Genomic DNA, 144,179 nt, shown 5'->3' with positions numbered 1-144,179 from the left:
ATTTGATCAGCACACGTGTAGGCAAGTAATGGAGCTGAAAGCAGTCTCCTCCATGAATATATATCAACTGTGCAAACATCTACCCTTACTCAAAGTATGTGAATAGGGAAAAGAAGTGGAGGAGGCCTATCGTTTTCTTTTAGAAAGAGAAAGTAGTCATCATTCTGAGCATGCAAAGGAAAAGTATGCCTCTGAAAATGACCATTATAAGAACAAGGAAAAAAAAATCATAGATAACGGATGACTTTCTAGCAAAGACATAGGGCTTCTATGAAACAGAAGCAAAAAGTATTAAGGAGATATTTTTCCCCCAAAACCATTGATCATTTTGTGGTGACAACTTATCCAAATTATGTTGAATTCCAAGTGCTTAGACTTCCTGCCCATATTTAATATTAAGACACTTTTCAGTTTGTATCACTACAGTTAGTCTCTGACTCCTCAAGGCAGCATATTAAAGTAGTTGTTTTGTTTTTGCTGTTTTCAAATGTTTTGTTTACTATTTTATCTTTTAAATGTTTATTTTGAAATAACTTCAGATTTAAACATTGCAAGAGTACTACAAAGAATTTGCATATGCCCTTCACCCAGATTCCCAATTGTTAATGTCTTACCACATTTGCTTTATGATTTTCTCTCTTTACATAAACATATTTTTAAACTGTTTAAATTTCCTGAAACGTTATCCCTAAAATCCCTAAATGCTTGCATGTATATTTCCTAAAAAACTAGCACATAATTTTTATAACCCCAGTAAAATGATCAAAATAAGGAAATCAACTTTTTTTTTTTTTTTTTTTTTGAGACGGAGTCTTGCTTTGTCGCCCAGGCTGGAGTGCAGTGGCGAGATCTTGGCTCACTGCAAGCTCCGCCTCCCAGGTTCACGCCATTCTCCTGCCTCAGCCTCCCAGCCAGGCGTGCACCACCATGCCCGGCTAATTTTTTGCATTTTTAGTAGAGACCAGATTTCACTGTGTTAGCCAGGATGGTCTCGATCTCCTGACCTCGTGATCCACCTGCCTCGGCCTCCCAAAGTGCTGGGATTACAGGCGTGAGCCACCGCGCCAGGACAGGAAATCAACTTTGATGTAATGCTATTTTCTAATCTATAGATCTTACTCAGATTTCACTAATTGGCCCAATAATCTTTTCTAACAAAAGAAAATCCGAATTTACTTGTTACATTCATCCTTCATGTCTCTTTGTCTCCTTTAACTTGGAGCAGTTTCTCAGCTTGTTTTTGTTTGGGGCAGGAGGTTTGTTTGTTTTGGTCTTTCTTAACCTTAGAGTTAAAAAACTCCAAGCAAGATTATTTAGAATGTCTATAATTTGGTTTTATCTATTTCCTCCTGATTAGGTTTAGTTTATACATATTTGTCAGGGATACTACAGAAGTAATTTTGTAGTTTTTGGCCAGGCGCGGTGGCTCACACCTGTAATCCCAGCACTTTGGGAGGCCGAGGCAGGTGGATCACCTGAGGTCAGAAGTTCGAGACCAGCCTGGCCAACATGGTGAAACCCCATCTCTACTAAAAATACACCGGGTGTGGTAGCATCCGCTTGTAATTCCAGCTACTCTGGAGACTGAGGCAGGAGAATCACTTGAACCCAGGAGGCAGAGGTTACAGTGAGCCGAGATTTTGCCATTGCATTCCAGCCTGAGCAACAAGAGTGAAATTCCGTCTCCAACAAAAAAAAAGAAAAAAAATGTGTTTTTCTCATCATTTCAGGAGGCACATGATGATTTGTCCCATTATTGTTAATCTTAATTTTGATCATTTAGTTAAGGCGATGCTTGTCAGGCTTCTCCACTATAAAATCACTATTTTTCCTCTTGTACTTATTAACTTAGAGACACACTTTGAATGTATAGTAAGTCTCCTCTTCCTCCTTATACTTTCATCTGCTATTTTGGACATCTATTGATGATTCTTGCCTGAATCACTTTTTTACTTCATTGGTTGTCAAATGGATATTTTGAATTCTGTCTTTTCTTCTCCATTTATTAGTTAGCTAACTATAACAGTTGTTTTTTCTTTTCCATTCATACTCATTTATGTATGTAAGATATATTCATGAATTATTTTATTCTCTGTGTTTAGGATGCTAAAATTGTTCCAAGTTTTCCCTTTTAAGCTAGATCACTTAACCTTTTAACATGTCCCTATTATTTTCTGAGCACTTTGAAGCTCTTCTTATATTTTCCCAGTTTTAGCCCTGGAAACAGCCACTTCTTTAAGGAGCTTGGGGTTCTTTTAGTGGATATTGGTATTTAGAACCCACTAGAGTAATACAACTTTTAGACCCTCTCAACTAACAGAACTAGGAAACATATCTATGTGTATACACATAGCCACACACATCTATACCTTTACCTAATGTGCATGAGTGCACACTGATGCTTCCATTTCAGTCCATCCCTACAGGGTTCAGTCTAGCCTTTCTACTTGCCATGTTTATAAGTCACTTCTCTGAAAGTATGAAACCTGTTTGTCATTATCCATAATATATGTGTTCATTGCCTAATCTTTGTCCACAATTTTGTCATATAAAAGTGTTTTGGTCAAAAATATTTTTGCCACTCTTTTACATGACAGCAGGAAAAACATTTTTAAGGGCAAACTCATATTTTTAATTCCGAATAAAAGTTAGGATTTTTATTTTTATTTTTCTTACCTCTGAGCATTATAGTCAGTATTGGTCTCAGATTCTTACTTAGGTGTTTATTTACAAACTCCCTAATTGTAACTTTTCATTTTTTATCTTTATTACAAAGGATTGTGATCTTTGGTTTGGCTAAGCAGCAAGTTCTGATCATTATCAAGCATTTTATTGAAAATAGACACTTTTGATTACAAGGTCCAGAAAACCAACCAAACTAGACTTGTACTGAAAAAGAGTATTACTGGATCATATATCTGAAAAGTCTAGGTATATTTTTGGTTTTGAGCACATTTGGTTCCAGAAGTTTAAATAATGTCATCCTGAGTCCCACCCACGCCACATGGAGAAAAAATAAGGCAGAAATAGTTCACCAAAGAAAATTAAAGGAATGGATAGTAAAAGAGGGGATAGGCAGAAACAACAAATGTTCAGTGTAGCATTGTATTCATTAATTCGCTTACTTGTCAGAGGAAAAAGAGAAATTCCTTTAAGGAAAATATAAGAGTCTATTAATAGTGATTAAGCCTAAAGGAAATATGAACACATTACTCCAAATAGGCTCTGCTGTATACAAATAGGTGCTCATTTTTTCAAAAAAGCACTAAAATATAGTAGAATTTTTTAATTTCATGTGGCACAGATAATGTCTTGATATTATCTTCCCTTATTTCTAGTAAACCAGTGCTTGTAAGATAGCTTTAAACTTCACAGTTGAAGAAAGGCACTTATCTAAAATGTTACAGATCATTTAACAAAATGAAAGCCCTCTGCCCTCTACCAGAGCACCACAATTATGGGTATTGGGACTCAGAACATTTCAGAATATTTGGATTCTCATCACAGCGTTTGAGTGATCTGTCTAGATTAGCCAGACAGTATGTGTGGCCCTTAATTTTATTCTCTGTCAAATAATAAGTTCTTCGAATTCTGTGTTTCTGACTTTCTAGTCCTTTAATTTTGCTTATCTTCTACATCTTCATTTTTACCTTTCATTTCATCTTAATGGGTATTTGATATAAAGTATAGGGTAGGGTTAGAAGGAGGATTTAGGATAAAGAGAAGGAAAGAGTTGAAGGTGATTTCAACTCTTTGAATCCAGGTAGCTGGGAGAATGGGAATAACACAACTGAGCTAGGATCAAAGGAAAAGCAGCAGGTGTAGAGGTAGGCAATGAGGTTTGGGGGCTTTGGTTTTTGTTTTTTTGAACGTTAAATTTGAAGTATTTGTAGGACACCTTTGCTTCTTCCACAATGTCTAATGCGTATTTCTTTCCTTATGCTTGACACATTATAATTAGGATCTGTGATGTTCAACCTCAACCAGGTCCTCCCTGATGCTTTACCAGCAGTTTGTTTTTTTCACTCTTCCTTAGCTACTTTTCTTGTCCTCCTCAGTGAATACTATTGCAATTCTTTATTCTCATTCTGCACCTATATTATGTTTGGCCCCTTCTCTATAGGCTAAAATTGTGTCATATTTTACAGAGGAGAAGAAGAGAACATTAGATCCAAATTTCTTCAGATTCTGCCCTTTACTTCCAATGTTATCAGACCTTTAGTCACCCTTCTTCCTTCTTACCTCTGAAATAGAAATATATATATATATATATATATTTTTTTTTTTTCTTTTCAATTCTGACCCTTCTATCTATTCTCTCTCTCCCTTTTATTTATTTATTTATTTATTTTGAGATGTAATTTTGCTCATGTCACCCAGGCTGAAGTGCAGTGGCACAATCACTGCAACCTCCACCTCCCAGGTTCAAACGATTCTCTTGCCTCAGCCTCCCGGGTAGCTAGGATTATAGGCACCAACCTCCATGCCCAGTTAACTTTTGTATGCTTAGTAGAGACAAGTTTCACCGTGTTGGCCAGGCTGGTCTCGAACTCCTGACCTCAGGTGATCCACCCACCTCGGCCTCCCGAAGTGCTGGGATTACAGATGTGAGCCACCACGCCTGTCCCTATTTATTCTCTTTATTCTATTTCTTGTTACTTCTTTGCATATCCTACTCATTCACTCTTTCAGATGAGTCTTTAGTCTATATTCCTTTCCATTGACTGGAACTTTCCTCTAGTGCCGTGCCGTGAACAAAATCCCAAGACAACCTGAAAGCCCTAGTTCTCCACTCCTCCAGAGTTGGGAGGGGTTACCACTACAAAACTTCTCTCAACCCTTCCTCAGTCTCCAGCCACCATCCCATGTCTCCCACACTTCCACTCCCTCACCACCTTCTCCTAGATAATTAATTTCTTGGCCTTTCTGTCTTTTTCATCACCATGTGGCAATGAAGTGCCTGAAACATAACAGGTAATGAATGGAAGTTTATTGAATTTACTTCTCAACTCATTTCAATTCCCATGAAAGTCCTATTCTGAAGGTTATTAGTGACTTTCTACTTCCCAACCAAACACAGTGACTTACTTTCTGTCTTCGTCGTACCTAACTTTTGAGATATTTGACTCCTTGGTTTTGTCTTAATATCTTTTCTTTTTTTCAGTTTAATAATGTTTCTTTAGTTTTCCATATATTTATTACTTTTTTATTATTTACTTTTAGGTGTATCACAGAAACGTAAAAAGCTTAAAAGCCTGACAGCATTCAAGAATAAACCCAGTTTAGATATTTCCTAATCACTGCATCCACCTCCTTCTTAAAAAATCTAGCTTGCTTCACTTTTTATATTTCTCCTGATTTTCATGCAGTCACATATCCACCATTCTCTCTCTTTCTCTTTTTTTTTTTTTTTTTGAGGGAGTGGGTCAGGACAGGGTCTCACTCTGTTGCCCAGGCTGGAGTGCAGTGGTGCAAGTGGTGCAGTCTCAGCTTACTGCAACCTCCACCTCCTGGGCTTAAGCAATCTTCCCACCTCAGCCTCCTGAGTAGCTGGGACTAGAGGCACATGCCACCATGGTTGGCTAATTTTTGTTTTGTTTTGTTTTTTTTGCAGAGACAAGGTTTTGCCATATTGCCCAGGCTGGTCTCAAATTCCTGGGCTCAGGTAATCCTCCCACCTCAGCTCCCAAAGTGCTGGGATTATATGTGTGAACTGCCATGCCTGGTCTCCACCCATTCTTAACTGGCAATGTTTTCTAATTATATTTCTTGGCTGCCTTTTTTTTTTTTTTTTTAATGTTACCATATTGTTTCAACTACCAAAAATCTAGTTGAATCCTAGATCAAGTATCTTGTCCAGCACAAAGTAGAAATTTATTCAGTTGAAGCTGTATCCTTAGCCCTGGTCTCTGGTATGTTCTAGACCTGTGTTTCTAAAAGTTTGTTTATCATATCTACCTCAGTGTCTACTGGTGCCTTCAAATCCAATAATCCGACATTTCCCCAAACCTGCCCCACTTCCTGAATTCCCTATGTATAAATGAGTAGCACCATCATCTACTCAGTCACCAAGTTGAAAAGCTAGGAATTATCTTAACTTCTTTCTTTCTTTGTCTGCCATACCCAGTCTGTCACCAAGCTCTGCCAAGTACTTTGTGAAATGACCCTCAGATTCTCCTACTCCTGCTTATCTTCATCAGCACTGCCTATCACTCTTTATCATCTCTTGCCTGGATTTTTTCCAATGGTCTTCTAACTTGTATTCATATTCCATGATGCCTCTAGATTTATTTCTCTAAAACATAAATTTAGGGCCAGGTGTGGTGGGTCATGCCTATAATCCCAGCACTTCAGGAAGCTGAGTCAGGAGGATATCTTGAGGCCAAGAGTTTGAGTCCAGCTTGGACAACAAAATGAGGCTCTGTCTGTACAAAACATTTAAAAATAAAAAAAGACTTTAAAAACATACATTTGAACGTGTCTCTATAAAACCCATGACTCCTTACTTCCTACAGCATAAATTCATTCATAGTCTGACTGTGCAGCCTCACCCTTTACCACAACCCCCTGTAAGCCCCACACTATAGCAGCTATATACCATAGCATAGCATTTTCCAAATAAACCATGATTTCTTTTCTTTCTTTCTTTGTTTTTTATAGCAGTTCTTCTCTTTGACTTTCTGATAGGCATCTACTCTCTGTAAGTCCCAGCTGTCCAGCTCAAATATGTCTTCTGTACCCACATGGTACTTCTACCTATATTGTTATATTTTACGTCCTTTATAATACCAGTCCTAGGGCTAGGAGCCCAAGTGCTGATTTTTAATAAAGACATCAAAGACTATGAAATAGAAACAGCATATGCCAAAATTAAAGAGCTTGACAGGGCAAAAAATTGAAAGAAATTGAACAACTAGTTGAGATAACATTTTAAAAAGTATTTTTAAATGTTTATTATATTTAACTGTTTGAAGGAATCATGAAGAAGGAGAAATTAAAAATATAAAAGGAGGCCAGGTGCAGTGGCTCACGCCTGTAAATCCCAACACTTTGGGAGGCCAAGGCGGGTGGATCACCTGAGGTCAGGAGTTCAAGACCAACCTGGCCAACATGGTGAAACCTCATCTCTACTAAAAATACAAAAATTAGCCGGGCATGATAGCAGACACCTGTAATCCCAACTACTTGGGAGGCTGAGCCTGGACAGTTGCTTGAACCCAGGAGGCAGAGGTTACAGTGAGCCAAGATCGCGCCACTTCACTCCAGCCTGGGCGACAAGAGCAAAATTCCATCTCAAAAAATAAATAAAAAGAATAAAATAAATAATATAAAAGGAGCAAGGACTTAAGAAGGAGATACTTGGGAAAAAGCTACCTTTGGAAATAAATAGAAAGTTTGTTTTTTCCTATCTGGGATGAGTACTTGAAAATTTAAATCTATAAATAATGGAATGTTGAGCTGAAAATGAAGGTAAAGCAAGAGCGCGATAGCTTCAATGTATGACAGGAAGACAGAATATTTACTCAGGATGGTGTAATCACCGTGAGTGCCAGCTCACAAGAGTCCATTGTTAAATATTCAGGAATTTCATGAGCTGTTTGTTAAACCACTGTTAGCTTAAAATCTGCCATGTGGAAATATTTACATCACAGTAACTGGCAAATACTATAAATCAGGGCTTTTTGTCCCCCATGAAGTTTACTGGGTTTACTGACACATTACCAGTAAGCTTCAAGGCTTTCATAAAGGCTGAGCCAAAAATGCTTCCAGATATTAGTTAAGATGAGGTGGAAGTTGGAGAGCATGATTACATTTTGGACCTTGTCAACTTTGTTCTGTTTCTCTCCAGGAAATCTGTGCTTTAAAACAGAAAGGTTGGCTGGCTAGAGGGTGATCAAAGAAATGGAAATTAACGAAGTAGGCTTTATGATAATAAATTTAAGACATTGGAGCCAGAAATAAAATGTTGACAGTGCCACAAAGCAGGGGCAGAGGCAGTTTAGTCATAAACTAATAGAGAAATAATGTACTAAGTAAACATGGTGGAATTGTGATCCTAGAAAACCCTGGTTGGAATATAGAGTAATTTTTGTAAGAGTCATGAGGAATAAGAAAGATGTCAGGCAAGGGAGTTAGTTGTTCAGTAAAGAGTCCTAGGATATGACCATACTCATAAATGGAGGAGAGGGGAATAATACTGTAAAGTAAAGGAAGGTAGTGAACTGTAAATTCCAAAGATCTAAAGGCTAACTAGATTGTATCTTAAAGTTGCTTAAGAACGATGATAGGCAATATAGAGTGACAGAAGAACATCAGCCAAGTGCTAAAAACAGAGAGAGATGAAATTGGTCCCAGGAGCCAATAGATAAATTGGTGATTTGGAAAAGGCAGACTCACATTTAAATAAGGAGAAGTAGGCCCGGCACAGCGGCTCACGCCTATAATCCTGACACTTTGGGAGGTCAAGGCAGGTGGATCGCTTGGCTCACGAGTTTGAGACCAGCGTGGGCAACATAGAAAAACTGCATCTCTACAAAAAATTAAAAATTAGCCAGGCGCGGTGGAGCACGCCTTAGTCCCAACTACTTGTGGGGCCAAAGTAGGAGGATTTCTTGAGCTCAGGAGGTCGAGACTGCATTGAGCCATGTTTGTCCCATTGCACTCCAGCCTGGGTGACAAAAAAGACCTTGTCCCCTCCAAAAAAATGAGAAGCAGAGGATGAATGGTAGGTAGATAATGAACTGAAGGAGACCCAAGAGAGCAAAGTTGTATTCATTCACTAAATGAAGTAAACGTTTACTGCCTTAAAAAAATCTCAGTACTCAGCAGAATTAATTCTCATCCCTAGTGATGCTGGGCATTCTATCAGTGGCCATCTGCAGTGCTGAATTACTCATAGGCAGACCAAGCAGGGCCTCGGGGACATGTGTTCTGTGCTTAAGGCAAAGCAGGAACACCAAATACGGAGGAGAAAAGCTTTTCAAGTAACTTAATATTAAATATTTCCAAAAAATCAAGTAATTATTTATCAAGAGGAAATCATAACTTGGTTGTACTTCCTTATACTTACTTTATGGTTTCATATTATTTGTATGTTTAATTATATGGCAGGTACTGGGATAGAGGGTTTAGAATGGTACAAGCACTAATCTTTTCACTACTCTAAGGGTCCTGTTCTGGCCCTGGCTGTCTGACTTCAAGTAGAGAGTAATCTATTGGTGTTCTTCAGAATAAGACAAAAATATCTGTTATAGATGTACAGCATCTTCATGCAAGTGAGTTAGTGAGCTTGTGTGAAAAAAGAAAATATTTGGATTTAACTTTCACTATTAATATACACATTCAAGGGCTTACTTTTAAACATAGGTTTTCTGGTTTTTCATTTCTTAAATTATCACAGCAATGTGGTATTAATACCTTATCATCTCTAGAAAAGAGCTTGGTGAAAAGCTTGATTTGAAGAGAAAGAGGGAGTTCGTTACCCACATCTGATCCCCACAAATTAATAGTCTTTGGAGACTCGTATTAACAAACTTTTTTTGCATTTATTATATTGTTTTCTAGTATCTAATTAGAAAAGGATGGAGAAGTGGTAAGGGCTGTTTATCAAGTATTGACCCATACTGCATGAATGTAGTAGCCTGAACTTGTCTTAAAAAAAAAAAAAAAAGTACATAGCTTAGAAATTGTATGTGTAAAGACTACTGATTTGAAAAATTCTGGTTTCCCATTTTTTATGTACACAAATATATATATATATATATTTCTACTTACAGAATAAGTAATTAGTATCATGCAATGTGTACAACTTACCTGAAACCAATGTAACTTAAAGCAATTATTCTGTCTAAAATCCTCTTGACTAAAATCTATCTTCTTTTGTGTAAATCCAAGTTATTATTATTCAGTTTTCCAGTACTTAAACAGATATAAATTTTTTTATCCTTTACTATGCTTTGTGATACATTTTAAAACTTGTCCAAAAATCATGAAATAAATTCATTTTAGGTCAATGTCCATATTGCTACATGAATCAAAATTTTTTTGTCCTATTCGTGTTCCAGATACCATACTCCTCAGCATCTCCTGGGAATTACGTAGTAAGTACATTTGGGTTTGTTTGCTCATAAGAATTGATGTTACATTTTATTTGGGCAATGAAATAGTTGTCCAGATGTTAAGAAGAGCCCCTGTGTATTGGCCAAGAAGTGAACATCTTGAGTTGTTTCATCTGCCAACCTCAGTACATATGTTGATGTTCATTAGTGAAACAGTTATCAATCTGGCCAGAATTGCCCTGAGTACTGTGTTTTACTTCAGCATATGTTTCTGAAAACCAGTACAATACACTCTGTCCAATCATGAAGAGAGTAATCCCCAGTTACACAATAATATGCTTGAAATTGCAGTTCTCCTGGAGAATAATCTACACCCCCATGCAACCCTATGCACCACACATAGTGTCTAAGACATTAAACTTTCCCCCAATCACAAATGAATTAGACGGCAGAATAGTGACTAATAATTTAGAGGAATCATTTCATTTTTTGGTCATTCTTTGAAATTGAGAACACTTATTTTTATCATTATTACTATTTAGTACACATTAAAATTTTCCAAAAATTCATATCAATGTGAAGCCAAATTAACAAGTTTTATATGGCCTCCTGAGCTTACAAGTGACCTTTTAATCATCATCACATTATGATCCTAGCCACATCTCAAGGTCAACATAGAGGAAAATATGTTACACCATTTAGAGGGAAACGCCTAACAGGGAAACAAGGATAAAATGATAACAAGGGAAATCTTTCCTACAGAAATGTTCAGAAGTGGTGGCTAGCTGGAGGGGAAAAAAGGAATGCATAAGAAGAAAATCAGTGAGCATTTCACTCTCCATGGAATAGTGTTTTATTAATATAGTGAAAAGCACACACTGCTTTGGACCTGTGAACTTAGTGTTCAGTGTTCATGTGAGCTATAAAATTAAGCAAGTCTTTCTTTGCATTTTCTATGAAATAAAAATGAAAGTAAGAAAATTTGGATAAAACCTATTTTTTCTTAAAGTCACTAATGAATAAGGCTGATACATCATTTTATGAAATTATAGACATTTATTCAAAATAAATTTTAAGTTGTGCAAATACAGATATTATTTGAAATAATTGGCAGATCTATAGCCATACCACCCTGAATGTGCCCAATCTCATCTGAAATAATTGGCAGGCTGTATCTGTTGCTTCAGAATGAGTTAAAATTTTGCCATTTAAAAGTTAATTTGATTGCTCTATATAGAGCATCTGAAAAAGCCTAAAACCCATTGCCTGACTTATCTATTTTGGTTATGTGTAATTATTGAATTAACTTTAGAATTACCTAATCTCCATTTCAGTTTGATTGTGTAGCTACAGCCTCAGTAACCCACAGCATTAGTCAACTTTGCCTTTCATTTCTAATTGATGTGATAGTGGAAGGTACAGTGCTCCAGAAACATTGCAATTGATGCTGACAGAAGAAAGAAATGACATCAGTGCATTTTTTAAAAAATATGAATCAATAAGCAGATATCTTCATTTTTAAAGATATTTTCTAAGTCAATATCATTTTAGTTTTCTATAAAAACTAAAAATACATATGAACTATTTCTGTTCTATGGATTTTTAAAGGCCCTGTTGAATGGTTTCTTCTTAACTTCATTGTAACTGATATAATTAAGTCATGAATAATGAATTAATGTTACAGGCTCATTGTTTTTGGAAATTTGTCAAAACAATCTCAACATATTTAAGCTAAATTATGTTTTGTAGAATATTTAAATGATTGTGCATTCAAAGAAAATAAATTATAGAGAAAATGTATTTCTGTTCTTATTTTCAAATTGGATTATTATAGATATAAGTCTAACTTCTGTTTTTTCTTATGCAATGCCTTATTTTTACTGAAATTTTGTGTAATTATTTAGGGTCCTCCAGGAGGTGGAGGGCCACCAGGAACACCCATCATGCCTAGTCCAGCAGGTATTGTAATCAAACTAGCCACATGGGTATTTGATTATTAGAGTAAAATCACAGACTATAGAAATTGTGCATGAAATAAAGGTAGTAGTAGTCATGTTCTCATGATGGTTAAAGGAGTAGAGGCAGCAGGGTAGGAAGAAGTATAGTGTTCTTAAATAACTATTATCCAGTTAAGCATTTAGAAAATTCCTATGGTGTGGGTGTCAGATTTAATCAGGATGAAAACTGCTGATCTGTACGAATTACCCAAAAATGTGTCAAACTTAAAGATTTATTGAGACTGAGAAAACTATCCAAGTATTCTACAATTTAGAAAATTTCTGAATAAATAAAACATTAAATACATGGATTCATTAGGTTTCAAATGCCAAATCAGAGTCATGAGATCTATTATCTTACTAAGACGAATGAAGGATGAAGACGTATTTACAGTATTATTTACCCTACATGTCTATAAGTATTTATTAGTCAGCTAATAAATTCATTGTGTAATAATAAAAGTTTTTTATCTTCTAAACTGAAACATCAATATTTTCATAATCATTTTATATAATTAAATAGTTTTATCCTTTATTTTTGAGACTTTAACACAGATTATTAAATGTGTCTTGAGGTTGTTAACAGTAGAAGACTAAATTGGCACACCTCTCTTAGAAAGTGCTATGATAAAATGTGTCAAGAGCCATGAAAAGGTTCATACCATGTGACTCTATAATTCTAATACTAGAAATTAGACAGAGATACAACCCAAGATTTATGTAGAAGAATGTTTATTTGTTATACTCAAGAATAAAACAGTAGACACAAACTTCATGCCTAATTCAATTTTAGTGGAACTATTAAATTAATGTTTAAAGTGTAAGATGGAGTATAATAGAGCCATTATTATTATTATCAAAGAATTTGTAATGACATGAAAAAATAAAATCTCATGATTCAGCAATATAATCACAGTTTCATTTGAAACTATAACACAAATCTAGAAAGTAGAAAACAAAGAAATAGGCTAAAACTCTATCAGTTATTATTTGGGATGATTAAGTAGATGGGGAATATTAATAATTATAAAATATTTTCGATTATGATGTTTTACTGTTAAACTCATGTTTTTAACTGGCTTGTTGAAATTAAGATGGAAGCTTGAAATTCAGTATCATTGATCATACCAATAAAAATTTTTAATTTTGAGCCCTTTTAATTTAGAAAAATCATAAACTTGATAATTAATACAAAATTTTACTTTGCTTCACTAACTCCTTGGATGTTTAATGGTCTGTGTCCTGAAGGCATCTTCATTGAAAATGATACAATTCATTGAAGATAGAATTATATCACCTGATCATTTTGCCCATATTTACATTCTTACATGGTGAAGTTAATGTTTAATTTATGAAGGTAGCATGTGAATAATAAATGCTTCACTATAAGACTAAAAAAATGTTTTTGGAGCAACACTGAACATTGCAGGCAATAAGTAATCTTACTACATCTTCCTTTCAAACCAGAAATTGCCACAAGTACATCTTCCTAGTCTTTTTGCGTACTCTTTTATGTGTTCATCCTGTGTCACAGTCACTCCTATAATACTCAGCCAGCACCCCACCCACAAGAGGTCCCAGGAGGTCCACTTTGTTGTAAAGTTTTTCTGTACATAAAAAGAAGTCAGACATTTTCCAGTAAATATATATATATATACACACACACACACATATATACACACACACACACACACACATATATACACACACATACATACACACATATTTTTTTCTTTGTTGAGACAGAGTCTCTGTCACCCAGGCTGGAGTGCAGTGGCACAATCTCAGCTCACTGTAACCTCAGCCTCCCGGATTCAAGCGATTCTCCTGCTGCAGCCTCCTGAGTAGCTGGGATTACAGGCATGTACCACCATACCTGGCTAATTTTTGTGTTTTTAGTAGAGACAGGGTTTCACCATGTTGGCCAGGCTGGTCTGGAACTCCCAACCTCAAGTGATTCACCTGCCTTGGCTTCCCAAAGTGCTGGGATTACAGATGTGAGCCACCTCGCCCGGCCATAAATGCCAATCTTATCCCTCTCAAATTTTTTCTGTAGCAGATGAAATTATATTCTTGATTAGTCTTTAAAATGATAAATTTCTTTTCTTTCTGCATATTTAAAATACATAACCCATCTTCCTTTCACCAAGAGTAAGGCCAATACAGTTGAAAACCCATTTGAAGATTTCCTATGTTTAAAAAGCAATCCAAGATTTTTTTAAGTTAATCGTGTGTGTGATCCAACAGTTAAATTTAAGTTAGCAGTACTTACTGTCTTTAGTACACAAGATGAGTAAGGCACGGTCCCTTTCCTTCTCTCTATGAGCTTATTATATCCTAGTTGGAAGCAGGAGGAAAGAATAAAGCAGTAAAATATTCCTATAATGGAAGGCAGAACTCAGTGGGAGGGGAGCACTCATGCACTTGCAACTACCAGGAAAAAACCTCACAGAGCACATAACATTTGAGATAGCCCTTCAGCAGTGAGTAGAATTGCAGTGTGTAGAGACTGGGCTGTTTGGAGGAAGAAAGAACAAAATCATGGAGGTGGAAAGGTTGGTCACTTGCAGGAAAAAACCAGTAGCCTGGGTTGACAGGAATACAGCACACACAAGGATGTAAAATTAAGGCCACAAAAGTAGGTTGGGAACTTCCTTAGAATAAACAAATAGGGTCAACCTGAGGTGGGCACTCCAACTTTTTCAACATTATGTTGTATTCAAATAGAAGTAAAATACAGTATTTAGATTTATGGGTCATTGTTGACAGCCAACCAATAAATGACATGAGACCTACTCTGTAAGTAGTGCACACTAAAATAATAAACTTATTAATGTCTAATGAGTAACCACACAGTAAAAGGAAAAGTAATTGCCACTCTATGGTTACTGCCATGAGAAAGTAAATGATACTTACCTTCTGTCTCGAATCAGCACAAAAATTTTAAACACATCTTTTTCTCAAAATGGGCCTACTGGCCAGCCGCAGTGGCCCATGCCTGTAATCCCAGCACTTTGGGAGGCTGAGATGGACAGATCACAGGGTCAGGAGATCAAGACCCTCCTAGCTAACACAGTGAAACCCCGTCTCTACTAAAAGTACAAAAAATCAGCCGGATGTGGTGGCACGCACCTGTAGTCCCAGCTACATGGGAGGCTGAGGCAAGACAATCGCTTGAACCTGGAAGGCAGAGGTTGCAGTGAGCCAAGATCATGCCACTGCACTCCAGCCTGGGCAATAGAGCAAAACTCCGTCTAAAAAACAAAATAAAATAGGCCTACTACATTATATTTAAGAAAACTATATAATATGGAAACATAAAACACCATAATTTATCATTTATATTTTCTCAGTGTAAAATATTTAGCCTTTCACTCTAGGTTTTATATTATAAAAACATGTATGCTCAGAGACTTAATTAGAATTAGCTAACAGGCATGAAACATAAATTTTTTAAATACTGCACAATGTTACATATATTTATATGGATATGTAGTACAGATATTTTTACTACAATAAATCAAAAATAAAGTGAGTGAAAACATTTCATCGGAAATTGTGCTGGAAGAAGCTGGCTTTTAGTTCAAGCAAGAGAATTACATTATTCTAATTGTATACTCTTACTCTAATCTTTTTGTTTTGGAATTAAGCCAGGATAGTCCACCAGTTTTCACTAATTATTAAGTAAAAAAGCTGTTTTTTAAATTTGTATATAGGAAACTTAAGGAAATAAAAGTGAAAAGCGACTGAATCTGAATTTTAAGAGATATTATATATTATATATACACACATACACACACATGTAATTGCTTGAAGTATCTTTTTTTAAAAGAAAAACTTTACTATAATTTTTTAAATTTCTAATATTCCTTTTACATTAATTATTGAAGTGATTATTCCTCATACCTAATTTATGGCCTCAGAATGATAATTTTGGGGTCAGAAAATGACTGGGTATTTGTTTTTAGTAATGACAGTTTCAAGTGTTGCAGCTTATATAGAGAGGTGTATGTATGCAAACCATCTTTGATCGTTACTTTGTGATGAATTGGGTATAGATTCTAAAGAAATATTTTAATTAAGTAATATTTTGTTTCAGATTCAACCAACTCTGGCGATAACATGTATACTTTAATGAATGCAGTACCTCCTGGACCTAACAGACCTAATGTAAATATGAATTTTTTAAATTTTTGGAATATATTTGAAGACTTTCAACTCTGAGTGCATTCCATGTCCTGTATGTTGTTTAAACTTTATATTTTATTATCCAAGAGCTTATTAGATATTCAAAAAGTCAAATTCTTTTCTCTGAGCTGGGTTAAAAAAATAGTACACATATATAACAGAGACTTTATATCAATATAATTTCAAAGTAATTTTACGTTAGTTTCATCTTATTTTATTGTAAATAATTAATGATATATACTACTTGAAAATGACAGGTTATATATAATCATTTATATTAACCTCATTTTTAGCATCACTAAGCTTTTTCATTGTGATCTTTTTTTGTCCTGATAAACTTGAAAATAAAGGAGGAGGTTGGTTATGCTTGTTTTTTTTAGAATATGAAATCTAGAGTTTAAATATGGAGCTAAAGCAGTTATTACAGGAAGAACTTGGGTGTCCTTAATAAAGCATATGGTTGTGATTTTTCCACAGAAGCTCACAGGAAAACATTTTATTTATCTATAAGGCCTACATGTTTACAAAAATATTTATAACAGATTATAGTTAATACACATATACATGTGTATATAGGGTAGCAGAAATCAAAGAAAAATCAGAAGATATATATGTTACATGCTAAACTGACCAAATATATATACCTATAGTTTTAGCATCTTTTAAAACACTGTAGGAGCCAGATAAAAGTTCGCAGTCTACTAGGCCTACCAGCAGCAGTTTCTCAACCCATATCTAAACTATGCTTTTGATAAAAGCTAAATAATAGCAATAAGTTTAAATCAATTTATTTGACTTATATATGTCTTACATCAGTGAGGCATACATATTCCAATTTGTTTACTGAACACCAGCCTGTGTGCTTTTAGATACTCAATTTTACCAAGCAAAATTGGCATTCTCTTGGGGAATGTTATAAGCGTGTGGTTTGTATTGCCCACAGTGATAGAAGGCCATATTATTCCCACACGGAGGTGGTGAAGTAGAGGGTTGCCTGCCAAAGGCAGTTATTTCTCCCTAAAAGCCTTCATGATTACTCACCACCACCATTCCATCCACACACCATAGTCAATATTCTGCACCATACAACATGGTAGAAATGCTTTTGGCATGGGAAATTTGAAGAGAAAGTGTTTTCAGTGGGCTGTCTTACCTGTAAGTATAAGGTAATCATAGGTAACTTGTCTTTGAACTGGGCTCCAGGTTTCCTCAGTGTTCTAGAGAGATGAGAGGAAGACTGAGTGGGTGGGCCATGGGTTCTCTATCACCAACCCCATCATAACACACCTGTTTTGTACTAGGCTTCTAATGTAAGATTTCACCTGAAAAGAAAGGAAAGAGGAAAAGAATTCCACTACTTTAAAAAATGTTAAGCAGAATTGCCGTGGAACGTCTGAGTGTCATTGAAGTAACATGGTTGAGACTGCCAAGAAGAATTAGCTATATTCAGCCATCCCCAAGGAGTGAAATGTATTTAACCTATAAGATGAAATTATTTATTATGTCCATTTAAACAAAGACAGATCACCTGCTAAGAAAAATGTTAATGTTGTCATAATGACATTGAATTTTTCTTATTAATAAGCCAATATCCTTAACAGCTTCTTAAGAACCACTTTTGGTTTTCAATAGAAAATTTGTCAATATCATAGAGGAAAATGCTTATCTTCTAATTTGCACTGGAATTTATACAGTTTCTGAGTATAGCTGAAGAAGAAAAATTTGGAGACGATTGAGGATTAAGCTAAACATCTATATGTGGAACACAGAGAAAATGATATGAGAGAGGTGAACAGTCCAGTTAGAGAATCCACAAGCCTGAAAAACATCAAGTAAAAGATCTCCATAGCTTGAAAGTAAAAATAAGTTGTGGCAGTGTCTTGTAATGTTAAATATATTGTAAAATTGAGATAAGCCATTGTTTTCAGTGTGATTACAGTGATTTTCTTCATTTTTAAAATAGTTTCCAATGGGCCCTGGGTCAGATGGTCCCATGGGTGGATTAGGAGGAATGGAGTCACATCACATGAATGGCTCTTTAGGTAAGGCTTTTCAATTTGATGTTTAGAATAAATTCAGAAGAAAACCTTAATTCTACATAGTGGATATTACAGTTTCCAAAGTTCTTCCATAGCCAGCTACTCATTTTTAAACACTTCAGCTTTTACCTCAAACAGATAGTTTAATCAACATTTTATTGGTTATAACTATAGATCACTTGAAGATCAGAAGTGTGAGAATTGTTCTAGTTCATATTCACAGTTATTTACTTTAACCTATAGAAATCTCATGTCTCACCATAAAAGGAGACATTGCTGCTGTGGGCACGTGTCATGCCTGCCCAACCCAGAAGGCTGCAGTATTCTTGCAGCTGTTTTGTTGTTGTTGTTGTTGTTGTTTTGTCTCTAGAGTTCTATGGACACAGTCTCAGAAGAACTTCAGTTCTCTCCAAGAATTTCTTAATTTTGTTTTTGAATTTTTATGTTTGCCTCCTTTTTAACATAAAATTGTTATTCATATTCTGGATAATTTGAATGATTCTCTTTTAAGAGAACACTGCCTACATTGTCTTCATGATAAAGACCATTTCAAGTATGTGACTGATGGTTGAAAACATACTTTATAGGCCAGGCGCCATGGCTCACATCTGTAATCCCAGCACTTTGGGAGGCCGAGACAGGCGGATCACGAGGTCAGGAGATGGAGACCATCCTGGCTAACACGGTGAAACCCCGTCTCTACTAAAAATACAAAAAATTAGCCAGGCACAGTAGTGAGTGCCTGTAGTCCCAGCTACTCAGGAGGCTGAGGCAGGAGAATGGTGTGAACCCGGGAGGCAGAGCTTGCAGTGAGCCGAGGTTGCACCACTGCAGTCCGGCCTGGGTGACAGAGCAAGACTCTGTCTCAAAAAAAAAAAAAAAAAAAAAAAAAATTAGCTGGGCAGGATGCCGGGTGCGTGTAATCCCAGTTACTCAAGAGGGTAAGGTGGAGAATCGCTTGAACCCAGGAGGCGGAGGTTGCAGTGAGCCAAGATTGCTCCATTGCACTCCAGCCTGGGTGACAAGAGCAAAACTCCGTCTCAAAAAGAAAAAGAAAACATACTTTATAAATGATGCCTTCTTACCATATGAATCTAAATAGCTACAAGGTGAATGAAAACTCTAACACTAGTGAGAGTTTAACTACAGACAAGTGTTGCAAAATTGACTAGGTCATACCACACACTATAGTTATATTTGTTTTGCATTCACATAAGTTAAATGCAAAACAAACAAACAAAAAAAAACCACTTTTTATGTTCGTATATGTTTAAGTAACATGACCATAAACTAATTTAAAAGTTGACAATGGGGGTGAGAGTTATGATTTTTTTTTCTTTTGGAAAAGGTTCATCTTTTACTTAAGTTGGAAAAAATATGTTCATGAGTAATTTAGGTTATATACAGATTTCGCTTCCCCACCTAAGGTCAGGAAATGCCTCCCTCTGATACTTGGAAAATCAATAATCAAGAAATTATTTGCAGTACACTAAGAGACTTTTGAGCTTTTAAGAATTCGTACTTATTTTGACTAGATTGCAAAGTCTTGATTTGCACTGTCCAATTGCATTAGCCACTAGCCATGTGTGACTATTTGATTTTAAATTAAGAAAATTTTAAAATTCAGTTCTTCATTTGCACTGCCACATATCAGGTACACAGCAGCCACTTGTAGCTAATAACTACCTTAATGAACATCACAGAGAAACATTTCCGTTATTGCACAAAATTCTGTTGGACAGCACCATTCTTGGATTTTATTTTCCAATTTATTGCAAAACAATTCACTTTGCAATATTGTTATTTGTAGAACTATTCACAAAAAGATATTTGGTATAGTTAAAAGGCTCTCATTATCTTAGTCACCAGAATATAATTTTCAGAAGATTTTTACCTATACTTGGCAACTGGCTCATTGCTTTCTATAATGAACATTACTGTACATATTATATATACATATATATATATGATTGCATGTATGCATTCAGTATTTAATCATTTATTATGCCTGTTTATTTGCAACTTAGGTTAATAAGGCCTAGCTTTATTAGTAATGCTGACTGATGCTATGCCACTAAAATGTTATATTATTTTTATGCTAGGAAAATTGTCAGAAGTAAAATTGTTTAAAATAAAGTTAATATTGTGGCAAAGATCTGATTATTGTTCTGTTACCTAATGTATGATTCTATTTCTCTCTCTTTTTTTTTTGAGACAGTCTCATTCTGTCACGTACACTGGAGTGCAGTGGCGTGATCTTGGCTCACTGCAACTTCCACCTCCCAAGTTCGAATGAATTTCCTGCCTCAACCTCCCGAGTAGCTGGGACTACAGGGGCCCGCCACCACGCCCAGCTAATTTTTGTATTTTTAGTAGACGTGGGGTTTCACCATGTTTGGCCAGGGTCGTCTCAAACTCCGGACCTCAAATGATCCACCCACCTTGGCCTCCCAAAGTGCTAGGATTACAGACCCGAGCCACTGTGCCCGGTCTCTATTTCTTACATAAGAAAAGAAAATAATATTGATTGTTTATTTCTTCCAAGGATCAAAATAAAAATACAATATTTAAAGACATTTTTAATTTTGAAGAATTGTCATGAATATTCATTGCTATCAACTTTTTAATATTAATACTTAGCTTTTGGTTATTATAGTAAAGTATGGTTTAAAATATTGTCAAACATTGTTGCAAGTGTTCATTTTATATTTTATCAGATTTACAGCATCATTTTCAAAAAATATATGTAGATATCTATATGTTATATATACATTTTATATTTTTAATTGGGTAGGGTATATAAATGGTCTTTCTAAAATTTCACATTCAGGAATCTATGATAACAACAGTTTTCTTCATGCTTCCATAAAAAAAAATGATTGGGAACTAAAGAAAGAACTCCTTGCATTTTCCATCAGACGGTACTGATTCACTACACTGCATGAAAGAAGAGGAATTTTTTCAGATTTAAAAACTCAGGAGCTATAGGCTGGAAAATACATATAATATACTTCACTTATTTAAATTAAAGGAGTGTTTAATTTATAAATGAAATCCTACCTAATAAAGGCTTTATTTTTATATTTTGTTTCAGGCTCAGGAGATATGGACAGTATTTCCAAGGTGAGTGCTGTATATTCTGTGTTGTTTTTAATCAGAATTTTGTTCTTGAACAATAGTTTGAAAGTAGAAGACCAGGTATAATTAATTGGAAATTAAGAATACTAATGCATATTTTCTGCAGGAAAGGGTAAAATAAGTCTTTTAAGAATATTTCTAAATATACTAAGATTAATTAACAGGACATACTATACATTATTAATTGACACCCAAGTAATAACAAATTTAATCACATTAAGATGTTACTTATTTGTAAAGCAAACTTACAGAATTTAGATAATCTTTTGAAAATGTAAAGATGTCTAAAGAAATGTGAGGAGAGATAAATTTGAAAAAGTGGTTATTATATATCATAAGGACATTGCATTTACATATCCAATTCATCTTGCAAACCTTCATTAGGAAATGCTGATTTCCACAATAATTGTTCTAGTTCCCAAAATAGAGTAAGAAAGTGATTAGAGGAAAATTATATTAGTACAAGCAGGAAAGTGAGCCTTCCATTAGTATGTGTTTGCATTTTCCCTCTTTCAATAGTTTGAGTATCTAAAGTGAATCCTTTACTAAAATGCCTTATATTTTTGAAGAATGTATCTAAATACTATTTAGGTCATGATGAATTTAAAATAGTTCTCAGTGAGTCAAATATATCTAGAATTACTGATGAGAACTAATTATTTGCTACCACCAGAATGACTCTCTTAGAAGTCTGCTCTATATCAATAAATAGAGAAATTCATTAAGGGATGACTTTATATTTATGTATAATAGTGTAAAATTCCTGCTGCCAAGAAAAATAAAATAAGATTGATTGAGCTAAAAAACATTTTAAATTAAGACTTCAAGTTTTAAAAAATATTTAATTGGAATTCTGGCATTATAATTCTGTTGCCTGGCTGCTTTGCCTCACAAGCTCCACATGTAGTTTGGATGTCTATGTTTAGAAACAATAATGTTTAGAAAAAATCAGAAAGGTCTTTTTCTTTTCTAAAAATAGATATATATTTATAATGAATACTAGCTTACCTCTGTGAGAAATGGTACTTATGAAGCCGGTTTTCAAAACAAAATTCCCTATGTAACTTTATTAGAGCCTTTTCTCTGGACCTTGCAAGTCAGATTACCATGAATTTGTTGGCTCTCAGATACTTCTTTTATTTTTTTTATTTTTTAATTTTAATTTAATTTTATTTTATTTTGAGGAGTCTTGCTCTGTCACCCACGCTAGAGTGCAGTGGTGCAATCTAGGCTCACTGCAGCCTCCCCTTTCTGGATATAAGCAATTCTCCTGTCTCAGCCTCCTGAGTAGCTGGGACTAAAGGCTCATACCACCGAGCCTAGCTAATTTTCGTATTTTTAGTAGAGATGGTGTTTCACCATATTGGTCAGGCTGGTCTCGAACTCCTGACCTCAGGTACTCTACCCGTCTCGGCCTCCCAAAGTGCTGGGATTACAGGCATGACCCACTGCACCCAGCATCTCAGGTATTTCCAACAATTTAATTAGCCAAATTGTGCTTTGTGGTCACCAGTGAAATTTCTGATGCCATATTTAAGAAGCATAGTCTTGTATCTACAGATGGATTCTTAATTACAGAAAAGTAGGATCATCCAGATAGTTTTAGGCCATCTTTCTAAAATTTTTACTAACTACCTAAAACCTTTTACATAAGATAGATATAAACAAAATTCTATATGGGAAAGTAATAAACAAAATTCTATATGGGAAAGTACTTTATAATTTGTAAAAGTTTAAAAATTTTTTAAAGTCATAATGGTGAATTAAATGTCGTCTTCTAATCTGCCCTCATATCACATCGGTTGCTATTCCTTCTGTGCTTACTTTCCCATGCCTGTTTTTGGATACAAGTTTTTCCACCATACCATGCCCAGTCCTCATAACACTCTCTTACCTAATGATACATTGCTTGTGCTCTAAGCAGTAACTGACCATCCAGTGTGTACCTGTGTGTGCTGGGTGTTGCCTTCTGCACTATGGGGACATAGAAAAGACTTCTTTAACAACAAACACGATTTCTATGCTCAGGTGGTTTATTCTTAGGCAGGAGTTCCTTCATTCAGTAAATGTTGATGCACTGAGACATTATGCTGGGCTCTAAAAGTCCAAAGATAAGCAAGATATGTTCTCTGCCCTCAAGAAGTTCAGTTTAACAGAGGAACTCAAACAAATAAGATAAATAAAAACTTTTATAAAGCAAAGTTAATATGCATTTAAATTAACATAAGATTTATCCCCAGTAATAAACATGCCACTTAACAATGTGCTAGAATTGACTAGTTAAATCTGCCTTCAGATGAGTTCCTACGCATCTCATTTCTACACCACATCTGCTCCAGATTCATTGGCTCTGGGTTCTAAGCTGGCCGACCCTGGGTGATGGTACCATTAGTGCCTGTTGCACCATAGTCACTTTTTCTCTTAAGATGCATCGGCAGCATCGTGCACATTGTATACCCGCTGCCCCAGATTCTTTCTCTCCCTGCCTCTTTCCACTCCCAGCCTAATTTTTTCAGTCTTTGACTCCGAGGTATGCACAGTCACAGTCTAACTCTGCTTTTCCCACATTTCTTCCTTTTCCAACACATGTTCACCTATCTCAAGAAGCTTTCTTCTTCCTTTTGTTTTCCTGGCATCATTCATTATCGTTCATTTCCATCCTGTTTTTTTCTAGTAATTTTATTTGTGAATCAAAAAGACAGCCTTGACCATTATTGCTTAGTAATTTTTTTTTTTTTTTTTTGAGTTGGAGTTTTGCTCTTGTTGCCCAGACTGGAGTGCAATGGCACCATCTCAGCTTACCGCAGCCTCCACCTCCCGGGTTCAAGTGATTCTCCTGCCTCAGCCTCCCAAGTAGCTGGGATTATAGGCATGTGCCTGTAGAGATGGGGTTTCTCCATGTTGGTCAGGCCGGTCTGAAACTCCTGACCTTGGGTGATCCACCCACCTCGGCCTCCCAAAGTGCTGGGATTACAGATGTGAGCCACCCCGCCCAGCCATCACTTAGTAATTTTTAAAGTCCCTCTTAGGTCTCTAGCCACAGCTCTGTAGTTCTCCAGTTAAATCTGTATTTTGTCAGCACCAGTATCACATATTTTTTTAAAAAATTTTTACTCCATTTTAAATGTTGTGTATAAGTACTACTTCAATTGTTTTTCTACTTTTTATTGCATAGATACTCTATTTTATCCACTTTATATGTAAGATAGAGTACTGAATTGAGAATCAGAAAGCCTGATGCTACTACAGTACTTTACAAGTTGCAGGAACACGTTACTTAATATCTCATAGGCATAGTTTGCTTAGCTGTAACATAAAACTTGTAGTTCATTCCCTGCCTGCTTCATAAAATTGTTGAGAATCGAGTGTGAACATATGTTAAGGGCTATGAAGTGCTATACAGACATTGAATATCTTTCTTCTCATTAGCTATACAATCTTTTGTGGACAAGGCTAGGAACTCACACTATCAATTGTACTTTGATGGTACTGTTTCAGTAAGCAAAATGAATTCAAAGCTTCCAATGAATTTTCAAAATTATTTCTTGCTCAGTTGAGCATTACCTAGTAAAACTCATGTGCCTCTTTCTCAGAACGCAGAATTTATCTTTAATTTAGAAGACTTTTAAAGATGATATATGAAATTCCTTTCATGCCTTTAATAACTGAGGGGTCACCCATTTAATCAATGAAACAAAAAATCTTTTTCCTTGGAGTTGGGGTTGAGGGTAGAGAGAAGTATATGGTTTGTTTTCTTTTTTTTTTTTTTTTTTTTTATTTGACTCAGAGTCTCACTGTGTCGCCCAGGCTGGAGTACAGTGGCACAATCTCGGCTCACTGCAACCTCTGCCTTCCAGGTTCAAGCAATTCTCCTGCCTCAGCCTCCTGAGTAGCTGGGATTATAGGCATGCACCACCATGCCTGGCTAATTTTTGTATTTTTAATAGAGACAGGGTTTCACCAGGCTGGCCAGGCTAGTCTCGAACTCCTGACATCGTGATCCACCTGCCTCTGCCTTCCAAAGTGCTAAGATTACAGGCATGAGCCACCGTACCCAGCCGGTTAGTTTTCTTAGAAGAAAAGCAGCTAAAGAAATTCTGCAGTTTACATTAACATATCTCACATTTATATTTTTGTGTTTGAAAAAAACATGTATGTGAGAAGACAAGCTCTGATCATATTATGTTTAATAAATTATCAAGAAAGTATTTTCAACCTGAAGCATTCTAACCTCAAGAACTTTGGTTCCAGTTAGAGATCCTACGCCATTCACAAGGGAGCTGGTAGATGACTAGAGATCTATACCATCATCTCAGGTGTGCTGACCTGAGTTCTAGCTCAGTTGTACTCACTGGGAGAATGACTGACAGTTTGTTCTTTGAGGGAGCTAGCAGAGTTAAAACAACACTCTAGAAAACTCACTGTTGGCAGCCTGTGAGAAAGCAGTTCAAAATCCACTACTTAGAATAATGTCATTATTATTTTATTCTAATTATAGGCAGAGCCACAGTTTCTATAAATGTTCATTTTTTAAATTTGAAAATGGAAAAATTTAGAATTTTAAAAAGTTTTAAAAGGTTTGGAACAATTTTTAAGGATGGGAGAAGGGATAATAACTTACTAATTAAAAGAAGGTATGAGCTGGGCACAGTGGTCCACACCTGTAATCCCGGCACTTTGGAAGGCCAAATGGGGAGGATTGCTTGAGTCCAGGAATTCATGACCAGCCTGAGCAACATAGTGAGATCTCGTCTCTGCAGAACATTTTAAAAATTAGCCAGATGTGGTGGCAAACAGCTGCAGTCCTAGTTACCCAGGAGGCTGAGGCAGAAGCATCACTTGAGCCCAAGAGTCCAAGGCTGCAGTGAGCTATGATCTCACCACTGTATTTCAGCCTAGGTGACAGAGATCATGTCTCAAAAAAAAAAAAAAAAAAGAAAAGAAGATATGAAATACCTGCTAGATGAAATCAGACCAGGAAGTCTAACAGGGTTAAACATGGCAGTCAGAGGAAATTGTGTTTGCAGTGTATTATGTGTGTATGTGTGTGCATATGTGTGTGTGTGTGTAAACATTCATGTATGACATCATAGCTTAAGAGAAAGAATTTCCAGCTTGAAGAAATGACAAGTGAGAATGTAATAAAATTTCTTGAAGTTGGAATCAGTATAATCCTAACCATATTTTTTCAAGCAAAACTCTTAAAGTAGGGAATAAAGTACACATTCATTGAAATAACTGTAACCGATGAGCCTAATGTATCTAAAAGTAATCTTGTTACCCTTTTGTGCTGAAGCAAGTAGAGTGACTTTTTGACCAACTAAGTCCTTTTTGTACATCATATTCTTGCCTTGTTGATGAAACCTACTGGACATATTACACAAATACAGCTACAGTTAAATGAAGCATACACACAATTCATTGCCACCCACCCTCCTAACCTGTTCTGGGATGGTTTTTGGTACCACTATCTTAGCTGTCCCTCAGATGCCAATATTGAATGTGCCCTTTAGCCTGTATCATCATGTCACTCAGTGATTACGGACAGCACAGTTTTCTTAAGACTTCCCACTGAGGAGCTTCTGTTGTTTTCCAATTTTGCAAAGATTACTCTAGTTAAAAACAAACAAACCAAAAAAACCCGATTGTCTTATCACTTCAAGCTTTTCAAATATGGTCCAGTAGGCTAAATAGGAATAGGTTTTAGAGATCTGATTTTATCTCAGTTTTGTATGTTGAATGTATCCTTTTAATCTTCCTCTCAGTGTCCTTAAATACTCATCCCCACCACACAGACACACACACACACACACACACACACACACACACACACACACAAAAGAGTATAATGCTGAGCCACCATGCTATGAAGAGGTTGCATGTAAAACAGAAATAATAACATTGGAAGTATTTTGTATGTATTTAAATTTTAGCAATGCAACGTTACTTTCAAATTCTAAACATTTAAAAATCAACACTTTGAGTTAGGAATCAGGTTTGAAGTTAGCCAAACTTTCAGAATTATAAATCAAGAAATGATACATGGCAAATGTGCAGCAAAGATTTAAAGCACCCTAACTGAGTCTGAGATACGCTGCTTCTCTCCTGGCACCTTGTATACCACAGGGGGTATGAATGTTACACAAGAATAAGAGGGTTCATTTCACTCTTTTGTTTGACTGTGTAAAATATGCGGCTTCCGACTGCATCCTTGAGTTTTCTTATATATATGTATATATATATTAGAATGTATTTTATTGTAGTATTACCAGTTTCTCCATTATATATAAAATGACAGAAATCCAAAAGAATTTATAAATTATGAGTAAATCTTATAATATTTTTTATAAATTCAGTTTCCTTTTTGAGCTAGGTAAGCATTATCATTCCTATTTTCAAGGTACAGTTTATTTAACTAATAACTTTAATAATTAATGAATTCCAAAATAATGCAGTCAGTTAAATTTTACTTAATTTTTTTTCCCAGGAAATCAAGATATTCAGATTCATTTCAACATATAGTTGCTTTTCTATATACTTGGGTAACTAACATTTTCAGAGAAAAATTTATCAAAAAAAACCAGAATCCTCTTTATGCTATTAAAGTATGTTTCCCAAATCCTTGGGGTTTCTTGACATAGAGAGCTCCAGTGGACTTCAGAGGATCCTTGTTCTCAGATCCTCCCTGCGGGGTACACAGCAAGACAAGACACAGTGCATTTCTACCAGCTCATCTACCTGTCTCTGCTTTACATTTTAACCATTTTCTTCTGGGAATAGCTCATTCATGAAATGTTAATTTTTATGATACAAATTGTTGTGGTTAAGATAAAATTCTCTGAGCAAATTTCTTTAAAACAAAAAATCTAAAAACTAATTCCGAAACAATATAAATAGGAATAGCTTAGGAAAAAGTATCTAAACTCTTTCTTCCATTTGAAATAACAAATAAAAATGTTTAACTCTGAAGTTTTTTTTACAAGTTAATAAATTGGACCTTGAAAGAATTACAGTTATACTACTGTGTAAACATGGTTTATAGTCCAATGTCATTCTATATTTCCTGTTGATGTGGAGTATCAGGTATCCTGCCATGGCTAAAATTGTGCGGTAGTAGTGAGACTAGCAAATTTAAATAGAATATGAAGCAATGCACTGCTAACTTGGTGTTTGATTAGATTGCTAATAGCAGTCATTTTATCTTCAAGGAAAGTTCCAAAGTAAATCTACTCTTAAACTAATGATAGGAAAATGTTCTAAAGCAGTTTTGTTTTGAGCCCCCTTTTCCTCTAAAAGTACATAATAAATTTTCAAGTCCTAAGGTGTCCCTTGTTCTTAACTACAGTTGTTAGCTATCTTTCTCTTTTCCTTAAAGTTCATGTAAAAATGGTTGAAATAGTGTTATCTGTATACTGCATGTAGAATTAAAAGGAAATGTTTATTAAAACAGTGACCTTTCAAAGTTTGGTTAGTGAAATGACTAAGGGAGTTATTGTTCCATCTTGTCTTATCAGTGGGTAGGATCTCTTCATCATGCCCCTGCTGGGAATGTTTTAAACTCTCCAGAGTTTTAGGAACTCTATAAGCTGAGGGTGGGAAATTGAATAAATATTGATTCTGAACCTAAGAACATAGTTGTAGTAGGTTATTGGGGGTTTTTTGTTTGTTTTTTAGATTTTCATTTGGGAAGGCATTATTAGTACTTGTCAAAGTGCAAAGAATGAAATAGAATGCGTGGTAGAAGTCTAAGATTAAAATTATAAGTATGATTTGTCCTTAGGGATGTTGCTATAGATTCAATATTCGAAACAGTACAATGCAAGAGGGAAATTAAAATCTTCAACAATGCCTTGTTTTCTAAATCTTCTTTACAGAATTCTCCCAATAATATGAGCCTGAGTAATCAACCGGGCACTCCAAGGGATGATGGCGAAATGGGGGGAAATTTCTTAAATCCTTTTCAGAGTGAGAGTGTAAGTATTCTCTTGACTATATTATACCCAGATTTTATTTCTGAAGCTCTTCTGCTAGAATAAATGCATAAAGCCGCTTTTACTGCTGTTTATCTAGAGTTCAACAGGTTTATCTTTTAGAAGTCAGGAAAGCCTTTAAGTGGAATATCTTTGAAAATAATTTTTAAAACAAACTTTTTTACTTCTATTTTGTGTACGTAGTTAGAAAAACCATAATAACAATTTTCTCATTGAGAACCTCCACTGTAAAGGAACAAACTGGAAACAGGTTGCCTATTTGATACTTTTTATAAGTTTTCATGCTACTAAAGTGTCTCAGGTTGCTGCAAAACTAGGTCTGTTTCAGTGCTGTCCTCAAAATCTAAAAAGTCTGTTCTTACTTTATATAGTAGACCTCACTGGACTGAGGGCCAAATTGGCGGTCTGTTAACCTGAGCTAAATACCCAAGTCACTGCTTGCGTGTGATTGTACTATTACACGAAAGTTCTTTCCATTTCTCCATAGAAGTAGACAGAACCAAAAAGAGAAGCAATAAAATTCATTCATTTAACAAGCAATTACTGAGCACTTACCACATGCCAAGGCAATACGCTAGGTATTGGAGAGACCAAAAAGACAAAATGGTGCCTTTTCTCAAGGAGTTCTACATAATGTAATGATTTTTTTACATTAATATTTCACATTAGAAACCCCAGTGGAATTTTTTAAAATACAGTTTCCCAGAACTCTCCCTAGACTTAGTGAATCAGAATTTCCAGGAGTGGGGCTGGGCATACTTGAATGTGGAAAAGCTTTGTTACTGATGCTGGTGTACATTCTCTGCTAAGAACCACTGAATTGGAATGTAGCATAAAAGATTTCAAAACCCAAATGAATTTCATCTTCTTAGGATTCATGCCATCCTTAAAATTTGTGGGGGAGGACCTACCAAACTGCAGTCAGAATCAGAAGAGAGACTACCCTCATTTTGCCTAACTCAGCATTTACCAGAGGTTACACCATCAGAATTTAAAACACTGGCTAATAGCACGTCTACATTTATACAGAGTGGCTGCTTTATACAGAGTAACTGTTCCATTCCCAAAACAGAACACAAGATTGAGTGCTCTGTGGATTCTTTTAGTTCTGATATCCACGTAGGACCTTTGCTGGGGTCAAGGCTTCCCCTGTTTTTAGACTTCATCTCTGTTAAAATTATGCTGATCTGTAGTTTGTTTTACTTGCAGGCTATATATGATTAGTGAGGACAAATAATTTTTTTATGTGTAACAATTTACAGTAAAAAAAAATTTAGTCTGTCAGTGATAAGGAAAAACATGAGAAGCTGCATAATTTAAGTCATAATGCTTAAGATTATGGGAATTATTTTTTAGATCCTGGTTCTTTGGTTTGCTTCAAAACTATGGACAAATTAATTTTCCTATGTTAACTTTTATCTAATTAAAGCCATTGATTTCCTTTTCAAGTAATTTTACCAGCAATAAAATGGCATAATTCAATGAGGTATTTGATAATTCAATTCAGTTTAACATTTATTGAGCCTATTATATGCAAAGCATCAGGTTAAGACCAAGGTATTCTGAAATAAATATAACACCTACTTTCAAAGAATGCAACCCAATAGGAAAAACAGATGTTTATATAACTAACACATGTCAGATTAATGAGTGCTATAATGTATATATAAGCCAAGTATTTTAAAAGTCAGAGGAAATGATTAATTTGGAGTTGGAAAAAACTTTTTAAAAAAGATTCCACATGACTTTCACTTATGGGCAGTGAAAAGAGGAACTCTCCCCTCTCCTTCCTTCCCAAATTTGTCATTAGTGACTGCTGTCTTGTTTAACAGTTGGAAGAGGGGTGCCAATTCAGAACGGGCATCAGAAAACTCACTGAGGCAAAGAATCAGATATGACAGGATGTGGAGAACTTCCTCACACAAAATAAGCACCAGCCTCTCCCTTCAATCCCTAATGAACTATGCACATGGCAGACAACAGATTCTTGAGACTATGTGCATTTAGAAAGGAGAACAGCTGGAACAGGGCTTCTTCCACCCCTAACTTCTGGCCCACCCTCCCTGCCCCTGAACCTAAGTGGGTTCAATGCTAGCTAGACTGCCAGCAGAGTTAGCGGCAAACAGAAGTTCCCTGCTTTCTCTTCCCTCCTTGTCTCCCTCCGGTCCCCACCAGAAACGTTGTAAAAGGAAAAATAATTTGATGGTGGACTGAGAAACTGCACCACCACCCTAGAAGGTAGTCCAGCCTTGGAAGCAGGTCCACACTGGCTTCTCCGTTCTTCTGTCTCCTGAGAAGAAGGGACTCGTTATGAATGATATCATTGTTATCTGTGGCTTTCTCTGTCATACTACCATACATTTTTGTTTAGACCTTTTTATAAAGTCAAGCAATAAGAGGAGAGAGGAAGAAAGACAAAAGAGATTTGGTGCTGACAAATGTAAGGCTTTGAAGAAGTAAATAATCTTGTTATCCCCAATAAGTTAGCTTTGCTATAATCAAGGAAAAGCAGAACCCTTAATGAATTCAGAAAGAAAACATTTTTCAGTAAATGAACATGCAAGTTCTAGTGTTTAATACACATAAGTCTGAAAGCACATATTTTTGAGCAGTCTGCCTTTTAAGGATCTGTCGGGTTTTATCTTGAAGTTAAATCACAGAAGGAGGCCTGAGAAGGGAGCAAATATCTATTGAGTACTCTTTATGTACTAGATACTATCCTACTCTCTTCACACTCACACATGCTGCTTCATTCAATTAATATAGAAACAGAAATGCCCAGCCCAAAGTCATAAACCTTGCGGTGCCAACATGCTTGACAAAACAAAATGCGAATCAAAAAATATTTCACTGCTTAGTTGTTTTGTTTTTAAATCACAACCAAGACCCTTTATTTCAAGAAACAAAGATGCCCCCTAGTGTTCAAACTGTAAAATGTTTGTTTTGGAAAGTACAGACTACAAAAAACCTTAGTTCAAAAAAATAGTTTTTCATGCTTCTCAAGTGAAGAAAGTAGCTGGTCTTATTTCCTGAATTAATTTAACAAAGTATTTTCCCATGGCACTGAAATATAATCAATTGAGTAAACATGATGTTAAAATAATGGCATCAAATAGGAATTACAAACAAGATGGTAGATTATCTTTCGTTCCCTTACCCCCACTTTGCCATTTTCTGCTATTGTAAAGAAATCACGTCAGCCCCAATTTTTGTATGTAATCATATAAATACTAAATTTATTTCACTTTTGTTTAGCTCAGGGTAGAGGAACTGTTCTTTATTTCTCTCTCATTAAGAAAATAAAGTATCATACAGATGCTTAAACAGAAATATAGTAAGAATTAAAGTGTTCTTGACATGTATAAACAGAAATTTATACACATTGTTCAAAGACTTCATGGAAATCTCTGGATTTTATGGTACATGAACTTGGCATAATAAGGAAAATATCACAAGTTCACAGCAAGGCGTGCTATCTCATTTCACATTAAAAGATAAAATAAGTTGGTGTACATTTAAAATAATATCTTTAAGGGTTACATTTTTAACTAAATCAAACTATAATGCTGTTGACTGCTTTGTAAGAGCCATTTTACCATCTGGTTAGGAGAGCCAGACTCACAGAATAGTTTTGAAACAGGGCAACCTGATATCACAGCATTTTGGCATAAACATTACAATATGTCATCACATATTGATGCAGCAGTACAATAGAAACATTGAAGTGTGGTCTCAGTACAGTACACCATGAATATTTTATGTCTCTAAATATGATACTACATTTAACACCTACTCTTCCTTTACTTCTGGAAAATTGTAAGCCACTTTTCTACTACTTTGAAAAATAGTAATCTATAGCAAAATTCCTTTTTACTTGCCCATTCTGAGTTTTCCTAGAAACTTTGTTATTTCCCCTTATTTCATTTTTTGAAGTAGTTTCAGTAATGGTGGCCAAAGATGAGCAGTTTACAGCCTTAGGAGTGTAAATAGCACTTTGCATATGTAGACACCCAGGCATAAATACAAACTATTTTACTGTACTAAATACGTTTAGCATACCATCTTATAGTTATTTGTACTACTCAAAAATTAGACTTTATTAGATGATTGCTCATTTTTCCTTTCTTTTTGAGACCGCAGTCTCACTCTCTCGCCCAGGCTGGTGTGCAATGGTGCAGTCTCGGCTCACTGCAACCTCTACCTCCCGGGTTCAAGCAGTTCTCCCAACTCAGCCTCCTGAGTAGCTGGGATTACAAGTGTGTGCCACCACACCTGGCTAATTTTTGTATTTTTAGTAGAGACGGGGTTTCACCATGTTGGTCAGGCTTGTCTCGAACTCCTGACCTCGTGATCCACCCACCTCAGCCTCCCAAAGTGCTGGGATTACAGGCATGACCCACCGTGCCCGGCCGGTTGCTCCTTTTTCTGAGTTGTATTGCGTGGAGCTGATGCTTCCATTCTGACTGAATTGGGCCCTCATTTTCTCTATTTTTTCACTCAGTTTCCTCCCTGGGGCAACCTCGCTCTTTAACTTGCCAACAAATCAGTAACAAAGTAACATTTTTCTATAAGATTGACTTAAAACATTTGAAATATCACAGATAAAAAATGTTAACAGTTGCCAGTGTTGAGATGATAGCAACAAATAAAAATGCTTGATAATAGAGTATATGCATATATATAGCTTTACATATATACACACTCTTAACAATGTATAGTAGAATGAAGGCTATTCTATATTTTCAACACTATTTCCTAACATTACCTGACATATGAATTAACTGGAATAATTTTTTGTGTTTTTTTTTGAGACAGAGTCTTGCTCTGTCGCCCAGGCTGGAGTGCAGTGGCGCCATCTCGGCTCACTGCAACCTCTACCTCCCGGGTTCGTGCCATTCTCCTGCCTCAGCCTCTCGAGTAGCTGGGACTATAGGCACCCACCACCACGCCTGGCTAATTTTTTGTATTTTTAGTAGAGATGGGGTTTCACCGGGTTACCCAGGGTGGTCTCAATCTCCTGACCTCATGATCCATCCACCTTGGCCTCCCAAAGTGCTGGGATTACAGGCATGAGCCACTGCGCCTGGCCCCAGAAACTTTTTTAAAAAGCATTTCCTTTGAGGTCCTTTCTGAAATGCTTAGTATCTTTTACTGTTTTATATTATTGACACAGTATACTCAAAAAAATCTTTGTTTTAAAAGAATGATTATCTTTATTATCTGCCCTATTAAATTAACTAAAATTACATACAACAAAAATTTCAGTTCCTGAGTTGTACTAGCTACATTTCATGGACTCAGTAGCAACGTGTGGCTAATGGCTGTTGCACTACACAGCACAGAATTAGAACATCATCATCACAAAAAGTTATATTAGACAGTGCTGATGGAATCACCAGTATTTATTGTAAGTAACAGTAGCTGCAGAAAGCATAGATTAAATTTATCAGTGCCCCTTTTGCCATATTATCTGATTTTTTCTACTCTAATAAAACCTTGCTATCCACTTATTTTCTTTTTATTTATTCTTGCCTCTAAACTTTTAAATACCAAAATAGAGTTCTGTTTAGCCACAGGCTCTAGATAGTTGAAGTGTGCTGTCATTGTTTATAATGTGAGACGTGGAATCACATTATGTGCATGGGATCAATTGAGTAAACATATTAAATGGTATGATGTTTGTGATGATGAAATGGTAGGATGAAATGTGATGTGATGAAATGGTAGTAAGTTCCCCTCTGACACAGGGTCAGGGATCAGTTCCATGTCATCAGCATTTGTCTATAACTGAGGGGTTTGCTTTGCTTTGCTTTTCTGCTGCTATGATCAAGGGGAAAGATTGTCTAAACTGAATCTCTTTTCTTGTTTCTGGCAGCCTCCCTCTTTTTTTTGTTCTCCTATGATCTAAAAGTCTCCCCTTTTAATCATCATATACTCACTATAATCCTACCTACAGGATCAGTTCAAGTATGTAATTTCACTTTCCTGTACTGAAACACTGTAGGCTGTGAAGTGATTAACAAGTATTAATAGATTTTCCTTGATGTAATGCATGTTTAAAGGATTAAACAATCCTCTTCCTATAGTCCAGTGACCCTTTTCCAGGCCTAATCACCCACCTTTCCTCAGGAACAGTGCATGCTTTTGGTTTGAGCCCTAATGACATCTGGCCCAGACATGTGCCACCTGAGCCATTGCCCCTCTGTGCTCTTCCCTGGGGAGTCCTGCTTCCACACTATAATCCGTCCTTACATCAGTATACACCTATATGTCCTTTCTGATTTCTGCAGCCAATCTCAGCTTGTCTAGAATTCACTTCATTTTATTCTCTTTCTGCCAACTTTCTGCAAAATTTGTGCTCCCCTACCCAGGATTATCACAGCTTCTGGTTAGGTTCCTGGAGCCTGGGACCAGTCCCTTTGCCTTTATCTGCCTTTTTCCAGGAGGCACAATTGTTACTAGCATGTTGAAAGGAATTGCCTTTTACCCTGGTCCTCATGAGTTTCCAATAAAACATTTAAAACATTTTACATTTCAGGGTCCACATTTATATTTTAATTTAGAAACTGTCTTCATCCAAAGAGTCTTCAATCCCACATGTGGGATTAGAGGCCTCTCCCTACAGCTCAGATAATCTAGAGCTGTGTTGTTCAAAATGTAACCACTAGCCACATGTGGATACTCAAACTTAAATAAATTAAAAGTAAATAACATTAAATATTTAGTGTCTTGACTGCACTAATCACATGGCATGTGCTCAGTAGGCACATATGGCTAGTGACCTCCAAGTTGGACAGCACAGACCACAGAACAGATATGTCGTTGAAGAAAGTTCTCTTGCATGGTGCTGCTGTAGAACTTTTCTGTTACAGTCTATTCCCCAAGAATATGAGGGTACAGTGGCACAATTAGCAAAATAATTGCTCTTTATTTCTCTCTAAATCATTTTTGAAACTATTTTTTTCCAAACCTCTGAAACCCTCACCTTTTTTCATTTGTCAGCCTCATCAAACTGACAAGTCAGCATGTAACAATGATGTTCCTACTCACGTGCAAAAATGACTGGATTACAGTTAGAGTCACAGGCCGAGCACAGGGGCTCACGCCTGTAATCTCAGCACTTTGGGAGGCCAAGGCGAGCAGATTGCTGGAGCCCAGGAGTTTGAGACCAGCCTGGGCAACATGGTGAAACCCCATCTCTACAAAAAATACAAAAATTAGCCATGTGTGGTGGCTTGTGCCTATACTCCCAGCTACTGGGGAGGCTGAGGTGGGGGGATCACCTGAGCCCAGGGAAGTCAAGGTTGCAGTGAGCTGAGATCACTGCACTCCAGCCTGAGTGACAGAGTGAGACCCTGTTTCAGACAAAAAAGATTACAGTCACAGATTATGGGCAAGATGCTTAAATGCTGCAGTATAAATTAGTTTCTTAAGTATTTTCAGTGCTTTAATGAGAGCTTCCCAGGGCCAGCTTGCAGTAGTTTTTGTTTTGTTTCCCTACAATATTAACCTAACACTTGCTGAGCACTTTCTATGTATTCAGTAAATACTTGGTTTAGGGATTTTATATCTCATCTTCCCCAAGCCCCTTTACAGATAGGGAAACTGAAGTCAAGACAGGTTAGGTAGCCTCCTCAGTTTATAACCTAGTAGGTAGCAAAGACTAGTCCTCATACTTAGTTATGATCCAGCCTTGGACTAAATTTACCCAAGGTTTTTACAAGTGCCTGCAAAACATAAATCTGTCTGGAGGGAGGAGGCAGAGGGACTGGGTAATGATCAGCCTTCTGGGTTCAGGGAGAGAATAGGACTTGATGCTTTCCAGGGGAAATATTTAAAATTTCAGTATTAGGTTAAGTCTGTGTCAGTTTACTTTTTTTATAGTTTCTTATTTTATGTTGTATGAGATGAAAAGCTTGCACATAAAAGATGATAAGAAATTAGAATTCTTCGTTTATGTTGTACCAAGAAGAACCTTAGTGATCTCTAAAAGAATTGTTGTTAAAATATGGATTCTTCTTTCCTTCTAGTACTCCCCTAGCATGACAATGAGCGTGTGATCCATTACCAAGTCTCCTCATGAAAACCACAGTGAGTCAGCCCTTCACAGAACTACTACGGAAGAAAATTATTCATCACAGTGTACAGTTAAACAAAGGAATCTCAGTCACACCAAACCAACCTTTTTATTTCCTGCTCTCTCCCCTCTTTTGTGAAGAAAGCGGGTCCAAACGTGATACAAACAACTGTACGGAGTGGCATATTAGAATTGCCCTAAACTGAACTGCAAATAATTATGTGTGTATGTATATGTGTGGGAAAGAGAATGTACTGTATATGTGTATGTTATACAGACATATACACATACATACATTGACCCACAGGACATTGTAAAATATTATCACATGACATCTTAAGTAGAAATAAGTAGGGACTTTTATTCCATCCTTTTTTTCACGTTTACATTTTAATTATTACAAGTTGCTCCTGCCCCCTCCCTGAACTATTTTGTGCTGTGTATATCACTGCTTTATATAAGTTATTTTTTAAGGTGAACTCAGATGTTATGGTTTTGTAAATGTCTGCAATCATGGATAGGAATAAAATCGCTTATTTGAGAGCTTTCATTAAATTGCGTCTGATGCAAGTTATCCTGTGAATCACAAAGTGTAGTGTCTCAAAAAATAGAAGAAAATGTGTCTTCGTCTTTATGTTGAATCAAACAATTTCTCAGTTACCTTCAGTGAAAAGTATTTTTTTAATTTTTATTTGAGAAAAACACTTCAAATCAGTAAAAGCTTAACTGGGGCCTCACACAGTGTATTTCTGCAATAACTGCTTTAAACGGAGTTCTTGATTTGTTTGTCTTAGATGATACAGAAATCACTAAGTAGCCCAAATCACTTAGACCATAGCAATAAAGTGACAGGGGTTGTCGTATTTTTAGCAGCATCTTTTCTCTTTAACATGATGAAGCCCAAAAGTGATAATAAAACCATTTGCTTGAATTTGTCACTTCTCACCAGGAATACTAGAGGTAAAATTTTAATAACATACTAATGTTAAATGGTATCTGGTTTTTATTCAGACTTTTTGTGAGCATATTCATGTAGACACTAGAAGTAAATACATTGAATGAGACTTTGAGCACAAGGGAGAAGAGAGTTGTTAGCACTCCGGAGGCCTCTGGAGTGCTACTTTTCTATCCAGGTATCTTGCTTGCTACCAGCAGAATTGACTGGTATTGGTTCTCACTGGCCAGGGAGCGCCTGCTCTGTTCCTGGGATATAAGGCTTTTATTCAGAAGCAAATCATTGATAGTAACTTTGCTTTATCTAGCCACTGACTTCAGCAGGCTAAAACTACATTGTGTAGCTGCCTGTTCAAAAAAGAATGAGTAAATGTTTTAATAAAAAAAAAAAAATCTACTTCCCTTATGAAAGCACCTTGCTCTATGGCACTTTACATTTGTGCTTAATAATACATACATACACCAAAATCACAATAGAAAGATACGAAGATTTTAATTTTAGACTCTGAAAGATAACTGGGTGATCCTTTATGTTAAAATTGTGATACAAGCAACCATTGATAAATACCAACTATGAATCCAAACTCCAGTGACTGAAAAGCATTGTTTAATCGGAGGTAAGAGGCTTTCTCTTTCCTTTCGGCTTATAGTCTCTAAAGTGAAAATTTGGCAGTATATAGTCATGTAGCTCATAATGACATTTCAATCAACCACAGACTGCATATACAACAGTGGTCCTATAAGATTATAATACCATATTTTTACTGTATCTTTTCTATGCTTAGAAACACAAATACCATTGTATTACAGTTGCCTTCAGTATTGAGTACAGTAACATGCTGTACAGGTTTGTAGTCTGGGAGCACTAGTTTATATTATATGGCCTAGGTGTGTAGGAGCCTATACCATCTAGGTTTGTGTAAGTACACTCTGTGATGTTCGGACAAGGAAAATACTGCCTGACAGTGCATTTCTCAGAATGTATACTTGTCATTAAGTAACACATGACTGTATTTGCTAGTTCCTGATGACTTATTTCTCTCAAATTCATAATGATTTAGTCCTTGTAAAAATAAAGATTTTGCCTGTGCCTAACAGGGATACTAGGCAGAACTGTTGAGAAAAAAAAAAGCTGAATTGAATGTATGTTGCAGATTTAAACTATAATAAAATGAGCCTCAGTTAATCACACACAGCGTTCAGATGCCTAGGAGTGCACACCGGAGAAGAGCCTCATGCTGTCAACCTGCAGAAACCTTTCATGCAAATTCAGATGGAAAGGTCTTTACCTCAAGCGAAGGTAACCTGAATGAAGGTGATAGTTTGTGCAGACACCTGACTTTACCAAGAATTTTGACTTTCGTTTTTTATGACAATCGTATAAAAACTGACAGTCCTTTGATTATTAAGTTTAATCTTATAATGCTAGAATTTTCAAACATTTTGTTAACTCTTCTCCATTATTACTGATCTTGAAGTTCTTTTCTTTGCCTTCTGAGAAGGTATTATTTCTTATCACAAAGAAGGATGAATCTGATTTTATCTGCCCTTATTTTGGGGGTAATACTAGAATATGAATTGCATCATGATCCCCATTATTTGTAACCTAAAAGTAAAATTTGGTTTTTTTTTTTTTTTTTCAAGGCAGAGCAGTCAATTCATTGTAAGTATTTATTTCTTTTTTCTTCTTGGAGCCCAGATTAAAAAGAGTTATTTTAGATTTAAAATTTTCCTGGAATAGTTGAAAAATTATTTTTGAGGAGAAAATTGTATCCAAGAAACCCAGAATGTAAGGATACTTGATTTTTAGAACCAGATAATTCTTGCATGCACTGAATGGAGGACAGTATATCTGTATATTAATTTTTGTTTAGATTTTGAATCATTTAACCCTTGTCCTTTTTTCTTGTAATAAGACTATTTAATGTTTTTCTCTTGTGTTTTCCATCTTTATCAATGCATTTGTGTTAGTCTTGATGTATACTACCTGTTCCTAGGGTTATTTTTTACATATGTCACCTCACAGTAATATCAGCAATTCTTGCTACATTGAACATATTAAATACACATGTAAAAGGCAAAAGTAAGCAGTAGGTAAAAACATTAACTCTTGCTACTCTGCTTTGCATTCTGCCTAACTCACTGCATTTGAAAATACATGTCAAATTCTGAGTTATTTTTGATCCTTAACTACGTGTCTTACAGGAAAGTTGCCCATGGGAACAAAAGCTGTAGGGTGTCACTGATCTTGTAATACACCACATATTTGATGGGTGAATCTTACTAGTACTCCTTTGAAAATGTTCCAGTGTGGACTCAGTTGCTGATGAAGAGGAAGTTCACAGCTAGGAATGCGAGGTTAAGATTTCTCAATTGCCAGCTGGGCACTCACACCTGTAATCCCAGCACTTGGGAGGCCAAGGTGGGCAGATCACCCGAGGTTGGGAGTTGAAGACCAGCCTGGCCAACATGGTGAAACCCCCATCTCTACTAAAAATACAAAAATTAGCCGGGTGTGGTGGTGGGTGCCTGTAATCCCACCTACTGAGGAGGCTGAGGCAGGAGAATCACTTGAACTCAGGAGATGGAGGTTGCAGTGAGCCGAGATTGTGCCACTGCACTCCAGCCTGGGTGATGCAGCAAGACTCCATTTCAAAAATAAAAAAGATTTCTCAATTGCCAAAAGATTAACAAGTAAATCAGTTCTGCTCCCCCAGCCATGAAAAGTGCCCAAAACAGCCCTTTCCCTCCAGAATAAAATAAAGAAAACTTCTATTTCTATTTTTATGATTCTCTAAGATATCTGAACTCCATTGCATTTCATAGGGTTATTCAGTTAGCACTTCTGTGGTTTAAAAGACAACAAATGAAAATAAGTAAGTTCAGTTTGGGGCATGAAGAAGTCCCACATCTGTCTGTATCTTTTCTTCATCATATTATCCTAGGAATGTATAGCAAAGCATTCAGAACTGCTCCCTTGGCTGGGGAGGTTTTCCACCGTCCTTAATACTATGAAGTCTTGATTACTTCTTCCGTGGCTTTATCCTTGCCTCCCTCCCAATCCCTCCATCTTCCAGGAGAAATAAATACCAACTGAACACTGTTACCTTCTCAGCCCTTACCATTTTCATCTGCATATAGTGCATAGTACTAAGAGTGGTTTTCCCAGGAGAAATAATTGCAATTTTCATTTCTTGATTATCACTGCTAATTCAAAGGAGTGCCACAAATCATAGCCACTTGATTTTGGAATGCATTTTAGTGTTTTGACACTGGTTTTCCTTTTTTTTTTTTTTTTTTTGCGACAGTCTTGCTCTGTCACCCAGACTGGAGTGCAGTGCCACAATCCTGTAGTCTCCGCCTCCCAGGTTCCAGCGATTCTCCTGCCTCAGCCTCCAGAGCAGCTGGATTACAGGCATGCATCACAGGCTAATTTTTGTATTTTTAGTAGAGACAGGGTTTCACCATGTTGGCCAGGCTGGTCACCTGACCTCAAGTGACCTGCCCGCCTCAGCCCCCCAAGGTGCTGGGATTACAGGCGTGAGCTGCTATGCCTGATCAAGTTTTTCTCTTTTTTTTTTTTTTTTTTTGAGACGGAGTCTCACTCTGTCGCCCAGGCTCTAGTGCAGTGGTGTGATCTTAGCTCACTGCAACCTCCACCTCCTGGGTTCATGCAATTCTCCTGCCTCAGCGTCCTGAGTGGCTGGGACTACAGGTGCATGCACAGCTAATTTTTTGTATTTTTAGGAGAGAGGGGTTTCACCGTGTTAGCCAGGATGGTCTCAATCTCCTGACCTCGTGATCCGTCTGCCTCGGCCTCCCAAAGTGTTGGGATTACAGGCGTGAGCCACTGCGCCCAGCCCAAGTTTTCCTTTCTTTTTTTATGTCTTCTGTACAATAGAGTCGACCCTCCATATCCGCAGGTTCCACATCCCCGATTCAATCAACTCCTGGTCAGAAATATTGGAAAAAAAATTTAAAAACAATAAAAACCAATAATACAACAATAATTACAAATAATACATTGTAACAACTATTTCCATGGCATTTATAATACATTGTATTAGGTATTATAAGTAATCTAGAGATGATTTAAAGTATATTGGAGGATGTGCATAGGTTATACTATGTCATTTTATGTAAGGGACTTAAGCATCTGTGGATCTTGGCATGTGCAGCGGTCCTGGAACCGGTCTCCCTTGGATGCGGAGGGACGACTATAGTTCTCTTTGAAAACACTAATCAATACAAGTGGCCAGTGAATGTATAGTATGGGAGGGAGAAATCCAATGTTGGGGACAAGGTTGCCATATATTTGCCAAAAGTAGATTAATCTTATTTCTATTTTTCCCTCCTGGTGGAATACGTTTATTGTTTGCTATGCGGAGCCAGAGTCTGTGTTTGTTTAAAGCAACGGTACCCAATCTTAAGCATGTGTAAGGGTCTCCCTGGGTCTGTGAACCATACCTTGGGAAATAACTAGAAAAGTGAAAAAATGGCGAACCACTATTAATAATACTTGCATTTCGCATACTAAATATGTTGTGTGTACCTGTGTGTGTGTGTGTTGGGAATAGTAATATGAAGTTTGCTCACAAAACACTCCCACTGTGATTCACATTATTTTGTAGCACAACCAATAATGATTAAATATAATGATTTCCTTTGACTGCTTTTCATTTCAGTGATAAAACAGCTGATGAAAGTTATTTGGGATGGAAAGAGTAATACAAGACATAAGCGGATGGAGTCTCCTATGCCTAGGTTTAGCACAGCCATGTTAGCTTGTCCACATTAGGCCTTCTTTTGAAGGTTCTGTATCTAAAGATAAGGGCATAAATGATCATTTAATTCTCAGCCACTTCACTGATACTACTAGGAGTTACACAGTAATTATGGTGGTTTGATATAGACATGTGTTTACAAGAAACTGAATTAGCATTATTAACTTATTACAAAAAAATAAGTTAGCTTTACCCTGAACTGTAATTCAGATTGATAAGGTGACCTACCCATTCAGATTGATAAGGTGACCTACCCATGAAAAAGACACTTGAGGCCCGTTTACTTTTTTAAACTATGAAGTGAAATCCTCAGTTACATAAGTGTCCCAAGGAGAATTTCCTCTGTTAAATTTTCCCTGTTAACTTAGTATAATTGGTTTTCTTGAATAGAAGAAGAATGATTTGTGTAAGGTATTTTAATGTGAATATTTTTGATATCTTCATCTTTAAAAATTACAGTACTTTACATAGATATTAAAATTTTTACGTGGGACTAGGTGTTTTTATGTACACAATTACAGTTTGTCTCTTCTCTCTTTGCACATTTCCTGGCTATCAGCAGAACAAAGGTTGAATTCATTTTGCTTATCTCAGTCATTAAAATGTTATCTGTTTCTAACATATTTAGCATTTTATTTTTAAAATGAAATGTGCCATTATCATAACAAAGGTAACTATTAATGTTCCCAGAAACAGTGATGTAAAGGACTTATTCCCAGTCAATATTAATACTTAATCCCACTTTCTTTTTTCCACCAAATGGCCTCAGTACATTGCCAAGAGAGTGAAATTTGGATTCCTCACAGTACTCTCAGAACACAATATGATATTTGTCAGCTAACTTTCCATCATGTAAAATCCAGGACATGATGGAAAGTTAGCTGACAAATATCATATTGTGTTCTGAGAGTAATTGGCCATCTACTTATTAAAAAAGAACAATTCAAATAATCTGTACAGTTACCATAATTTGACAACAAATTACTTTAAATTTAGCACCACCTTAGAAATTTTTGTAATATAAACTACTGATTGAAATGTGTTTATACTTTCTATCATATTTCAAAATGTTTTACTTTCCTTGCATTAAGGCAATTAAAAACACAAACTACATGTTAGGATGAATAATTTAAAGGACATCCTGTTGTTTCAACATAAAAATGGAAAAGTCTTTATAAATAGAATACTTATGATAGCCATCTACATATTGAATTGTTTAATTTACCTAATTGTGATTTTCCGAATTTAATATGTTTTCTTACTACATGTGTTAAATTGTTACCTATAATATCTTCCTGGAAAAATAGAAGTATTTGTAAGGTTTTTATAAATGCACAATTTATGTATAAATATAATTGGAATCTGGGATGACTCTTAGTAACCTACTATTCTTAATTCAATGATGGCCACCAGCTACCTGCCACATTTTGTAAATTTAGTATCTGTGTATGTGTGTTCGTGTATGTGTGTGTGCGTGCATGTGCACATTACTGCATTTATTCTCAGATGGATTTATAATTTAGTGCTTTTGCACGAGTACTTGAACTATTCATGTAATGGGATAAGTTGCCATAAAGATGTACATAAATGACCCTTAATTTGGCACGTTTACACATTTAATTTTTTTAAATACAGCTTTTCATACACAGTTTCTACCCTTTCATTTCTAGTCTGTACTTCATTACTTATTGAAAAAGTCAAGTTTGTATGAAGCCAGTATAAACATCAAAATATAAAGTCAAAATATAACTAACGTGGACATCTGCGTATATAATTGAATTAGACATTATGCCTTATATAAAATTCAGGAGGCTCTAATATCAAAGGATTTATGTGCACTGAAGAAGAGGCTACAATGCATATATGAATGGCTGGCTCTATGTGGTCAGATAACTAAACATGGAATGCCAAAAAAATTACTAATGTTATTGGCAAATAGATATGTTAATGAATTAAACTTTGGTATTTTACTCCAAATATGACTATAACTATACATAATGTGGTTATCTGAAGCAGTTATCCAGGTAATTCATACAAAACTATGCTTCTCCTCAATTACGTTCATCTTTCTCATGAACTATACAGATGATTGCCTCAGTTCACCATGAACATTTGCCCAAATAAAGATTCTGAAGTAAGTGCTGCATGCTAGTATATAGATAAATGAGAATATAGGAGGAGGAGGGTCTACAATTGAGATTAGTGATTCATCCTTAGATATCAATGGAAACAAATCATCTTTTCAATCAGTTTTTAAATAATGGTTCCACATTATTTATTATGGTTTTGATCCAAGTGGAATCTTCTAGTCCAATAACACAGCACATTTGTACATAATGATTAGAAACAAAAATTTATAAATTCCATTGGCCAGACAGTTTGAGCCAGATTACCTCAAATAACCTGCCAGGCAATTTTCGCAAGGTATCTGGATTACTGGGGGATAGAGGGTAGAAAGCAAGGCAGCTGATAAGTCCCTGTCTTTAAAACAGGTAGAAGTCATATAACTAAGAACTTTGCTGGAACTTATTATTTAAATTATTTCTAATTGTGCAAAAATGACTCTTAGTGGTGGTAGCATTATGTAGGTGCAGGGCAGGAGGAGCATACATAAATAAAAGCCAACAGAATTGGTTTAATCCCTGTGAGCTCCTCTTGGTGAATGAGGTAACAAAGAGTGAAAGATTCCAAAATGAAGGGAAAAAGAGATGAGAGTGTCTGCAGACTCAGCCCCCAAGCAATCTGAGTAACCAAGGGTTTTTCTCATAGCTCAGTGTGTCCTTAAAAGTGAAGAAACTCTTGATGTCAAAGAGTCATAAAAATTAAATGAAAGAAATTCCAGATGTTTTATTCCCTACACAAATTGTCTGTTGAGAATATGGTGCAGCCTTGTAGAAAATTCTGTATTAAGTTAACATTGTTTTTTGGGTTTTCTTTGTCTTTTTGTTTTTGTTTGGTTTTGAGATGGAGTTTCGCTTTTGTTGCCCAGGCTGGAATGCAATGGCGCGATCTCGGCTCACCACAACCTTCTCCTCCCAGGTTCAAGTGATTCTCCTGCCTCAGCCTCCCGAGTAGCTGGGATTACAGGCATGCGCCAACACGCCTGGCTAATTTTGTATTTTTAGTGGAGACAGGGTTTCTCCATGTTGGTCAGGCTGGTCTCAAACTCCCGACCTCGGGTGATCTGCCCACCTCGGCCTCCCAAAGTGCTGGGATTACAGGCATGAGCCACCGCGCCCTGCCGAGTCAACGTTGTAAATGTTTAGTTGTCACATTCAGTTTGGGAAGCTTCCCTTGAAGTAAATATTGGGCGCTGCTTGGCTGTAGCTGCATTTCTCAGTGAATAACCTCAAATTTTCTCACAAAATTGCTTTTGCATCCTACAACTCACAATTCTTGATGGGAATAGGGATGGAACTCTTGATATTTAGTCACGTCCCATGGAAAACATTGCTAATTTTAAATGTGCTTTCAATAAAATACCAGTAATCATGTGTATTATGTAAATTAGTATTATATTAAGGAATTCAGCATTACTTAAGTACGTATTTGTTGCAGAGAAAGAAATGGTTTATGAATTGAAAAGTCAAATGTGTTCTTTATATAGTCTTTTATGTTACAGTGCTACTGTTTTGTCATAGGTTAGCCATTATTCACTTACGACTGAAGGGATATTATATAGACGTAATGGTCTCAAAATTGCTTCAACAGAACACACCTATCATTGAAAGTAATATTAATTTAGAGAACTCAGCATACTATTACAAGTAGTTACTAGTCACATTTTATATACAGTATTTACTTCATATTTATTTGAGAAGTACTTACCTAGGCATATTTTTTGATTCAGTGAAAAACCCAGAGAGCTGAACTTTAATCCGTTTGCAAAAAGATAAATCACTTAACACTTTTTTTTTTTTTTTTTTTTTGAGACAGAGTCTGCTTTGTTGCCCAGGCTGGAGTGCAGTGATGCAATCTCGGCACACTGCAAGCTCCGCCTCCTGGGTTCACACCATCTCCTGCCTCAGCCTCCCCAGTAGCTAGGACTGCAGGTGCCCGCCACCACACCCAGCTAATTTTTTCTATTTTTAGTAGAACAGAGTTTCATCATGTTAGCCAGGATGGTCTTGATCTGCTGATCTCGTGATTCACCTGCCTCGGCCTCCCAAAGTGCTGGGATTACAGGTGTGAGTCACCGCGCCTGGCCAACACTTTTAAAAATATATAAAACATCGCTCGGTTCGGTGGCTCACTTCTGTAATCTCAGCACTTTGGGAGGTCGAGGCAGGAGGATTGCTTGAAGCCACGAGTTTAAGACCAGCCTGGACAACATAGGGAGCCCCCACCCTGGTCATACCCCACCCCTGCCCTCCAAAGTTTTTTTAAAAGGCAGCCAGGCATAGTGGCCTGTGCCTGTAGTAGTAGCTACTAGGGAGGCTGAGACAGGAAGATCACTTGAGCCCGCTGAGTTCAAGGTTACAGTGAACTATGATTGTGCCACTGCACTCCATTCTGGGCGACAGAGCAAGACCCTGTGTCATAGAAAACATGAACATTTGGGCCAGGTGCGGTGGCTCAAGCCTGTAATCCCAGCACTTTGGGAGGCCGAGACGGGCGGATCACAAGGTCAGGAGATCGAGACCATCCTGGCTAACCCGGTGAAACCCCGTCTCTACTAAAAAATACAAAAAAATAGCCGGGCGAGGTGGCGGGCGCCTGTAGTCCCAGCTACTTGGGAGGCTGAGGCAGGAGAATGGCGTGAACCCGGGAGGCGGAGCTTGCAGTGAGCTGAGATCCGGCCACTGAAATACAGCCCGGGCAACAAAGCGAGACTCTGTCTCAAAAAAAAAAAAAAAAAAAACCATGAACATTTGATAAAAAACATAACATTTCATAAAAAACAACACTTTTATATGTGGCATATACATACATAAAATATGTATGTATGTGTATGTATGTATATGCCACATATAAAAGTGTTAATGAAAATAGAAGCACTAGCTATTGCAAGAGATCCCTCTCATACAAAAGTTTTCAAATGCCCAAATTCAAAATTAAAATGCTCAGTATGACAGGTACTTATAAGAAGAAATCTACTGAACCAAATAACCAAAACCAAAACTAACATAAAGGCCATATCTAATTTACAACAAAGGTGGATTAGTAAACCCACTGCCAGTATCTCTAAGTTAGTTATCTCTGAAAAAATCAGACTATAATGAAATTCTCAGTATTGCATCCTAAGAGTTTAAAATTCCATCCATTTAGCAAAAATACCATTTCAAATAGGCAGCACAATAACCTCAGGCTCTTCTCAGAAATTGTCATCTTGCCAGAAGATATCTGGTTGCAGAATTACATGGTCATAGGAAGCTCAGTGTAGAATATAAAGCATTCAAAGTCCAAATCTCTGTAGAACTTGAATGTCATGAGTATCTCTAAAATCAGCCTCTTAAATCATTTCAGATGGGAAGTGGTCCAGGGTGAATAGAAATCTGACAAGCTATCTCTGGTTACTTCACTTCCCAGATTATTTAAAACCTTGTTTGGAAAGGTATTTAACTACTGTATTTTCAAGTTGTAAAAATATTTGCCTGTTGTTTATGTGCAAGAGAGTTACTGAACTATGCACTTGCAAAAATGAGTAACTAATGTGAAATTTTTTCCTTCGAGTAACCAGAAGTGTTTTGCTGTTTTGCCCTGGAAACAGGCTCTTTAGAAGACATGAAATACAGATTGCAAAGGTATATGTTTCAGAAAACTTTCACATTCATTTGACTATCTTTCTGGTTTATTTGGCAGTATTGATTCTCATCAAGTTCACTATGACTTGAGCGCTTACATCAGGCCTCAAAATATGAGGTTCTGTTCACCCCACTTGTAAATTAAAGCAGCACTGGAAATATGTGAATTTATCCAATTGAAGAGGAGTTTGGAGCAGACAAGTGATTAAATCAGAAATCATTTCCATTTGAATTGCAAAAATAGATGTCCTTACTCCTAATGAGTAGAAATTGACATTTACCAAGATTAATGATTAATCACTGAACTGCCACATAAATTTCCAGTTCAGAAGTTAAATGCATGCAGTAAATTCCTAACCTACTTTGGGGGATTTCTTCCTGCTGAAGATAAAAATGTATGTTGTAGGCTTTATATTATAGATCCCTTTGTGGTCATCTTGATTCTGCTTGCCAAAAATAAGCTATATGATTCCAACCATTTTCAGATACAAATGACAACTAAAACACTTCAAATATATTTCTGGCAGAAAAAAACTGTACACAAAAGTTATAAGAGTTGAGAACGTAGGGACTTCACCAAAAGAGTTGCAAAGAAAAAAAACCTCAGTAATTTTGGGTTTGGAGAGACAGTATGTATGTGCACTGATTGATTAATATATTTCAATTTTCAAACTCTTGAGTAAATATTTTCTTATTTTGCAAATTGAATTTATATTTTCTCATTTGTTTAAATGATAATTAAATATTCAGAATGTGCTTAGAGTTCAAGACATTCATTAGTTATTTGGCTACAGATTTTTATTCTCAGTGATTGTATTAAAAGCATATTTAAAATATTCAGACTTAATTATAAGACATATCAGAGAGGTAAAAGAACTTGCTTCCAAGGATGTTTGTATGTAGAGCTGTTTCAACTGGAAAACAATCTGCACGATTCTGGAATGCAAGCCCAGAATTATAAAATTGCTTTCCCATTAGGGTATCTTTATTCTCCTGAGACATTTAGCCAGGGCACTGAGATATGAAAGTGGCTGTGTGAAGCTTCCTCTGACCTTTAAATTCAGAAAGGATGAGGCCAGAAGAGGAATCTTGCTGCAAAGGACCATTTATTTGCAGGGCTGGTTCCTCTGTCTTCCTTTGCAAGAATTCTATTTGCTTACCCAACGTAAGCACAACTTCCTTTTCCTGCAGCTGTAAGTTTGACAACCTGCATCACAACAAGGACTCATTTCTTAAGCCATGTTTAAGGCAAAAGAGCTTCAATTAACATGGGAAGACAGGATGGAAACTTCAAAAAAGGGACAATAAAAGGCCCATTTTCGTTTCACAATGAAAAGAGTACATGGAAAATACTCTTAAAAGTCAGTGAAGAAATTAGCCAATCATGCATTATCTTGATTAACTGAAACATAACATGCTCAGTAAGAAATTTCCATAATTTTTGTGAGTGCAAATTCATTCTCTCCCTTTCCCTCCTCCCCCTCCCCCACTCCTCCCCCCCTCCCCCCCCCCTCCCCCTCCCCTTCCCCCTCCTCCTTCTCCTCCCCCTCCCTTTCTTTCGCTCTCTCTCTGATGTGGTTCAGCTGTGTCTCCACCCAAATCTCATCTTGAATTGTAATCCCCATAATCCCCACGTGTCATGGGAGGGACCTGGTGGGAGGTGATTGGATCATGGGAGCACTTTCCCCCATGCTGCTCTCCTGATAGTGAGTGAGTTCTCACGAGATGCAATGGTTTTATAAGCGTCTGTCATTTCGCCCGCTAATGCGCGTTCTCCTGCCACCCTGTAAAGAGGTATCTTCCGCCATGATTGGAAGTTTCCTGAGGCCTCTCTAGCCATGAAGAACTGTGAGTCAATTAAGCTTCTTTTCTTTATAAATTACCCAATCTCAGATATTTCCTTAGAGCAATGTAACATTCTCTCTCTCTCTTAGTTATGGTACTATATAGAATTATTGAAGACTTAATTCACCTTCATAAGCAGCTATTAGCTTAAAAACAATTAATGTGGCTCTTGAAACACCTACTTTATTCGTCAAGGAGTAACTTACGCACTGGTTAAGAACAGACTCCAATTGTCTTTGGAACATTATTAAGACAAAAAGACTCCAGGAAAACATAGGTAACTAAAAGCCAAGTCAATACATAGCTTAAACTACTGTAGCAAGTGGTAATGGCATCTCACAATTACTATAATCTTTCCTGTAATGAATGATTACATTTGATAAGAAAGAATTCCATTTTTCCATTAAACAATCTTATGAGATATTTTGCTTTAGGGTAACCATATTCCTCATTTCTACCATAAGACCTGTTGTTCGCATTCAAGACAATTGGCCGCAATCTTTCTCAATCTCTTCCTTCTCCTATCTCTCCCCATTGGTCCGTGGAGTCCTTTTACAGGAGCAATGTTAGTAAACACTTATCACTGAATAGGCAGCAGGTGGTTCCTCAAGTCACTATAGCACGCAGTAGCAGTTAGAATGAAAGAAGGAACCACCACCGTGGCTCCCCTGCAGCAATCCCCTTGCCTCTGTTGGTTTCTATAGAGACCCATGAAACTTTTAGCTATTGCAAATTTTACCTTCAACTCCTAATGCTTTATCAACGTATTAGAAATTTTATAGTTTGTGTTCTCAGCTTTTCTTTAAAATTTTTTACTTGGCGGCAGGGCACTGTGGCTCACGCCTGTAATCCCAGCACTTTGGGAGGCCGAGGTGGGTGGATGACGAGGTCAGGTTTCAAGACCAGCCTGACCAACATAGTGAAACCCCGTTTCTACTAAAAATACAAAAAATTAGCCAGGCATGGTGGCGGGCGCCTGTAATCCCAGCTACTTGGGAGGCTGAGGCAGGAGAATTGCTTGAACCTGGAAGGCCGAGGTTGCGGCTAGCCGAGATCGCACCATTGCACTCCAGCCCAGGCGACAGAGCCAGACTCCGTCTCAAAATAAAATAAAATAAAATAAAATAAAAAAGGCCGAGCGCAGTGTCTCACGCCTGTAATCCCAGCACTTTGGGAGGCCGAGGCGGGCGGATCACAAGGTCAGGAGATCGAGACCATCCTGGCTAATACGGTGAAACCCCATCTCTACTAAAAAATAAAAAATTAGCCCGGTGTGGTGGCGGGCACGTGCAGTCCCAGCTACTCGAGAGGCTGAGGCAGGAGAATGGTGTGAACCCAGGAGGCGGAGCTTGCAGTGAGCCGAGATCGCGCCACTGCACTCCAGCCTGGGCGACAGAGCGAGACTCCGTCTCAAAAAAAAAAAAAAAAAAAAAAAAAAAAGAAATTTTTTTTTTACTTGTCTGAGTTTTAGCAGTTTTTAAAGGAAGAAACAAGGAAGTGTTCAATGACTGATAGAAAATGATAGTTCAAAAACAAGCTGATTATTTTTATTAAACATAATAACTGGCTTCTGATAAATGTTAGGCATGTCATATTAGGTAGACATTTGATCGTGTTAGATCTTGAGTTTGCTCAGCTTTTTTATGCTATAATACCATAACAAATGTCTATTAATATTTTATATATTAGCTTTAATGGAATATTATAAATGTGTAGTGACATTTTTAGTCAAGTGCTTTTCAATATTTAATGTTTGGTAACAATAGGGGAAAGCAGAGGAGGAAGAGAACATGCCCCTTCATCCTTAATTACTGGTCCTTTGCATGCAGGAAATATGACTTGATTGTTTTACTGTCCACCTCTTCAATCAACAGTTCTTAAATACAGTGCATAGTAAATGTATCTAGGCTTCTAAGACTTGCACAAATCTGTAAACATAAGCAATATAAATCTATGTTAGCTTACATGCTCATTCCATCTATTTTACCATTTCTGTGAACTTGATTCTTCCAAACATGCCACCACAGTATTTCTTCATCCAAACACATTTATCCCATTATTTCAGCATCTGATGCAGGTGCTGGGGGTCATGGATTGGTGGAAAGGCGCTCATGCCCAGTTATAACTGATTAGTTTTATGGCCTTCAAAAATTAAAATACTGGAAAATAATAATTGAGGAAAATAATTAAATCATAGTCCAACATATTTCAGAAACCTGCGTATTTGATGGGTCCCTTACAATAATTAACAGCTCAGAGCTCTGAAATAAGACCTGCTTCTTTGCAAGGAGGCAAGTAAAATTGACCAGTGAGTATGCTGATGAAATACTGTGTTTCCACTCTGTGTCCCAAGTGATTTATGTGTACGTAAACGCAAAAACTAAGACTGAAGAGTGAGGCAGAAGGGGACCAGGTTAGCAGGCTGGGCTGTGCCGCGGGGCAGCAGAATTAATAGATGCACATTGTTCTCTGGAGTAAGCCTTCCTTTCCCTAAAGCTGAGAGTCTGTAGGAGCCTAAGGGGCTCCATAAATCTCAGCACTAGTATATTCCCAGGGGATGATCAGCATCAGCATTAACAGCTATGTTTAGCCTTTATGCCATACTATATCTTCATTCATCCTCCAGATTCAAATACTGAAACAAAACATTCAAATGTGATTCACTCCAAACAGAAAGATAGAAATGTATTCCTAATAAGAAGTATGTGTAACATCTAGCAAAAAGAAAAAAAAAAAAACCCACGAGATTTGTTTTCAACATATTGATTTTGCTTAAGATATATTTATACTCTTAAAAATTAAGAAATAAAAGGGCTTTTATTAGAAGCAGTGTAGTGTCACAGAATGGCAAAGCACAGTATCAGCAGACAGAAAATGTGAGTTCTAATCTTGCTTTCCCTACATAACTCTCAACTGGTTGTTTAGGTTCTCAATAAAGTAGAATGATGAAATATGTCTTCTTAATGCTATCATATTTTGTTAATATCTAACACTGTTGATATCAAGATGAGATCTTATAAGTAGCTGGAAAACTATCAGTGTAGAGAAATAATCTGAAAAAATAATTGTTTATCTATTTTCTGCTGATACAAGCAAGTTAAGGGGTCTAATTTACTATTTTTGAGCTCACTTTCCTTTATTAATAGTCTATTCTCACTGAAATGCCAGAGAAATAGGCGAATAATGTCAGTCTTTTCAGACAACTCCAGGATCCTAAAGAGAAAAGCAACTAAGGAATGATGACAGGAGTAATGTGAAAAAATATGTCATCTGCCCAGTGAATTTATCCCATTCACGTACTAACTAACAAGAATATTTTTTATGGGAGGCTGAGGCAGGAGAATTGCTTGAACCCAGGAGGTAGAGGTTGCAGTGAGCCGGGATCACGCCACTGCACTCCAGCCTAAGCAACAGAGCAAGACACTGTCTCACAAAAAAAAAAAAAAAAAAAAAAAGGTTTTTTTAATGCCTAGTCTACAGTACTTTTGTCCCCTTGATTGCATTCTGAGCTTTACTTTGTCCAAGCTCTAAGACTCTGACCCGATGAGTTGCTAGTAGTATTTCAAGAACAGAGGTATTGAAATATCAAAACATATTCATATGAACTCATTCTTGTGGAGATTATTTGCCATTCTTCTTCATTTCTTTGAAGAGAATTTTAAATGTCCACTTAAAGGAAGAAAGCTACCATAATAATACCATTGATGTAGTATTGAGGTTTTAGTTCCTCAAATGTTTAGAATATGAATTTAGAAAAAGAAGAAAAAAGATGTCACAGACAAGTGAATTTCACAAAAATATCTTAATTAAAATGCCCAAAGCCTAATTATGGTTTAGCATCAAATGTCACAGAATCTGATTTATTTTAGAGGGAGGGAAAAAAGAGGACAAGGGGGCAGTTGCCAGATCACACAGGAGATTTTGGGAAAAAAATCCTTTGAAAGTCATTTTATAAAATCTTTGTTAGTCTATGGTTCATTATGGACATTTTTGCTTAATTGGTGGGCAAGGACTTGAAAAGGTGAAGCTTGTTGGTGGCTGACCAACCTGCCTGATTTGAGGACACACTGATGAGTCTGCAGGTTTCTGCATCTTTAGCACAGTCATGTATAGCTATTATACATATATATGTATATATGTGTACATGTACATATATGTACATATGTATGTGTGTATATATATACACATATTTTATATTTGAATTCAGTTTCAAATAGTTTTGTATTTTACATTAGGTATGTTTGGAGAATTATGCTACAACTAATATATATAAATTATTTGGAAACAAATAGCTTTAAATTGGGTTTTCTTAATGAAGGCTCTTTAAAAAGAATAAAATTATATTCTGTATGTTTCACGATTCTATATAATAAACCTTTACCTGTTTCAATGGTACTTGTGTCTTACAATTTTGGATACATTTTAGAATAAAGTTCCATTTTACAAAAAATATTTTGATAAACTATGCTGAATTTCTGCACTTAAAATTACCTCAAAACAACTCTTAAGCATAAAACAAATTTCAGATTAATTATGGAAACAAGAATGTGGCAGGGCCTGGTGGCCTACACAAGCAATCCTAACACTTTAGGAGGCTAAGGTAGAAGGATTGCTTCAGCCCAGAAGTTCAAGACCAGCCTGGGCAACATAGTGAGATCTAGTCTCTACAAAAACAATTTTAAAAATTAGCCTACATGGTACAAACATCATTATAATAGTATACTACCTATCTGAGATAAATGACTTGAAAATGTGATATTATCAGCTGGATCAGTCATCTGATATGAGCTATAAATGTGCAGCACAAATGTCACTCAGAGACTGAAAAATGAGTAAAAATCAATTTCATAGGAAATTAAAAAAAAAGACTGCCTAGAATCTCATTAAAAAACATTCTGGGGATCTATCAGTTAGAAATATTTTAGTTACACTGACAGATAACCAAATTCAAATCGGCTTAGAGCAAAAAATGGGAGGGATAGGGGATGCTTACTTGTTCACATAACTGGAAAGCTCCAAAGTCAGTTAGTTTCAGGTAAGGCTTGATCCACCAGTTCAACAATATTACCAAGGACTTGCCTTTACCCATATTCTTCGCCATGCCTGAATGTCCAGGTAAGAGCCATTGGTCATTGTAAAGATTTGTCCAGCTTCCATTCTTCATTCCTAATCTGAGTTTATTTTCCTTTTGGAGAACAACTCACTACTGTGTTTGATCCTAGTAAGAAGTTAATTATTCCAGGCACCAGTCTCATCTCTACTGAAAGCGAAAGAAACAGATTTCACCTCTCCGTTTGCTCTTCCCTTCCCTCCCCCATCCCTAAGCTTATGAGCAGACATATAACTTAAGCTTGGTCAGGTAGATGCTGTCTTCCGGACTTTGGATCTTGTCAGAGTTCCACAGGATGTAAGGAACAGGGGCAGCCCTGCAGCATAGCCTTTGCTCCTCCCCACTATCAAGCCTGCTGTCCATATCTAATCACTCCTGGAATTCCTACAAGCATTTTCCTTTGCTTAGATTGTCTATGTCCTGCTGTTTGATTTATAAGCAACAGAGCCTTTCCAGGAAAGCCTGTGCAAAGGAGAGCCTCCCTCCTTGCGTACCCAGGGCACTAAGTATCATATCTTTTGATGTGCCCATATCGATAAACATTATACTGCTGACTTAGCAATCTGTGTTCCCCAGCCTACTGAGCTCTCTAAAAACAGGATACTTAGCTTATGCTTAGCTCAGTGTCTGGGCAATATTAGATATTTAGAAAAATCTGTGTGAATGAATGAATGAATGAGTGAGTGAATCACTTTAGGGAGAAAGTACACGCTTGTATTAAACAATTCTTAAATTTAACTCAGTACATTATCAAGCACAAATAATAAGGGCTCTTTACAAAGTATCTAACTGCCATAAGGAATATTTTTAGGCTGTTTTATGAGGACTTATTCTTTGAGGATCTATATACCTGTCAGGATGAATCTTGCTTCATCCCTGAAATTTAATCTGAAGGCTTCTTCAGTGCAGATTGCTTCCTTTCTAATAGGGGATAAATATCCATTATGCCATCAGGAAATGCCTGACGTTTAGGTGCATGCCTCATCCTAAATGAAATGAAGGATCTCAATTCTCCCCGATTTGCCTGCAGCACAACTCGCGGGAACCAAGCCCTGGCCTGGCTGATGACACCACATGTGTAGAAAGACACACTGGGTTTTGCAGGTGCATCACGACGCTCTGAGGAGGGGAGGGTAAGACAGTGACATGCACTCCTGCCTCTCTCACTGAAGCCTGAGCCCTGCCACTGCATGATCACATACAGGCTCCCCCTCCTGCAGGGGCACCCGCATTCCAGCCTGGCATGGTGGACACCTGGCACCTCCCAGGGGAGCAGGGCAGTGTCCCAAGAGTCAAGGTGCTCCAGGAAGGGTGAGCATAAGCTAGGGCTGGTCTTCCTCTACCCTTCTCCTTCCCCTCCCCTCTGAGTAATGCGTGTCTAGCCATTAGGTAAGACAGAGGATATGGGTGTGTGCCCAGAGCAGGACACTGCCCCGAGTCCAGTGGGCAGGTCAGGAGGGACCCCCTCAGGGGCAAGGGTGGCAGAGGAGCTGGGAGTTCACTGTCATATGGGGTACTGACCAAAGAAGTCAATCTATTAAGCATCACAGAAGCCAGGTTTCTTGCCAGAAAACAGAGTTAAAAATATGGGGAGGGAGAAAACTAGAATGACCCCTACAGATGGAGCTGGTATCTGACCCACCCATCTGAACTGGTGGTTTTCTAGGTAGATGGTATGTTCCTTTCCTATGGCTGCTGTAAGAAATTGCCACAGACCATGGGGCTTAAGACAAAAATGGATTCTCCCACAGTTCCAGAGCCCAGATGTCTGAACTCAAGGTGTTGGCAGGGCCATAATCCCCGAAAGTTCTAGGGGAGAATCCTTCCCTGCCCCTTTCAGCTTCTAGTGGCTCCACAACACTGAGTCCTCACATGGTGACCTCGAGAGGAAAGCAAAAAAAAAAAAAAAAAAAAAAAAAAGACAAAGAGGGCCTACTAGATAGTACTCTCCAGCCCTGTTACAAGGGCACTCACTAATCCATTCATGAGGGCAGAGCCATCAGGACTTACCACTTCCCCAAAGGCCCCACATCTTAAAACTATCACATTGGGGCCGGGCACGGTGGCTCAAGCCTGTAATCCCGGCACTTTGGGAGGCCGAGACGGGCGGATCATGAGGTCAGGAGATCAAGACCATCCTGGCTAACACGGTGAAACCCCGTCTCTACTAAAAAAAATACAAAAAACTAGCTGGGCGAGGTGGCGGGCGCCTGTAGTCCCAGCTACTCGGGAGGCTGAGGCGGGAGAATGGCGTAAACCCGGGAGGAGGAGCTTGCAGTGAGCCGAGATCTGGCCACTGCACTCCAGCCTGGGCGACAGAGCGAGACTCCGTCTCAAAAACAAAAAAAACAAAACAAAACCATCACATTGGGTCTTAGGTTCCAACAGATGAATTTTGGAGGGACACGTACATTCAAACCATAGCAGGCTCTGAGGATTCATGTCAGCTTCCTCATGTTGATGGTGTGTTATGGTTCAGTAGGAGAAAGTCCTATTTATAGAAAATTCACACTGAAGTACTTGGGCCTAAGCATCAGGTTGGTGACTTACTTTCAAATGACTCAGAGAAAAATATGTTCTTCATACAGGACTTCCAAATTTTCTGTAAGTTGGTGATTGTTTTAAAAAACAGACCCAACTCAGCACCGATCTCAAGTCTAGTAGACGGTCAAGAGCAGGTTTTAATTTGAGGAGCAGCACACAGCCATCAGCCAGTTTCCATACGTGCTTATCACTCCATTTCATCCTCATTAGAATAGTCAACATTATTTTGTAGCCATTTCCCATGTTATCTTTAAACTATAAATTCTATAAAGTTCCAAGGACCAATCTATTTTACTGACCAGCATTTATCCAATGACCAGAACAGTGCTTGTGACAAAGTAGGCACTCAATAAGTATGTGCTGATTGATTGAATGAATGAAGGTGACTTGAAATAGAGGCACCAGCATGGCCTTTGGAGCTAGAACTGGGCACCACTCCCATCTCTCCCACTTCCCATGTGTCCTCTGCACCACATGCATCAACTTCTTAGCCCAGCTGAAGAAGAGCCAGACTTTCTAGATTTGAATCCTGACTCGGCTACTTCCCAGTTACATGGTCTTGGGCAAGTTCCTTCAGTTTCCTCATCTATAAAATGGGAATTGTAATAGTTTGTATACTTCCTAGGGATGTGTGGCATGTTGTAAGTGCTTATGAATTATCTGGGCTTGATTTCCCAGCTCTTCAAAGAGAATATTACTTGCAAGGTTGTTGTGAGACTTAAAGGACCCTCCATAAATAGCGGTTATCATTATTCCATTTAATGATAATTTCTATGACCTAATTACAACTTTATGAAGTAGCGAAAGCATCTCTATTTTGTTAAAAATGCGTAAATTGAGTGATACATTCAAGTTCAACACTAGCAAGGAGAGGGTCCAACTCAGACACAAACACATGTCTCTAGAACCAAGACCCAAGACTTTGGTCCTTTTCCCCATATCACAAATTCCCTTACAGGTCTGAAAAGGCTCCCTGTTAAACTGAAGATGTTCTTGGGAAGGACTGCACTGAAAGCTTTATTTCCTTAATGAAAGACACCACGCGGCAGTAGTTTTTAACATACTGTGCAGCAGAAGCACATGGAAGAATTGTTAAAACACAGGTTATCAGCCAGGTGCGGTGGCTCATGCCTGTAACCTCAGCGCTTTGGGAAGCTGAGGCGGGTGGATCACGAGGTCAGGAGTTCGAGACCAGCCTGACCAACATGGTGAAACCCCATCTCTACTAAAAATACAAAAATTAGATGGGTGTGGTGGCATGTGCCTGTAATCCCAGCTACTCAGGAGGCTGAGGCAGGAGAATCACTTGAACCCAGGTGGCAGAGTTTGCAGTGAGCCAAGGTTGCACCATTGCACTTCAGCCTGGCCAACAGAGCAAGACTCCATCTCAAAAAAAAAAAAAAAAGAAAAGAGAAAAAAAAAAGTTATTGGCCCCACCCTCAGAATTTCAGATTCAGTAAGTATGGGTTGAGCTGGAAAATCTTGAGAACCACTCCCCTAAGGGGAAGTAGCTGAAAGCTTAGAAAGCAGGAAACAGTACGGGCAGGAGACAGGAGAGATCTGGGGAAAGCCAGGGAGGCAGGAAGGGGCAGCTTTAAGAGTCAGCAAGAGAGATGAGGCCTCTGCCAGATGGAAGAAAAAGTGCCAGATCAGACAGTAGCTCAATCTCAGTCTTTGGCAAATTACTTTTTCTGAGATAAAAAGGAGTAATTCTTTTAAAAACAGAAGCTACCACAGCTCACCCCATGTGAAATAATTTGAGTACCCCTGTAACTGTTTCAAAAATTGAATTAATGGCTGGGCGCGGTGGGTCACACCTGTAATCCCAGCACTTTGGGAGGCTGAGGCGGGTGGATCATGAGGTCAGGCGTTCGAGACCAGCCTAGCCAACTTCATGAAACCCCATGTCTACTGGAAATACAAAAAATTAGCCAGGTGTGGTGGCAGGCACCTGTAATCCCAACTACTTGGGAGGCTGAGGCAGGAGAATTGCTTGAACCTGGGAGACGGAAGTTGCAGTGGGCCAAGATTGCACCACTGCACTCTAGCCTGCGTTCCAGTGTGAGACTCTGTCTCAAAAAAAAAAAAAAAAAAAAAAAAAAATTCATAATTTTAAAACTTCCAAAAAAAACTTCAGGGCCCAGATAGTTTCACTGGAGATTTCTATCAAAAGTGTAAAGAACACCAAATCTATACAGTCTTTTTCAGAATACACAGTAGGGGAATGTTTCCCGATTCATTTTATGAACCCTGACACCAAAACCAGATGAAGACGGTTTTAAAGAAAGACAACCGCATACCAATGTCCCAAAAATATAGACATAGAAATCCTTATTAAAATAATAGTAAATAGAAATCTGCAATATATTAGAAAGAATTGTATACCATGAGCAGGTGGGATGCAGTACTTGAAAACAATGTGCTCCAACATATTGACAGGCAGTAGTGGTGACCACACGGGGGCTCCACTGAGCAGTAATCAATGACCTGGTATGAAAGTGGGGCCAAACAAATCTGGGGAAGCAGAAAAATTGGATTCTATACACATGGCTTTGGTTCAAACAAAATAAAGCTCTATACGCCACACAAACGTGGTGGCTGTTAGGTTGTACACCTAATGCTTGACAGAAAGAAGGGGCCACCGGAAGTGCAGGGACAAACAGGAGCAAGGTTATCTTGAGGCTCCAGGTGCTAAGAGGGACAGTCCAAGCAGAAAACCCATTCCCCAAAGTCACTGTCATCCCTAGAGCAGGGTGCAGGGGCAGAGAAGGACAGGAGACCCTCCAGTCAAGAAGTTGGCAGCCAAAAGCTGAGGAAACCCACCCTGGAAGTTTTGCTTAGGGACTCTGAGTTTAAACTTTGAACCACATCCTTATAAATTTGTATTTGAACTTGAAAACACTAACCTGACGCCTTTTAAAACCTATACCAAAGGTGGGGATAGGGTTTGATGACTAATCAAGTTCATCTCTATGAAGTACTTGAACTAGCAATCCCTCTGTCCGCGACATATCTCCCGCAAAGGAAAGGCTCATGGCTGCCTTTGCTCTTCAGACAGTAAGGATTTTGGCTTTCTGCCTTGCCCGCAGGGCCACAGCACTCACCATTCCGAGTCCTAGTCCAAGCTGACAGCGTCTTCCTGTCCTACTGAGATAAAGCTCCAGCTGAAAGCTTGCTCTTGCTCTGAAATCTGCAGAAGTCCTGGGGAGTTCATCTCCTGAGACCAGCCCTTAGTCAATGAAGGATGCCAGTCAGAGGATAAAAACCCCAGGGTTCGTGCCAGTGGGAGGTATGGCTGGGGCTGTTCTTCACAAACTGTAACGTGCTCGTGAATTGCCTAGGAATCTTAATAAAATTCAGACTCTAATTCAGTAGGTCTGAGTTGGAGCCTGAAATTCTGCATTTATAATTCTTTTTTTCTTTTTCTTTTCTTTTTTGAGACGGGATCTCACTCTGTCACTCAGGCTGAAGTGCAGTGGCCCAGTCACAGCTCACTGCAGCCTTGACTTCCTGGGCTCAAGCAATCCTCCCACCTCAGTCTCCCAAGTAGCTGGGACTGCAGGCATGTGCTACCTTTCCTGGCTAATTTTAAAATTTTTTTTTTATAGAGACAGGGTCTCTCTATGTTACTCAGGCTGGTCTCAAACTCCTAGAATGAAGTGATCCTCCTGCCACTGCTTCTCAGAGTGCTGGTATTACAAGCATGAGCCAACACCCCCGGCCTGAGATTCTGCATTTTTTAAGAGGATCCCAGGTGAGGCTGAGGCTGCTTACCTGGGGACTACACTTTGATGCCCCTACCGGTGCTTTCTGCAATTTCCTCCCAAATAACCTGTCTGCTCTCAAATTCTTGTCAGAGGCTTTGTTTCTGGAGAAAGCATTTTTTTTTCTACCTCTCTACTTATATTCCAGGCTCCTTGTTCTTAATTTTCACCAAGACCAGCCACTACCTTACAATGTGACCCAAGGAAATAACTTCATTTCCTCATCTCTACAATAAGAGTTTAGACTGTCCAGTTCCCCTTCCCACTCCAGCATTTTAAAGATTTTCTCATTATTCTAGTGATTATGGAACTTCTCACACTTTTTTGGATCAGCTTTCCAACTCCTGTGTACAAACTTTTAAAATCAGACTGGCTTCACATTCTACTCATCTTCAAAAAATGTCTCTAAACACAAATGAAATTCGAAGACCTTTATTCAAGCATAATAGTAAAAATCCTTGACATCAGAGAGAAACAGAGATAACAAATGTTCATGCATGCAGATGACATTTTCATTGTAAAAGGAAGAAGGGGACCATTCAGAAAAACACAAGAATAGTAGTTCCAGCACAAGGCTATTAAAATTAGTATGAAACCAACAAAAGATATGAAACCAACCATAATCTGAAGACATCTAGACAGGAGGTAATAAAGATAAGAAAACACAACAGTGAATATGTATACCATGTCTGCTTTTTAAGCAAACATCTCTAGATTAACATACAAACATACACATGCTGTCCCCTTCAAGAAAATCATTTTGGAAACCCACTGTCTTACACTTATGCTTAAACATTTTTGAAATTTCTTCTTTTTCTTTTTTTTTTTTTTTTTTTTTTTTTTGAGACTCAGCTCACTGCAACCTCTGCCTTTTTGGCTCACGTGATCCTCCTCCCTCAGCCTCCTGAATAGCTGGGACCACAGGCACACACTACCACACCCAACTAATTCTTTGTATTTTTGGTAGTGAGAGGGTTTCACCATGTTGCTCAGGCTAGTCTTGAACTCCTGAGCTCAAGCAATTTTACCTAACCTCAGCCTCCTAAAATGCTGGAATTATAGGCATGAGCCACCACACCTGGCCTGAAATTTCTTTAGTTTATGAGAAATCAAGTATACAACCATATGCATAATTCAGTATCACCACTTTTGTCACCACTTTTGTACCCAAAATAATACAACCGAGCCTAAATGCAAACTTTATTTCCAGTAATTTAATAAACTTCCCAAATATTAATATAGTTCATTCATGTAACTGTCAGCTATTGCTGCATAACAGACAACCCCCAAAATCACAGTGGCACACAAAAATAAGTAGTCATGTGTCATTCAAGAGTCTTCATGTCTGCTGGGTTGCTCTGCTTCAGGCTGTGAGTCCTTGGGTTGGCTGAGATGCCTCTGCAATACGTGAATTCAGTCTGGTACCCAGATGCTAATAGGCAGCTATGTGACCTCACGGCAGAGGTCACATGTTCCTGAGAACAGAAACACAGGGTGCTTCTAAAGGCAAGACTGGTGGTAGGTATACTGATATCTCTCCACATTCCATTCTAAAGCAAGTCACATAGCCAAGTCCAAGATCAATAAATGGCTCTCACAGAGTTATTGGTATATGGAGTGAATATATGATGAATAATCTATCAGTTCTTAAATTATGATGATTTATCCATATGGAAGTCATTAAAAAGAAGGCATTTTCCAAGGAGGGGTGCCAAAAGTGATGTGAGTAATAACGTTATTGAAATAAGTGTATAGCTACATAATGGGACCATCTTAGATGCACAAATTTTGTTTGTTTTTAAAAGTTATTTTACTGCCTTTTATGTAAGTCAAACTTCATGCTTGCCTCAGTGAAAGCATTCAATTCCTATTTATGATTGGATTGTCCTGGAACCTATACACGGAGGCTCCCAAAAGATATCAAGTCAGCATTTCCTTATTTCCCCTCTTTCATTTAAAAAAAAACAAAACAAAATATTTTAAAAAGGAAACAAAAATACCGCAATCTCCATTATGATGTCGCCATGCTGAGGCTTGGCAAGTCAAAAGTATAAGGATGAAAAGGCACCACCAATTCGTGCGAGTCGGCTAGGCTTCTCGGTGCTATTCCAGATAGTCAGGAGCCCTGGGTTCCAGCCAAGGTGATCCAGGTCGCTTAGCGGCTCCTATCACCTCAGCTGCTTGCTCCACTTCTCCGGGTTTCCAGTTCTCCATCGTAAATGTGCTCCCTGGCACAGCCTCCCCTGACACTCAGACATCCACCAATCCGTTAGATGCTGGAGGTTTTCTGGAGACACTGTTTCCCTAATGAGGACTGCTTTGTACAGTCACTGATAGCAGCTCTAGAAAGTGTAACAGCTTTTTTATGTCAAAAGATGTTCCTCGCGCTCCGGCCCTAGGGGAGCCGCCTTCCAGACCTGTCTACCCGGGAGCCTCCACCCCGCGCACTTCCCGGACTTCTCCCGAGACCCGAGAGCGCTGACTTTCCCCTACTCGCGATAGCCCTGGGGGTGACACTGAGGGCCCCCTCACTTGCAGCCCCCACCTCCCTGCAGCCGGAGGGTCAGAGGTTCGCGGCCCGGGCAGGCAGCGCCAGTGCCCTTTGGAGCTGGGCGGGGCGGGCAGAGCGGGCACGGCCGGGCGTCGGGGCCACAGGCATTGCACTCTAGCCCTGGCCATGGAGCGGCTGGCATCAGGCGAGGTGTTCATGAGCCAGGCCATCCAGCCGGCGCACGCCACTGCCCGCGGTGAGCTGAGCGCTGGGCAGCTGCTCAAGTGGATCGACACTACCGCCTGCCTGGCGGGTAGGCGGGCGCCGGGGCTCTGCGGGAGCGGCGGCGGCGGCTAGGGGTGGCGGGGAGGAGGAAGGCGCGGAAGGTACTTGCGGACAGCTGAGCCCTGAGCAACAAGGGGTAGGGGTGTTGCGACAGTTAGCCCGCGCTGGGCGTGGCCGAGACCAACGGTTCCCAAATGTGTGGCTCTCAGGACTCCTTCATTCCATTAAATAAGTGACGAGCCTAGACAGCTTTTGCGGCGTTTTTTGTTTGTTTTTTTGTTGTTGTTTTTGAGACAAGGTCTCACTCTTGCCCAGGCTGGAGTGCGGTGGTGCCATCAGAGCTCGCTGCAGCCTCAACGTCCTGAGCTAAAGCAATCCTCCCACCTCAGCCTCCAGAGTAACTGGGACCACAGACACACGCTACCAGGCCCAGCTAATTTGGGGGTTTTTGTTTTGTTTTGCTTTTGTAGAGATGGGGGTCTCACTATGTTGCCCAGGCTGGTCTCAGACTCCTGGACTCAAGTGATCCGGAAGTGTTGGGATTACAGGTGTGAGCCACCGCACCCAGCCAGCTTTTATGTAGGCTATTTATGTCACATTTACTATAACAGAAATTTAAAAATTTTTAATTATTTTTAAAAAAGAAATGGACTACATGTTGACATAACATTTTTAATTAAAGAAATAACTATTTTCCACAAGAATAAAAGTGCAGCTAGAGGAGTGGTGATAGGTTACATCCTGGCCAGTCTCTCTAAAGTCTGGCTAAGGGAGGATTGCTGACTTCTCATACCTGCTTCTCATTCACCGTGCTGCTACCACACCCTTACGTAGTCTCTGGAAAACTCCACTGTGTTCTTGTTAGAGAATGACAGTAAAAATAGCAAAAACATTTATTAAGGACTGAATTATGCCCCCCATGCCACCCACCGAAATTTATACATTGAAGTCCTAACCCCTGGTGTGGCTCTATTTGGAGTGAAGAATTAAGGCTAATGAGGTCATAAGAGTGGAATTCTGGTCCCATAAATTAATGTCCTTATAAGAAGAGACACTGGAGAGCTTCATCTCTCTGCCATGTGAGGCCACAGCAGGAAGACAGCCATCCACAGGCCAGGAAGAGAGCCCTCGCTGGGACCTACACGGGCAAGCACCTCGATCTGGAACCGCCCTGCCTCCACAACTGTGAGAAATCAATGACTTGTTTAAGCCTTTTTTTTTTTTTTTAACAGGATTTGAGATTAGTTATATTAAGGTAACAATGGAAACATGCATACAAAATTAATCCACACGTAGGAAAAAGAAACAATACAGAAACCACTGAGGTTGCTAATAATAATGATGCGTATTTCCAAGGCAACTGAATACATTATGAGACCAGTGAAGTGACTTTTAGTTACCTTGTTTAGTGCCTCTGTCTGGTGATGGAGAAACAGTGGCCCACCTGCAGTTGTCATCATTTCTATGACCTGACATCTTTCAAAACCATGGAAAGATTCAACTGACAATCAATTACTCTATACTTTAATAGTTACATTACTATTAGTAGTATAATATTACTCACTGATAATATTAATATTACTAATATTAAGAAAACCTGTGTGATAAAGTTGGTTTGGGCAATATGAATAACGCCTGTGTTAAACACTCTGTGGTGACCCGAGGCACCACATAAGCAGAGGACATTATTTAGCCAAGGTGTAACTGAATCTGTATAGTAATACAAAACTGATTTCTCTGGGATTTTCTCAGAGTTTTTTATAGGCCAGGATTATCTTTTTAGCCACATTACTGCAATCCCAGTCATGGCCCCAAGGCATTGCTATGACCCCTAGGCACTGCTGGATTTCAAAATGTCTTCTCAATATTTAAAGAAAGATGAAATATTCTCACTATCCTCACTTCTGTCTGTGGCCCCATTATTTTTCCAGTTCCTTAAGTCTTTTTTTTTTTTTTTTTTTGAGACGGGGTTTCACTCTTGTTGCCCAGGCTGGAGTGCAATGGCACGATCTCGGCTCACCACAACCTCCGCCTCCCAGGATCAAGCAATTCTCCTGCCTTAGCCTCCCTAGTAGCTGGGATTATAGGCATGTGCCACCACGCCCAGCTAATTTTGTATTTTTGGTAGAGAAGGGGTTTCTCCATGTTGGTCAGGCTGGTCTTGAACTCCCAACCTCAGGTGATCTGCCCGCCTCGGCCTCCCAAAGTGCTGGGATTACAGGCGTGAGCCACCGCGCCCGGCCAGTTCCTTAAGTCTAAAGGCTTGAAGCCATCTGAGTAATCCTCTATCTCACATGTCCGTGTATTGTTTTGGAACATCTTACACACACAGTTTTCTATTTGTGAATCTAGTGGCACCCGACTCCTCTAGTTGAGCAAGTCAAAAGTCTAGGAGTCATCCTTGATATCTCTCTCTCCACCTTACTTCTCCCTTCACATACTCTATGCATGGAGCAAGTCCTATCAATGTTACCCCCTAAAGGAATCTCTGAAATCCAAGCACTATGCTGCACCCCCAATACGATCATCTAGTCCAAGCTCTCATCATCTTTCATGCAGACTTCAGCAGTGATTTCCAAATCGGTCTCCATTCATTCTGGTCTCCTCTCCACACTGCTTCTAAAGTAACCTTTGAAGATGCTAATCTGATCATGTCATATGTTTTGTTCATTTTTCCCTTTCTTTTCTTCACCAAGGGCTTTAAGGATTTTTCTAACATGTTCAAGTGCTTCCTATTAAAAAATCTCCCACAGATAATAATTATAAACTCTGGGCAAAACACTAAATAAAAGAGATTAAAGCAGGTGAAAAGTGAACAAAAGTAGGCTTAGAACACTTGAAAGTTAACACATGAAAGAACAAAATGGTGTTGGCGTTTTCTGTGTTTGTTTTTTAAATGACTTGAAGCCTGAAAGAAAATGCCAGTCTGCTCCCAGCTATGGTTCTGATGGTAAACCCATAGGCTTGCTTGTTTGAAGAGTTCAAAGACAGGGTTTGGGAAAAGTACAGCTACTGAAATACAACAGGGAAAGTTCCAGAAAGGAAAGAGCCAGAGAGCGCGAGCCCTAAAATCTAACTATCATCTTTGTCCAGATATCTAGCAAATCTTGAATCATGTATACTAGGACATACTCCAGACCTCCTGGTTGAGGCCAAAAGAACTGAAAATAGTTGTGTCCATCTCTAGGTAGACAGATTATAGTTTCAGTTTGGTCAGGTTAACTGCTTGCTTTAAAAAACAAAACCAAAAACAAAACCAACACTTTTCTGAGAAACACAGTTTCTACAATGGATCACTCACAATGGCTAGGATATTATCCAAAATTACTTGACATACAAAGGGAAACATGATTGATTCTTAAGAGAAAAGACAATCAATGGAGATTCATCCCTAGATGACCCTGATGCTGGAATTAAGCTTCAAGGATTTTAAAGCAACTAGTATAACTGGGCTCAAGAATATAATGAAAAATATGATAATAAAGATTGCTGTAATCCCAACACTTTGGGAGGCTGAGGCGGGTGGATCACTTGAGGTCAGGAGTTTGAGACCAGCCTGGTCAACATGATGAAACCCTGTCTCTACTAAAAACACAAAACTTAGCCACGTGTGGTGGCAGGCACCTGTAATCCCAGCTACTCGGGAGGCTGAGGCAGGAGAATCACTTGAATCTGGGAGGTGGAGATTGCAGTGAGCCGAGATTGTACCACTGCACTCCAGCCAGTGCAAAAGAGTGAGACTCCATCTCAAAAGAAAAAAAAAAAAAAAACATTGAAAAGGCAGTACCTTTCTGCAGAGTAATAGAAACTATTTTTTGAAAGCCAAATGGTAATTCCAGAACTGAAAAATAGTGTCTAAAATAACAAACTCAGTGGCTAGGCTTAACAGCAGAATGGACATGACTGAGAAAAGAGTTAGTAAATGCAAAAATACATCACTAGAAATTATCCAATCTAAGAACAGAAAAAAAATTTTAAAAATAAAGTGTGGCCAGGCACAATGGTTCATGCCTGTAATCCTAGCACTTTGGGAGGCTCAGGTAGGAGGATGGTTTGAGCCCAGAAACTCAAGACCAGCCTGGGCAACATAGGGAGATCCTGTCTCCACCAAAAAAATAAAAAATAAAAAATGTTAAAATTAGCCAGGCATGGCACCATGTACCTGTAGTCCCAGCTACTCAGGAGGCTGAGGTGGGAGGATGACTTGAGCCTGGGAGGTCGAGGCTGCAGTGAGCCATGATTCCACCACTTTACTCCAGCCTGGGCAACAGAGCAAGACCCTGTCTCAAAAAAAAAAAAAAAAAAAGACATAAATAAAATAAAATATCAGAGATTTGTGGAAAAATAAAACGTAAACGTAATTGGAGTTCCAAATATGGTGAAAGACATACAATTACAGATTCAAGGTCATAGAACATCAAGAAAAACTAATACAGGCCGGACACGGTAGCTCACACCTGTAATCCCAGCACTTTGGGAGGTCGAGGCAGGCAAATCACCTGAGGTCAGAAGTTCAAGACCAGCCTGGCCAACGTGGTGAAACCCCATCTCTACTAAAAATACAAAAATTAGTTGGGCATGGTGGCACACGCCTGTAATCCCAGCTACTCAGGAGGCTGAGGCAGGAGAATCGCTTGAACCCAGGAGGCAGAGGTTACAGTGAGCCAAGATTGTGCCACCACACTCCAGCCTGGATGACAGAGCGAGACTCTGTCTCCAATTTAAAAAAGAAAGAAAGAAAGAAAAACGAATACAAAGAATACATCCAGGCATATCATAGTCAAAATCATTAAGAGAAAATCTTGAATGCAGCCAGACTGAAACACCATATATAAGAGAACAATAATTAGAATTATCACTGACCTCATCAGAAACAGTGGAGACCAGAAGGCAGTGCAACAATATATTGAAGAATAATAGTTACAAAAACTTTCAACCAAAAGCTTCAAGGCACTGTGCATAGCCTATCCTCAGCCTTCACTCCAGCCTCATCTCACCCACTCTCCCTCCTACTCTCTGCATGGTAGTCACCAGGACCTTTGTACTTACTGTTCCCTCTGCTCAGCAGGCCCTCCCCTCTGCTGCCCTCAAGCCTTCCTGGACACCCCACCTAGTGTATTATCTCAGTTACTGACTCTCATAAAATCCCTGTTTTCTTCAGAGCGCTTAGTCCATTTTGTCCTTATATATTTGTATTAGTCCATTTTCATGCTGCTGATAAAGACATACCTGAGACTGGGTAGTTTATAAAGAAAAAGAGATTTAATGGACTCGCAGTTCCACGTGGGTGGGGAACCCTCACAATCATGGCGGAAGGCGAAAGGCACTCATTACATGGTGGCGGCAGGAGAGAAAATGAGAACCAAGCAGAAGGGGTTTCCCCTTATAAAACCATCACATCTCATGAGGCTTATTCACTATCATGAAAATAGCACAGGAAAGATCCGCCCCCATGATTCAATTATCTCCCACCACTTCCTTCCCACAACATGTGGGAATTATGGGAGCTACAATTCAAGATGAGGTTTGGGTGGGGACTCAGCCAAACCATATCAATATCCATTTAATTAACCTCTGGCTCATCCACTAGACTCCACGAGAGCAGGGGTCCTGGCCAGCACCTTACACAGAGGCTGCCTTGCATAACACAGGTGCTCAATCAATATCTGCTGAAGGAAGGAAGGAATGAAGGAAGGTTACCGCTATTTTTATCAGTCATCATTTCATACTTACTTTACAATCACTTAGCTTCTCTTAGTTCTCCCAGGAAATCAGAAACAGCTTTAGGGTTTTCCACTTCTGCTGGTACACTGTACGAAGGGCAATCAAAAATCAAGAACCAGAACAAGCCAGTCCTGTGAGTTCATGTCATCTAATTGACACTTGTTTAAAAACACAGCATGCATGTAATGACACGTGAAGCCAGGACCCTATGGTGTTCCCCATATTTTTTTTTTTCTTTTAGTTTAATGACCCTTGAAAATCAATAGCATAAATCATGATTATTGAGCTCCTGAAACCCATATTGAGTCACGTACTTCTCTGGTACTGTTCTCTGGTTTGTCTAACCTCTTTCCTGAAAGTTCCTATTGCTTTTATAGTCAAAATCAGTATTTAGGACAATGCATTTAATCTTTCTAAATCTAAATTTTCTTATTTATAAAAGAGAGCTAATAATAGTACCAACTTCATGTAATTAACATGCTTAAATGACTAGTCCAGTGCCTGATCAATAATAAATGCTTAATAAAAAGTAACTGTCATGATTTTATTACTTTTTGATCCCTTAAGAAGCCTTGTGCTGTATATACAGGATACCCAATATAAACAATAAAAGTTTAATTTTTTTTTTTTTTTTTTTTACTGGTTACTGCATTTTAGTTATCATTTAAGTCATTCACAATTGATAACTCAGCCGGGCATGGTGGCTCACGCCTGTAATTCCAGTGCTTTGAGGGGTCAAGGCGGGAGCATCACTTGAGCCCAGGAGTTTGGGACCAGCTTGGGCCAAATCATGAGAATCTGTCTCTACAAAAAATATTTTAAACAATTTTTTAAAAGTTAGCTAGCTGTGGTGGCACGTGCCTATAGTCCTAGCTACTCAGGAGGCTGAGGCAAGATCACTTGAGCCCAGGAGTTCGAGGCTGGAGTGAGCTATGATCATGCCACTACACTCCAGCCTGGGTGATAGAGACCTCGTCTCTTAAAAAAAAAAAAAAAGAAAAAAATACTCAAGATACTCATGTTGGTCTATATTATAACACTTTATTACTAAGAATTAATAACCTCAACATCCCGTTCCCTCATGTCAAGCAACTGGAATGAATGTTTATTAAGTATTCTTTAATCAATGATTTAAGCATGTATTTGCAAGGTTTCAGTAGTTCCCTGGAAAACTTAAGCTCTAAAAGGGTACTGACTATGGCTGGATCTCTAAGTGCCACAGAGTGGACTGCTTAAAAGATAGAGCTCATGCACTGGCTCACGCCTGTAATCCCAGCACTTTGGGAGGCTGAGGTGGGCAGATCACAAGGTCAGGAGATTGAGACCATCCTGGCTAATATGGTGAAACTCTGTCTCTACTAAAAATACAAAAAATTAGCTGGGCATGGTGGTGCACGCCTGTAGTCCCAGCTACTCGGGAGGCTGAGGCAGAAGAATCACTTGAACCCGGGAAGCGGAGGTTGCAGTGAGCCAAGATCGCACCATTGCACTCCAGCCTGGGTGACAGAGTGAGACTCTGTCTGGAAAAAAAATAATAATAACTCATTCAACTCAGTGTCTGGAAATCAGCAAGAACTTAACAAATGTTTGGTGCAATGAATTCAATTGAGTCCACCTCGAGCCTTCCTACAGTCCAATTCTTCCATATTCCCTTCCTTTCCCTGAACTAGTTGGAAGGACGGTTCCTTCCAACTAGTAACATTTGAATGTCCAATTTTCTGCAGAATTAGATCCTAGAAAGGAATGTGTTAAATATGTGCCCAGTGGAGTATCTCTCATGTCTTCTTACCTAGGACTATCAATTAATACATAGGTAGTTATAATGATCCAGTACACAAAGGAAGACAAATTCAGTACAATTTACTCTTTTCTCTTGATCATGTGGCACCAGGACTGAAGTCTCCAAAACTAAAATGAGGTCAAAAGTTCTTATAAAGCCAATATAATCTGTTTGGCTTTCAATTGACTGTTTCTCAAAATCAAATCTGGCAGAAGCACATGTCAAAATCTTTCCCACAGAGTATAAATTCTGGTATTTTTTTATGTAAAGCAAATCCAGCAATCAAAAAAAAAAAAAAAAATCTGAGCAAATTACGTGCAGACATAGAACATGGAAATAACCAAGCTTCTTCCTGAACTCTCCCACCCTACTCAATACTCCTCCTTCAAGGTCATTAATGTATACTGAATTTGGCATAAATTTGGTAATAATAAAATAAATATTGACCAAATATCTACTGTGTGCCCATCTCTCTTTCTCTGATACCCAGAGAAGATCCTCTTTGATTTGGGATGACTTGGGGTTTCCCATACCACTCAGTGCTTACAGTGGTTAAATCATTCACACAGCCGGGCGCGGTGGCTCACGCCTGTAATCCCAGCACTTTGGGAGGCGGAGGCGGGCAGATCACGAGGTCAGGAGATCGAGACCATCCTGGCTAACACAGTGAAACCACGTCTCTACTGAAAATACAAAAAAATTAGCCGGGCGTGGTGGCAGGTGCCTGTAGTCCCGGCTACTCGGGAAGCTGAGGCAGGAGAATGGCGTGAACCCGGGAGGCGGAGCTTGCAGTGAGCCGAGATAGCGCTGCTGCGCTCCAGCCTGGGAGACAGAGGGAGACTCCGTCAAAAAAAAAAAAAAAAAAATCATTTAACTTGTGATGCCTTGATTTTAAAACAAGGATAGTACCTGCTAAAATATTTAAAGCCAGCACCAACTTACTAACATTGCTATTTCAATAGCTAGATTTGTGGGATATTGGTATTAAATTTCAAATACAAGATCATGTAAGTTAAAATTTAGGATGAAGTGCAGTAATTACCATACAGTAGAAACATAACAGAGCAGAGAAGCTTGTAGGAGCCAGTTGATCCACAAATTGTGGGCACAGTGGTGCTATAATGAATGAGGGATGGGTGACTAAGATCAATGCACTTACATTTCATTCCTTTCCCTTATATTGAAATATTCTAATATCACCACTAAAGCAGCACGTTTTTATGTATTTTTTGAAGCTGAGAAACATGCTGGAGTTTCCTGTGTTACAGCCTCAGTGGATGACATACAGTTTGAGGAGACAGCTAGGTAAGTGACATTGCTCCATCACTCCTTTCTTCTAGGTTTGTTGGTTCATCTGGGACGTGTATTGGTGGCACCTAAGCTTATTCATTCAGAGGTAGTGATCTTGTTTCTTAATAAAATAAGTAACATGTGACCCAATTTAAGTAAAAAAAAATCACAGAGCCTATTTATAAGAAACACTCCTAAGTGTAACTTCACAGTCTTAATTTTGTGGAGAAATAGTTCTCAGCCTTAGATGCATTGTGGCATAAGACATAACAGCCAAACAGACTTTCTGTAAGCTCCTTTTTTTAATTGTCTTACTCTGCTGCCCAGACTGGAGTGCAGTAGTGTGATCTCGGCTCACTGCAACCTCTTCCTCCTGGGCTTAAGTGATCCTCCTGTCTTAGCCTCCCAAGTAGCTGGGACTACAGGCAAGTGCCACCACCATGCCCACCTGGCTAATTTTTTTTTTTTTTTTTTTTTGTAGAGACAGGGTTTCATCATCTTGTCCAGGCTGATCTCAAACTCCTGGGCTCAAGTGGTCCACCCACTGGCTTCCCAAAGTGCCGGGATTACAGGCGTGAGCCACCATGCCTGGCCACTATAAGCTAATTATTAATGTCCCCGTCCTGTACTAGAAGAATAACTAATGATAATAAGTATCTTTATGACGGTGAATTTCATCATTAGGTTGTTAGGTAAACACTAATTCATCTAAGTAGAGAGAGTAAATTATGAAAAACATTTTACGTGTGAAAGTTCTTAACCATCTCTTATTGTAGAAAATTTCAAGATACACAAACATTTCAAATGTACGTATTTAGGTTGGTAATTGCGAAAACTGCGGTTACTTTTGCACCAACCTATAAAACGAGAATGTATCCCGGGGACCCCTCACCCCCAGCTGTAGCAATTATCAACTCACAGACACTCTTGCTTTATCAATACCTCTCTATACTCCCCCATATGCCTGGATTGTTTTGAAGAAAATCCCAAGCATCATCTATCTACAGTTATGCATCACTTAATGATGGAATATGTTCTGAGAAATGCATCCCTAATGACTTCATCCTTGTATGAACATCATAGAGTGTACTTACACAACCTCAACAGTACAGCCTCTTACACACGTAGGGTATGTGGTGTAGCCTATTGTTCCTAGGCTACAAATCTGTGAGGCCTGTTACTGTACTGAAAATTGTAGGCAATTGTAATACCGTGGTGACTATTTGTGTGTCTAAACATGGCTAAACATTAAAAAGATACAGTAAAATACAGTATAAAAGATTAAAAAATGGTACATCTGGCCAGGCGCGGTGGCTCACGCCTGAAATTCCAGCACTTTGGGAGGCCAAGGTGGATGGATCACCTGAGGTCAGGAGTTTAAAACCAGCCTGGCCAATGTGAAACCCCATCTCTACTAAAAGTACAAAAATTAGCCAGGTGTGGTGGCGGGCGCCTTTAATCCCAGCTACTCAGGAGGCTGAGGCAGGAGAATAATTTGAACCCAGAAGGCAGAGGTTGCAGTGAGCCCAGATTACACCATTACACTCCAGCCTGTGTGACAAGAGCGAGACTCCGTCTCAAAAAAAAAAAAAAAAAGGTCCACCTGCATAGGACACGTAGAAGGCTGAAAGTTGCTCTGCGTGAGTCAGTGAGTGAGCGCTGAGCAAATGTGAAGGCCCCAGACATTACTGTACACTACCATAGATTTATAAACACCACGCACTTAGGCTACACCAAATTTATTTTAAAAATTTTCTTTCTTTAATTATAAATTAACTTTAGATTACTGTAATGTTTTTACTTTATAAACTTAAAAAAATTATTGATTCTTTTGTAATAATACTGACCTTAAAACACCAGCCTTTTATAGAACTGTACAAAAATATTTTTCTTTATGTCCTTACCTTATTCTATAAGCTATTTTCTATTTTTTTAATTTGTTATTAAAAACTGTGACACAAACACATACATTAGCTTAGGCCTACACAGGGTCGGGATCACCGATATCACTGTTCTGCTTCCACATCCTGTCTCACTAGAAGGTCTTATGGGATTTATTAAACCAGGATTCAGTATAGGTAATAGGTCTCTTAAGTGTCTTTTAACATAAAATTTTCCCTTCCTTCTTTTATCTTGCAATTTATTTTTTAAAGAAACCTGGTCATTTGTTTTATAGAATTTACACATTCTGTATTTGCTCACTGTAACCTTGATTAATGTGTTCTCTTGTCCTTTGTATTTCTTGTAATCTGACAGTTACATCTAAAAATTGACATGATGAAAGTTTGATTTTTTTTTTTCTTTGAGATGGAGTCTTGCTCTGTCACCCAGGCTGGAGTACAATGGCGCGATCTTGACTCACTGCAACCCGGGTTCAAGCGATTCTCCTGCCTCAGCCTCCCAAGTAGCTGGGACTACAGGCCCCTGCTACCATGCCCTGATAATGTTTGTATTTTTAGTAGAGACAGGGTTTTGTCATGTTGGCCAGGCTCAAACTCCTGACCTCAAGTGATCCACAGTGCTGGGATTACAGGCACCTGCCACCACGCCCAGCTGATGAAGGTTTGATATTTTGGTAAAAATTTCTCATGTTAAGGCCATATAACATCTAATAATCATAGGCTACAACCATTCTGTCATTAGATATTGGTAACATGGTAATATGCTAATTCTACCATTTCTTCTTCATTTATTTTCTAAAATACTTCTCTAGAGGGAAACTCTCACTAATGACCTGAGTATCCTGAGGAAAAGTTTGTCCAGGAAAGGCTTGACTCCTTCCCTTTATTCATTAGGAACGTACAGATTTTCATGTACTTGATGTGTTACAATTCATCAATGTTATTATTTTTTTTTTTTTTTTTTTTTTGAGACAGAGTTTCACTCTTGTCACCCAGACTGGAGTTCAATGGCGCAATCTCGGCTCACGGCAACCTCTGCCTCCTAGGTTCAAGCAATTCTTCTGCCTCAGCCTCCCGAAGTAGCTGGGATTACAGGTGCCCACCACCAGGCCCAGCTAATCTTTTTGTATTTTTAGTAAAGATGGGGTTTCACCATGTTGGCCAGGCTGGTGTCAAACTCCTGACCTCAGGTGATCTGCCTGCCTCGGCCTCGCAAAGTGTTGGGATGACAGGCGTGAACCACTGGGCCTGTGCAATGTTATTATTCTTACAGAAGCTCACACTGCCGCGTCTTTGCGCAGTGGGAGCTTCTCCAGTTTCATCCCTAAGTCCCTTGAACAACAGCCATAACTCCTTGGCCTTCTGCTATAAAATGTTTCAGTCTCATCTTTTACATTTCCCCCCCACAAACTTAGAATCCATTACTTTTCCAAGGAGTCCTGATTCCTTGCAGTAGAAATGAGAAGCAGAGACCACAACCTGGGCAGGAAAGGTGCTCCTCACATCAAAATGGGCATTAGTTCTCAGCCTTTTCAGTGGACAGAATTAGAAATTATGTATTTTTAAAGCATTTATATTAATAATCTGTAATAATTTAGGGTTATATGGTTTTACTTAATTTCTTTGATTTTATGTCTGTATTTCTGGTTTTTAATTTTTTTTATGCTGAATGTCTTGATATTTAAAGACATAAACTTATTTGATTCAAATTAATATGTATATACACATTAATTAGATTCAGAATAGCAGTACCAATATTATCACTAACAAATGAATAGAGAAAGCAGTTTAAGATATTTATGAAGTTTCTTTCTCAAACTATATCTCATCTGGTACAGTCAAGTCACTGTATTTTGAAGTCACTTGAAATAATCCTTTTCCATGTGGTTAAGCTGCTGACTTCATACATTCTTAAGTTCATTTGTGTAATTTGCTTTTTTATTTTGTAGGAATGACTTTTATTTCCATTTAATTTTGTTTTATAGTTTAAAATATCTACAGGTACCAGAGTCCGATCTGGAAAATAGACCCATTTCACCCTGGGGAATCTGGCTTCTCCCTACCTTCTATCTAGGCCCCTCCTTCTGTCTCTATGTAACCATTTTATTTATTTTGTGGCTTATCTTTCTTTTTTAATGTAAAGAAATATTTGTATGTATCCGTGTTACTTTAAAGATAAATTTCAACACACTATATATATTTTTCTCCACCTCATTTTTTTCACTTAAAATAAAAATGAGGTGGAAAAAAGTATATATAGTGTATAAAGTATACGCTGTAAAAGTATATAGTATTTCTATCTAGAAAATCACTCCATATCAATATGTAGTCATATGCTGCATAGCAGCATTTTGGTCAGTGACAGCGGTCCCATAAGATTTTAATACTGGTCTTGTGTGGGAGCTCACGCCGGTAATCCTTGCACTTTGGAAGGCTGAGGTGGGTGGATCATCTGAGGTCAGGAGTTTGAGACCAGAGTGGCCAGCATGATGAAACCCCATCTCTACAAAAAATACAAAAAATTAGCTGGGCGTAATGGCACGCGCTTGTAATCCCAGCTACTCGGGAGGTTGAGGCAGGAGAATCACTTGAACCCAGGAGACGGAGGTCGCAGTGAGCCAAGATTGCACTACTGCACTCCAGCCTGGGCAACGAGAACAAAACTCCATCTCAAAAAAAAAAAAAAAAAAAAGATTTTAATACTGCATTTTTACTGCATCTTTTCTACATTTAGCTATGTTTGGATACACGAATACTTACCATTGTTTACGGTTGCTGACAGTATTCAGCACAGTAACATCCTCTACAGGTTTGTAGCCTGGGAGCAATAGGCTAGACCATATAGCCTAGGTGTGTAGGAGGCTATACCATCTAGGTTAGTGTGGGTGCACTCAATGATGTTTCCACAACAACAGAACCACCTAATGAAGCATTTCTCCGAACACATCCCTGTCATTAAACTAGGCATAACTATAAGTAGATATTCATCATTCCTTTTAATATCTACATAGTACTCCATTGTAGAAGCACACTACATTATTCAACTGGTCCTCCACTGATGAACATTTTGATTATTTCCAGTCTTTTGCTATTACAAATAATATTTCAATTTGCAGTCTTGTGCAGATGTATGTTTGTATTTTTGCCAGTATATTTGTGGGATAGATTTCTTTCTTTTTTAAGACAGAGTCTCGCTCTGTCACCCAGGCTGGAGTGTAATGGCGTGATCTTGGCTCACTGTAGCCTCTGCCTCCCAGGTTCAAGGGATTCTCCTGCCTCAGCCTCCCTAGTAGCTGAGACTACGGGCACGTGCCACCACACCCAGCTAATTTTTGAATTTTTAGTAGAGACGGGGCTTTGCCGTGTTGGCCAGGCTGGTCTCGAACTCCTAACCTCAGGTGATCCACCTGCCTCACCCTCCCAAAGTGCTGGGATTACAGGCATGAGCCACCATGCCTGGCCTTTGTGGGATAGATTTCTAGAAATTGGATTGCTGAGTCAAAGGGTAAATGAATATGTCATTTTACTAGACATTGCCAAATTCCTCTCCATAGCAGTTGTTATGTAGGTTTTATCAGTGAAAACTTGTAAAATTGAGGGTTAATAAAACTGTGCCAGAAATTTAAATTTGTTCAGATTTCTAATATAGAAATTAATTGCTTATATAAATATGCATATGTATGTATTATTAAACTCTTTCTTTACCTCCAGTTTTTCTGCCAAAAAATGCTACAGATTATGACAGGTATGTGGAGTAACAATATATGCTCAAGGGCGTTAACCAGATGCGGTCACTCTTCTAGGTAAACCCAACTGGTTCATCTTATAGACTGTCTTTAATATATCTAGACCAGATGCAGTGGCTCATGCTGTATCCCAGCACTTTGGGAGTCCAATGCAGGAAGATCGTTTGAGCCCAGGAATTTAAGGCTCCAGTGAACCATAATTAAACCACTGCACTCCAGCCTGGATGACAGAGTGAGATATTGTATCTGAACAAGCCTCTCTACTAGGATTAAAATAGTGTGAATTGCAATTATTTACCAGAAGCCTGAATAGGGTAATGTTTCCAAGGCTGTGGAACCAGATAAGACCAGGGTTTGAACTCTGATCCTGCCAGTTGCTATGTCACTTTCTAAGGCCATTTCCTGATGGAAATGAAATGGGAATGATAATGCCCACCTCATGGGATTACTGCTTAGTGAATGGCATGTTGTTAGATTATGATACAAAGCATTTAGCATGGTGCTTGATTTTTATTATTATTATTATACTTTAAATTCTGGGGTACATGTGCAGAACGTGCAGGTTTTTTACATAGGTATACATGTGCCATGGTGGTTTGCTGCGCCCATCAACTCGTCATCTACATTAGGTATTTCTCCTAATGCTATACCTCCCCTAGCCCCCCACCCCTTGACAGGCCCCAGTGTGTGATGTTCCCCTCCCTTTGTCCATGTGTTCTCTTTGTTCAACTCCTACTTACGAGTGAGAACGTGCAGTGTTTGGTTTTCTGTTCTTGTGTTAATTTGCTGAGAATGATGGTTTCCAGCTTCATCCATTTCCCTGCAAAGGGCACAAACTCATCCTTTTTATGGCTGCCTAGTATTCCATGGTGTATGTGTGCCACATTTTCTTTATCCAGTCTATCACTGATGGACATTTGGGTTGCTTCCAAGTCTTTGCTATTGTGAACAGTGCTGCAATAAACATACGTGTGCATGTGTCTTTATAGTAGAATGATTTATAATCCTTTGGGTACATATCCAGTAATGGGATCGCTGGGTCAAATGGTATTTCTAGTTCTAGATCCTTGAGGAATCGCCATGCTCTCTTCCACAATGGTTGAACTAATTTACACTCCCACCAACAATGTAAAAGCGTTCTTATTTCCCCACATACTCTCCAGCATCTGTTGTTTCCTGAGTTTTTAATGCATTTCTCTAATGACCAGTGATGGTGAGCTTTTTTTCTTAAGTTTGTTGGCTGCATAAATATCTTCTTTTGAAAAGTGTCTGTTCATATCCTTTGCCCACTTTTTGATGGGGTTGTTTTTTCTTGTAAATTTAAGTTCTTTGTAGACTCTGGATATTAGCCCTTTGTCAGATGGATAGATTGCAGAAATTTTCTCCCATTCTGTAGGTTGCCTGTTCAGTCTGATGATAGTTTATTTTACTGGCAGAAGCGCTTTAGTTTAATTGAGCCCATTTGTCTATTTTGGCTTTTGTTGCCATTGCTTTTGGCGTTTTAGTCATGAAGTCTTTGCCCATGCCTATGTCCTGAATGGTATTGCCTAGGTTTTTTTTTTGTTTTGTTTTGTTTTGTTTTGTTTTGTTTTGTTTTTAGGATTTTTATGGTTTTAGGTCTTATGTTTAAGTCTTTAATCCATGTTGAGTTAATTTTTGTATAAGGTGTAAGGAAGGGGTCCAGTTTCAGTTTTCCGCATATGGCTAGCCAGTTTTCCTAACACCATTTATTAAATAGGAAATCCTTTCTCCATTGCTTGTTTTTGTCAGGTTAGTCAAATATTAGATGGTTGGAGATGTATGGTGTTATTTCTGAAGCCTCTGTTCTGTTCCATTGGTCTATATATCTGTTTTGGTACCAGTACCATACTGTTTTGGTTACTGATAGTATAGTTTGAAGTCAGATAGCATGATGCCTCCAGCTTTGTTCTTTTTGCTTAAGATTGTCTTGGCTATTCAGGCTCTGTTTTGGTTCCACATAAAATTTAAAGTAGTTTATCCAATTCTGTGAAGAAAGTCAATGGTAGCTTGATGGGGATAGCACTGAATCTATAAATTACTTTGGGCAGTGTGGCCATTTTCACAATATTGATTCTTCCTATCCATGAGCATGGAATATTTTCCCATTTGTTTGTGTCCTCTCTTATTTCCTTGAGCAGTGGTTTGTAGTTCTCCTTGAAGAGGTCCTTCACATCCCTTGTAAGTTGTATTCCTAGGTATTTTGTTCTCTTTGTAGCAATTGTGAATGGAAGTTCATTCATGATTTGGCTCTCTGTTTGTCTGTTATTGGTGTATAGGAATGCTTGTGATTTTTGCAGATTGATTTTGTATCTTGAGACTTTGCTGAAGTTGCTTATCAGTTTAAGAAGATTTTGGGCTGAGGTGATGGGATTTTCTAAATATACAATCATGTAATTTGCAAACAGAGACAATTTGACTTCCTCTTTTCCTATTTGAATGCCCTTTATTTCTTTCTCGTGCCTAATTGCCCTGGCCAGAACGTCTAATACTGTGTTGAAGAGGAGTGGTGAGAGAGGGCATCCTTGTCTTATGCCAGTTTTCAAAGGGAATGCTTCCAGCTTTTCCCCATTCAGTGTGATATTGGCTGTGGGTTTCTCATAAATAGCTCTTATTATTTTGAAATATGTTCCATCAATATCTAGTTTATTGAGAGTTTTTAGCATGAATGGGTTGTTGAATTTTGTTGAAGGCCTTTTCTGCACCTATTGAGATACTTATGTGGTTTTTGTCATTGGTTCTGTTTATGTGATGGATTTCGTTTATTGATATGTGTATGTTGAACCAGCCTTGCATCCCAGGGATGAAGTCGACTTGATCATGGTGGATAAGCTTTTTGATGTGCTGCTGGATTCTGTTTGCCAGTATTTTATTGAGGATTTTCACATCGATGTTCATCAGAGATATTGGCCTGAAATTTTCTTTTTTTGTTGTGTCTCTGCCAGGTTTTGGTATCAGGATGATGCTGGCCTCATAAAATGAGTTAGAGAGGAGTCCCTCTTTTTCTGTTGTTTGGAATAGTTTAAGAAGGAATGGTACCAGCTCCTCTTTGTACCTCTGGTAGAATTTGGCTGTGAATCCATCTGGGCCTGAACTTTTTTTGGTTGGGAGCTATTAATTACTGCCTCAATTTCAGCACTTGTCATTAGTCTATTCAGAGATTCGACTTCTTCCTGGTTTAGTCTTGGGAGGGTTTGTGTGTCCAGGAATTTATCCATTTCTTCTAGATTTTTTAGTTTATTTATGTAGAGGTATTTGTAGTATTCTCTGATAGTAGTTTGTATTTCTGTGGGAGCAGTGGTGATATCCCCTTTATCATTTTTTTATTGTGTCTATTTGATTCTTCTCTCTTTTCTTCTTTATTAGTCTGGCTAGCGATCTATCTATTTTGTTGATGTTTTCAGAAAAACAGCCTCTGGATTCATTGATTTTTTTGAAGGGTTTTTCGTGTCTCTATCTCCTTCAGTTCTGCTCTGATCTTAGTTATTTCTTGTCTTCTCACTTTGGAATTTTTTTGCTCTTGCTTCTCTCGTTCTTTTCATTGTGATGTTAGGGTGTGGATTTTAGATCTTTCCTGCTTTCTCTTCTGGGCATTTAGTGCTATAAATTTCTCTCTACACACTGCTTTAAATGTGTCTCAGAGATTCTGGTATGTTGTGTCTTTGTTCTCATTGGTTTCAAAGAACTTATTTATTTCTGCCGTCATTTTGTTATGTACCCAGTAGTCATTCAGGACCAGGTTGTTCAGTTTCCATGTAGTTGAGCGATTTTGAGTGAGTTTCTTAATCCTGAGTTCTAATTTGATTGCACTATACACTGAGAGACTGTTTGTTATGATTTCCATTCTTTTGCATTTGCTGAGGAGTGTTTTACCTCCAATTATGTGGTCGATTTTAGAATAAGTGCTATGTTGTGCTGAGAAGAATGTATATTCTGTTCATTTGGGGTAGAGAGTTTTGTATGTGTCTATTAAGTCTGCTTGGTCCAGAGCCGAGTTCAAGTTCTGAATATCCTTGTTAATTTTCTATCTCATTGATCTGTCTAATATTGACAGTGGGATGTTAAAGTCTCCCACTATTATTGTGTGGGAGTCTAAGTCTCTTTGTAAGTCTCTAAGAACTTTCTCTATGAATCTGGGTGCTCCTGTATTGGGTTCATATATATTTAGGATAGTTACTCTTCTTGTTGAATTGATTCCTTTACCAATATGTAATGTCCTTCTTTGTCTCTTTCGATCTTTGTTTGTTTAAAGTCTGTTTTATCAGAGACTAGGATGTAACCCCTGTTTTCTTTCTTTTTTTTTTTTTTTTGCTTTCCATTTGCTTGGTAAATATTCCTCCAGCCCTTTATTTTGAGCCTATGTCTGTCTTTGCACGTGAGATGGGTCTCCTGAATACAGCACACTGCTGGGTCTTGACTCTTTATCCAATTTGCCAGTTTGTATCTTTTAAGGGAAGCATTTAGCCCGTTTACATTTAAGGTTAATATTGTTAAGTGTGAATTTGATGCTGTCATTATGATGCTAGCTGATTCTTTTGCCTGTTAGTTGATGCAGTTTCTTCATAATGTTGATGGTCTTTATAATTTGATATGTTTTTGGAGTGGCTGGTACCGGTTGTTCCTTTCCATGTTTAGTGCTTCCTTCAGGAGCCTGGTGGTGACAAAGTCTCTCAGCATTTGCTTGTCTGTAAAGGATTTTATTTCTCCTTCACTTATGAAGCTTAGTTTGTCTGGATATGAAATGCTGGGTTGAAAATTCTTTAAGAATGTTGAATATTGGCCCCCACTCTCTTCTGGCTTATAGGGTTTCTGCAGAGAGATCCACTGTTATTCTGATGGGCTTCCCTTTGTGGGTAACCTGACCTTTCTCTCCGGCTATCCTTAACATTTTGTCCTTCATTTCAACCTTGGTGAATCTGACGATTATGTGTCTTAGGGTTGCTCTTCTCAAGGAGTACCTTTGTGGTATTCTCTGTATTTCCTGAATTGGAATGTTGGGCTGTCTTGCTAGACTGGGGAAGTTCTCTTGGATAATATCCTGAAGAATGTTTTGCAACCTGGTTCCATTCTCCCTGTCACTTTCAGGTACACCAATCCAACGTAGATTTGGTCTTTTCACATAGTCCCATATTTCTTGGAGGCTTTGTTTATTTTCATTCTTTTTTCTCTTATCTTGTCTTCTTGCTTTATTTCATTAAGTTGATCTTCAATCTCTGATATCCTTTCTTCTGCTTGATTGATTTAGCTATTGATACTTGTATATGCTTCACGAAGTTCTCATGCTGTGTTTTTCAGCTCCATCAGGTCATTTGTGTTCTTCTCTAAACTGGTTATTCTAGTTAGCAATTCCTCTAACCTTTTTTAAAGATTCTTAACTTCCTTGCCTTGGGTTAGAACACGCTCCTTTAGCTCGGAGGAGTTTGTTATTACCCACCTTCTGAAGCCTTTTTCTGTCAGTTCATCGAACTCATTCTCCATCCAGTTTTTTTCCCTTCCTGGCAAGAAGTTGTAATCCTTTTGTGGAGAAGAGACATTTTGGTGTTTGGAATTTTCAGCCTTTTTACACTGTTTTCTCCCCATCTTCATGGGTTTATCTACCTTTGGTCTTTGATGATGGTGACCTTCAGATGAGGTATCTGAGTGGACGTCCTTTTTGTTGATGTTGATGCTATTCCTTTCTGTTTGTTAGTTTTCCTTCTGACAGTCAGGACCCTCTGCTGCAGGTCTGCTGGAGTTTGCTGGAGGTCCACTCAAGACCCTGTTTGCCTGGGTATTCCCAGCAGAGGCTGCAGAACAGCAAAGATTCCTTCCTGTTTCTTCCTCTGGAAGCTTTGTCCCATGGGGCACCTGCCAGATGCCAGTCAGAGCTCTCCTGTATGAGGTGTCTGTCGGCCCCTACTGGGAGGTGTCTCCCAGTCAGGATACGCGGGGTTCTGGGACACACTTGAGGAGGCATTGTGTCCCTTATCAGAGCTCAACCGCTGTGCTGGGAGATCTACTGCTCTCTTCAGAGCCATCAGGCAGGGACGTTTAAGTCTGCTGAAGCTGAGCCCACAACTGCCCCTTCCCCCAGGTGCTCTGTCCCAGGGAGATGGGAGTTTTATCTTTAAGTCCCTGACTGGGGATGCTGCCTTTTTTTCAGAGATGCCCTGCCCAGAGAGGAGGAATCTAGAGAGGCAGTCTGGCCGGAGCAGCCTTGCTGAGCTGTGGTGGGCTCTGCTCACTTCGAACTTCCTGGTGGCTTTGTTTACACTGTAAGAGTAAAACTGCCTACTCAAGCCTCAGCAATAGTGGACGCCCCTCCCCTCACCAAGCTCGAGTGTCCCAGTTTGACCTCAGACTGCTGTGCTGGCAGCGAGAATTTCAAGCCAGTGGATCTTGGCTTGCTGGGCTCCATGAGCATGGGACCTGCCAAGCCAGACCACTCAGCTCCCTGGCTTCAGCCCCCTTTCCAGGGGAATGAATGGTTTTGTCTTGCTGGTGTTCCAGGTACCACTGGGGTATGAAAAAAACACTCCTGCAGCTAGCTCGGCGTCTCCCCAGATGGCCACCCAATTTTGTGCTTGAAACCCAGGGCCCTGATGGTGTAGACACCGGAAGGAATCTCCTGGTCTGCGGGTTGCAAAGACCATGTGAAAAGCTCAGTATCTGGGCTGGAGTGCACCGTTCTTCACAGCACAGTCCTTCACGGCTTCCCTTGGCTAGGGGAGGGAAATCCCCCGACCCCTTGCACTTCCCTGGTAAGGTGATGCCCCACCCTGCTTCGGCTCACCCTCCATGGGCTGCACCCACTGTCCAACCAATCTCAGTGAGATGAACCAGGTACCTCAGTTGGAAATGCAGAAATCACCCCCTTCTGCATCGATCTCGCTGATAGCTGCAGACTGGAACTGCTCCTATTCGGCCATCTTGCCAGCAAATCCCACGGTGCCTGATTTGCACACAACATTCAATAAAGAGTAGTCATTGTTATTAGTATGGCCACACTGAGAAACATTAAACTTCATTTAATTGATGACAGGGATCTTTATTGTTAATGAATTGTCGATAATTCCTTGGTAATCTTTTGGACTTTATCTGTTTACATCCCAGCATCCCAAAGAAAGATTGGTCTCCTTGAAGTCAGCAGTTTTGTCTTATTAATCACTGTGTCCTTTGACCTGGCTTAATGCCAGGACTACTCAGTAAAATGCCAGTTAACTCAGTAAGCATTAGTGAAATGTATAAGTTAGAAAAATAAACGATGTTTTTAGGAAGTTTGAATATGCAGAAAAGAAAAACATCTTGAGATATAATAGGTTTGAGAGGAAGATTTTAGAAAGAAGAAGCCTTGAGGATTGTCATAGACTGATGGAGAATTGGGGAAGAGGCAAAGATTGAAGGCAGAAAAGAGGACAGAGTTGATGAAGCAGAGCCAACAAGTGAGGGGATAGGGCCACGGGAGGATGGGACCAATGGCACAGGTAAAGAATGAGATTAGGTCTCAAGAGATTCCCTCTTTCCCTGAAAAGAAGAGCAAAGAGAAAGGTGCAAATGCAGTTTAACTTTGAAGGTAAGGCAGAAAAATCCAGGGGGCTTCTATTGGATAACCTCTTACCTTCTGCTAAGGGGAAGGGAGTAGAGCTGACTGAAGGGCCTGAACACAAAAGTTTTGGAACAACGGCAGGTTACATGATCGAAGTGAGTAGACCACCTAGCATCATTGAGGGCCCATACAAACCAACTGAAGCTGATCAGTTTGCTTGCTTGCATTTTTGTATACTTGTCCATTTATGCATTAACTAACTTTTAAAAATAAATATCAGCTGTATGGGTTTGCTGGTGTATTTGTCTTAACTTCTCTTGGGAAAACAGCTGCTGTATAGTCAGTATGTGCTGTAGATTTGGAGTCATGTCGCACACTATCTCTGCAGAGGTTCTTTTCTGTTTAAATATTGGTGGTCCGCTAACATCATAAGTGTGGTTTACAGTAATCGGCCTTTGTTTTTAAGTGCTGTCTTTTTCCATTATCATTAACCTGAATTTCCCATGCATGAACATTATCAGCATGATAAGGTGGAACTGCTTTATGGTATGCATTTAAGTAATCTTTAAGTCTGATCTGAAATAAAATGTGCTAGAACTACTGAGTTTTTTGTTTGTTTGTTTGTTTGTTTTTCCCTAGAGTTGGACAAGTTATAACCATCAGAGCAAAAGTTACTAGAGCATTCAGCACAAGCATGGAGGTAAGAGGCACCTTTTCAAAGGGCTGCCTGTTGGTGCTCATTTCTTCATTGTTTACAAAGGGTACATACAGCAGGAGGCCTAGACTAATATTTGGAATTAATGAGATTCTCTATTTCACAAGGCTCTGGAATGTGTAGTCAGGTCACAGGTAAATAATAGGCAGCGGATGTTTCCAGTGTTTCCTAGCTAAAATTCAACATGGCCAGGCATGGTGGCTCACACCTATAATCCCAGCAATTTGGGAGGCTGAGGCAGGAGGATCACTTGAGGCCAGGAGTTCGAGACCAGCCTGGGCAACATAGCAAGACCCAATCTTTAAGAAGAAAAAAAAATTAGCCAGCACAGTGGTAAGTGCCTGTAGCCCTGGCTACTTGGGAGGCGGAGGTGGGAGGATTGCTTGAGCCTAGGAGTTTGAGGCTACGGTGAGCTATGATTGTACCACTGCACTCTAGCCTGGGTGACATAGCAAGACTTTGTCTCTTAAAAAAAAAAAACAAAAAAAACTCACATTTCAACATGGTACAATATGGTATTTCTACATAGAAGGATATACAGAAAATAAACCTGCAAAAGAAAAGGACACTCTTAATTCTTTATAAAGTATAGATTTTATTTCTCAATCATGCTGACTCTACTATTATTCTATTTGTTCTCCATCCCCTCACCCTCTGATAGAAACTAGTCCCATGATTAACTAGTTTTTGAAAAGCAGGATAACTGGACTTTAGTAAGAAGGTAAATTTAGAAGATTTTTTTTCTGCATCCACTTGGTTTTCTTTTCTCTACCAGTGTGAATACCGGATTCTCGGGGGCTCTTGAGATCTCTATTCAGGTTAAATTAGGAGGAAAGGAGTTGCTGGATCTCATATTGCACCTTTCAGGTTGCTCAGGAGCCATCCTTCGATCTCTGGGCATGAAGACGTGGAAGAGCTTGCATTCGTTTGCTAGGGCTGCCGTAACAAAGCACCACAGACCGGATGGCCTAAACACAGAAAAGTATTGTCCCATGGTTCTGGGAGCTAGAAGTCCTACATCAATATATGGGCAGGGCTGGTTTCTCTAAGGACTGGAGGGATAATCTGTTCATGCTGCTTTCCTATTCTCCCATGGTTTTCTGTAGTCTTTGGTATTTCTTGGCTTCTGCTGCATCACCCGACCTCTGCCTTCATCTTTACATGTGTTCTCCTTGTGTAGGTGTCTGCTTCCAAATTTCCCATTTTTATAAAGATATCAGTCATATTGGATTAGGGGCCTGCCCCACCGCAGTCTGGCCTCATCTTAACTAATTACATCTGCAACAGCGCTATTTCCACATTTACGTTCAAAGGTACTGGGGGTTAGGACATAAGAATTTGGAAGGGGGAACACAGTTCAACTGTAACGACTGTTTTGATAGTAACCACGCCCTTGGTGATGGCTTTACCCTGATGTGGTCACCTCTTTTTTTTATTTTTGTTTTTGTTTTTGAGATGGAGTCTCACTCTGTTGCCAGGCTGGAATGCAATGGCAAGATCTCGGCTCACTGCAACCTCCGCCTCCCGGGTTCAAGCAATTCTCCTGCCTCAGCCTTCTGAGTAGCTGGGATTACAGGTGCCCGCCACCACTAATTTTTGTATTTTTAGTAGAGACAGGGTTTCACCATGTTGGCCAGGATGGTCTCGATCTTCTGACCTTGTGATCTGCCCGCCTTGGCCTCCCAAAGTGCTAGGCATGAGCTCACAGGCATGAGCCACTGCACCTGGCTGATATGGTCACTTTCTAGCAGTATCCAAATAAACAGAATAAAAAGCACTTGAAGAAAGCAGAAAGGAAATGCTCGTGAAAAAAAAACAAGCTCTGTCAGCGAATGGTGTTTCTGGACGCTGTTTATTCAACGCAGAGCTCTTAGCTTTTGCACACAGGAGCCTCTGGGTTTGGCCTGTCTCCTGAGGGTCACACATTCTCCTGATAGATAGTCCAAATATAGACAAAAGCTCCTTTTCATTTCTCCTTTTCCTCCTCTTCCTGAGACAGGCTAGAATTTCTAAAGGAGGCTTATCTAAAAGCTAAGAAAAGAAAAATAAAACCCAGTGAGTTTGAAACCACAGATTTCTGATGCTAGGGAAAGTAAACCCTAGCCTACACTGACTTTCCAGGCCCGATCTGCCATGCAGAATTTTGTTCTCTTTCATCCTCTGCAAATCATGACCAGGCAGCCTCTAGATTTTGTCGTATTTTCTACCACCTGTTAGAAATTTCTTGGGTTTTTTTTTTCCCCTAACTCTAGATGCCAACTAAACATTTTTATTTTTACTTTTTCAAACTGGAAATGTCCTTTATGGTCATCCTGTTCAATTTCAGTTTCCTGCCACAACTGAGGCCAGCCCTCTGCTACTTTGTTGAGCAGAAATAAATGACTGGCTTCCCCCTGAATCCACAGCAAGCAGGAACTCTGCTCTGTGCCAAACCCACTTCCAGGAGATTCTCAGACTCTATTGATCAGTCTCTTCCCTCTTCCCCGCTCTGGAAGGTGTGTGATGCGTTACTATTAATAGATTATATTGTCCCATTTGCACTAAAAGCACATTATTTGAGGGTTTTTTTTTTTTTTTTTTTTTTTTTTTTTTTTATTAAAAACACTTTTTTTTGGGTTTTTTTTTTTTTTTTTTTTTTTTTTTTTTGGTCCTTAGAACATGTCTTTAAAAATCAGTTTTATTGAGACATAATTTACAACATTAAAATTCTCCCGTTTTAATTATACATTTTGCTGAGCTTTGACAAAGTTATACAGTTGGATCACCACCACTATAATATACAACGTTCCCATCACTACACGAAGCCCCCTATGCCCCTTTGCAATCAGCTCCCTCACGTCCCAGCTTGTGACAACCACTCATTTACTTTAGGTCAGTACCCCTTTTTTTTTTTTGCCCTTTACTATATTTTGTATAAATGGAATGATATAGTATATATATAATCATTTGTGTCTAGTTTATTTTACTTAGCATAATGTGTTTGATTTCTGCTCTTGGTTATTATATTATTCTCATTCTATTAATTTTGGGTTTAATTTGCCTTTCTTTTTCTAGTGTCTTAAGATAGAATCTTGGGAAATTGATTGAACTTTTCTTTTTTTTCAAATATAAGCATTTAAAATCGTAAAATTTTCCTCAGTGTATTGCTTTACCTGCATCAAAATATGTCTTTTTTTCTTGTAAATTCTTCCCTGACCTCTAGTCTGTCTAGATGTGTGTTGTTTAATTTCCAAATCTCTGATGATTTTTCCAGACATATCTTTGTTTTTGATTTCTAATTTAATTCCTTTGCAGAGAGAGAACATAATTTTTATAATTTCAATTATTTTAAATTTGTTTAGACTTTTTTTAATGACCCAAAATATGGACTATTATGGTGAATGTTCTATATGTACTTGAAAAGAATGTGTTGCTTATAGTCAATGAAGTATTCTGCAGATGTCAGTTAGCCTAAATTGTTTCATAGCATTGTTCAAGTCTTCTGTATTATTATTATTATTATTTTGAGATGGAGTCTTGAACTGTCTCCCAGGCTGGAGTGCAGTGGTGCGATCTTGGCTCCCTGCAACTTCCGCCTCCCAGGTTCAAGTGATTCTCTTGCCTCAGCCTCCCGAATAGCTGGGATTACAAGTGTGCACCACCACACCCAGCTAATTTTTGTATTTTTAGTAGAGACAGGGTTTCACCATGTTCGCCAGGCTGGTCTTGAACTCCTGACCTCAGGTAATCCATTCACCTCAGCCTCCCAAAGTGCTGGGATTACAGGCGTGAGCCACTGTGCCCTGCCACGATTCTTAACTCTTCCTAATGTTGTGACCCTTTTATCATTATGAAGTGTACCTTTTTATCTCTGGTTTTTGTTTTGAAATCTACTTTGTCTGATATTAATTTAGCCAGACAAGCTTTCTTTGCATTAGTGTTTTTACCCCATCATTTCTCTTTTAACCTGTCTTATTTGTATATGTAAGTGGGTTTCTTATAAACAGAATATATTTGGATGCTATTTTTTTATTTATTCTAACAATCTCTGCCTCCTACCTGGAGTATTTAAACTGTTTACATTAGATTATCTATATGGCAGAGTTGAAATCTATCATCTGGCTATTTGTCTTCTATTTCTTTCATCTATTCTTTGTTTCTTCCTGTCCCCATCTTTTCCTGCAGTTTTTAGAGTGGAGTAATTTTTAGTAATCCATTTTATCTCCACTGTTGGTGTTTTAACTATACACATTTGTTTTGGTTTTAGTGTTTTTTCTCAGGTTTGCAATATGACCACTTAACTTATCTGAGACTACTTTCAAATAATATAATATCCCTTTGAATATAGAGTAATACCCTTATAACAATATACACACTTCCCTTCCCATGTCCTAGCCTTTGTGCCACTGTTGTCATACCTTTTACATGCACATATGTAGGAGGTAAACCCTACAATACATAGTTATTATGTATGTTTTAAACAGTCAATCATCTTTTTAAAATAATAAAAATGAAAAGAATGTATTTTTGATATATATATACCCACGTATTTGCCATTTCTGGTGTTCTTTATTCTTTTCTGTATTGTGTATCTCCAGATTTCTCCCTAGTGTCATTTTCCTTCTGTCTGAAGATATTCCTTTAGCATTTCTTTTTTCAGCTTTTGTGTAAAAATGTCTTTGTTTCATCTTCATATTTAAAAGATGTTCATATTCAGTAGGTATAGAATTCTAGCCTGGCAGCAGAATTATGTAAATTATGATATGACTTGAGTTTTTTGAGCTACTGGATCTATGGATTTATGGTTTCTAAGAAATGTGGATTTTTTCAGCTATTTTATCTTCAAATTTTTTTCCTGTCTTTTGTGCTCTCTCTCCTTTTGGACTTTAGAGTTTTAGACTTCTTGTTAATGTTCCACAGGTCACTGATACTGTTCTTTTATTTTTTTTCTTTCAGTCTTCCTTTCTCTTCATGCTACATTCTGTGTAGCTTCTTTTGTCATCTTCAGCTTCACTGACTTTTTCCCCTGCATTAACTAAACTGCTCTTAACCTTATCTGGTTTGTTTTTTATTTCAGATGTTATATATTTTTTTATCTTAGAAAGTCCCACTTTGTTTTTTATATTTTCCATTCTTTCCTTATTATTTTCATCTTTTTCTCTATATTGGAAGTCAGCAAACTATGGCCTATAGACCTGTTTTACGAATAAAATTTTTTTGGAGCACAGCTATATCCATTCATTTATGTTTTGTCTGTGTTGCTATCACAGTACATTGGCAGAGATGAGTAGTGGCAGTACAGTCCATGTGACCACAACACTTAAAATATTTACTATCTGGCCTTATCCTTTAAGAAGATGTTGCTGACTCCTGTTCCAAATCTCTGAGTTCATGGTGCCTATATTTAATTGTTGTTTAATTGTAATCTTTAATTAATTGTAATTAATCTTTAATTTAATTGTAATCTTTTGTTGTCATTCCATCATTTCTGTTATCTGTTGTTTTATTTATATTACCTTTCACCTAATAATTTTCTTGCATCTAATAATTTTTATTCGATGCGAGCATTGTGAATTTTATATTGTTTAGTGCCGGCTTTTGTTATATTTCTTTAAAAAGAGTGTCAGACTTTTCCTGGCAGGAAGATGTTGTTACTTGCAGATTGGTTTGAGCTTTTAAAGATCTGTTTTAGGGCCGGGTGCGGTGGCTCCAGCCTGTAATCCCAGCACTTTGGGAGGCCGAGACGGGCGGATCACGAGGTCAGGAGATCGAGACCATCCTGGCTAACCCGGTGAAACCCCGTCTCTACTAAAAAATACAAAAAATACTAGCCGGGCGAGGTGGCGGGCGCCTGTAGTCCCAGCTACTCGGGAGGCTGAGGCAGGAGAATGTCGTAAACCCGGCAGGAGAATGGCGTGAACCCGGCAGGCGGAGCTTGCAGTGAGCTGAGATCCGGCCACTGCACTCCAGCCTGGGCGACAGAGCAAGACTCCGTCTCAAAAAAAAAAAAAGAAAGAAATGTCTGTTCATATCCTTTCCCCACTTTTTGATGGGGTTGTTTGTTTTTTTCTTGTATATTTGTTTGAGTTCTTTGTAGATTCTGGATATTAGCCCTTTGTCATATTTCTCAAAAGAAGACATTCATACAGCCAACAGACACATGAAAAAATGCTCATCATCACTGGCCATCAGAGAAATGCAAATCAAAACCACAATGAGATACCATCTCACACCAGTTAGAATGGCAATCATTAAAAAATCAGGAAACAACAGGTGTTGGAGAGGATGTGGAGAAATAGGAACACTTTTACACTGTTGGTGGGATTGTAAACTAGTTCAACCATTATGGAAAAAAGTATGGCAATTCCTCAAGGATCTAGAACTAGATGTACCATATGACCCAGCCATCCCACTACTGGGTATATACCCAAAGGATTATAAATTATTCTACTACAAAGACACATACACACGTATGTTTATTGCGGCACTATTCACAATAGCAAAGACTTGGAATCAACCCAAATGTCCATCTGTGACAGACTGGATTAAGAAAATGTAGCACATATACACCATGGAATACTATGCAGCCATAAAAAAAGATGAGTTTGCGTCCTTTGTAGGGACATGGATGCAGCTGGAAACCATCATTCTTAGCAAACTATCACAAGAAGAGAAAACCAAACACTGCATGTTCTCACTCATAGGTGGGAACTGAACAATGAGATCACTTGGACTCGGGAAGGGGAACATCACACACTGGGGCCTATCATGGGGAGGGGCAAGGGGGGAGGGATTGCATTGGGAGTTATACCTGATATAAATGATGAATTGATGGGTGCTGACGAGTTGATGGGTGCAGCACACCAACATGGCACAAGTATACATATGTAACAAACCTGCACGTTATGCACATGTACCCTAGAACTTAAAGTATAATAAAAAATAAAAATAAAAATAAAAATAAATAAAAAAAAAGAAAGAAAAAAAAAGATCTGTTTTAAACTCTTCTATGGAAGATTTAGAATACTCTACTCTACGGCTACTTTAGACCCTCTTCTAGGTTGGGATCTTCTATTATCTCTATGAAGCTGTTCTATATTCAGTGAAATCTGGCTGGAGAGAACTCAAAAGATTCCCAGCTGTGTGTGAGTTCTTGGAATTGTCCATGTTACAGTTTCCCAGGAATTGCTTGTTCCTCAGAAGCTGTTCTTGTCTGGCCTTGTGGGGTTTCACCCTGTATATAGTCCAGTTAGTATCAACTCAAAGACTCACATTCGTATTTCTGGAATTCTTTCTTTTCTTTAGCTTACTTCTCTGGTACTCTACCCCACAAATTTTAGCTCCATTCAATTGAGCAGAGTTAGGTTTTCCTTCCCTAACCTAACTGTAAATTACCTTTAGCCTGAGAACCTGGGAACACAGTGCTCCTCTCATTGTTTTTCCCGCCTTGGGGATCAAAGTCCTGTGTTGCCTATTTTTGTAGGTGTGAAAATAGATGCTTCCTATATTTTGTCCAGTTTTCCAGTTGTTTTCACAGAATGTAATTCCAATCTTACCTAATCTCTTATAACACAATGAAATTCTCCCTGGCATATGTTTTTGAAACATTCGGTTATCACATATAACTAAGTTAACTGTTCTAGTAGAAGATAGTGTTTAGAACTTATTTTAACACTCCAGAATTGTTGCTTTGTTTTTACTGTTAGATATTTTATTTTATTTTTCATTTGTCCATTTCTCTAAAAGCAGAAAGCTGTATGGGATTGAGGGTTGAGAGAGTTGGGAATAGATAGTTTAATTTTGGCTAATCACCATCTAGTTAATTTAGGATTTACCATGTAAATACTAATTTGCATTTATGAGTTGAGTGACTTAAAATGAGTCATAGATTATTGATTATTCTTTTTACATGGTGTACATGGTAAAGATACAGATACAGATATTCTTCATTGTTGACAACACAGTGCTGAGCTGTGCCTGAGATCGCTCATTATTTTCAGAAGATAATATTACTCATCTGAAACATTTGGGAAAAGGTTTATTAGCCAGAATCTAAAGACAAGTCTCGGAGTTTACCAACACTTCTGCAAAGTGCAATCCTGAGGACCAAGCTTCAGAGCTCTTCACACAGGGGGAAATCTAGCCCATTGTAGTATCAACATAAAGTATCTCAGCTACCTTCTTATTACTCCTGAACAATTAATCACAGAAACAAAGCTGTAAATACATGATGCAATTCTGTCCAGGTTAGCTTGGTCCTAGGAAACCCTGAGAGTATGCTGCCTAGAGACATTTTAAAAAAGAAAAAAAGCTCTGAGGGTAAAGGCTAAAAAAAGTTATGATACATCTCTCTGGTGGTTTTATGAGGCAGTCACCAATATCTTGTTTTAAAAAGCATATTTAGTAATAAGTTTAAAAGAGCTTATCATATAATGTCAAATTTTTAAAAATTGGAACAGGCCAGGTGCAATGACTCACCCCTGTAATTCCAGCACTTTGGGAGGCCGAGGTGGGTAGATCATAAGGTCAAGAGGTTGAGACCATCCTGGCCAACATGGTGAAATCTTGTCTCTACTAAAAATACAAAAAATTAGCTGGGTGTTGTGCCGCGTGCCTGTAGTCCCAGCTATGACAGATGCTGAGGCAGGAGAATGGCTTGAACCCGGGAGGCGGAGCTTGCAGTGAGCCAAGATTGTGCCACTGCACTCCAGCCTGGCGACAGAGCGAGACTCTGTCTCAAAACAAAACAAAACAAAATCAGAACATAAAACTGTAAATACATTACAATAATTTTATATACACATGCATATATACACACACATATTTCATGTCATATGTATATAATATATTATGAAATGTGTGTATATATTATGTAATATATATGTGTATTATGGGATATGTATGTGTACATATTATATATCATATATAATATTTATATATCATATGTGATATATAAATATAAAAAGCTAGAAGAAAATTCACCTAAAATTTAATAATTATTATCTCTGGGTAATGGGATTACTGATAATATATACTCTGGATAGTCAGATTCCACAAATTTTACATGATAAATAATTTTTATAATCAGAAAAAGTTAATTGTCCAATGTTATAGAACATCACTGAAAGAATTCTATTGCTTAAAAATAAATTAAAATTCTGGTTTCATTTTTAAAATGAGTTTGCTATGAAAGAGAGTGTTGGTGCATACATATGACTACATTTTGAATGCTGAAATCTGAACTGTTTCTGGATGGCCAAGAGTGTATTTATTTATCTTTTTTTTCATCGTAGATCAGTATCAAGGTCATGGTACAGGACATGCTCACTGGCATTGAGAAGCTTGTTAGTGTGGCTTTCTCCACATTTGTAGCCAAACCAGTTGGAAAAGAAAAGGTAAATTTTGTATGTGAAGATGTATCTAGCATGTAATTCAGGGACATAGTAACAATTGCATCAGAATGTTATAGAAAAAAATGACATTTCTTCTTTCCATGAGATATACTTTCCCAAGATTTATTATTCACCAATATTTATTGTAAAAGTTATCATTCTGTGGTAACATCAGAGGAACAGGAACTTTAGAGAAAAGTACCTTAGAGAAAAGACGATATAGAAAGTTTGTAAAATACAAAAAAAATTCCACATTGTTTTAAATGATCTGAAGTTCATATCAGTTTCTTTAAAATACTGTCTACTGGTTTAGTGCTTTTCATTTGTGGTCATATAACTCAAAACTGAGTTAAAATAAAATCTTTTTTAAAAAAATCAAGAGCAGTTTAGCAAGCAGTTGCATGTTATAGATTAACCATTGTTAATACCTGAAGGAAAATTGTCAACATTGCTGAGTTATTGAAGTTTAAAAATAAGCTTCTGGGCATGTGGGGTGAAAACACCCTCTGAAGCGATACTTTGGCCTGGTGAGTGTGCCTAGCCAGCTGCCCAGCCACGACCCAGATCCACTCATCTGGAGGATGCTAGGGATTTGCTCCTTATAATTTCTTGGCTTTTTTTTTTTTTTTTTCCGGTGTCAAGGTGCCTGGAGGAGGGTCCCGTTTAGTCTAAACACTGTGATAATTCAATCTAGAATATGAGTCTTTCACTCCAAGGATCATCCCAGAGCTAGACATAGTGGCTTCTCCTAGCCCTATTCTGAAGCAAGGAGAGGTCCTTCTCTGTCTCTTTGTCTGAAGCCTTCTTCAGACTGCTTCCCACTTTAAAGCCAGACAAATGTTTCCACTGTACCCAGGAGAGGTGGTGGCAGAACCACACTCACCAGCTCCTCTTCCTCATGTGAGCCAGGAGGCATAGAGACGGGCTAGGGCTGAGTTGGATCATCATAGTGCCAATGGCAGGTGTCCCTGCAGAGCTTTTTACCCTTGGGGCACTTCTCCCACTCTTAGTCTTTTGTTTTTGAGCAGAGTCTCACTCTGTCACCCAGGCTGGAGTGCAGTGGCACAATCTCAGCTCACTGCAACCTCCACCTCCCAGGTTCAAGCGAGTCACCTGCCTCAGCCTCCCAAGTAGCTGGGATTACAGGCTCCCACCACCGTGCCTGGCTAATTTTTCTTTTTTTTTTTTTTTTTTGTATTTTTAGTAGAGATGGGGTTTCACCATGTAGTCAGGCTGGTCTGCCCGCCTTGACCTCCCAAAGTTCTGAGGTGTGAGCCATGGCACCTGGCCTCCACTCTCAGTTAACATTAAACACGTTGCAAGGCAAATTCATATTGCCCAAGGGTGTTGTTTTTCAAGTGGAAGTTCATATCAGCTAATTCTATTTGTTTAAATGCAGTTTTCTGGGCCATATCATGGACCTACTGAATTAGAATCACTAGCGTGGAAACTTGGAATCTGTACTTTGCCAAAGCATCCCACAGAGCCTGTGTTCACTAAAATCTGAGACACTGAGATAGTCTTCCCAACCATTCTGTTTTTCCTGGCATCCCCACAAATCACCAGACTCTTGGAAATGAGAGAATATGAGATGGGTGCAGGTGCCCGTATCTGAGAGCAAGTGACAAAGGAACACACCTTGCCATCCCATTCCTTTGCATGGGGCAGCAGAGGAAGACCGTCATTTTCCCCCTCCAGCCTCAGACTTCTCACTCCAACTTCATGGATGTGTGGAATAAAAATATAATAGTTGGCCGAGCATGGTAGCTCATGCCTGTAATCCCAGCACTTTGGGAAGCCGAGGCAGGTGTATCACCTGAGGTCAGGAGTTCAAGACCAGCCTGGCCAACATGCAGAAACCCCCCCCCCCTCCAAAAATACAAAAATTAACTGGGCATGGTGGTGCATGCCTATAATTCCAGCTACTTGGGAGGCTGAGGCAGGAGAATCGCTAGAACCCAGGAGGCAGAGGTTGCAGTGAGCCAAGATCGCGCCATTGCACTCCAGCCTGGGCAGCAAGAGCAAAACTCCATCTCTAAAAAAAAAAAAAAGAATAGAATAGTAACACTTCAGTCCAATCTCTCTTGAGACTGGAGAACTGGTTTCTGAAAGTGGAAAGTCAGATCCATTATGGTGCTAGCATAATTGGTTGGTTCAGATAACCTTAACTGTAAAGCACCTTTCCAGACGAACTTATTTCCTAGTTGCTAATATGCTGGTTCAGTAGCTCATCACAAAGAGACCCATGAAAAATCAGTGGTTTGGTTTGAAACCATAGGACTACCTGAATCACTGTTCACAGTGAGTTTATTTTTAGGATGAAATTGGTTCAAAGCATAATGCAGGCTGATTAAAAAACAAAAAAGAAATTGGCAATGATTAACCAGACTTAGTTTAACAATTGCACAGGCCAGATCATTGAAGGAACGTGCAAGACTCCACAGGGTACACTTATGCAAAGCCTTCCTAAGCTAAAGCAGATGGTGCGGCGGGAGAAAGCAAGCACAGGCCAGCCTCAGAGAGGGTCGAGGCCTCCAGGCACAGCCATGCCTCAGGGGCCTTAGTCACACAAGATGTACTTCTGCGGAGTAGGATCACCAAAACATACGCAAGGTATCTTGGTTTCAGGAGAACCAACACACAAGTTTACCAAGCAGTCTTGTATACCCTGCTAGTCACACAACTAAAACAACACTGCAAAAATTGTTAAATCATGCTGGGTGCAGTGTCTCACACTTATAATTACAGTGCTTTGGGAGGCTGAGAAGGAAAGATTGCTTGAGGCCAGGAGTTTGAGACAAGCCTGGGCAACATAGTGAGCCCTCATCTCTACAAAAAATAAAAATAAAAATAAATTAGACAGGCATAGTGACGCTTGCCTGCAGTCCTACTGGGAGGATCCCTTGAGCTGGGATTTTGAGGTTGCAGGAAGCTATGATTACACCACTATGCTCCAAATTACACACTGTTCAACAGAGTTTCAAAAAAAAGAAAAAAAAAGGAGTTAAACCAGTGCATGCCATCAATCTACACATTCCTAACCAAACTCCACAAGGTAGTCCAGGGGAGTTTTGGACTTTAAGCAGCATATTATAAATCACCAGCTTATTTTTTTTTCTTTTTTTTTTGAGATGGAGTCTCACTCTGTCTCCCAGGCTGGAGTGCAGTGGCATGATCTTGGCTCACTGCAACCTCCTTTTCCTGGGTTCAAGCGATTCTTGTTCCTCAGCCTCCTAAGTAACTGGGATTACAGACGTGCTCTACTATACCCTGTTACTTTTTGTATTTTTAGTAGAGACAGTGTTTCACCATGTTGTCCAGGTGCAGTGGCTCACACCTATAATCTTGAACACCTGACCTCAAGTGACTTGCCCGCCTCAGCCCCTGCAAAGTGCTGGGATTACAGGTGTTAGCCCCCACACCCAGGGATCACTAGCTTATTTCATCCTTATCTTGGTCAAGGGTCAATATAAGACTTTGAGTATCTTGGAAATAAGCATGGAGCAACCCCAGTCTAGCTTCAAGGTGACTCTTCCTTCTACACACAGGGTCAGCAGAGGACATTTGTGTAAGAATTTGAGCTCTTGGTTCTGTTGCCTCATATTTCCAGGTTTCTGGAGGTTGGTGAAAGCTTTATTCCCACATATTGATTCTTTTGTTTTGCTTGTTAGATAATGTTTTCACCATGTAATGAAATTTCCAAATTGGGAATACCTCATAATATAAGATAGCTTTCTCTCGAACAACTTTATTCCCTCTCTTTGCTTTCTTAATTTTGCAAGACAGGAAACATTTAGATTTCAGTGGAGTCAAAGTCTCCCTCCTCATTCATCAATTTGAATAATTTCTTATTTTGTAGTTCTGTTGAAAAATTTTAAAATCAGGGAAAATTAACAGAGAGAACTTTTTGAAACACGTATCTTATTGCATGAAGAAATAATTAAGCCTGTATTCAATTTTTTTAGTTTAAAAATAATTTAAGAAAAAATTTAGTTATAACATGTTTAGTGAAAACACTCATAAAAGCTCTATTTACTTGAGTTAGAGAACCATGTAGCATATCATTTGTTTTTGCAAAATTCATGCTGTGCTTTTATAATTTAACAAGGCAATAAAAGATAAATGCTTTTCTCTCTCTAGATTCATTTAAAACCAGTCACACTTCTAACTGAACAAGATCATGTGGAACATAATCTGGCTGCTGAGAGAAGGAAAGTTCGATTACAACATGAAGATACCTTTAACAATTTAATGAAGGAAAGTAGCAAGTTTGATGGTCAGTAAATCCACTTATAAGAACTTTAATTCTATGACTGTGACAGGCAAAGGAGTCTTTTGTTAGAGCACACTTATTTTCACCTTATTATTACCATTCAATCCTGATGACACTAGGTATCTTTTCCAACAAACCTGGTGACTAGAGAAGGAAGGGCCTGGCCATTGAGAATGTAACTGCTGACACCTAACGCCTCTTTAAATTGGAAGATCTCCAGGAGAGGAGATGGGGAAAAAGAGTGACAGGGACCAGGCAGTCATTAGTAAGCATGTGTTCGCTAATGATGGCTGAATGAAGGGTTGATGACAATGCCGTACTTTGACACAGTGCTTCGTGGCTTACTAAGCAGTTTCTCATCCACAGTTTCATAGGAGCTGCAAGTAATCTCAACAGAGCAGGAAGCTGCAACTCTGAGCAGGAAAGAAACTTGCTAAGGATCATATGGGATATGAGCGGAGGCTGTAAGATCATGCTCCTGTTGCCTGTTGCTTTCCACAATCACCCTGTGTTTTATGAGCCACACTTCCTTCGTTCTCTGGCAGTGATTTCCTGGGCTCTTTGATGCCTCCTGGAGCCAGACTGGTGGGGAAAGGCAGAGCACCGCCCCTGCCCCTCCTCTGCCCTTTCTTTTTGTCTGACCCCATCTTCTGAAGCCCCAGGGGATGCCAGTGGAGAGCACAATGAGGGAGGGGAGGAAGTGGAGTGAGCCTGCCCAGGCCCCACAAGCTGACCACTGCCAGGAGGGCAGAAGGTTCAGCACCCCTTGGCTCCAAAGGAAGGCACAGGAAGAAGAGGAAGGAAAGGAGAGGACAAGAACATGTCAGAATAAGGATGTCAAAAGAGAAGGAGAAAGAGTGCATAGAAATGCCAGAGGAAAGAGAGAGGTAGCAGCCAGTGTAGCAGAAGTGCAGAGCCTTTATTCTGCCCCAGGTGATATCCTGGGACCACCCCACAGAAGACTTCCGGGTTAAAAAAGAGATTTTTCAAAGGTTTCTACTCATTGCTGACCTTTCAAAGGTCAATGCCCATTACCAACTTTGTTTGGTTTTTTTGGATTTCTCTTTGAGACAGAGTTTCGCTCTTGTTGCCCAAGCTGGAGTGCAATGGTGCGAACTCGGCTCATTACAACTTCTGCCTCCCAGTTTCAAGCAATTTTCCTCCTCAGCCTCCCTAGGTAGCTGGGATTACAGGTGCCTGCCACCATGCCCAGCTAATTTTGTATTTTTATTAGAGACAGGGTTTCGCCATGTTGACCAGGCTGGTCTTGAACTCCTGACCTCAGGTGATCCGCCTGCCTCAGCCTCCCAAAGTGCGGGGATTATAGGCATGAGCCACTGTGTCCAGCCCAGACCAAATTATTTTTAAGGAAATGAAGATTTCATCATTAAATGACGGTGTTAAGAAGAGCAAGTCTCTGTAAAGCTAGTCTCAGCACCAAAATACATTTCAAATGCATTTTGCTCAAGTAATGAAATAGCTGAACCGAGAGAACAACCCTGAGGCAGATAAGACAACCATTAATAAAAACCAAAACCTGCTGTCTCCTCATCCCTAAAATCCCAAGGAAGAATGAAATGACAGATAAAATACTTACTAATGGGCAAACCCGTACTATGCATGACAAGTAAATCTCTTAGGACATCTTAGGAAAACTCAAGCATTTAACACAGTTTTTAATAAGTATATGCAGTTCCCCTGGTTTCACTGGTCTTCCTTTCTGCAGTTATGTCTTTTAAGAAAAGCTTTCTGTCCTTGTTGAAATTACACTATCTGAGTTCATAAGGAGAAAGTAGAAATAAGCCACTAAACAACCAGAAGTCGACTGACAATGTCAAAATACAGTTCTTCTTTTTTTTCTTTTTCCTTTTTTTTTTTTTTTTTTTTGAGATGGGGTCTCACTCTGTCACCCAGGCTGGAGTGCAGTGGCACAATCTTGGCTTACTGCAACCTCTGCCTCCCAGGTTCACGCGATTCTCCTGCCTCAGCCTCCAGAGTAGCTGGGACTACAGGCTCCCACCACCACGCCCAGCTAATTTTTGTGTTTTTAGTAGAGATGAGTTTTCACCACATTGGCCAGGCTGGTCTTGAGCTCCTGACCTCAGGTGATCCACCTGCCTTGGCTTCCCAAAGTGCTGGGATTACAGGTGTGAGTCACCGCACCCGGCAAGAAACAGTTCTTTTGAAATCTGTGCATGTTTATCCAGAGATTCTTATAAGAACTGCTTCCATCCTCTCCAAGTCATCCCTCATCTGAATCACATGTCTCAAGGTCATTCTCCACCCTTTTACCAGGAACTCTCTAGATCAAGCTGCTGCCCACCAGGAAGAGGGTGACCTTGTGATGCATGAGGTGCTGGCCAGTCTGCCCCGGTGCCTGCTGGATGGAGTGTGTGTGTGCGCTTGTGGATAAAATCACTCATAGTCATTTAGGTGGAAGGACTCCTTTCCTCTCAGCAGAAAGGAAAGACTACCAACTGACTGGTAGTTCTTTCCAACAATCTGTATGAAATGCCTGTCATGTGCCAGGAACCTGTTTGCCACTAGAGGTATAAAGATGAAAAATGCAGGGTCTTTGCTCTTGAGAAACTTGTAGTTTAGTGCTGGAGACAGACATATTTAATAGTTTCTAAGTAATATAGTAAGTGAACAGAGAGCTGTAGACTCTAAGTAATGTGGGAGCCCAGAGGAAGTGCCCTTGGGTGTTCACGAGAGACTTGCTGGACGAGGGGCTATGAGAAGAAAGTTGGGAAGGCGAGGAAGCATGTAGCAGTGAGGGTGAAGACACGGAGGCATGAACCAGGACGCTGTGTGCTGGGAAGCCACCAACACAAGAGTATTGCTAGAGAGAAAATGCAAGGTAGAGGGAGGCGGGAGAGGAAGAAGGTCGGATTGTGTCACAGAGGCTCCCTGGGCCATGCTGAGAAGCTTGTTCTTTCTTCTGTTCTTGATGGGAGCCATTGAAGGATTTTGAGCAGGGTTGGGGCATGACCGGGTTTGCACTTAATATGGTCGCTCTGGCTAGAGGGAGAGAGACCAGGGGAGAGGTGAGGGGTGCCTAACCCAGGCAGTAATAGTGGGGAAAGACAGGAGGGAAAGAGTTTAAAAATATACGCGAGGTCACATCAATAAAATAGGATCACTGATTGGCTGTGGGGAGAAGAGTGAGGAAGAAGGAGCATAGGCTGACTCCTGGGTGTCTGCTTGGAGCAGTTGGTTGGCAGTTGTGCCATGAACTGAGATCATGGATCTGAGGGGCAGGAAAGGGCAACTTTTAGGAGGTAGATGATGCGTTCAGTTTTAGGCATGTGGAGTCTGACGTGCCTGTGGACATCCAAAAGGAAGAGACCACAGCGGGGGAGATTCCACTGAGAGACAGCCGCTTAAAGAAGTAGTTCAAATGAAGACAGCCTGGAGCGCACAGGGTGCTGGGCGGAGAATGGAACCTGCGGAGCACAGGCATCTAAGAGAGGATCCAGGAAGACAGACCTACCAAGGAGACCTGGAGGGATGATTAATCAGAGGGGCGCGGGGAGAGCTGGAGAGAGCGGTGTCACACGCCAAGGGAGTAGAGTTACAAGAAGAAATAGTGGTCAACTGCGTTCCAGGAAGTGAGGAATAAAACCTGTCTGCCGGACTGGGAATCAGGAAGGCACTGGTGACATCGGCAAGTGTGGAGTTAGAAGAAGTGTGGGAGACATTTGGATATCCTTAATTATTTAGAGGAATAATGGGATGAGGGACAGTTTACCATAACCTTTATGTCATATGCACAGGCCCAAGTAAACACTTCTGTCACCAGGCTTGTTAGAAGCACGTGTACAAGGATGCGGGGGATGGGGAGGGAAGTAGAGCTGCGAGTCTCCTGGCCCCGACAGCCCAAGTGTCATCTGTTGCAGGACATGTGGACAGTGAGGGACACAGTGGCCATCGCAGCTCTTAGAGCAGCTTGGCTAGTTCAGAGCCTTTGCTTTTGTGGAAAACTGATGCATTGTGTCCCACAGCAGCGCTAGCATGTGGCAGGACCTCACTTCCCTCAAGGTGTTTTCCTTCACTCTAGCCATCTGAGGTGGAGCTTGCTCCTCTCTGACTTCTGGACCCAGCCCCACAGGAAGCAGGAGGCTTCCATCGGCCCACTCACCCGAAACCATCCACCCTGGAGAGAGCCGCCTCCTTCCACCGGACTTACTCCTAAAGGAGAATTGCTAGGATCTGGGCCTATGCATTGCCTCATCTTTCTCTCATAGTCAGTGGTTGCCCCAGCACAAAGCTGCTCTGTTTATTTTCTTATCCAGTACTTTTCTCATCCAGGTCTGTAAGCAAGTCCTCTGACTTTGCAGAACCATCCTTCTGCTCTGTGTCTTCGTGAGTTCAATCATTTTGATTTTTAGATTCCACAAATAGGTGAGAACATGCGATGTTTGTCTTTCTGTGCCTTACTTCTTTTGCTTGACATAATGACCTCAGTTCCATCCATGTTGTTGCAAATGACAGGATCTCCTTCTGTGTTATGCTGAATAGTACTGTAACAGGTCTATAACCAAAACCTCTGACTTTGCTTTTCTCAGCTTGCTGAGGCAATGTAAATAATAAACAGAAGGAGAACTGTAAATGGGAATAATAAAGGTACTTACATAATGGGTTTATGGGAGCATTAAATGAGTTAATATAGAAAGTGTCAGGCCTGCAGAAAGTGCTGTCATTTGTATTATTGTTTGAGAGGTCCCCACCACAGGAGGAATTCGGGCCAACAGTTAAAGACAGATACTTCACAGGAACTTTGCTGTGAAGGATGAAAGAAATAGCCTGGAACTACAGGAGACCCTCAAAGTCAAGGGGCATTGTTTTTCAGGCTAGGAGAAATTTGGTCATGGTTCCAGGCTGATCAAGATGACTGATGAGGCCTGGCGGTGGCTCATGCCTATAATCTCAGCACTTTGGGAGGCCGAGGTAGGCAGATCACTTGAGATCAGGAGTTCGAGACCATGGTGAAACCCTGTCTCTACTAAAAACACAAAACTTAGCTGGGCATGGTGCTGCACTAATCCCAGCTACTCAGGAGGCTGAGGCAAGAGAATTGTTTGAACCCAAAAGGCGGAGTTTACAGTGAACCGAGATCGCACCACTGCAGTCCAGCCTAGGCCACAGAGCCAGATTCTAACTCAAAAAACAAACAAACAAACAAACAAAACCCAGATAATTGATAATAATTATTGAGGAAGAAGTTAATTATAAGAGGAAGAGATAATTCATGTCAAATCTGCACTTTAGACCTTGGGAAATTGTTGTCATGTTTTTGTCTTGGAGGAATGGGGATCTCTGCTACCCTGAGCTCCCTTGTGAGGGTCCGTATATTGGGAAGGGTTGCTAGGATGATGACTGAAGCTGTCTTCATACCCCCCGCAAGGTAACATGAGCCAGGTAAACATGGGTGGCTGCACTGGCTTCTTCTGGTATTGTACAAGTTGCACTAATAAGTGAAATCAGCAGCAGACAATTTGTCTGCACAACACTAACAGTACTTTGAGTCCTGGAGATTGTCTAAATTAGTAACAGGCACACATGACAGTCATTCAAATACAGAGATAAAACGATTGCAATTGACTTGCGTTTCAGTGTGTTACAAAGTTGGCCAGATTAGATCTACATCTACATGTCTAGTTCAATTTCAAATTATAGATTTGTTTCAAAGTCTTCTTTTATCACCTGCTTTGTTTAATCTGCCCTAATTTAGATTATTCTACATCCTTTCACATAAAACAACTTTTAACCTAATTCCATTGATCTGATTTCGTTTTGGAAAATTTTACTAACTTCCATGCCAGCAAAGGTGCCAGAGAACTTAAAAGCAAGTCATCTTAAAGAATGTAAGAGCCAGACTCTGACATTTAAAGCTGTTGTGTAGTGTGTGATTTCTCCACCTGCTGCTCCTTAGATCTGATGGAGTTGGTTTTTGACAGGACAGTGTGTGTTCTAAAAGAAGAGAACCAGATCATCTCTGTTCTTGTACCATGTTTTTAGAAAACCAGGGGTTTGCATTGGTTATAAATATCAAACATAAAAGATTGGAATATTTTTCAAGATGTTGTATGATGGAAATGTATATTATTAGAACAGTGAGAACATTGAATCCAGATCATATCCTTTCAGAAGAAAATAAAAGAGATGAGATTAGTTTTGTAAAAGCAGGATATTTCTGGGATGTGTGTAAGCATGCACATCTCAGAAATACTACTGGATCATTATTTGCAAGCTTGACATATAGGGGAAAAATTTAAAATTTGAAAGCATTTTAAGTATAATTTTTGAGTAAGAAAATCAGATCTTAAGAGCATTATCCTGGTTAATTTTCTGGATATGCAGAAAGAAAACTAGGGCTAGCATGACCTTAATTCAGGTCAAAGTTCCTGATCTACAAATGTAGACTGAATGTAAAGTTGTCAAAGCAGCATGATGACACAGTACTTTAAGAACATCCAAAGTACACGTATTAAACTTGATCACTCAAAGCCAGCAGAAAGGGTCAGGTCTGTTTACTTAGCCCAAACCGGAACTGTGAGCCTGAATTGCTCTCTGAACCTGGGAAAACCCTATTTTTTCATTGGTTGTATACTAACTCCAAATAAGCAAACTTCTGCACCAAAGTCATCTAACTCAATATATTTCTGCATACATATCATAGCTGATGCTGGTGCATGTATAACCTCACCTAGCACCTCCCTCTACAGGTTCCAGTATATACTGTATGTGTCTTCATATGAAGTATGTGGTTTCTCTTTAAAGTTATTCCTCAGAAAAGAAGGAGCTTCTTTATATTTGAGTCTTTACAATGTCTCTCATAAGGCCTTCTCTTAATTTTTTTAGGTTATAATTATTTAAAAACTATTTTTAAAGAGATAGTACATGCACAGGGTAAAAAATGCAAAATGCATAAAAAGGCATATAATTAAAAAGTAAGTCTGCCTACCATGTCACGTCCCACCTTCAGAGACCATCACTATCACACACAGTTCAGTTTTTGTGGGTACATAGTAGGTGTATATATTTATGGAATACATGAAATATTGTAATACAAGCATACAAATGTGCAATAATCACATCATGTAAAATGGAGTATCCACTCCTTCAAGTGTGACAAACAATTCAATGATACTCACTATTTTTAAATACATAATTAAATTATTATTGACTATAGTCTCCCTGTTGTACTGTCAAATACTAGGTCTTATTCATTCTTTCTAACTACATTTTTATACCCATTAACCATCCCTACCCTCCCACAACCCTTCCTAGCCTCTCATAAGCATGCTTCTGCTATCTCCATGAGTTCAATTGTTTTGATTTTTAGCTCTCACAAATAAGTGAAAACATGCGATGTTTGTCTTTCTGTGCCTTATTTCACTTATACTGATCTCCAGTTCCATCCATGTTGTTGCGGATGACAGGATCTCGTTTTTTTTATGGCTGAATAGTATTCTGTTGTGTATATGTATCACATTTTCTTTATTCATTCATCTGTTGATAGGCACTTAGGTTGCTTCCAAATTTTAGCTATTGTGAACAGGGCTGCAACAAACATGGACGTGCATATATCTCTTCAGTATTTCCTTTCTTGTGGTTGTGAACCCAGCAGTGGGATTGCTGGATCTGATGGTAGTTCTGTTTTTAGTTTTTGGAGAAACCTCCAAACTGTTCTTGATAGGGGTTGTACTAATTTACATTCCCACCAACAGTGTATGAAGGTTCCCTTTTCTCCACATCCTCTCCAGCACTGGTTATTGCCTGTCTTTGGGATAAAAGGCATTTTAACTGGGGTAAGATGATATCTCATTGTAGTTTTGCTTTGCATTTCTCTGATGATCAGTGATGTCGATACCTTTTTATATACCTGTTTGCCATTTGCATGTCTTCTTTTGAGAAATGTCTATTCAAATCTTTGGCCCATTTTTTAATCAGGTTATTAGATTTTTTCCTATAGAGCTGTTTAAGCTCCTTATGTATTCTGGTTATTAATTGCTTATCAGATGGATAGCTTTCAAATATTTTCTCCCATTCTGTGGGTTGTCTCTTCACTTTGTTGACTGTTTTCTTTGCTGTGCAGACGCTTTTTAACTTGATGTGATTCCATTTGTTGATTTTTGCTTTGGTTGCCTGTGCTTGTGGGGTATTGCTCAATACATTTTTGTCCAGATCAATGTCCTGGAGACTTTCCCTGATGTTTTCCTGTAATAGTTTTATAGTTTGAGGTCTTAGATTTGAGCCTTTAATCAATTTTGATTTGATTGTTGTGTATCATAGGAGATAGTGGCCTAGTTTCATTCTTTTGCGTATGAGTATCCAGTTCTCCCAGCACCATTTATTGAAGAGATTGTCCTTTCCCCAGTGTATGTTCTTGGCACCTTTGTCAAATATGAGTTCACTGTGGGTGTGTGAATCTGTTTCTGAGTTCCCAGTTCTAGTTCTAGTTCCATTGGTCTATGTGTCTGTTTTTATGCCGGTGCCATGCTGTTTTGCTTATTATAGCTCTGTAGCATAATCTGAAGTCAGGTAATTGTATCAATTTATTTTAAACAAAAAATGTACCATTTGAGTAAGCAACATTAGCCTGAAAACAACCTCAATCAATACTAGTTTGGAGTATGTATAAAACATCTTCTAATAAAATCAATTTTAGACAGAGAAATGGGAAGGGATTAAGATTGCATATTTCTTTTATATATCACTTTAGAAAGTGATTCAATTTTGATTCTAGCAATATAGTGGATTCATTGTTGTGTAAAACCAAAAATTTCTGGAAAAATATTTACGAACATCTTTGCAAGCACATCTCAGCCAGCAGAAAAATAAGAGAAAACTGTGAAGTCCAGAAATGGTGAGAAAACACAAATGCAGCAGTGCAAGGAAGCACTGGGGCTGGCATTTGTTCTGGAGAACCTAGCAGGTGTCTGAAGACATAGAGCTTGTGTGTAATGGACCTGCTTGGGCTCAGGAGACAAAACCAGGGGCCCATGTGAGGGAGAAGGTTGGATCAGGGAACGTTCCTTGGTGCTGGAACCTCCTAAAGGTGATTCCCTCAGTGAGTCAACTAGAAAAATTCCACCCTCCAGAGAGCCTTAGCCTTAGGTAGAAAGGGGAAAAAAAAATATTTCCCTTTGAGAATTCAATCACAAGTGCATCCTCATGCAGATTTGGATCCTCAGAAGTCACATGACCTGTCTGGGCGAAAACAGAACAAGGAAACTTTAGTGTACAGTGGTGCTGTGTTGTAGGACCCCAGGTAATCTGCAACTGCAAATGCAGCTCCTTTGTGAAGAAATGACTTTAAAGCCAGCTCTCAAGAATTTCCACAGAAAAAGATCCAAGCAATATGAGATCCTAGTGAAAAATCATAAGAGACAGAAATAAGCAAGGCACCAAGATCTGGAAGTGACACCAGGCCCCACCAAGTCTGAACGAGGCCCACAAAGGACAGCAGATAATGAATTTATCAAGATGAAGTAAGAGGCTTAATATGTTTTAAGAAATAAAAGAGTATCAAGAGTATAATACAAGAACAAAAAAAAAAGATAACCTAGAAGGTTTAACAAAGAAAGACAATTTCTATAAAAAAGAATATGTAATAATTAAAATTTGAAACTTAGTGAATGAATGAAACAGCAGAGAAGACAGGGAACTGGAAGATAGATCTGAAAGAGTTAACTAGAATGCAGCCCGATAGACAAAGAAATGGGAAATGTGTAAGGGAGGTTAGGAGATGTGGAGAATGGAGAGAAATGTCTAACATGCAAAAAAAATCTCCAGAAATGAGACAAGCAATATTTGAAGCAAATGATATAAAGAGACATTTCATGAAGAGGTGACAAGAATGCTTAATATACATGTAAAAAGATGTTGGAACTCATTAGTAATCAGGAAAATGCAAATTATAACCAACATGAGATACTCTTCCACACCCACCAAACTGGAAATAAGTTGAGTGTCTGATACTTCTAAGCAAAAATGGGGACCAGTGGGGACTCTCATCAACAGCAGACAGAAGTGTCAGTACAACTATTTTATTACCTAAAAATATTCTATTGAGATTAAGGACTATGAATGTTAAGGAAATCAGCTAAGTTGTTTATTCATTCATTTCATTTAATAAATATTTATTGAGCACCTATGTTCAGGAATTATATGAGAATTTTAAAAATCCACAGTCCCTGCACCAAAAAGCTTAAGATCTAGTGGGTTATATAATAAAAGGGCACACAAATAACATAAAACTATAGCCATGAAAGAAAGATCCTTCGAGAGACCCTGAAGGTGAGGCTGAGCTGTGGAGGTCAGAGAAGGCTCCCCTGAGGAAGTGATGACCAAGCGGGGGCCACAGAGTATGAGTGAAATTGAAGACACAGGTGGTGGTGGCCAGGGGGATTGCCGTAGACAGCAGGAATGCCCTGTTGTTGAAGATAATACTTCCTCAGGAAGTGGAAAAAGACCAGCGTGGCTGGAGCAAAGGGAGAGGGAGAGTGAGGCCAGACCAGGAAGGCAGGGCTTGCAGGCCATGGGAAGGATTTGGGGTTTTATATGAGAACAATGGGTAGCTACTGACTTGTTTTAAGCTGGGGACTGAAATGATCAATGGAAATAAGAAAAAATAAAAGAGACCATCAATTAATGATAAATCTAAAAATTATATTAGGAAGTGGAGTTAAGGGTTTCTGTGACTACACTTCTGGATCACCAGCTGTGACTGTGCCGAGAGCACCAACAGTTGCTGAGCGTATCTTCCCTCTCACACTGCAAGCTCAGCTCTGCCTCTGACACTACAGCCGGGATGGTGCCCCAAGTTGTAAATCCTTTCCCCGGGTCCCCAACAATAGCATGTGAGCTGGAAACCTAGCTGGTGGTTCACTTCATGATGCAAAAAGCATAATTGAATACATTTTACTGCTTTGCAGTCAGATTTCTCCATTGTTAAGAGTAAAAACCAATTTGTTAGTAAGTGGAGCAGATATGATTCAAAAGAAGCAGAAAGGCTAGGCACGGTGGCTCATGCCTGTACTCCCAGCACTTTGGGAGGCCAAGGAGGGCGGATAACCTGAGGTCAGGAGTTCGAGACCAGCCTGGCCGACATGGTGAAAACCGTCTCTACTAAAAGTACAAAAATGAGCCAGGTATGCTGGTACGCGCCTGTAATCCCAGCTACTCAGGAAGCTGAGGCAGGAGAATCGCTTGAACCTGGGAGGCTAAGGTTGCAGTGAACCGAGATTGTACCACTGCACTCCAGCCTAGATGACAGGGTGAGACTCCGTCTAAAAAATAAAAAACAAAAGCAGAAGGACATGAAGAAGTATAACAGAGTGTGTCTTTCCTGCTTGTGACTGCAATCATTACAAACAGTTTCCACAGGGGGCCATATTTCCATTCTAAAGGTAGTGTTTCAAGCTTCCTGGTGTCTCTGGTCCTTTGTAGCTCAGATTCCTTTATTTTTAACAACTTTATTGTGGTACAATTGACAAACAATGAATGGCCCATATTTAAAGCATACAATTTGGTAAGTTTTGACGTAAGTTTACACCTGTGAAAACATCACCACAATCAAGATAATGACATATCCATCACCTCCAACATTGCTGCCCCTTCCTGTCCTGATCTGTCCCTACCCCACCATGAACAACTCAAGTTTCAGTGTAACCATTCTTTCCATCAAAATTCCAGTAGACTTATTTTATAGGCTAGAATACGATCTCTAAAAGGCCCTTTCTGATGTTATCTTAACCCAATTCACTGCAAATATTCACCATTAAGAGTCACTCTGTAGAACCTGTCAATTTGCTCAGTCTTAAGCCTTTGAGAACACTTTAATTTTTCTATAAATCCGAGTTGAATGTGCTGCCAGGAAGGAAAAACTGGAGCCCCAGGGCCTATGGTTCACTCCACCATCATTAATGTTTACATCCACCTTTCAGATCTCCTTTCTGATGAAGAGGAAGGAGCGGTTTCCACAAGGGGCACCTCTGTTCAGAGCATTGAACTGGTCCTCCCACCCCATGCAAACCATCACGGAAATACATTCGGTGGCCAGATTATGGCTTGGATGGAGACGGTGGCTACTATTTCTGCAAGGTTCTTGGTTTTGACCTTCAGCATATGATTTTGGGACCAGTGAGGAGAAAATAGAAAGGGACTGAGATCCAGTTCTTGGGCTACTCAAGAAGTCAAGGAAAAGACTGAGGAAAATGTTGCCTTTTATAATGATTTCTAAATCATTTACTTGCTTACTTTAGGATTAATCTGTCCTTTTGTTTGAAGGTGAATGTTTAAATATTTGGTTCAAAAGTAAAAATGAGATGACAGTTTTAATACTTTATTCTGAATTATGAATATTGATCTTATGAAACTGCAACTCATTGTCTTGATAGCTTATGACAAAGTAAATGCAGAATAGAAATAGAGAACAGGCTTCACAGTTAAAAATAATCAGTCTAGGTTGGGCATGGTGGCTCACACCTATAATCCCAGCAGTTTGGGAGGCCAAGACAGGAAGATTGCTTGATGCCAGGAGTTCAAGACAAGCTTGGGCAACATAGCAAGACCCTGACACTACAAAAAAATGTGCTGGTATGGTGGGGTGCACCTATAGTCCCAGCTAGTTGGGAGGCAGAAGTGAGAGGATCACTTGAGCCCAGGGATTAAAAGCTGCAGTGAGCTATGATCACGCCACTGCACTCCAGCCTCTCTATAAATAAATAAGTAAATAAATAAAGTCAGTCAGTTACAAACCTTTTCAAAGACAATTTACAGTTAGGTCTGACCTTTAAAGATGCTGGTTAAAAATAATTATGGCCAAAGAATTAACTGAAAAATAGGAAAAGAAGGAAGAGAATATTTAGAATACTTTTTTGAGTTTTTGTGTGTGTTTTTTTTTTGTTTTTGAGACGAAGTCTCGCTCCGTCGCCCAGGCTGGAGTGCAGTGGCGCGATCTGTGCTCACTGCAAGCTTCTCCCTCCTGGGTTCACGCCATTCTCCGGCCTCAGCCTCCCGAGTAGCTGGGACTACAGGCACCCACCACCGCGCCTGGCTAATTTTTTGTATTTTTAGTAGAGACGGGGTTTCACCCCGTCAGGAGGTCTCGCTCTCCTGACCGCATGATCCACCCACCTCAGCCTCCCAAAGTGCTGGGATTATAGGCGTGAGCCACTGTGCCAGGCTTAGAATACTTTTAAAGACTCCTTGATTTCAAAAAGGTTATTTTATTCTTAATGGAAAGATGTAGGTAATTGAGCAACTTTAGGGAACGCTCTGTACCCTGGAAATGCATTTGAATAGGATCTGCCCTTCTGACAATTTTCATAACTGTTGAAAATTGCTAAGGTTGTATTTCCCTCAAATTAAAATAATTTTATTATTGATATGTCTATAGTTATGACTATCGTTAGAAATCTGTAGTTATCCTTTCTAAAAATCATGCACAAATAAGTGAGCTTGTTTTTAAAATGAAATTGTCATTCTTAATGACAGTAAAGCAATTGAACATGTTCTTTGTAAAGGCTTATAATATAACTATGGCAGCATCTGTTCACTTGGTGTTGGCACAGAGTAATTGAATGATGACAGTGGGAATCTGAAATGTAGAAAATTATGGAAGTAACTTTCTGAAATTAAATATTATATATAACTATTTCAACATGTCATACACGCAAAAATTATAAAATGCGTATCTCCTAGCCTTTCAGGCTTCATGTAGCAATCCAGGTAATTTTTCTGGGGGGAAAATCTTATCTTTTGATCTGTGGGTGAATTTGATTAACTGTGAAGCTGAGGAATTGTGTGAGGACACCTGCCTTCATTTGGGCCCCACTTCAACCCGGATCTCAACTTCTTGAGACTACAGTCATGAGCTATCCAGATGACGATAATTCAAATTAGAACAAAAAGCACTGGTTTGTTGTTCCAAGGGACTTCCCTAGGAAACGAGACAAGAGTAGGACTGTTACGAGAGGCATAGAAGCATCAACATCTGGGTAAAGACCCCACTACTCGGGGACGCGGTATTTCCCAAGATATTGGCAGGTAGTGTGCAGACCTACCCTCAACACACATAAGCCAGTTATTTATTTCAGTCAAGTTTAAAGAAATGCTTATTTAGAAAATAGGTTGAAGACTTGTCTATGTATTTGTTCAATGAATGAATGAGTGATCGCTTTCTTCTGTCTCCCTCCCTTTGTCTCTCCAGTCGCCTGTGTTGGGCACATCCCTTTCTGAAGTCCATAGATATGTTTAAGTTCCGGGGGCCATCTACAGTTGGAGATCGTCTTGTCTTCACTGCCATTGTCAACAATACATTTCAGACCTGGTAAAGTGAGCCCTTAGACTGCTATGAAGAAATTTAAACTTGCACAAATGTAATTTTTAATTTCAGTCTGGAGGTGAGTATAGGAACTAGTTTAACAAAATTCCATTTTTTTCATGCAGTTTTCAAAATCCATGAACACATGTTTAACCCTTTGTTCTGCTTGGGGCCTTTTCACAATTAGTAAATTGTGACAGACTGGTTTTTGTCTTATAAGGGTGACCGTATGTCCCAGTTGGCCCAAGTTGGACCTGGTTTGTACCTGTCATCCCTGCATAATTATTAACTTTTCCTTCCAGTCCCAGTGACTAGATGGTCAATCAACTCATAATGGACCTGGTATTACCACCAGGAAATCCAAACCACTTCCCAGTTATTTTTATTATTCTTGGTACACAATGAAAAGATTTGATTTAGTATTTGTTTCTTTTTAAATGTAAAAAGAATATCTGTGTTTCCTGTCTAATTGCAGTATTTATTTTTTAATTACATAATTATTGTTTTTAGGGAAGAAAACTTAACTTCGGCACAATTTAAGCCCTCCCCTACATTGCCAAAATATGTTCATGAATGTATATAAAGCCCTTCCTGGCCTTTTTCCCACTTGAAAGTGGGGAAGTAAAATGGAAATGCTCTTAGGAGCTTGTAAAAAGCAGCCCATTGACCTGAAAATGGATTTTAATAGTTGCACAGATTTGCTGATAACAAAGAAGATAACCCAGGCCCTTATCCTCCTGTTGCTTGGAGGAGGTGGCGGCAGTGGGCAAGGAGGGCCTAATGGGTCGAGATCCTCTTTGCCCACCACCCTGCGTCACCCTTCACAGTGTTGAAGTTGGAGTTCGCGTGGAGGCCTTTGACTGTCAGGAATGGGCTGAGGGCCAAGGGCGTCACATCAACAGTGCTTTTCTCATTTACAATGCTGCTGATGATAAGGAAAATCTCATCACGTTTCCCAGAATTCAACCCATTTCAAAGGTCAGTTATTATCACAGGAGGTTCAATAGCCAGACCTGTGAATAGAGAGCTCTACCCAGAATCTCCTCCCACCAGCAATGGCCTCTTTGGCTCTTTGCCTTTGGTTTTCTCTCTTTTCAGCATCACAAAGTGAAGTGGGCTTTTTTCTTTTCCTTTTCCCCCCGAGCACTCTGATCATGTATTCAAATAATGGAAGCCCTGAAGACCTCACCTCTACTGGGCCACACACGGCTGTGGGTAGGATGTCACCTTCTGTGTCCTATTTCTGGGTCTTTTCTCTCGCTTCCTTAACTCTAGCTCTTGATGCTGTGCCATGTTCACGGGAACCGTATCATTCCCTCATCCCGAAATTACCTGATCGCCAATGTTAATTTTTTCTAAAAACTCTGTAGTGAGAATTGAGTACAATTCTGGTAATAGAAATGTTAATAATCTCCACTTTTGAAAAAGGAAGAAAATAATTGGAAGGATTACACCTTTGTCATTGCAACTGCCCTTTATGGATTCAGCACAGAGGCTCTGACCTGATGAAGTCAGTTCATGGAGAGATGCCACATCCCAGTTAGCCCTTTTGACTGATTTAGGAGAAGGATACTTAAGGATAATAACACTAAGATAGTAGAGATTTTATTTTATTTAATTGATTTTATTTTGTTTTTGATTAAAGGATGATTTTAGACGCTATCGGGGAGCTATTGCACGCAAGAGAATTCGCCTAGGCAGGTAAGGAACATAAGGTGTAATGATTTTATGGAGTCTTCACTAATCTGACAAATTATGTAAAAGCCCCTCCCTGGGTCTCTATTCCCACATAACAGAAAAAGAGAAGGTCTGATGTTTCCTGGCCGCAAAGGCTGATTACTGACTTATGGAAATAGTTCTTCCACATTGTTCCACTGATATCCATGGCTGATAGAAGTTCAAGAAAGTATTAAGGTTATTGTTGTGTGCTAAATGCAGAGAAGAAAAAACTCATTTAACATTTTAATTTTTTTTCCAGGAAATATGTTATTTCCCACAAAGAAGAGGTTCCACTTCGCATACACTGGGATATCAGCAAGCAGGTGACGTTTTATGATTTGAAGCTCTTCGTATAAAAGTCTTATCATTACAAAAATGGAAATCGCCTTGCCTAACTGGCTTAGGTTATGCCTACACAGGCTATGTGACAAGGTGGATTATATCAACCAGTCATGTCAAAATGATACGAAACCAGGCTATCAGTTACTGCTTACCAGTCGGCAGCTGAGCCTTGTTTGACTTCTTACAGTTCACAAACTGCAGACTCAGGATGCTCTGCTGTCAGGTATGTTCCAGAAGCATGGCACAGTCCCATCCGGCATCTCACTGTGACATGTGCCCACCAGCTTGCATTTTTATAAAAACAATAACAAAGTAGTATCATTTGAATATTTTTAACCATTGAATGTAGAGAGAAATCCAAGTTTACTTATTATATGTTGATTATCAGTCATACTGAAAGGTAGTCTGTCTCTGCTCAGGACACCAACTAAAATGATAGATACCCAGTTGTTAAGTATACAGTTACTTTGTCTGAATTCTAAATTAAGGGTTCAAGATAAAAATTATATGTTAGCTGTAGCTTAGTTTTTTTGTTTTTTTGAGACAGAGTCTCACTCTGTCGCCCAGGCTGGAGTGCAGTGGCGCAATCTTCGCTCACTGCAACCTCTGCCTCCAGGTGGCGGGTTCAAGCAATTCTTCTGCCTCAGCCTCCAAGTAGCTGGGTTTACAGGTTTGCACTACAACACCTGGCTAATTTTTGTATTTTTAGTAGAGATGGGGTTTCACCAGTTGGCCAGGCTGGTCTTGAACTCCTATCCTCAAGTGATCTGCGTGCCTTGGCCTCCCAAAGTGCTGGGACTACAGGCTTGAGCCACCTCACCCTGCCTGTAGTTTAGTTCTAAACTCAACATTATCACTGGGACTCAACACATACCTCCTCCAACAGTGTCCATTTTTTAAGCAGAAAATATATGATCACACATCCATGTATTGAACACAAAGCTTTAAAAATATTACTATTCTAGGCATCCCTGAGTGACAGCAATGTGGAGGCCCTCAAAAAACTGGCAGCCAAAAGGGGATGGGAGGTTACCAGCGCTGTGGAAAAGGTAGGACACCTCCAGGTATTTGCATAGTCCATTGCCCATCACAAATGAAAGCTTTGGTGGTGGTGGTGGTTCTACTGCTTCTACTGCGGCTTTTAAGATAAAAAAAACCTTTTGAGGAAACTGTTTATAAGAGGCAACCATCTTTTCAGCCCTGTCTCTACAAGCTGGTTGATTTGGAGTCCTTCAAATATGCCCCACATGCTCCTATCTCTGAGCTTAGGTTCTCACATCCCGTCTCTCCCTCCTTCTCTTCTCCATCTACCCAAATCCCACCTGATCTAGATCAGGACAGATGCTTCTCCATAAAGGCTCTCCTGCCACACTTGACTTAGGAACTTCTTTTTCTAGTAACTCCTTTAGTCATGACTTCTTTAAAATTAATTTTTTTGACTAAGTGTGCTGGCTCACGTACTAATCCTAGTACTTTGGGAGGCCAAGGCAGGAGGATCCCTTGAGGCCAGGAGTTTGATACAAGCCCGGGCAAAATAATGAGACCCCATCTCTGCAAAAAAAATTAAAAACCAGCCAGCTGTGGTAGCAGACACTTGTAGTCTTAGCTGCCCCGGAGGTTGAGGTGGGAGGATCACTTGAACCCAGGCATTTCAGCCTCCAGTGAGCTATGATCACATCATTGCATTCCAGCCTGGGCAACAGAGCAAGACTCTGTCTCTAAAAATAATAAATAAATAAACAACTTTTCAATTAATTATATACTACCTTATGACGTTTCTTCCCCAGCTACCTCAAATTAATATTTAAGCCTTACATGGAAATTTAACTTTTTACACATGCTTACACATGATCTTCTTTCCCTGAGTACATTATAAACCTCTTAAGAAAGAGGCTTTGTCTCGACTTCTTTATATCTCTCTTAGGACCTGTTACAGTGTTTTGCATGCCATCAGGTTTAAAGAGACATACATCATTTGGATCTTAATTTTATTTAATTTCAGAGGTTTATTAGGACGCCCTCGGAAGCTCATACCCACACTAACTAGACTGTAAGCTCTGTGAGGGCCGATCTGCTTACCACTACACCCAGACCACAGGAGCGCCTGGCACTTCAGAGATGCTCACTAATGCCAGCACTTTAGCTACGTTCATATTTCGGTATGCACTGATTTTCATCATCAGTGAAGCAGCAGCCTATGAAATAGGATGACCGTATGTCCTGATTTTCTTGGGACAGTTCTGGCTTACACCTGTTGTCCCATCATAATTATTAACAGTGTCTTGGTGTTCCAGTTTGAATGATAAATTATATTGTTACTTTACCTTAAAATCTAAGTAAATTCAGATGCTACTTCACTGATTCTTTTCAACTCTGACTTTGACCTCTTCTGAATGTTTTGTTTTTGGTTGTTTCCTTTTATGATTTCTTTGTCCTCACTATTAAATCCTTTAAAGGTCTTCCTTATCCCATTTGGATCCAGTGAAGTTTCTGTCTTTGCCTGGTTCAGTGATGCAGAAACACAGGTTTAACTAATGCATTTAAGATGCATTAAGAAGCATAAAAGATGCTTCACTACTTTGTTTTCTTTCACTACTATAAAACCTGCTTCTTTCATCACTGCTGGGATCTGAGCATTCATGAGCAGCAGTGGAAAAAACAAATTCATGTCTGGAATGGAGTGAAAGAACATATTTAGTGAAGTCGTAGAATATATTATAACTTCAGTTCTCGGGAGGGTGTGGCCCAAAGCATACCCAAACAAATTTGCTAGTGTTGTGGGAGAGCTATCAATGATTAATTCTTAATTATTATGTAGATAGTTACTAGAGGATATTATATAGTTAAAGAAATATTCTTGCATTATTTCCATTGAATTTGAATCTCTCCTTTAAAGAATATACTCATGATGAAAATCTGATTTTAAAAATCTGATAAAAAATGTTTTTGAAGAGTTATCCTCTTCTCTCCCACGTTTTACAGCTTATATGTTTTTAATTTCCAATATGACTCTAATTTTTTTCTGTCACCTTTTAATTGAATAATTCTTACAACACAGTTGTCTGTTAAGAATTATACTTTTGGGCCAGGTGCAGTGTCTCATGCTTGTAATCCCAACACTTTGGGAGGCCGAGGCAGGTGGATCATAAGGTCAGGGGTTCAAGACCAGCCTGGCCAAGATGCTGAAACACCGTCTCTACTAAAACTACAAAAATTAGCCAGGAGCAGTGGCAGACGCCTGTAATCCCAGCTACTTGGGAGGCTGAGGCAGGAGAATTGCTTGAACCTGGGCGGCAGAGGTTGCAGTGGGCTGAGATCGTGCCACTGCACTCAAGCCTGGACAACAGAGTGAGACTCCATGTCAAAAAAACAAAATAAAACAAAAAACAATCATACTTTCTGGCCAGGCGCAGTGGCTCACACCTGCAATCCAGCACTTTGGGAGGCCGAGGTGTGTGGATCGCTTGAGGTCAGGAGTTCAAGACCAGCCTGACCAACATGGTAAAACCCCATCTCTACTAAAAATAAAAAATTAGCCGGGTGTCATGGCGGGCACCTGTAATCTCAGCTGCTGGGGAGGCTTAGGCATGAGAATCACTTGAATCTGGGAGGCGGAGGTTGCAGTGAGCCGAGATTGTGCCGCTGCACTCCAGCCTGAGCAACAGAGTGAGACCCTGTACCAAAAAAAAAAAAAAAAAAGACTCACACTTTCCTCAAAGCCGGGTCTGACAGCATCCACCTGTAGTCCCAGCTACTTGGGAATCTGATGTAGAAGGATTGCTTGAGCCTAGGAATTTGAGGCCAGTCTGGGCAACATAAAATGACCTCATCTCTTAAAAAAAAAAAAATCATGTTTTTTCCAGGTTTTCAATATAAATTAGATGGTAAAAATCTAAGATTGTAGTACGTGTGATGAAATTGGATAGGGCTTATGGTTTTAATTCATTTCATGTTTCATGTATAATGATAGAATTAATTGTAGTAGTAATACAAGGAGCAAAATGTGTATTTTGGAAACATCACAAAGGTATGTGAAACAGCTGAAGAATAATTATAAGGTTGTTTATTAACAAGTGAGAGATTATAGTGCTTAAACCATAAAAGTCAGCTCTTACAGGCAATTCCAAGTAAGAGAAGACAGTTATATAGGGAGAACTTCAGAGAGGAGGCCATTCTTACCTCCTTGAAGACAGTGTCAGGAGTGGATTGCTGAGGGAGAAATAGGGCTTTCTAGGCAGTAGGTAGTTTGTGCCAAGTTCTCCTGGTGGAAATTAGCATTGCGTAGGAGACTGGCCTGACAGGAGTAGCTTTTTATTTAAGGAAGACCTGGGGATGTACTGGGAAAATTATGGAGAAAGCCAGAATGACACGAACCACCTGAAAACCTGTACACAGGACAGATCCCCAGTTTAGGAAACAGACCAGAGGGGAGCTAGTCCCATGGAGCTGGGGGAGGGGCTGGGCCCAGAGCTCTGCCTCTCCGACCCCCACCCACTTGGCCCCCGTGGTCATGTCCAGATACCTCCAAGGAAAGTGAAGGCTCTGTAAAAACCACTTTTGCCCTCTTTCCCACAGTGTAGTCTCCAAAACATATTTGTCAATAGATGGTACAAAAATTCTCAAATTTTTAGTTGTTTCCTCTTGTACTGTTTGTTTTTTTGACACAGAGTCTCACTCTGTTGCCCAGGTTGGAGTGCAGTGGCATGATCTCGGTTCACTGCAACTCCCCTTCCCAGGTTCAAGGGATTCTCATGCCCCAGCCTCCCAAGTAGCTGAGACTACAGGCATGTGCCACCACCCCTGGATAATTTTTGTATTTTCAGTAGAGACAGGGTATAACCATGTTGGCCAGGTTGGTCTCAAACTCCTGATCTCAGGTGATCTGCCTGCCTTGGCCTCCCAAAGTGTTGGGATTGAAAGCCCTCTTATACTATTTGTATAAGACATTCAAATTCAAATTCAAAAAGAATCTTATTAAAATGAAAAAGAAAAGATATCACTAATAAAATGTTAGCAAGCTCCAGCAGATTTTCAGCCTGCTTGCTTTAAGCTTCATTTCATAGAATAAAATTCTCCAACCATCAAATGATAAAGAAAACATTTGAGTTGGTATATTAGTTCATCCTCACATTGCTATAAAGAACTACCTGAGGCTGGGTGATTGTTAAAGAAAAGAGGTTTAATTGGCCCACGATTCCACAGGCTGCACAGGAAGCATGGCTGGGGAGGCCTCAGGAAACTTCCAATCATGGCAGAAGGTAAAGAGGAAGCAGGCACGTCCTACATGGCTACAGCAGGAGGAAGAGAGAGGGTGAGGTGCCACACACTTTCAAACAACCAGATCTCATGAGAACTCACTGTCACAAGAACAGCAAGGGGGAAGTCCACTCCCATGATCCAGTCACCTCCCACCAGGTCCCTACTCCAGCGCTGGGGATTACAATTTGACATGAAACCATATCAGTTGGTTACGAATAAATAAATAAATAAATAAATAAATAAATTGAATCTCTATATTCCCAAGTATGAAAGGTAATTCATATTCTTGGAGAACTGTTCCTGGAAAATGTTTTCACTAAGCAAAAGCTAGTCTTTCTTAGCAGGGTTTAAAGAGAACCAAAACTAACTACTGCATTTCTTTGTCTGCTTTGTTTGCATCAATATCATTGATTTAGACAGCAGGGCAATGGGGACTTTCTGCTTCCCTCACCTTCTAGGGGAAAGATCAAAATCGAATTTGCTCATCCAGTACTGTACCTGACATTGGATAAGTTGAGTGAGCTCTGTAAGGGCAGAATTCAGTGGTGGTTACAACTTAGCTTGATGTTTGATTTGACTACATGATAGGAAACAGAAGCATGTGACTGCAGCCTGAGGAGCAGCCACCTAGGAAAGTGCTGTATTCGTTTCCTAGGGCTGCTATAACAGAGGACCACAAACTGGGTAGTGGACACAGTAGAAATCTATTGTCTCACAGTTCTGGAAGCTGGTAGCCTGAAACCAAGACGTCAACAGGGTTGCTTCTTTCTGAGCCTGTGAGGGACAATCTGTTCCATGCTTGTCTCCTAGCTGCTGGTGATTTTCTGGCAGTCTTTGGCACTCCTTGGCTTATAGAAACATCGCTGGATCTCTACCTTTGTCATCACATGTGTTCTCCTTGTAAGCATGTCTATGTCCAATGTCCCTTTTTAACAAGGATGCCAGTCATATTGGATTAGGGGTCCATCCTACCACAGTACAACCTCATCTTGACTAATTACATCTGCAAGAACCCTATTTCCATATAAGGTCAGATTCTGAGGTAGAGGAAGTTGGGACTACAGCACATGAATTTGGGGCTGGAAGGGTAGAGACATAATTCAACTCTTAATAAGTGCTCAGCACAATATTGCATCCCACTCCATCTCGTTCCACCAGAATGGAGCATGGCTGACCCAAGGCCAGAATAGGACTGGCACTATGGAGTTCACCCTGGCAACCTGCCCTCAGCTCCTCTGAGATTGCAGAGCCCCAGCAGCCCATCCTAGAGCCACTTGCCCACCAAGCACTGATTGGATGACGGATAAATCTGATAATTTCTCTGGATATACACTAACGAAACTCCTTCAACTCCCCCTGTGCTGGGGGCAAAGTTAGGCATGCCCATGCTAAGTAGGGTGAGTCTCACCAGCCACATGGAGCCCCATCTGTAGTTTTCTTGGTGTTTGATAAGTGCTGACAGCCTCGATCATGTCTTCCTTTGCAGGCTGGATTTAAAGGGAAGCTTGGAAGCAAGTTCAATTGGAGAGGTTAAATGATATAAGCAAATAATCACTTGTGTCTGAGCTGCTTGTAGTTAATTTCTCATTTCTTCATTCTCTTATTGATAATATTTATATTTAAATAAAGGTTTCTCCTTTACAGCCTGATTTTTTTGCATCGGCTTGATTCCTGCAGTGAAGTCCTAACCCCATATTTGTTTGTTTTCTCACAGCTTGTTGCCATGGGAATGGTTATAAGGTAGCAAATTTCAACACTAGCTTCAAAGTACCCTGAAAGAGAAAAGAAAATGAGAAGGATAGAAATGTTTTCTTAGCTGAACACACATCTCTGATTATTGTCAAAAACACAGTAGAAGAAAAGCTCAGAGTAGCACGGGATGCATTCATGCTTAAGTATGTGTCAAATGGCTCCCCAAGGCATGCCTCCTCTTACCCAAGGAATAATGTGCATTAGGAAACCAGGAACTGGCCGTTCAGAAGGATGATCCAGCCACAGTGATTCAGAAATGAAAGGATGCTTCGTGCTGAGGAAATATGGTGCTCCAGGGCCCCTGCTGAGAGGCTGAAATGGTTCTAGAGGTGGTTGACTCAGTTCCTGGATCCCCTCAGCCCACTTGAAGACATGCCTGACATCCTGGGAAAGTGTCCTAAGCTATAGCCTTGACTCTGCTCTTTTGAGGGAGATGAGGTGCTGACCTGCCTGGCAGTCTGGTGATATTTTCTTTTTTTTCCTCAGTAGAGGCAGGGAAACATCACAAAGAGACAAGGAGAGAAAGATCTAGGTTTTTACATTTTTCATGAGAAAAAAAAAACTGTTGTGCAATAATTAAATAGCCACCCTCAAGTCACACATTGTTTAGAGGACACGGGACTACAGCATCTTGAACAGACCTCTAGACATCCCAGTATTTGAAGAGAAATTGCCATGCGGCTTCAATTTCATCCAGGAAATGAGATGCCTTAGTTACTGCAATTGGTCTTTGACTACATATATATGCGTATGGTTTCTAAAGTAAAAGCATCAGTTTTCTTTTGTAATGTAATTTTTTTTTTGTTGTCTTTTAGATAAAAATATATACTCTGGAAGAGCATGATGTTTTATCTATTTGGGTTGAAAAGCACGTGGGAAGTCCAGCACATTTGGCTTATCGTCTCTTGTCTGACTTTACAAAGCGACCTTTGTGGGACCCCCATTGTGTGTAAGAACAAACTTAAACATTTTTCTCAATCAACCTTGACATCATGTGAAAGATGATCTCCATATTGCAGTCCGTCTCCACCGTCCAGTGTGTGACTCATTGTTTAAAGAGTATTTTTAAAAGTTTGGCCGGGCATAGCACTTTGGGAGGCTGAGGCAGGTGGATAGTTGAGCCCAGGAGTTCAAGACCAGCCTGGGCAACATGGTGAAAGGCTCTCTATAAAATACACAAAAATTAGCTGGACATGGTGGCACATGCTTGTAGTCCTAGCTACTCGGGAGGCCCACGTGGGAGGATTGCATGAGTCTCTGAGGTCAAAGCTGCAGTGAGCCAAGATCATACGACTCCACTCTAGCCTGGGTGACACAGGAGACCCTGTCAAAAATTAAAATAAAAATAAAGTTTGCTCTGGACAGAATACTGCATCAGGTGATACTGAGAGACACAAAACAAAAATTATGCTCACTTATCATCTATATTGAGTTGACCTGCTTTACCTACATCTATTGTAATTCTACCAGTAACTTCAAGGTCAATATTATTTCCATTTAAGAGGTTCTGAGACTTGCCAAGATTGCACAGACAATAAAGTGATGGAACCCAAATTGGAACCCAAGTCTGTCATGCTCTGAATTTTACACTCTTCTACTTTAATATGCAACCTCATTGCTCTTGAGGAAGTGATTATCTGCTTGTCCTGCCTACTCTCAATATTTCATTGGCAGTTCCTTACTTCTCTGTGAAGCAACCCTCCCTGGTGAGAAGCTAAGACAGCAAGCTGTGCGAACCCCGAGGTGAAAGGCATGCCTTCCTGCTCCCCCTCCTGATGATGTCCCTGCTCGTATTAGCGTACATCTCCTATTCCTGCTACTCCCTGTCTCCTGCATCCCTAATCCAATCTCCTCCACTCCCCGGCCCTTTCCTGGAACACAGTACAAAGCTGTGCACCCTGCCAACTGCACTGATGGGGACCAGCTGCACTGAAGCCCAGCCACCTTGGCTATAGCACCCCACAGGGTTTTATGGCCACCTTGTTGACATGGAAGGGTTGGTGAGATGGGCTTCCTATTATGTTAAGCGTTTCCTAATCTTGACAAGATAGAGGCTCATCTTTAAATTTTCTAAAACTCACTGTGATAGAGATTTAGAAATACCATGTAATAGATGATTTAATATCACTAAAGTGAAACATCTCTAAGGTCATGTGTTACATTTGCACAGATGCTAGAGTTTAAATGGGAGGAGTTCCCTTATCCTCCTGGTAGGGCCTGCGAGAGGGGTGTGGCTTATTTCTTCATGCTGCTCAAACCCCTAGAGGGATCATGCAGACACTTAAGTCACGGGGAGTGTTTTTTGGGCTCCAACCCCATGGCAGCATCTAGGGTTGAGTGTTTATGGTTCCGGAAGCCCCAGTGGGTGTGTGTTGTGATGTGCTCTTTCAGTTTTGCTGTCTGCAGACAGCTTGTGTTAATCAGCTCAGTTAGACCCTCTGCCTTATCGCAAGGACAGGGCTTTCTGTATCCTGGATTCTTGCATTTGTGTACTGGGAAAAACGGCTCACACGTGGCCTTGGAGGATGGGTGCAAGGTTTTGAGTGGTGGAAGTTGCTCTTCGCGAGATGGATGGGGAGCCAGAAGGAGGATGGAGTTGGAAGGTGGTCTTCTTCTGGAGTCAGGCTGCCCAGCCACCAGACTGTCCTCTGACCACCCCTGACCGAATTCCATGTCTTTCCACCATCGATGGCCTGCCAGCGTCTGCTGGTGTGCTCTTCTGTTCCTCTCAACATCCAGCCCGCTAGGCTGGATATGCCCGCTAGGGTCTCGGGTTTTTTATGGGCACAGAATGTGGGGTGTGGTGGGCCAAAAGGTAACTTTTGGGGTGTGAAAACAGAAATGCCTGTCCTCATTTAGGTCTGTAGGCACAGGCCCGAGGGTGGAGCCCTCACCAGTGACCCTTCCCTTCTCTATCCAACACTTCCCCGCCCACCTCCCATATCAGAATGATCCATCATGGTTAATGCTATCACAATAAATCATTCTGAGAGAAGAGGAACACTTCTCAATTTTCTTGCATCAGTTTAGTAGATACTCTACTAGTACAAAGCTTTTAGGAATAACAATGCCTAAACTTTGCTGTTAATGCTTTAAAAACGTTTCTCCCACTATTCTCTGTCACTTGACATTCCGGCCAAATTGAAGTTGAACGAATGGGGGAATGAATGAATGAATTCTTATTCAACTAACTTTTCTTGTACATCTACTATGATTCAGGTGTTTTTGCTGAATCCTTGCAATAACCCCACGTATCATTATCTAAATTTTATAGATGAAAAAATAAAATGACTTGCCTAACGCAACTTACGTAGCGAGTAAGTGGCAATCTGGGAGTCAAAAGAGAGTTGTGTGACTCCAAAGCTAGTGCTGTTTCCAATATACCACATTTCTTTATCTATATAAACAATCCTTCTTGGACTGACTATATGATTTACGACTCCTCACAATGTTTTTACTTGATCCTAGAGAAAAATAATTTTGTGTAAAACAGCTCAATGCCTTTCACTGAAGTATCGAGAATTATGAACTTGAAGTCAGATGGCCACCATCCTCTATCACTTGCAGAATTATTCCTTCTAATCAAAGAGCTCTTGTGTTTTTTGTTTGTTTGTTGTGACTTTTGTTTTTTTGAGATAGGATCTCATTGTGTCACCCAAGCTGGAGTGCAGTGGCACAATCATGGATCACTGCAACCTCAACCTCTCAGGCTCAAGTGATATTCCCACCTCAACCCCTCGAGTAGCTGGGACTACAGGCATGCACCATCACACCCAGCTAATTTAAAAAAAATTTTTTTTTAATTTTTTAAATTTTTAAAAGATAAGGTTTTGCAAGTTTGCCCAGGCTGGTCCTGAACTCCTGGCCTCAAGTGATCCTCCCACCTCCACCTCCCAAGGTGTTAGGATTATAGACATGAGCCACTGTGCCCAGCCTCAAAGAGCTCTTCTAAAGACAGACTTGAGCAATAATGCTGGCTTTTAGGGGGATGATTAGGTGAGCTGAAGGGGCAAATAAGGATACCAATAATGAGATTATATAAGCAAATAAAGGAAGTGAATGCCTTACCAGGTAGAAAGTATAGCTGCTTTTCACTGTTCTATATACACAGGTCCTGTGAAGTCATAGACTGGGTGAGTGAAGATGATCAGCTGTGTCACATCACCTGTCCTGTGCTGAATGATGACAAACCCAAAGACTTGGTAGTACTAATATCACGAAGAAAACCTCTCAAAGATGGGTGAGTATATGCAGTTCAAGTGTTCTATCGCTATTTCATAGTATAGGATAGAAATTAAAAGTTGATGTGAAAGCCTGTAATCCCAGCACTTTCGGAGGCTGAGGCAGGTGGATCACGAGGTCAGGAGATCGAGACCATCCTGGCTAACACGGTGAAACCCCATCTCTACTAAAAATACAAAAAATTAGCTGGGCGTGGTGGCGGGTGCCTGTAGTCCCAGCTACTTGGGAGGCTGAGGCAGGAGAATGGCGTGAACCTGGGAGGCGGAGTTTGCAGTGAGCCGAGATGGCGCCACTGCACTCCAGCCTGGGCGACAGAGCTAGACTCCGTCTCCAAAAAAAAAAAAAAAAAGTTGATGTGAAAATAAGGAAGTCTGTGTAGATATTTCTGCTCTTGAATTATGTTCATTTGAATTATACCTAGATGAATCTTTAGCTATTATTTTAAAAATTAACAGTCATCTATTAAGTGCCAGCTGTTTGCAAAGTACAATGCAAGAATCCTAAAGTAGTTCCTTTTCCTATGTAGATGTAAAACTGGTATTCAGTAAACCTTTCAAACATACCATGATTAGTAAAAATGCAGTGAAAGCCAAATAAGACACCGGGAATTGGTTTAGAATTCACCAAGGCTTGACTGTGCTAGACATCCACCATGGCTGGCTGTCAGCCGGGGCTGTTGATCACAGGAGCCAGACATGGTTTTTCCATGTACACTGAACTGCTCAGAGCATGGCAGCTAGCTTCTAAGAGGAAGTGTCCCAAACCCCACACACATGTGAGTATTAACAGACGTTCAGTGTCATATCATTTATTATGTCAAAAGATATTAGAAACAAATGGAAAATCCATCTTGTAAATTATGGTAGATCCATACTACAAAGTATTGTACCATCATTAAAAAGGATGAAGCAGCTATAATGGGACTGATAGAGAAACACCTCCAAAAATTTATTGCTAGATGAAAAATCAAATTGTAGTTGATATTTGTAAAATGATATTTATGTAAAAAATTTTGTGTGCATTTGCTTATATAAATGTCATTCTTATGCATTTATTTTTATACGATAAAATGTTAAGAGCGGTCACTTCTAGGGTGGAGAATAGCATGGCAGTGCAATTGGACTGTAGGAAGATTTTTATTTTGTAGCCTACAGGGTTCCCTATTGAGAGTTTTTCTTTTAACAATGATGGGTATTGTTTTTATTATTATTATTATTATTATTATTATTATTATTATTATTATTATTTTAGATGGTGTTTTGCTCTTGTTGCCCAGGCTGGAGTGCAATGGCACAATCTCAGCTCACTGCAACCTCTGCCTCCCGGGTTCAAATGATTCTCCTGCCTCAGCCTCCCAAGTAGCTGGGATTACAGGCATGTGCCACCACGCTCAGCTAATTTTATATTTTTAGTAGAGATGAGATTTCTCCATGTTGGTCAGGCTGGTCTCGAACTCCCAACCTCAGGTCATCTGCCGGCCTCAGTCTCCCAAAGTGCTGGGATTACAGGCATGAGCCACTGCGCCCGGCCTGTTTTTTAATTTAAAAAGGAAAGGAGGCTGAAATTACAACCCTGTAGGGCACAATAAAACTACAGTTGGTGGTTGACTCCAGCTTCATGGAGTTACACAAAGCATTGTATATGCAATTCTAAGGCAGAAAACACTATTTCCTACCTTGAATGTAGCCTAGAGAGTGTTTCCTGATGAGACCACTCATCTAGAAGATCTGGGCCTTCATAGTTTCACTTCTACCTGTATAAATAAATTGGGTTAACTATAGGGATTTATTTTCTAACAACTATTCTTTATTTCTCACAAGAGCTTAGAAAATGTCTTCTTTCAGTAACACTTACACAGTGGCAGTGAAGTCGGTCATTTTGCCATCGGTCCCTCCGTCTCCACAGTACATCAGAAGTGAAATCATATGTGCTGGATTTCTCATCCATGCTATTGACAGCAATTCATGCATTGTAAGTTTGATGAAATATCTGTGATTAATTGGCTCTGCCAGATAGAGAAAAATCTCTTAATTTACCCGATGTCCTAATTAATTGTAATCTTGCAATTTGTGTCCACACTGTGGGAATCCTAAGATCATCCTTTCAGATCATCTATTCCAGACGGTACCCCAAAAGATTAGGGTCTTAGTCTCCCCTACACCAGCAAAACTCAGATCCTTGCTTGAAAAAGCTCCAAGTCAATAAGAAATTAAGATATTGTACTTTCTTTTTGAAACAGGTATCTTACTTTAACCATATTTCTGCTAGCATCCTTCCTTACTTTGCTGGAAATCTTGGTGGCTGGTCGAAATCCATTGAAGAAACAGCAGCCTCTTGTATACAGTTCTTAGAGAATCCTCCTGATGATGGGTTTATAAGCACATTTTAAATGGTCAACTTTCAATTACCGGTAATTTAATTTCCCGCTTTTAATTCCAGACACCCTTAGCCCTGACATTTGTCAAGCTTTTGGGCCACAAAATAATTAATATAAGCCTAAGCAAAATGCAGTGAAAAAGTTAAAAAATCAAATGCATCTTAAGTCAAATACCAGTGATTCGGATTAGCATTAAAAGAGCTTTAAAATTCTGTTTTAAGTCATCTGTGGCTCTGCCTCTTCCAGGGGCACAGATAGTGGAAAATTGCCTGTATGCAATACTATGTGTTCTATAAAATGGCATGAATTTAGTTTAAATTATCATAAATATTTTTAGGTTACAGAGTGAAACGTGTGTTCTGTGTGGAATTCCAAAAAAAAAAAATTATAAAATCTAAAATGATGATTTGCTAAGTTGACTCGTTGATTAATGTATGGCACTCTTCCTTGTGCAGCAGGTATCTATACGTCAGGAGCGTTTGACAAGATGTATTACATAGTCTAGAGATTTAAATTGGAGAGACATTAAAACGTAATGGAATCCAATCAATTTTAGTAATAAGAACAACTTTACTAGTGTCATTTAACATATATTCCAGGTGGCTGACCAATTTAGTGTCTATTGCTCTATATACACACACAAGGTACCTGCAAAATGTAATACTACAGAGAAAGAGAATATTGACTGAGATCTCTTTCATAACCATTACATTAGCACTTTATTCTGTAGACTTCAACATTCATTATTCTCCTCTGTGATTTGTCTTAACTCATGAGACAAGCCAGAATACGGCAAGCTAGCCTCCTTTAAAGGACATGTTTTAAAAGTTGAAGGAGTCTCCATTATTGGTGGGCACACTTAACAGGTTAGATGCATCCTGCTGTTAGTTTGCTAAAGTTCTACCTCTGCTCCCCCTACCCACCCTCACCCATCTCTTCACACAAGGTAAGCCTGATTATAATTATTTGTATTTTCCCTGTGCCAGCAAGTTTTCATTTACATGAACTTTGGACTGTTCTGCAATTTTATACATTAACATTTATATACATAAGAAGAGTGGATATGTGGATTAAAATAATTACATATTATATTACAGAAGTAGAAATGGTTTTGAGAATATTTTTACATTTTGAAAAAGTCAACAAAATTAGTAATGAAGAGGTTACATTAAACTAAAATTTCAGACCTCACCTACAATTGAGACACTTCCAAATGCCGTCTGCCTAGCCTAAGTCTTTGCGTTTACATTTTTTGAAATGTTTTCCTGAATAGTAATGGAAACCTTGTGAAGTTAAAGGAGTAGAGTGATGATAGCCGGATCACTCTGAGACATAAAGATGTTGCCCACTCTAATTTACAACAGAGGCATAGTCTATTCCTGCATTACCCAATATGTGTCATTAAATAGCACTAGCCACATGTGCTATTTAATTAAAATTAAATAAATTTCAAAAATCTCCCACCATACTAGCCCCAATACAAGTATTATTAGTCACCTGTGGTTAGTGGCTATCATATTGGACTATACAGATATAGAATATTTCCATAATCACAGAAGATTTTTAGATAGTGCTGTTCTATTCAGTTTATCCCAGTCTTAACAATACTGCAGACAGGTCCTGTTTTCCCATTTTCACCTATCTTAGTGCCAAACAATCCCTTCTACACCCCCCCCCCCTTTTTTTTTAAATATATTTCACTTTTATGTTTCTGAACAAAAACACAGGACTCATCCACCTGGCTCTTTCTTGGATCATTTGGCATATCCTGAATTGAAGAGCTCATTTTCAGGACCACTGGACTTTAGAGATGCTAAATGAGCATGGCAAGAAGATAAGATAGCAATGCATTTAGGCTCTCCTTAGGGCATTTCCAAAAGTTTGAAATCTATTGTCTGAAACAATGATGAAATTAACTAAGGTGTTCCAGTTGTAAAATGTAATAACAGCTCTTAAGTTTGCATTTCTTTTTTATGAGGAATATGCTCACTCTTTCATTCATTCAGATGTTTACTGAGAACTTACTTTGTGCTAGACACATCTTAGGCACTGCGGGTTCAGCAAGAAACAGAAGCATACTCTGTTCACATCATAAATAAAATTAATATAGAATATTAGAAGATACGTTATAAGGAAAAATTAAGCAGGGTAAAGAGGAAGAGTGCCGGGGAAGGGTTGGGGGTGGTGGTTGATATTTTAAGTAGGGTGGTCCACGTAGGCTTCCTTGAGGGACATTTAAGCAAAAGCCTGCAGGCAGAGAGGGAGTGAGCTGAGGATCTCTGGATGCAGCAGGCTTCCTACCGAGGGACTAGCCAAGGCAAAGTCCCTAAGCAGGAAGTGTTTCTGGCACATTGTAGGAAAGAAAAGAACCTGGTCAGACTTCAACAGAGCGAGAGAAAATTAAAGACAGCTGAATTAAAGATCATCTTCCCCTACTCTCTTTGAGGTCCAGGCTTTAAGCAAACGCGTTTGCTCTAAGGGTAAGCAGCTAAGTTAGTTCATCAGCAGTCAGCCCCTTGGAGACTCAGGACGGAGGAAACCTAAAAAAATGTAGTCACACTGATTTTTTTCCTTTGGAGTGTCAAAGTATCCTTAAGGGATACTCAAAATTTCATGCTGTTTTTTGATGGTAAGGGTTTTCAAGTGCTTCTAACAGGACCGAAAGGTTTTTGATTAAGAAAGGAAACTCAGCCGGCTGCGGTGGCTCATGCGTGTAATCCCAGCACTTTGGGAGGCCGAGGCGGGTAGATTACCTGAGGTCAGGAGTTTGAGACCAGCCTGGGCAACATGGTGAAACCCCATCTCTACTGAAAATACAAAAATTCGCTGCATGTGGTGGTGCCCACCTGTAATCCCAGCTACTCAGGAGGCTGAGGCAGGAGAATTGCTTGAACCTGGGAGGCGAAGTTTGTAGTTTGCAGAGATTGTGCCACTACACTCCAGCCTGGGCAACAGAGTGAGACTCTGTCTCAACAAAAGAAAAAGGAAGCTCATTCCTATTCTTCCTAGTTTCAATGCAATCTAGTTACTAATCTGCATTCAGTTTCTCTATTATGTTTGTTTTAGGAAAAAAATCCAGTGAAAAAAATGGGAAAATGGATCAGAATATAGTTTACCCTGTACTCAAACATCTTTAGGAAATGATTAATTTTAATAATTTATGGAAATAAACCACTATATACATGTGTATGTATATATATACACACACACACAAACACACGCACACACACATATATATATAATCATGTGGTTTTGTTTATATTTCTTATTAAACATTTCAGAAATAAGCTTGGACATTTTTACTGGCATAGTTATAAGGATAGTCTTGAAAATATATGTTGATACTATCATATTTGGGATTAAGTTAAAAAAATATATGTTGAAAAATACATATAAAGGAATAAGTCTTGTGGTTTAGAGTAAATTATTAAAATAAGAACTATTAAGTTTGTTCATAATTTATTTCCCCTTTCCAAAGTATTAAAACTATGGGGACAGGCAGCTCCCCATGAGCCCTGGGTGGTCTTGCACATTCTTGCTGAGTGTGCCAGGCCACAGGACTCATCTGTCTCCCAATTCTGAGCAATTTCTGTAGCTAGTCCCATTGACAACTAAGTGGGTCAAGATGACCACAGCATGACTTCAGTGTAACTGTGCACTCTCTGGGCAGAGGAGGCCTGGCTTGTTTGGTGCCTGCTATAATGCTTGCTACTTGCTCAAAAAGTTATGGGCCTTTGGTTCCTCAGCTGTGACACAAGCCCAATATGTCTGCAGCATTCACTATGCCCATCTTGTCACCCCTGTGGGACTTGGAGGGAAAGGAAAGCAACACAAATATGCTAATACTTATGCTGCTTGCTGTGTCATGAGTAATACAATCCTTCATCTCTGAACCAAAAGTCTTGTGTCTTTTGTCAACATCCACAAAACAGTAAGAGATTAACTGAGAGTCTTAAGACTCTCGGCCGGGTGTGGTGGCTCACGCATGTAATCCCAGCACTTTGGGAGGGCGAGGCGGGAGGATCACCTGAGGTGGGGAGCTTGAGACCAGCCTGACCAACATGGAGAAACCCCATCTCTACTAAAAATACAAAATTAGCCAGACATGGTGGCATGCGCCTGTAATCCCAGCTACTCAGGAGGCTGAGGCAGAAGAATGCTCGAACCCAGGAGGTGGAGGTTGCAGTGAGCCGAGATCGCGCCAATGCACTCCAGCCTGGCAACAGGGCGGGACTCCGTCTCAAAAAAAAAAAAAAAGAATCTCAGGGCCGGGTGTACATTGGCTCATGCCTATAATCCCAGCACTTTTGGAGGCTGAGGCACGAGAATCACTTGAGCCCAGTTCGAGACTAGCCTGGGCAACATAGCAAGACTCCATCTCTATGAAAAATGAAAAAATCAACCAGGCATGGTGGTGCATGCGTGTAGTCCCAGCCACTTGGGAGGCTGAGGTGGGAGGATTGCTTGAGCCCCAGAGTCATGGCTGCAGTGAGCCATGATCATGCCACTACACTCCAGCCTAGGAGACAGAGCGAGACACTGTGAAACACTGTCTCTAAAAAGAGAAAGCAAGACTCTCAAACCCTTCAAAGTTATTGACAGTAAACCATCTCCAGATTCAAAAGTCAGAGAAATCTGATATTAAAAATGCCTTTCTCATTTTACACCTGCAAAGATGAAGCACCCTATAAAAACTGCATACCTGATACCACCTTTCACATCCAATTTAGTGATATTTTGGGGATACTGAAAATAGATTAGAAAGAAAGTATTTTTATCACTGGACACAATTCATTCCTGCTTTACATATCCCCCTTGTTTCCTTGTCTGGCTTAGATTCTGTGGTCCATCATTATAATCACTCCCTGGAAAACACTGCACCTCTGTCCTTTCATTCAGCTTCTCTGACAAAAACCCCAACTGTGGCTAAATTAAACTATTCATAATACTTCATTCCTGCACAGATCAGGTGGAAATTGTGTACTGGTCTCACTTTAAGTTCATGACCACAGATTTTAAAAGGGTGCTTAGGACGCTGGTAATTCTACTCCATTCCCCGGATGTTTGCTATTTCACACTGAGTCCTCTTCCCTCAAGCTTCTCATGTCTCTTACCCTGACTCGGGTCATCAACTTCAAAAAATATTCATTGAGAAAATATAAACCATCAGGCAGGAGTCTTCTCCTATTCCCATCCATGCGCCTTTCACCTCTTTGCCTTTTCTCCTATTTATAATGGATGAAATATCTCTACCCCTAGCAGAGAACAATTTCTCTCACCTTCTCCAGGACTGCAGTCCATCGGTTCTCTTTTTTCTCTGCTTCAGGAGTTTCTTTACCTCCATTGGATTAATTTCCATAACCACTGGGATCTCTTATAACAAAATAAAATGATACGTTTTCTGGATGCATTTCCTAAACCCCACCCCATCTCTATTCCAGTGGTCTATAGAGGTGGTCATCACACCTTTATTTTATTTACCTGACTATACTCCCATCTGCACTACTCCACAATATTTCTATTATCAGGATCAACTATGTCTTTTCTATTGCCAAATCTAATGGCCCTGTTCTTGACTTAGTCTCTGAGCAGCCTTCGGTGAAGTTGACTCCTTGCTTCTTTTTGCAACATTTTCTCTTCTTGACTTCCATGACATCACACTCTTAGAATCCCTCCTACGTCACTAATTCCATTTTTAAAGCCTTTTATTGTGGTTCTTCCTCTTCCATCAGACCTCTCAAAATTAGGTTACCCTAGGGCTCTGGCCTTGGCCTCTTCTCCTCTACCTCTGTTCCTCAGTGTGTCTAAACCAGTATCTGGGGTTTAAAAGCCATCTATTTACCAGGAGTTCCCACCTCTATATCTCCAGGCTTAATTTCTCCTGAACTTCATACTTGTATATTTAAGTACTTATTTGATATTTCCATTAGGACAATAGTCATCTCAAAGTCAATATTTCCAAAACAGACCACCCGATTCTGCCACCTTTTCCTCCACAAATTCCGTTTCCTTCAGCAAACTCTATTGGCTCTTTGTCAAAAATATAACCAGAACCTTACTACTTCTTACCAACTTTACCACTAAAGCCCTGATCCAAAACACTATCTTCTCTCATCTGGATTATAACCTGTCTTCCGTGCCTGGCACAGTGGCTCACTCATGTAATCCCAGCACTTTGGGGGGCCAAGGTGGGTGGATTACCTGAGGTCAGGAGTTCGAGACCAGTCTGGCCAACATGGTGAAACCTTGTCTCTACTAAAAAACAAAAATTAGCTGGGCTTGGTGGCACATGCCTGTAATCCCAGCTGCTTGGGAGGCTGAGGCAGAAGAGTTGCTTGAGCCCAGGAGACGGAGGTTGCAGTGAGCTGAGATAGTGCCACTGCACCCCAGCCTTGCCAACAGAGCGAGACTCTGTCTCAAAAAAAAAAAAAAAAAATATATATATATATATATATATATATATAAAACCTATCTTCCCATTTCTCTTTTTTGCTCCTCTCTTCATTCTACTTTCAACCCAGTACCTGATCATCTCACATTTCTCCTCAAAACCCATTAACAATTTTGCATATCACAGAGCAAGAGCCACAGTCTCATAATGATCTATAAGGGTCTGTGTGGTACATTAGGTGACTATTCAGAACTATTCATTCTGTCACCTTTCATTCATGAATGGAGTATACTTTCCTACTTCTTGTCACTTGACCATGTGACACATCAATGTTAGCAGACATGCAACCAAAGGCTTGAAAGGTATTTTTGCAATGGACTTTCCTTCTTGCATCTCTGCCACTGTCATGAGAAAAACATGCCAAGATTAGTCTGATGGTTCCAGGAAAGGGAAGAGAGACACGTGGAACAGAGCTGCTTCATCTGAGCCCAGCTTAGTTCAGCCCAACCCAAACTGAACTGCAGATGGATGTGGACAAGCCCAACTAAGTTTTGCAGGGCTATCTAGGCATGCACAGCCTAGATCTCTGACCCACAGGCATGAGCTAAATAAATGGTTATTCTTGTATGCTTTTGAGATTTTGTGATTGTTACTTAGCAGAAACTGATAGAGCCTACAGGATCTGAGCTTTGTTGACTATACAATCTTTTGCTAGATTTTCCTTCATTCTTTTCCAGCCATATTTGTCTCTTTGCTGTTTTGTTTTTTTGGTGTTTTTTGTTTTTTGTTTTTCTTTTTGCTATACCAGGCATGTTCCTTCCTCAGTATAATTGCATTATCTATTCCCTCACCTCAGGATACCCAAGATGATACGCTTTGGCTGTGTCCCCACCCAAATCTCACCTTGAATTGTGAGCCCTATAATCCCCACGTGTCAAGGGCAGGACCAGGTGGAGGAGATAATTGAATCATGGGGCGGATTCTCCCGTGCTGTTCTCATGAAAGTGAGTGAGTCTCACGAGATTTGATGGTTTTATAAGCATCTGGCATTTCACCTGCTGCTACCCACTCCATCCTGCCGCCCTGTGAAGAAGGTGCTTGCTTCTCCTTTTCCTTCCACCATGATTTTAAGTTTCCTGAGGCCTCCTCAGCTATGCAGAACTGTGAGTAATTAAACCTCTTTCCTTTATAAATTACTCTGTCAGATATTTCTTCATAGCAGTACTGGGAGAATGGACTAATACATCAAGGCTTACTCCCTCATCCCTCACCTCCTTTTGGTCTATCCTCAAAGCCTATCTTATAAAAGAGGCCTTTCCTAAGCCCCTTATTTAAAATCAACCCCCCACCCCAAATTCCCTTTTTCTGTTTAATTCTTATTATCTAACATGTATCTTTTTTTTTTTTTTTTTTGAGGCAGAGTTTCCCTCTTGTTGCCCAGGCTGGAGTGCAATGGTGCCATCTTGGCTCACTGCAACTTCTGCCTTCTGGTTTCAAGCAATTATCCCACCTCAGCCTCTGGAGTAGCTGGGATTACAGGTGCCCAGTTAATTTTTGTATTTTTAGTATAGGTTGGGTTTCACCATGTTGGTGGTTTCAAACTCCTGACCTCTTGATCTGCCCGCGTCTGCCTCCCAAAGTGCTGGGATTACAGGCATGAGTCACCATGCCAGATACATATATCTTTTATATTTTTTTTTTGTCTGTCATCCCCAATTAGAATGTAAGCTTCATGAGAACCAAAATTTTCATTTTATTCATTGCTGTATCCCCAGTGTTAGTATGTTTCCTGGCACATAATAAGTATTCAATTAAATTTTCTTTGAATAAAACTTGTCTTCCCCAGCTCAGGACAAAATCTAAAAGTTTAAAATTTATTTGTATTTTTTTTTCTTTTCACAAGAACAATACAGAAGGATTTTGTAATACTTTAGCTTTATACTACTATTTACAAGTTACACATTACTTTTATACTTTTAGTAATATTTATTTCAATTTGTCTACATATATACCAGTATGGTTGCTTGCCATTCTTTCTTGCATCTTAGAGTTTACATCTTATGTAACTTCACTTCTGCCCAAAGTATAACATTGAGAATTTTCTTTAGGAGCTATTGGTGGTACATTTTAAAAATTTACCTTTGAAGGACTTCTCCTTCTCCTCCTTCTCCTTCTCCTTCTTCTTCTTCTTTTCCTCTTCCTCTTCCTCTTCTCCTTCTCCCTCTTCTTCCTCATCCTCCTCCTCCTCTTCGGGCCTTACTATGTTCAGGCCTTGAGCTCCTGAGCTCAAAGAATCCTCCTGCCTCAGCCTCCTGAGTAGCTGGGACTATAGGCCTATAGCACCCACCTGGCATTGTCTTTCATCTTTATAGTTCAGTGAGCATACAGTTCTAAGTTGAAAATTATTATCTCTAAGCATATTAAAGATATTATACAGTGTTTCCTGGCTTTCACTGTTACTATGACAGAGAATGTTGTTCTTCTTTGTAAGTAATATATTTTCTCTCAGAATGCTTTAAAATAATCTCCTTATTTTATGGTTTCGCAATACACTGTAATGCCTAATTGTGTATTTCTTCTTATTTAACCTTCTCAGGATATATTGAGTTTCCTGAAAGGAAAAAGAAAAGCCTCAATGATTCTGAGAAATTCTTGGACATTTAAAAAAATATTGCCTTTTTCCCATTCTATTATAAATTTGTGAGGCCTTCTCATTCTGTCTTCAATGTCTGTTAACCTCTTTTCACATATATCGATCTCAGCATCTCTCTGTGGATATATTTGAATTTCTTTAGATTTATCTTCCAGTTCAGTGTTCAGTGTTCAGGGTTCTGTTCACCTTCTTTTTTTTTTTTTCTTTCTTTTTTTGAGACAGAGTCTTGCTTTGTTGCCCAGGCTGGAGTGCATTGGCACAATCTCCACACAGTGCAACATTTGCCTCCCAGGTTCAAGCAATTCTTGTGCCTCAACCTCCCAGGTAACTGGGACTACAGGCATTCACCACCATGCCCAGCTAATATTTTGCATTTTAGTAGGGACAGGGTTTCACCATGTTGCCCAAGCTGGTCTTGAACGCCTGAGCTTAGGCAATCCACCCACCTCAGCCCCACCAAAGTGCTAGGATTACAGGCGTGAGCCACTGCACCCGGACCACTTTATCATTTTTTTGACCTAAAATTAAAATTTCAATTTCAATTATATATTTCAATTCTAGAAGTTTCTATTGGTTACTTTTTAAGTCTGGTAGTTTTTTGGTTTTTTTTTTTTTAAACAATCTCCTGTTCCTTGCCCAAGTTTTCCACTTTTAAAATTTCTTTAAATATATGAATGGCTATGGTCTGAATGTTATATCTTCCCCAAATTCATGTGTTGAAATCCTAAACCCCAAAGTGATACTATTAAAATACAGCATTTGAGAGGTAGTTTGGTCATGAGGGCTGAGCCCTTGTTAGTGAGATTGGTGCCTTTACAAAAGAGGCCCAAAGGAGTTTGTCCCTTCTACCATGTGAGGACACAGCAAGAAGGCACTATCTGTTGTTGTTTTTTTTTTTTTTTGAGACAAGGTCTTGCTCTGTGTCTGTCATCCAGACTGGAGTACAGTGGTGCCATCTCAGCTTACTGCAGCCTTGACCTCCCAGGCTTAAGGAATCCTTTCCCCCCAGCTTCCCAAATAGCTGGGACTACAGGCACAAGCCACCAAGTTCAGCTACATTTTGTATTTTTTGTAGAGACAGGGTTTTGCCATGTTGCCCAGGCCGGTCTTGAGCTGCCGGGTTCAAGCAATCCACACAACTGGGCCTCCCGAAGTGCTAGGATTACAGACGTGAGCCACCTTGCCCGGCCAAGAAGGCACTATCTATTGAACCAGAGAGCTGGCCTTCACAGACACTGAATCTGTTGGCACCTTGATCTTGGACTTTTTAGTCTCCAGAACGGTAAGAAATAAAAATTTCTGTTGTTTGTAAGCCATCTGGTTTAGTTTATAGTATTTGGTTATAGTGGCCCAAACAAAACAAAACACAAAGCATACTTGTTTATATTTTGTCTAATAATTCCCAAACCTGAAATGTTTGCAGGACTGATTTCACTATTCATTGCTGCTGCTGGTTCTTATTCATGATATATTTTCTTGTGTTTTTGTGATTTTTATCATGAAGTCTGGTCCCTTGAATTTTGTGTGAATTCTTTGAGACCTCGGTTGTGGTCAAGGGCTGCCAGAAAGGATGGTGATGATTCTGCCAGTTGCCGGCAGATTTTTTAATGAAGATCTCAAGTTGAGGTCAATTTGACCATACAAGCAGTATGAATTAAGACTGAAAACTCAGGTGATAGTGGACAATTTTTTCCCCTGCCACCCAATGCCGAAGTGGAGACAGGCAATAAGTTTTCTTCCTGTCTTCTTTCGGGCAAGCTTATTTCTTGTTCACTCTTACACTGAGGATAGTATAGCTCTTTGGTCTCTGCTTTATGCAAAGGTCTTCAGCCATACCGCCCATGGTATGTAGGCCCTTGACTTTATTTTCTGTCCTCAGGCAGCTCAAAGTTTTTAGGATTCAGCAGACACCCTCAGCTTCAGCACTGGATTGTCTTCTGAAGTGCCTGCATTCACTTAATATTTGGCCTCTGTAGGTTCTATACACTCATAAACTCAGTTATGCTTTTAAGGAGATTGAAAAATAAATGTATTCCACATTTTGGGGTGTATTTTCAGTGGTAAGACAACTTGGAGGTTCACCTTCCTGCCTGAAACAAAATTTATGTCCATTTCTCTCTATATATATTCGCATTCACTGCCCTAGCCTAAGACACTGTCATTTCTCACTACAAGAGCTTCCTAATTTCTCTCTCTGTGTTTACTCTTGTACTCCTACAATTTATTCTCCATATAGCAGCCAGAATATTTTTTTTAAAAGGCTTGTCACCAGCATGTCACTTCCTAGCTTAAAACTCCCCAATGAGGAGAGTAGGCAAATCTTTAAATAAAGAAAGTAGGTTCGTGGTTGCTTAAGGTAGGGTGGGCAGGGTGTTTGTGAGCATTGGGGATAGAAAGGATGAATGACTGCTAATAGGTATGGGTTTCTTCCTTTTTTTTTTTTTTTTTTCGAGACAGAGTTTTGCTCTCTTTGCCCAGGCTAGGGTGCAATGGCGCCATCTTAACTCACCGCAACCTCCACCTCCCAGGTTCAAGTGATTCTCCTGTCTCAGCCTCCCAAGTAGCTGGGACTACAGGCATGTGCCACCATGCCCAGCTAATTTTGTATTTTTAGTAGAGATGGGATTTCTCCATGTTGATCAGGCTGGTCTCGAACTCCTGACCTCAGATAATCCGCCCGCCTCAGCCTCCCAAAGTGCTGGGATTACAGGCGTGAGTCACTGCGCCCAGCTTGGTATGGGTTTCTTTTGAAAGTGAGGAAGATGCTCTAAAATTGATTGTGGTTATGGTTGCTTAGCTCTGTGAATATACTAAAACCATTGAATTATACACTTTACATAGTCAATCATATGATATGTGAATTATATCATGATACAGTTGTTATTTGAGAAACAACAACAACTTTCCAACAGGGAGAAGCACGTCCAGAATAGTGAACTAGGAACCTCTTTCATAATAGTAACAAAAACATTAGCAAAAATTATCAAAATAAGCTTTTTCAGAACTCTGGAAGTGAACCAAAGGCTTGCAACAATACAAGGATTGTTTATTCAAGAAAAGCGGCTGAATCTCAGTAAAAACATGAGTTTTGTAGCATTTCAACTTGCCCTATTCCCACTCTCTTCTCCAGCAGGTTCTCAGTAGTTTTGAAAATCAGCAACCTCATAATTACAGTTGCTGTGAAAAATAGCAGCCTAGTAGCCACTGGGTGGGGTGGGGGTGGGAATGGGGAAATTGGAGCTCTCCCCCAAAAAACATCCCCAGAAAACGATCACTGTTTTTCCTGCTTGGCAGCTCTCTGGAAAAGCCTCTTTCTAAAGCTTGTCTTTGATTTAGCACTTATTTAGTGCAAACAGCCCCATCTCCACAGTGTTGTAGAAAACAATCAGCAGCAATTGTTTAACATCATAGCTGCCTGAAGGACTGACACCAGTTGAGGCAAACAAGAAGTTAGGTAAAAAAAGGAAATAAGGAGAATCGTGACTGCTATGTTCATGGATCAGGAAACTTAATGTTGTTAAGATGGCCATATTTCCCAAATTCATCTATAGACTCAACACAATCCCTATCAAAATTGCAGCTGGCTTTTCTGCAGAAATTGATGAACTAATACTCACCGTGAGATTCATATGGAAATGTAAGGGAAAATAGAGAAGAGAAAATAAACTTGAAAAGTTTGAGGACTTATACTTTCTGATTTCAAAACTCAGTACAAAGCTATAGTAATCAAAACAGTGTGGTACTGGCATAAGGATAT

The 144,179-nt window shown here is 39.4% G+C and overlaps 2 protein-coding genes across 6 annotated transcripts in view; both read left to right on the top strand.

Moving 5' to 3' along the window:
- SSBP2 (single stranded DNA binding protein 2) overlaps positions 1 to 38,062 on the top strand; it is a 336,625-nt gene extending 298,563 nt beyond the window's left edge. For 3 of the 5 annotated variants that reach the window (XM_023214974.2, XM_023214973.2, XM_023214971.2), the window contains 7 exons: positions 10,065 to 10,100; positions 11,963 to 12,017; positions 16,155 to 16,225; positions 18,207 to 18,285; positions 21,377 to 21,405; positions 29,295 to 29,393; positions 37,442 to 38,036. In XM_023214974.2, coding sequence (XP_023070742.1) covers positions 10,065 to 10,100; positions 11,963 to 12,017; positions 16,155 to 16,225; positions 18,207 to 18,285; positions 21,377 to 21,405; positions 29,295 to 29,393; positions 37,442 to 37,471 — 399 coding nt within the window. In that variant the 3' untranslated portion in view covers positions 37,472 to 38,036. Of the gene's footprint in view, positions 1 to 10,064; positions 10,101 to 11,962; positions 12,018 to 16,154; positions 16,226 to 18,206; positions 18,286 to 21,376; positions 21,406 to 29,294; positions 29,394 to 37,441 lie in introns of all 5 variants that reach the window. The other 2 variants (XM_023214970.1, XM_023214972.2) reach the window with 2 other exon arrangements.
- Positions 38,063 to 64,893: 26,831 nt separating this feature from the next.
- Positions 64,894 to 131,792, top strand: ACOT12 (acyl-CoA thioesterase 12). The gene is made up of 15 exons (XM_023215072.3): positions 64,894 to 65,037; positions 73,749 to 73,818; positions 87,633 to 87,693; positions 96,981 to 97,082; positions 101,220 to 101,355; positions 113,307 to 113,463; positions 115,574 to 115,693; positions 116,515 to 116,665; positions 117,333 to 117,388; positions 117,666 to 117,729; positions 118,714 to 118,797; positions 125,575 to 125,708; positions 128,871 to 128,999; positions 130,846 to 130,972; positions 131,241 to 131,792. Exons 1-15 carry the CDS (start codon positions 64,911 to 64,913, stop codon positions 131,388 to 131,390), a joined length of 1,668 nt encoding a protein of 555 aa, XP_023070840.1. The 5' UTR covers positions 64,894 to 64,910; the 3' UTR covers positions 131,391 to 131,792.
- Positions 131,793 to 144,179: the final 12,387 nt, after the last annotated feature.

This window comes from Piliocolobus tephrosceles, chromosome 4 (genome assembly GCF_002776525.5).
Source record: "Piliocolobus tephrosceles isolate RC106 chromosome 4, ASM277652v3, whole genome shotgun sequence".
NCBI classification, from domain to species: domain Eukaryota; kingdom Metazoa; phylum Chordata; class Mammalia; order Primates; family Cercopithecidae; genus Piliocolobus; species Piliocolobus tephrosceles.
Note: the sequence above shows the minus strand (reverse complement) of the source record. Positions and strands in the feature narration are given on the sequence as shown.

Excerpts from the sequence above, each read along its gene's own strand:
- ACOT12 (XM_023215072.3), top strand. The coding sequence starts at position 64,911 with ATGGAGCGGCTGGCATCAGGCGAGGTGTTCATGAGCCAGGCCATCCAG. Across the intron at positions 65,038-73,748 it reads CACTACCGCCTGCCTGGCGG|CTGAGAAACATGCTGGAGTT; the intron begins GTAGGCGGGCGC and ends TATTTTTTGAAG. Across the intron at positions 116,666-117,332 it reads GAATTCAACCCATTTCAAAG|GATGATTTTAGACGCTATCG; the intron begins GTCAGTTATTAT and ends TTTTGATTAAAG.